Source organism: Aquarana catesbeiana, linkage group LG02 (assembly GCF_042186555.1).
Source record: "Aquarana catesbeiana isolate 2022-GZ linkage group LG02, ASM4218655v1, whole genome shotgun sequence".
Taxonomy (NCBI): Eukaryota; Metazoa; Chordata; class Amphibia; order Anura; family Ranidae; genus Aquarana; species Aquarana catesbeiana.
The window spans coordinates 185813938-185958116 of NC_133325.1; the positions used below are offsets into that span (position 1 = coordinate 185813938).

General features: G+C 43.2%; 1 protein-coding gene across 1 annotated transcript; it reads left to right on the forward strand.

The window, feature by feature from the left end:
- The first annotated feature begins 5071 nt into the window (after window positions 1-5071).
- Window positions 5072-96159, forward strand: C1QL4 (complement C1q like 4). Its single transcript, XM_073614029.1, has 2 exons — window positions 5072-6186; window positions 93073-96159. Exons 1-2 carry the CDS (start codon window positions 5626-5628, stop codon window positions 93250-93252), a joined length of 741 nt encoding a protein of 246 aa, XP_073470130.1. The 5' UTR covers window positions 5072-5625; the 3' UTR covers window positions 93253-96159.
- Window positions 96160-144179: the final 48020 nt, after the last annotated feature.

The window sequence follows — 144179 nt, forward strand, 5'->3', positions numbered from 1 at the left end:
GCATATAGTATCTCACAAAAGTGAGTACACCCCCCACTTTTTTGTAAATATTTTATTATACCTTTTCATGTGACAACACTGGAGAAATGACACTTTGCTACAATGTAAAGTAGTGAAAGTACAGCTTATATAACAGTGTAAATTTGCTGTCCTCAATAACTCAACACACAGCCATTAATGTCTAAACCGCTGGCAACAAAAGTGAGTACACCCCTAAGGGAAAATATCCAAATTGGGCCCAAAGTGTCAATATTTTGTGTGGCAACCATTATTTTACAGCACTGCCTTAACCCTCTTGGGCATGGAGTTCACCAGAGCTTCACAGGTTGCCACTGGAGTCCTCTTCCACTACTCTTAGGCGACATCACAGAGCTGGTGGATGTTAGAGACCTTGCGCTCCTCCACCTTCCACTTGAAGATTCCCCACAGATGCTCACTAGGGTTTAGGTCTGGAGACATGCCTGGCCAGTCCATCACCTTTACCCTCAGTTTCTTTAGCAAGGCAGTGTTTGTCTTGGAGGTGTGTTTGGGGTCGTTATCATGTTGGAATACTGCCCTGCGGCCCAGTCCCTGAAGGGAGGGGATCATGTTCTGCTTCAGTATGTCACAGTACATGTTGGCATTCATGGTTCCCTCAATAAACTGTAGCTCCCCAGTGCTGGCAGCACTCATGCATCCCACCACCATATTTGATTGTAGGCAAGACACACTTGTCTTTGTACTCCTCACCTGTTTGCCACACACGCTTGACACCATCTGAACCAAATAAGTTTATCTTGGTCTCATGAGACCACAGGACATGGTTCCAGTAATCCATGTCCTTAGTCTACTTGTCTTTAGCAAACTGCGGGCTTTCTTGTGCATCATCTTTAGAAGAGGCTTCCTTCTGGGACAACAGCCATGAAGACCAATTTTATCCAGTGTGCGGTGTATGGTCTGAGCACTGACAGGCTGACCCCCCACACCTTCAACATCTGCAGCAATGCTGGCAGCACTTTTTACGTCTATTTCCCAAAGACATCCTCTGGATATGATGCTGAGCACAAGAACATGCACTCAACTTCTTTGGTGGACCATGGTGAGGCCTGTTCTGAGTGGAACCTGTCATGTTAAACCACTGTATGGTCTTGGCCACCATGCTGCAGCTCAGTTTCAGGGTCTTGGCAATCTTCTTATAGCCTAGGCCATCTTTATGTAGAGCAACAATTTTTTTTTCAGATCCTCAGAGAGTTCTTTGCCATGAGGTGCCATGTTGAACTGCCAGTGACCAGTGTGAGAGAGTGAGAGCGATAACACCAAATTTAACACACCTGCTCCCCATTCACACCTGAGACCTTGTAACATGGGATGAGCTTTCAAGTTCGAGTCGAACTCATGTTCGACTTGAACATTGGCTGTTCGCCAGTTCGCCGAACAGCGAACAATTTGGGGTGTTCACGGCAAATTGGAATGCCGCGGAACACCCTTTAAAAGTCTATGGGAGAAATCAAAAGTGCTAATTTTAAAGGCTTATATTCATGGTATTGTCATAAAAAGTGTTTGGGGACCTGGGTCCTGCCCCAGGGGACATGGATCAATGAAAAAAAAGTTTTAAAAATGGACGTTTTTTCGGGAGCAGTGATTTTAATAATGCTTAAAGTGAAACGATAAACGTGTAATATCCCTTTAAATTTCATACCTGGGGGGTGTCTATAGTATGCCTGTAAAGGGGCGCATGTTTCCCGTGTTTAGAACAGTCTGATAGCAAAATGACATTTCAAAGGAAAAAAGGTCATTTAAACTACTCACGGCTATTAATGAATTGCCGGTCCGACAATACACATAAAAGTTAATTGATAAAAACAGCATGGGAATTCCCCACAGGGGAACCCCGAACCAAAATTTTAAAAAAAAATTACGTGGGGGGTCCCCCTAAATTCCATACCAGGCCCTTCAGGTCTGGTATGGATATTAAGGGGAACCCCGGCCAAAATAAAAAAAAAAAAATTGCGTGGGGTCCCCCTCAAAATCTATACAGAAAAAATACATACAAAATCTATATATGGATTTTAAGGGGAACCCCACGCCAAAATTTAAAAAAAAAGGCGTGGGGTCCCCCCAAAAATCTATACCAGACCCTTATCCGAGCACGCAACCTGGCAGGCCACAGGAAAAGAGGGGGGGACGAGAGAGCACCCTCCCCCTCCTGAACCGTACCAGGCCACATGCCCTCAACATTGGGAGGGTGCTTTGGGGTAGCCCCCCAAAACACCTTGTCCCCATGTTCTTATCTTCTTCTCCTCGGGCCGCTCTGCATCCATGATGGCATGGAGGGAGGCTCCCGCTGTGTGATGCTTCTCTCTTCATCTTCTTCTCGTCATCTTCTTGTCTTCATCTTCTTTTCGGGCCGCTCCGCATCCATGAGGAGAAGAAGGGAAGAAGACGCCGACGCCGCAGAGGAAGATGCCGGACAAGAACACCGGAGGAAGAACCAGAAGAAGAAGCGTCACACAGCGGGAGCCTCCCTCCATGCCATCATGGATGCAGAGCGGCCCGAGGAGAAGAAGATAAGACGCCGATGCCGCGGAGGAAGATGCCGGACGAGAACACCGGAGGAAGAACCAGAAGAAGAAGCGTCACACAGCGGGAGCCTCCCTCCATGCCATCATGGATGCAGAGCGGCCCGAGGAGAAGAAGATAAGAAGATGCCGACGCCGCAGAGGAAGATGCCGGACGAGAACACTGGAGGAAGAACCAGGAGAACCAGAAGAAGAAGAAGATGGAGGAAGAAACCAAAGGAAGATGGAAGATAGAAGAAAGAAGAAAAAAGATAGAAGAAAGAAGAAGCATTTAAATAAAGGAATTGTCAAAAACTGTCTCTTGTCATTTTTAACTTTTTTGACAGTTTTTTTGTGAAATGGTAGGTACCATTTCACACAGGGGGGAGGGCCGGGATCTGGGGGTTCCCTTGTTAAAGGGGGCTTCCAGATTCCGATAAGCCCCCCGCCCGCAGACCCCCACAACCACTGGCCAAGGGTTGTGGGGATGAGGCCCTTGTCCTCATCAACATGGGGACAAGGTGTTTTGGGGGGCTACCCCAAAGCACCCTCCCAATGTTGAGGGCATGTGGCATGGTACGGTTCAGGGGGGGGGCGTTCTCTCGTTCCTCCCTCTTTTCCTGCGGCCTGCCAGGTTGCGTGCTCGTATAAGGGTCTGGTATGGATTTTTAGGGGGACCCCACACCATTTTTTTTTTAATTTTGGCGCGGGGTTCCCCTTAAAATCCATACCAGACCTGAAGGGCCTGGTATGGAATTTAGGGGGACCCCCACGTCATTTTTTTTTTTAATTTTGGTTCGGGGTTCCCCTGTGGAGAATTCCCATGCCGTTTTTATCAATTAACTTTTATGTGTATTGTCGGCCCGGCAATTCATTAATAGTCGCGAGTAGTTTTAAATGACTTTTTTTCCTTTGAAATGTCATTTTGCTGTCAGACTGTTCTAAAAACGGGAAACATGTGCCCCTTTACAGGCATACTATAGACACCCCCCCAGGTACGACATTTAAAGGGATATTACACTTTTATTGTTACCCTTTAAGCATTATTAAAATCACCGCTCCCGAAAAAACAGCCGTTTTTAAAACTTTTTTTTGCATTGATCCATGTCCCCTGGGGCAGGACCCAGGTCCCCAAACACTTTTTATGACAATACCATGCATATAAGCCTTTAAAATTAGCACTTTTGATTATTCATGTTTGTGTCCCATAGACTTTAATGGTGTTCGCGTGTTCGAACAAATTTTTTGCCTGTTCGCAAGTTCTGGTGCGAACTGAACAGGGGGGTGTTCGGCTCATCCCTACTTGTAACACGAATGAGTCCCATGACACCAGGGAGTGAAAATGGCTAACTGGGCCCAATTTGGACATTTTCACTTAGGGGTGTACTCACTTTTGTTGCCAGTTTAGACATTAATGGCTGTGTGATGAGTTATTTTTAGGGGACAGCTAATTTACACTGTTATACAAGCCTTACACTCAGTACTTTACATTGCAGCAAAGTGTCATTTCTTCAGTGTTGTCACATGAAAAGATATGGTAAAATATTTACAAAAATGTGAGGGTTGTACTCACTTTTGTGAAATACTGTATATACTGTACACACACACATATATATATATATGTGTGTGTGTACAGTATATACAGTACACTTTTAACAGCATCCTTTCTTGGTCAAGTGTTATCTAATAAAAGGCAGACCCAGCACACATTGAATTTATTTAATTCTGCAAATCCCTACATCTGAATATGCTACACACCAGCGAGTACATGTGTATGATTTGTGGAATATGGTATGTGTAGGAAGTTCAGTCATGGCTCAAGAGCTGGCTAAATTAACTGGCTCTGTCTTTTGTACAGAAGGCATGTGAATAGCAAGTCTCAGAAGGTGCAAACAAAGCAGACAGAAGACCAAAGATACAAGTGTGATATTTAGTGTGGATGAGAGTGAATGTGATGGCATATATATCATTAATATAGACATATTGTTGAGTTCTATTTTACAACAGTGCCCATTATATTTTTAAAGCAGACAGTAATAAAATATGCACATATGCAAACATACAGTAGATAACTGTTCCCATGGGGAATAAAAAAAAAACCCTGTGACCTGTATGCAGCCCTGGAAGACACATCTGTCCTGATCAGGCTTTTTAATTGATTAATTGCAGATTGGGCTGGAATGAGATGGGGTTTATGATCTTTTGCTGCACCCCTAGGTGATTCTTGCTGGATTTGTCAGTGCTTAATCAATCTCTACATTGTAAGAAGAAGACAGGGAGAAACAGGGAAAGTACTTAATTGCAGTGGAATGATACCAGCCCAGCAAATGAAAACACAATCTTAAACACTGTGCAGGCTGCTACCTGCAAGGGGTGGATGTGAGAGTACTAGCCATAAGATGAAATTCAGGCTGTGGGAAACAAGTGGAGATAAATGCTAGAAGTTAACACACAGTGGCTTTGCTTGTAATATGGCATTAGATGAAATGGTCCCTCCTCTTTCTTGCCCTGAAAGGTACCCTGTCTATGCCAATCTGCTTTTTCCTCATGTAAATGAGGAGAGAGATGGTTTGCAGAGGATGGGATGGGATCAGACACTGTGCCTGCAGGCAGCTCAGCTTTCAGCTTCTCCTCCTCCTCATGGCACCAGAGGTCGCTCTGATTTTCTTAAAGACAGTTCACACATCTTTACCTCCCCAGACCTCCCTTATCGCTTGCATCTGAGCAGAGTTTCACAGATGCTAGGAGGTGATGCACACATCATGCCCATATGAACTGGCATGAAAAAAGACGCCCTGGGGACATTACATCTGCAATCTAAACTGGGCAAGGTAAAGACTCTATTAGGCAGCAGCAAGTTTACAGAACTCCTGGATCAGAGGGGACGGATCCGACCAAGGACTACCTATTAGAGTCGGACAACAAGTCTACAGGAATCTGCGCTTGCCTTTGGCTGACCTTTCTCTTCTGGGATTGCCTATAACAAGTTTCCACCATTACTTCCAAAAGTGAAGAAGATTTCCTAGCCCTGGCAGCGTCCAGGCTGAGCCGACGTAAGAGGGTGATTGGAGCGGCAATAGGGGTGGCCATGGTCCTCATCTTGCTAATAGCCATTCCTTTACTGGTCAGCAGCTCCAAAACAAGTACCCACTATGAGATGCTGGGCAGTTGCAGAATGGTGTGTGACCCCTACACCCCCCAGACTGGAGCTTCTTCTGCAGAGTCCAGCCAAGAGTATGCCCTCATCTCACCCCCACCCCATCTGCAGGGGGCCAAGGCTGACCAGGGCAGAAAGGGAAAATCGGGACTTAGAGGATTACCAGGACCTTCAGGGCCACCGGGTCCAAAAGGTCCTCCAGGGGAACCAGGCCGACCTGGACCTCCTGGACCACCAGGTCCTGGTCCTGGGGGTTATGTCTCGTCCTACTACAGCCCTAAGATCGCCTTCTATGCTGGGCTGAGGAAACCACACGAGGGCTACGAAGTTCTGCGCTTTGATGATGTGGTGACTAATGTTGGTAACTACTATGAGCCCTCCACCGGCAAGTTCACCTGTCCCCTACCTGGCATCTACTTCTTCGCTTACCACGTGCTGATGAGAGGTGGGGATGGGACCAGCATGTGGGCAGACCTGATGAAGAACACACAGGTAACCTAAGATGGGTCACTTTATTTTGGTTAACCCCTTCAGCATCTCTATCTAGGTTGCCAAGCCACCTCCTGTTCGCGCCATGCCTCCTTCTTCATGCCTTGTCTCATTCTTAAGCCAGTCCTCCTTCTTCATGCCATGCCTCTTTATTCATTCTATGCCTCCTTCTTCAAGCCTTTTTTCCTTCTTCATGCCATGCCTACTTCTTCATGCCTTGTCTCCTTCTCCATACCATCCCTCTTTCTCCCTCATATACCTGTGGCACCCTGTGCCATCTGCCATCCTCCTTCTTATAACGAATATAAAGTGTGACTTTCTCACCTTGTATTATTATCATGACCATGGCATCAGCTCTCCTTTCCCTGCCTGTAACTATTATATATTCAGACAGCGCTACAGGTACCGGGGCTACACAGTGCCAGTCTGATGAATGCAGCAGGTACAGAACTAGTTTGGCAGGCAGGGTCACCCCAGGTCTTCTTCTTTCTCCCGGGATGCAGTAATAGCCCAGCCAAGTCAGTGCACACATAAAAGATGAATGGGTCCAAGTTAAAGTATAGATAAATTCCATCTGCTTTACAGCAGGTGCGGGTGCCCTATACCGGCATTCACTTCCAGCAAAAGGGACTTTGCCAGGTTAAGTTCGGTCAATTAAACTGATTTGTTACTTATATATACGGAATGAAACATTTCAGCAGGTACTGCTCACTTTCAAGGCTGATGATGGGAAATGAGAGGACATAGCAGTTTACTGACAGTAAATGGAAATCTATCTATGTATCTATCTATGTATCTATGTATCTATGTATCTATCTATCTATCTATGTATCTATCTATCTATCTATCTATCTATCTATCTATCTATCTATCTATCTATCTATCTATCTATCTATCTCTATATATAGAGATAGATAGATATAGATCTATATATATCTATATATATCTATATATATCTATATATATATATATATATATATATATATAGATATATATATATATATATGAATTGCATTAGTTCTGTATTGTATGTTTGCAGTATTATTGTCGGTATTGTGATGATTCGTTTCGGCTTTGTGGTCTTCCTCTGAGCTGTAAAGGTCACAACAAAAGATTAAACTGTTTTGCAGTAATTTATGTATTTATGTCTAGCGGAGAGTTCCCTGGAAATTGTCCACCTCCAATTATATCACAGCGGGAGAGCTAGCAAATGTCTATTTACATTGCTTAAAGTCTCCTTCAAATACCACGAGCCAGGTAATGACAAATGTATATTTGGGGTGTGAAGGTCTTATAGACACCATGCTGGAACTCCCAGTCGTTTATATTCGTTCAATAAAAATATGATTTACTGCTCTCTGATACAATTAACAAATACAACTGACAGCGCTGTGTATAAAAAATATTAGCAACTGTAGAAGACAAAACCTACTCGTCTGCACTATGCCAATTTAAAGGCAGCAGAGAGGGTACAACAGGTTAGAGACACCTTTAATGAGTCCATGTGTATCAGAACAAACGAATAAAGAAGTAGAATGTACTAATAAATGTGATGGACAGCGAGTGCAGGTGAATAGAGCCTCATCCACAAGTACCATGGACAGCGACTTAATGGGTTGCTCAGTGCTGGACCTGTCACCACCCACAGGTCCCAGTCCCACGCCCTGTCCTTACTACTGGGACATACTCTGTCCTGGTACACAGGATATACTGTATAATAGTTTATGTACAACCTATGATTTCTAGATATCGGAACAAATGCATTGGAACAAAAGTGTAAATAGAATAAATCATCCTAGGTTGTACATGAACATTCTTAACTACTTTAGTAAATTAGCCTGCGTTCCAATATATTTGTTCCGATATCTAGAAATCATCCTAGTTGTACAACTAATATACAGTACATCCTGTGTGCCAGAACAGCATTAAAAAAAAATGAACATTCACTCCAATGATCAAGTTATATGAAAAGCAAATCCCTGTTTCTTTATTTCATTCACATGGCTGATAATTAAAGTAGATCTTCGTTCTTTTTTATTTGAGTGTACATTCTCAATTCTTAATTCCTTTCGTAAATGGCTATTTTCATTTTTTTTTTACTTTCTCTCCAGTTTGTGAACATTTTCAATTCCTTTAGTAAATGGTTATTTACATTTTTTACTTTCTGTCCAGTTTGTGAACATTCTCAATTCCTTTAGTAAATGGCCATTTACATTTTTCTTACTCTCCAGTTTGTGAACATTCTCAATTCCTTTAGTAAATGGCCATTTACATTTTTACTTTCTCTGCTGTTTTTATAAATCATCAGTGCCTTAGGCATTATTCTTAGTCTTCTCATTATTATCATTATTAATAATAATTATTAGTAGTAGTAGTATTAAATTGCAGCACACAGAAAAGTTCAATTACCTGAGCTCTTTTATCTAACAGTTGATCCCTGGGGTACACTGTCCATATCTAATGTGTGTTTGCATATAGTAATATAACCCATACATGCAGATAATATGAATGGTGTATTTTGCACCTTATTAGACTCCTGTGCATGACAGATCCCGGCCAAATTATGGGATGACATCCCCAGGGTGGAGGGGTACCGTGTCACTATGTGTAGCTCATTTGATGGCTGGAATTAGATGTATGACATTAGGGAGGGTGGAACAGCTGCTGCCTGTCCCTTGATGCTCATTAAGTGGAATATTTTGGTTTTGGTTATTTGTTCAAGGTTCCTGTCCAGAATTTGGTTGGTGTCTCGTGAACAATGAGCTGATTTGGTGCTGGCTGCCAGGAAAAAGTGTCCCTGCAGTGTTTTTTCTTTTGTGAAAGCCTCACCTTTTACTATTGCTGTCCCCATAGTGGCAGGGACAGGAGAGGAGCCTTTTATTTAAGTGACAGGGCTGCGCAGTGTGTGTAAAATGAATGACATGTTGTGGAGCACAGGAGCATCAACACAGATTAAAGAGAGATGTTTGTCGTGCAGTTTGAGCTGGTGAATATTTTATAGGGAGCGGAGGCAGTGATCTATATCCTCCTCACTCATCCTCCATTCTCTAGGATAACAAAGTAGTTTTTTTTTTTTTTCTTTATGTCTGCAGTACTAAGCTAATATCAACAGTGCTTAGAAGGTGTGTGTCCTATGCCTGACGTCAGAGGTGTAACTGATTTGATCTGTAATTTAAAAAAAATAAAAATGGAACAAAAAGGAGAAGTTGTTACCAATGGCAACGCCAGTGCTTGCTTCATTTTTCAAAATGCACAAGGAAAAATGTAAGCTGGTAGGTTGCTATGGGCAACAGCATTACTTTTCTTTTGCTATTTTTTTTCTTGTAAATCATTCCCATAAATGTTTTAATGTCTACATTCATTTTAAAAGCTTAAGGCAACCTAAAACAAACTTGTCACACTATAAATATGAAATCTGCCACTGTTTAACTCATTCTGAAAATGCTACTTGAAAATGCTATTGTGCTAATCCTCTGCATTTAATACTAGACTTAATAGACTTAGAAAAATATCCAAAACCAAAAAAAGTGGGAGAAAATTCTTGACTGGTAGAAATGTTCCAGGTCAGCGATAAGGTCAACATGACAGCCAGATCATTAGCATGTTATGAAGGAGTGATTCACAATGGCATCCGCCATGCACTATTTTGACAGGTTTTCTTTAAAGGATAACTCCACTTTCGTGGTAAATAAAAAAAGCAAATAAAAAAATATATAGCATATACAATTGTGACACAAGTTCTTTTTCTATCTGCAGCTCTGTAATTTTCTGTAAATGCAATACAATATGGCTACATATGGTGCTCTGTATACAGAATGTGTTCAGAACACCCCCCAGATATGTCATTTCCTGCTTGTGTGATTGGCTCACTGATTTTCCCAGAAGTCTGTCCTAAAGATATAAGTCAGATTTCAGGCATCCCCTGCAGCAAAAATTTCATTTTTGATAAGATACTCTCAATAGGAAATCACATCTAAAGGGGTGCAGACCCTGCAATTTTCCTCATTAGAGCTTTCCAGGTGCAGCAGCTGGTTGATAATTATCATTATCATTAGATTCACTTCTGCACTGACACAGACACTTGGGCACAGACAAACACACAGGGATTTCTTCAGAAAAACAAAAGTAGGAATCTGCAACAAAGTTTGTTAAAATCCTTGCAATGTACATAGATCACCCAGAGGGGGAATGTTTTTTTCTCAACAAAAGTGGAGTTATTCTTTACAGTGTATCTAAACCCAATAATATAAATGAATGGGATTGCAGGTTTCCTGTCCTCAGACGTGGTGGCTGCATTCCTTTTCTTTTTCACACTTTTTTCCTTTTATTTTTATTATAGTTAGCCTGCCAATAACACACTTACTGTCTTAGGGTGTCAATGTTACTGATCAGTGTTGTTGTCACCCTAGGACAGGGAGTGTGTTAAGGCTACATAACAACTCCCTCTGTTCTCCATAACCAGGGGAGATGCTATTTAGCCCACATACAGCATTTAGCAGGAAGAATGCTAATTGATAACTGTCCTGGGACAGAAAGTACAGAAAGATTTCTGGCTGGATGAACCGCTGTTTTTTGCACTTGACCAACAGATATAATAAAACAATTTCTAAGGTATATTTAACAGACAAAAATGTATTGTTAGAGTTTACTTATACTTTAAAGCTGTATTAAACCCAAAAAGCAAACATTTATTATGCTGCAGCTTACCATGTATTGGCTACATTAGTTTACTTTTGTTAGGCTTTCTTTCTTTAATCCTTACCTTTTGCTCTAGCCAGTAAGCCTGTTGTTTTTCAACAGAACAAGCTGTACTGCAGATGTAGCAGTTTGGGGGTTGAGACAAACCATTTAATACTAGCAGTGGTGCTAACAATGATGAGCTTCTTAATTATGTAAAAACTTTATTCCAAAAGAAAAAAACTGTTGCTGTAAGTGCTTATAAAGTGTTAGCTGGAGTTTGACTTCAGTTTGTTAGTGTATCTAAATATCCTAGTGCATCTAACCCTACCCTCCCTCCAGATTAACAATGCTGATGTCTAAATATGTCTCTGTTGCTCCTTCATCCAGAGCGTAGGCACTCTAATACAGAAGGTGTGTTACTGGCTGGATCATCAAGTAGAAACAGAGAGGAAAAAAGGCTAAAAAAAGAAAATGAATGCCACCACCAGCTAATAGTGGTTAAACTTCAATATAATACATTTGGCTTTTGGGTTTAATACCACATTAGCCACAATTGTGCCTTAGATGTTAGATCATATATAATATATCTAATCAGTTGCTACAAGGGTTACATGTATTGCCCTGTGCAACAAGAATTACATGCATGCTCGTCCCTGTAGTTTCATTCATAAATACTTTAATCTAGAGAAAGTTAGGCAACTAGCATTTTTGAAAGCAGGACAGCAATGCCAGCCCCCATATGTATAGGTATCATATAGCTGCCTTCCATTGGGACTAATGGTAGAACATGGGCAATGCAATTAATTGGTTGCCAAGGGTAACAGCAGTGCATTGCTCTGTGTATTCTCTAATAGACAAGATCCTTAACCTCTTCCTTCTCTGATTGGTAAATCAGTCAGACATCTCATTTATCACATGTCTCACATGACTTGAGAAGTAGCACAGCTCTACTGCAGTGTTGTCAGTTTAGCGTCAGTCTGAATATAAAGTGCCAAAAGTAAAACAATAGAGCAGTGGGGCAGCACAGTGGCTAAGTGGTTGGCAATTCTGCTTAGCAGCACCAGGGTCATTGGTCTGAATCCCAACCACGGCACTACCTGCCTGGAGTTTGCATGTTCTCCCTGTGCCTGCGTGGGTTTCCTCCGGGTTCTCCGGTTTCCTCCCACACCACAAAGACATGCTGGTAGGTTAATTGGCTCCTATCTAAATTGGCCCTAGTATGTGTAGGTATGAATTAGGGACTTTAGATTGTAAGCTCTTTGAGGGCAGGGCCTGATGTAAATGTACAATACTGTATGTATGTAAAGTGCTGCGTAAATTGCCAGCAGTATACAGTATAAGTACCTGTGATAAATAAAAAATAAATTTACCTCTAGCTAGGAGCTTTTTTATTATGTTGGGATCCTTAAACAATGAAGGAACCATTCACTACGATACTTACCCTTTTAAATAAAGCTTTCCTTCCCCCCTCCCCTTCATTGTGCTATTACAAATTTAAAATGTATCAAAAAACAATCCTTAATTGATCCTAAGTATATGTGTGGCCACTTCAAGGGACAGTCCCTCCCCTCCTTGCAGGCGCAGCAGGTGAACTCAGATGATCAAGGAACGTGGTGTACTGTGATAAAAGACACTGGCTGGAAATGAGGCGGCGAGGAGAGGGTTAAAGAGCGCTGCTGCTGCCGGAGAGGTCAGCTCTGCAGGTGGAGGACCGGGAGGAGTCAGTCTAGGGACCATTTATCAAGGCACAGGGGGCACCGGTGACAAAAGAAGGACAAGCCACTTGATATTCCTGGAAAAGTCACAGGAGCATCTCCGCAAAACAACTGCAGCACTGCGTTCTTCCCTAAAACCAAATATATCTGCATCGTCTTTAATAGCTGTATAGACAATGGAGAGGGTTAGCTCCAAACACAGGGCTCTCGGGCCACCGGGAATAATATTTATTCATTGGATGACACTTGGGATAGGTTTATTGTTTCCGATGAGCTATTACACAGCAGAGAGCAAAAATACGCACTATAGATGACATCTATTAGAAAAGTATATCTAAGAGGGAACAATTGTCTAAAGGGTAACATTTCGCTAAGATAACAAACATTTGAAAGTAAGACAATTAGATAATTCTATCTATCTATCTATTCAAAGAGAACATATCACATTAAAATGTAGACAATTAGAGAATTCTATCTATCCATTTACATACCCGTCAATTCATCAAGTACCCTTTCACTAAGAAGCATTTGAAATGAAGACAGACAATTATATCTGCAATTTTCATGTCTATCAACTGTCTATCTATCTATCTATCTATCTATCTATCTATCTATCTATCTATCTATCTATCTATCTATCTATCTATCTATCTATCTATCCATTCACAGAGAACACCATACAATTTTCTTATTCAATTTTCTTTAGATTTACCTTCAACTAGTGTAGTGCAAGGGCCTTCCTGATTGCACCTCCTATTATATGGTTTTGGTAAATCTAAAGGAAAGCTGTACAAGAAAATTGTATAATGTATGGCCAGCCTAACATACCCATCAATTTATCTATCTACATATATATATATATATATCAAAAGTCTAGAACAAAATAGTCCAGAAAATAAATAAACAATAATTAAAAAAAAAAAAAAAAAAATATATATATATATTTTTTTTTTTTTTTTTTTTTTTTTTTTTTAATTATTGTTTATTTATTTTCTGGACTATTTTGTTCTAGACTTTTGATATAGGCATAGTGTCAGTCTTCCACCAGTATCACCTGACAGAGCTTGTTAGATGTATTTTTCAGATGACTTCATACCTATGGGCTGTCTCTGTGGCATTCTTGCACAGTGTGTCAGATAAACAATGATACACTCAGGGAAGAATAGATCTCCTACAACTGAATCCAGCCTAAAGGCAGCTACTGTACATCAACTACAGTGCTATTCCCTACAAACTGCTGTATAGATGTCAAAGCTGTTCTGGAGGCAGAAGGTGCTACAACCAGATGACCAATTACTGCTAGTCTGGAGAAATAGTTTTTTTCACACAAATATTATTGAGCATATATACTGTGTGAGATACATTTTAAATGGCCTTAGTGCACAGCCAGGAAATAAGCTAACATCAAGAAATTAAAACAACTGCAGGCAAATATAACTAAGTAATTTATTTATTAAAAATACAAGTATTTATACTGCTAGTATAGTTAGCATAAAAGGGGCTTTAGAATAACTTTCCATAATTCCTTGTGCAGGAGAAACCAGGCTGAGGACTTGGGAGATAGTCACCAGGAACTGTAGGATTTATGTAGCTATGGTAAGACTAAGGCCCAGTGCGGCGAGTTTTCACACATGTTCCATGTTCTACCTTTCAACCCCATGAAATATGTGCTTTGCTGCAAACTAGACTAAAGATGCAGCAGACAGTATTTTTAATGCACTGCACTAAAATCAAGCTATCTGAATGTAACCTAAGGTCCCAAACAGTAGCAGGACAAGGTCCTTTAGCACCCCAGACAAGAAAGTCGAAAGTGTGCACCCCCAAAAATAGTGAACATCAGCATAGATAGCCCTGCCCTTCTGTACCCCCTTCTTTTCTGCCTACCCTTCGGCCTGTCCCAAGTACTGATTGACTAAAGGTGAGTTCCGCTTCCATTGAGGTGAAGTGTTTACTGTCCCTGCCAGCAAATTGAAGCTCACTTGTATCTGAAACCTTCTTCCATTACCTTGAAAAGACATGGGCCTGCTCCATGGACAGATAATAGCCTAATAGAGTTCATTTTGAATAATTTCCAGTACAGGGATTAATACTTATGGTCAGAGCCCTCCCACCGAGATAGACGTGAAACCACATAAAGATGCCACAAGACTCACAACATAACATAGACCTGAGGTGTGTCCTGGTCAGCTGCTCGGTACACCAAAAAGGGGGCATACCCAAGATAAGTAATGGTTGGTTGTAGAAGAGGGATGTGAAAGAAGTGCCCTGTAAAGGGGATGGGAGGGAGGGTATCGCGCACTGGAACCGTCAAGGTTTACAGGTGAGTGGGCTGCTTACATACCCTCCTCCCAGGCTCCTCCCATAAATTCAGGCCACCATACCGGCCTTCTAATTTTTGGTCAGAGCCCTCCAACAAAGATAGACATGAAACGCCACAAGACTCACAACATAACATAGACCAGAGGTGTGCCCTGGTGGGTACACCAAAAAGGGGGCAAAAATACCAGGATAGGGAAAGCTGTTTTATTGGTATACATGACATTTATTGGGCAAGATTGGTGAAGGCTTGCGACATCTCAACCTGGGGATTCGGAATGTACCGGGTTAAGCAGGTGGATTTCCATCTGCCTAATCTTCTCATGACATGACCCCGCACCCCGTGGCCAGAGGCAGTCGAGGCTGCTCCGATCCAGAAGGAGTGCCTGGAAAACTGGTTAGGGTTGAGCCTTAGATTAGCCAGGAGGATGCAAGCATGTATGATGAACTGGCTAGCTGTTAGTGGGTTGGAAGACAGCCGTAGGCCGTAGGAAGCTGTAGAAGACCAGGAAGATGCCTGCTTGGATGATTAGGCTGGGGAGCAACCCAAAAGAGGACCGTGACAGGATGGCTGACATGTCCCGGAACGTGGAACATGGTATGGCCAAGCGTTTGCTGATGTTTCTGGATGCCACGCAGCAAGGCGAGCAAGGCTTTGACCGCATGGGTCGCAAACAACGAGGGTTTCCCAGGGGCTTGTAGGGAGAGGAAATACTGGATGCTAGCTAGGTACAGTCTGACAGTGTTGTGGGACAGGCTCAGATGAGTGTGGCAGGAAGACACGAAGACCAGGACGTGCTTGATGTGACCTGTGCCGTCCCAGGGCATGTGGCTAGGAATTTCCTGTAGGCGTTCCAGGTGGTGCGGTGGGCCTTCAGCATGATGGGCAGTGACTGGTTTATGAGCAGCGTAGCGTTGTGAAGGTGGTCTCTTAGCCCATCATTAGCTGCAACCAAGGTGAGATAGGAAAATAATTTGGGTCGGCTTCCGAGTTTCTGTAAGAAATACAAAGAAAAATTTAGGCATGTCAGTGTGTCTGCTGCGAGATTGCACTTGCCAGGTATGTAAGTACAGTGCACATTGAAATTGTAGTGAAGAGATATCTGCACCAGCGTAGGAAGGAAATGATGGCCAGGGACTTGGACCTGCCTTTGTTGACAGTGGAGAAGACCACGATCTGATCCGCCCAGGTGTGTCCCCAGACCTGAGCTACCACGACAATAGGGTAAAGCTTGAACAATGAGGACATCTGGCTGAACTCAGGGACCAGGAGTTTTTCCTGCGAGCATGGACCGGCAAAGAAATGAGTGCCAAAAATGGTAAAAATGGAGGCTGCTGCATCTGTTACTATATGAGGTGAGGAGGCAGAAGCTGCTGGAATGAACATGGATACTCCGTTCCAGTTCTCAAGGAAGTTGTCCCACATTGCTAGACCCGCAGCAGCTGCCTGGTCTAGCCTGATGGTTTGATCGGGGTCCTGCATGTGGGAAAGAAATACCAGGAGGTGAGAAATGAAGGAACGCCCCTGAGGGACAATCCTCATAGCAAAGTTCAGCATGCCTAACAGACTGCCGCTGTATCTTGGTATAACTTTGTGAGGTCGTGAAGGCATGAATAACCTCCCTAATCCAGGACAGCTTGTCAGGGGGTAGGCTAGCCTGCATGGAGTGAGTGTCAAGAGTGATGCCTGGGAAGGTGATGGACTGTGCCTTCCACTTTATGCTCTGCTATGGGCACATTGAGATTGCCATATACTGGAACCAACTTGTGTCATGCCGAGGATATGAAACACTCGCCAACGCGACTGGGATCCGAATTGGGTTGTTGTAGAGTGTTAGGGTGCCACCCCCTTCTCCAAAACCAAACACATACCAACCACCCAGCCCCCGAGGCTAATCAAAATGCAGACAAGGCACCACCAGGTGGGTCTAATTACCACCTCAATCAGCCACAGAGCCCGTGCAATCAATACATGCTAATCTCCAATGGATGAGGTGGCAACGCCATAGACAGTGAATCCTATAGCCAGCGAAGCCTATGTTGAGTGATATCGGACAATGACCGTCAGCGGCTCGGAGGCTTGGATCTATGAACAAATCGTATGTTTGTAGATGGTGTAACAAACAAGGCAGAGGGAACCTATGAATCTATTACGCCTGTGTCGAATGATGTTGAGACACAGCCGACAACAACTCGGAGGCAGGTAAGTGCGAACGGGATGCGGGATAGGAAACATAATGAACCGTAACATTGCGTATGAAACGGAAAAAGGTTTGAATCCTTCCTGCAACAGCGAGCGAGAACCGCTGATGAAGACCACGAACTGAGAAGCCGCAACACACTTGTAAACGAACGCACAGATTCACGAACACGGAGTGAGCTGGGGAGAGTCATAGTTACATAGTAGGTGAGGTTGAAAAAAGACACAAGTCCATCAAGTCCAACCTATGTGTGTGATTATAAGTCAGTATTACATTGTATATCCCTGTATGTTGTGGTCGTTCAGGTGCTTATCTAATAGTTTTTTGAAACTATCGATGCCCCCCGATGAGACCACCGCCTGTGGAAGGGAATTCCACATCCTGGCTGCTTGTACGGTAAAGAACCCTCTACGTAGTTTATGGTTAAACCTCTTTTCTTCTAATTTTAATGAGTGGCCACATGTGTTGTTAAACTCCCTTCCGCGAAAAAGTTTTACTCCTATTGTGGGGTTACCAGTATGGTATTTGTAAATAGAAATCATATCCCCTCTCAAACGTCTCTTCTTCAGAGAGAACAGGTTCAATGCTCCCAACCTTTCTTCATAACTAATATCCTCCTGACCCTTTATTAGCTTTGTTGCCCTTCTTTGTACACGCTCCATTTCCAGTACATCCTTCCTGAGAACTGGTGCTCAGAAATGGACAGTGTGCTCTAGGTGCGGCCGGACCAGAGTCTTGTAGAGTGAGAGAATTATTGCTTTATCCCTGGAGTTAATCCCTTTTTTAATGCACGCTAATATTCTGTTTGCTTTGCTTTTTTTACATTGGAGTTAAGCCATCCAGGACTTTTGTTCGCTCTTTTAAATTTATTACCCAATGGGATGCACTGGCTAATGCCTTTATTTAATATGCTCTTAAAGCAAACCCATCACTCCTCCGTGTTCTTTGTTCCTAAGATTTTATCCCAATTTATATCTTCTAGCAAGTTTCATCGTTTAGGGAAGCTGGCTCTTTTGAAACTCAGTGTATTTGTATTCCCTTTATGTTTTCTAGTTGTGTGATTTATACTGAAGCCAATTGACCTGTGATAGCTGTTTCCTAAATTTCCCCGTATTTTCACATCCATGATCAGGTCTGTATTGTTGGTAATCACTAGAACTAGTAACACTTTATTTCTAGTTGGCGCATCTACCATCTGACCCATGAAATTGTCCTACAAGACATTTAGGAACTGGCGAGTCTTAGACGAATGCGTGGTTCCCTCCTCCCAGTCTATGTCTGGATAATTAAAATCCACCATTATAATGACACTTCCAATCCTTGCTGCTAATCCAAATTGTGATAGGAGGTCCACCTTCGCCTCCTCCCTCAGGTTAGGGGGCCTATAGCATACTCCCAGTATTATTTTCCCCTTAGCTTCATCTCTTTGGAGCTCTACCCATAAGGATTCCACATCCTCCCTAGCCCCCTTACTGATGTCATCTGTCACATTCACTTGTACATAATTCTTGATATATAGACTTACCCCTCCCCCTTTTTACCCTCTCTATCCCTGCGATAAAGAGAATACCCTTGAACGGTTGCCAGCCAATCATGAGAGCTGTTGAACCAGGTCTCTGAAATTCCCACAAAATCCAAACCAAATATAACAGTAACTCTAGTTCACCCATCTTATCCGCCAGGCTCCTGGCATTGGTGAACATGCCACGTAGTTTAGACCAGTCACATACTATTCTCTTATTGGGTGTTCTGAGATTGCAGCTAGGACTTGTTACTATATTTACCTTGGGTTTATGTGCTTTAGTCAACCTACCACTAATGCCCCCAATACTACCCTCTGGAATATGTTCCGCTCTGACTGTCCCTACCTCTGGACCCTCCCCCCGTCGCCTAGTTTAAAAACCCCTCTAACTTTTTGGCCATCTTTACTCCCAGCAGATCTGCACCCTCCTCATTTAGGTGCAGTCCATCCCTTCTATAGTACTGACTCAGCCACTTGTTTACTTCTCTAATCTTCCTCTGCCTTTCTAGTGTGACTCGAGGTACCGGTAGTATTGCTGAGAAAACTACCATGGAGGTCCTTTTCCTCAATTTAGCTCCCAAGTCCCTAAAATCATTCTTTAGGACACTCCATCACTCCATCTGCCTCTGACTTTGACATTGGTGCCAACGGTTTTCCCCAGCCCCTCCCAGTATTCTGTCCACCAGATCCGTGATGTGCCGAAACCCAAGCGCCCAGTAGACAGCATACAGTTTGGCGCTTCAGGTCTTTGTCAAAGATTGCCCTCTCTGTCCTTCTAAGAATTGCATTCCCTACCACCAGAATCTGTCTATCCTTTCCCTTTGCGTCTCCTACTCTCACTGGAGGAGTTCTCCCCTTGGCAGCTAGGAGAGTCCCTCGGCTCCAGCAGTGCTGGTCCCTGACTGGTTTCACCAATGTCACTCAATGAAGCGTACTTATTGGGATGCTCCAGCCCTGGATTGGCCTCCCTGGCACTTCCCCCTCTATCGTTCCTGACTGTCACCCATCATTTTGATTGAGTATTTAGCAGTTTACATATCTCCCCACTTTTTGAGATGAGAATGAGGGACACCTATCAACAAAAGTATGCAGGCATAGGACACACCCCTTGCCACACCCCCTTAAAGGAGCATTGTACAAAAAAACAAGATTGGTTAAACCCACAAGTGTTTTTTTTACCACTACTATTCCTTTATATTGGCTTTTGGAATTTACAAATGCAGCAATCTTGAAATCAGATGAAAGATTTAGTGCTGGAAAACACTTTTTGATAGATAAAAAGTGCATTTTTATATACAGCTATATTGACAAAGTGAGGGACAAATGAGGAGGAGTGAGGGACCTTCTTCCAAATCAGGGACAGTCCCTCGAAATCAGGGACAGTTGGGAGCTATGAGTTTAGCTGTGCAAGAAATGTTATAGCATTAAAAATGGGAGTCCTCTGCACCACAATTATCACTTGGACTGATCCAGTTTATGCAAACCCATGGGGAATTTGGTCCTAATAAAACAACCTGTTGTAGGCAACTATAAAGGCCCCAAGGCATCTGCTATTATCTTCTTAAGTGCCCCGGGAGCTCCACCAACTTGAATGGCCTAAAATGCAAATAACTTTATCTGTGCAGTTGGTACTTGGCTTTATTTTCTGTGCCTCACAATTGGCTACAAAATGTGAATTGCAGTCACAATAACCAATAACAAAGTGCAAGTATCCAAGCTAAGTGTATATACTATTACTACAGGGAGAGGCAGAGGACAGCCTGACACTATTACGTACTTGGTTCATATGAGGTTGCCCTTGCCCTATAGTGATATAGAACCGGATCTTCCTCCCTTTTGGTACGAGAAGCAGTGACTGTGAGGGACAGAGATAGAGAGCTGAGCTTAGCTGTGCTGTAGTGCTGAGGCCCACTCTTGATGTCATGACTCCTCTCCTGGCTAACTGTTAGTTAATGTGAGTACACTTTTTTGTGGCAAATTAAATGAACATATTATTTGGTAACCGGACATTACCCACAGTTGAATTAAGACCATCATGATTGTTCATGATGCATAGGAGAGAATAAGGATCTATTGTTACTGCTGGGGGTTCAGGGCCTAGTGTTGCTTCTGGGGGATGCTATTGTTGCTTCTGGATGAAGCTATTGTTGCTTTTGGAGGATGCTATTTTTGCTACTGGGGGATCTATTGTTGTTGCTGGTGGATCTATTGTTGCTGGGGAGATCTATTGTTACTGCTGGGGTCTGTTATTGCTGGGGACAGTGGGGGATATTGTTGCTGCTGCAACATTGTGCTCTGAAGCATACCATAGACCTGTGGATGAGGTCATCTTCGCCCTGCACGTTGGGGTACTTTTTGAGTGGAGTGTTCTCATCAATCCCTAGGACCAGGTGGAGACTGTGCTCATGTGAAAAATCTAACATTAAAGCAGTTCCTCGACTTAGAGATGAGCCTTCATTGTGTAGTAATAAAAGTAAAGAGTTCCTCTGTAAAGTGTCTTGTCCCATGTCACTACACACTGTAACTTGATGTATGTTGCATCAGGAAGGACATGCTGAGCCTGTGCCCGCTTCACTAGTCCAGGATACCACTGTTACCTCACTCCCAGTAACAGAATGGGGTCTCGCTGTGCACCAAGTGCAGACCTCATGTGTGCACATATTAACTATCTCACTTCCCATACTTCATGACCAGGCCATAGATCTCTGTGACACGGGTTCTGATCCCTGCTAGGGAGGGAGCCAGATAACAACCCCTTGCTACCAGAGAACCTGTCACCTTTACCAGGTACTAATGACTGGTTGCTTTGTGTCTTGAACTTGCACTTGGTTACTCTTAGCAACTACTCTCCTCTTTCTCGTCTTGCTGAGTTAACCCTTTGTAGCAGTGTTGCTTCATACCCTGTAGTGCTTTACAGACCTTGGTTCTTTAGATATGCCAGAACCAACATGTAGCCCTTTGAATAATTTCAGACCAGGCTTGGAATGGTTAATATTACTAAACTGAACAAGCGTGGCATACCAGTTCAATATGAATAAAGTCCTTTCCTTAAAGTGGAGTTTCACACACAAAAAAAAATTTCATTAATGTGCATGAAATAAATAAAAAAAAAAAACATTTGGAGAAAAATTTTTTTTTACTCACCCATTAATGCCAGTTGCTAGGGGGTCCCTCGTAATTTGCCTCCTTACTCTGGCCAGACATGGCACGCAGCGCGGCTTGCGCATGCGCAGTGGGTGCCGGTTGTGAAGCCACAGCCGGGCGCCCACAGTTACAATGCCAGCGCCGCCGGGGCGGAGGGGGAGAGGAGCGGGGCTTCGATCCACCGCATCGCTGAGCCCTGGGACAGGTGAGTGTCCGACTATTAAAAGTCAGCAGCTGCAGTATTTGTAGCTGCTGACTTTTAATTTTTTTTTTAAGCGGAACTCGGCTTTAACCCTAACTACAGTGTGGCTGCCCAGGCATACCTCCATAAGGTGAGAGTTCATTATGGCATTATCCATGACTTGGAGGTCTCCAAAAGTACTGGTGTCTTCAGCAGCAGTCCCAGTACCATGAAAAGAACCAACAAATTCGGTATAGCAGAAGCTCCTGGACCTCAGCCTTCCCCCTTTTTATGGCACAGGTGGGCTGGCTAGGACCAAAAGACCAAAGAACTGAGCTTGTAACAGTTACCTTTTGCCCAGCCTGGGCCAGCTGCTAACATATTTCAACCTGCCTACAGACTGACGTTTGGCAAAATCAGCAGGAACCAGTGTGTGTGGCCTTCCCTGTTCAACAGAACTCAACTTCTGTCAAACAGAAAGGTTGGAAAACTTTTGGAGAGTCTTTTTTTTAGAATGCAGGAGTAGAATAACAGGAGGGATTCCTCCATCCACCTTGTTTGTGTGGATGATGGAATTTGTTAGTTCTTTTTTCACTCAGCTCACTGGCAGACTGAAAAAAAACGACCCCTCTATGGCCAGCTTAAAGTAAACCCCCCTATCCTTTACAATCAAGGAAGCTGCCATCGTAGTTTCTGTTTGATCTGCAGTTATCATAGTGCTGCACATGTGATCAGTTATGACACCCGCCATTTGATGGCTTCACAGTTTGGTTGAGAGCTGAAGAAGCTGTGACAGTTATCAATCACATCATGTCTTGATTATAACAGTTTTGGGAAACTGTTGAATTAATTGGTTTAGTTCTGCTTTAAGGGCTCATGCACAGGGGCGCTTGGAGTAGTACAGTGTATAAACTGGGTGTGTTTTGGCATCTGCTAATTACAATTAGCTTAGATACAAATACATTTATCAATTTTGGAGTAAGAGTATTGGCTAAATAAGGTTTTTCAAAGTCTTACTGAAAAAGCAATTGACCAGCAATCCTGCATTATACATGAGGAGGTCAAAAGCCTATATCCCAGGACTCAGGAATGCACAATGAAGCTCCAGCTGCCAGCGGAGTAAGAAATAAGGAAAGTATTACTGCTAATTTGAATCCCTCTAAACAAAATGGGGTTTTACTCTTGCAGTGCCGGGAGGCTGTCAACGGCTGGGTTAATTTTTCTGCTGCCTGTAGTTGTGCTTTAGGCTTGATCTGATTGCCGCAGTACAATTAGCCTAGTGCTTTTTCCCCTTATTCACGTTCTCACCTGCCTCTGAAAGAAGTTTCCAAAGTATAGGGCAGGGAGATTCAAATGATCAGCGTAAATATTTACCATGCCTCAGCCAATCCCTGGAAGGAGGCATCCAGAAGGTGGCAGGGGAGCTGATAAATGTTTAGGAAGCACTGCCAAAGTGTTTTTTCCCTCCAGGGAGGGTTTGAAGTCTCATGGGGCTGCTGCCGGTGGAGGTTGTTCTACTGAGACAGGATATTGCATTCTGAAAAATCATCACCTACATTTATACTCATTTAGAGATTACCTCTAAATGCATATACAGTATCTCACAAAAGTGAGTACACCCCTCACATTTTTGTAAATATTTTTATTATATCTTTTCATATGACAACACTGAAGAAATGACACTTTGCTACAATGTAAAGTAGTGAGTGTACAGCTTGTATAACAGTGTAAATTTGCTGTTCCCTCAAAATAACTCAACACACAGCCATTAATGTCTAAACCGCTGGCAACAAAAGTGTGTACACCCCTAAGTGAAAATGTCCAAACTGAGCCCAATTAGCTATTTTCCCTCCCCAGTGTCATGTGACTCATTCATGTTACAAGGTCTCAGGTGTGAATGGGGAGCAAGAGCGTTCAATTTGGTTTTATCGCTCCCACTCTCTCATACTGGTCACTGGAATTTCAACATGGCACCTTATAGCAAAGAACTCTCTGAGGATCTGAAAAAAAGAATTGTTGCTCTACATAAAGATGGCCTAGGCTATAGGAAGATTGCCAAGACCCTGAAACTGAGCTGCAGTACGGTGGCTAAGACCATACAGCGGTTTAACAGGACAGATTCCACTCAGAACAGGCCTCGCCATGATCGACCAAAGAAGTTGAGTGCATGTGCTCAGCGTCATATTTATATTTGTCTTTAGAAAATAAACTTATGAGCATTGCCAGCATTTCTGCAGAGGTTGAAGGGTTGGGGGGTCAGCCTGTCAGTGCTCAGACCATACACTGCACACTGCATAAAATTGGTCTGCATGGCTGTCATCCAAGAAAGAAGTCTCTTCTAAAGATAATGCACAAGAAAGCCCGGAAACAGTTTGCTGAAGACAAGCAGACTAAGGTTGTGGATTACTGGAACCATGTCCTGTGGTCTGATGAGACCAAGATAAATTTATTTGGTTCAGATGGTGTCAAGCATGTGTGGCGGCAACCAGATGAGGAGTACAAAGACAAGTGAGTCTTGCCTACAGTCAAGCATGGTGGTGGGAGTGTCATGGTCTGGGGCTGCATGAGTGCTGCCAGCACTGGGGAGCTACAGTTCATTGAGGGAACCATGAATGCCAACATGTACTGTGAAATACTGAAGCAGAGCATGATCTCCTCCCTTCAGAGACTGGGCCACAGGGCAGTATTCCAAATGATAATGACCTCAAACACACCTCCAGGACAACCACTGCCTTGCTAAAGAAGCTGAGGGTAAAGGTGATGGACTGGCCAAGCATGTCTCCAGACCTAAACCCTATTTTGTGGGGCATCCTCAAACGGAAGGTGGAGGAGCGCAAGGTCTCTAACATCCACCAGCTCTGTGATGTCATGGAGGAGTGGAAGAGGACTGGCAACTTGTGAAGCTCTGGTAAACTCCATGCCCAAGAGGGTTAAGGCAGTGCTGGAAAATAATGGTGGCCACACAAAATATTGACACTTTTGGCCCAATTTGGACATTTTCACTTAGGGGTGTACTCACTTTTGTTGCCAGTGGTTTTGATATTAATGGCTGTGTGTTGTTATTTTGAGGGGACAGCAAATTTACACTGTTATACAAGCTGTACACTCACTACTTTACACTGTAGCAAAGTGTCATTTCTTTAGTGTTGTCTCATGAAAAGATATAATAAAATATTTACAAAAATGTGAGGGGTGTACTCACTTTTGTGAGATACTGTAAATGTAGATTTGACAGTACCAATGTGAATGAGGCCTTATTCACTAAGCTAAGTGAACATTCCTTTGCAAAGTGAATATTCAATTACCAAATGAACATACTCTATAAACCAACTCCAATGTTGTCCATATTCACTATGCTAAGTAAACATTTACTTTCCAAAGTGAACATGCACTAATCATTTAGTATTACTTATATTCAACTTGCAATGTAACTGTGTAAAGGCAGTTACTAAAAAGGTGTGGAATTTGGATAAACAAAGTGTATGACAGGTAATATGATTGTTTTGCCATTAAAGTAAAATTAAAGGCAAGATTTTATTTTTCATTCTGTTTTTAGCAGATAGGATCGGATGTGGGTTGGTGTAAACAGACACATGTCCATTTTAACCCACCACTCTTTAGAGGACAATGGAGGGTCTGATCGGGTCCAAATCGGATCAGAAAGTCAAACTTTTGCCAGTTAATATAAGGCATTCTCTGATTGGATGAGGTGGAAAAGAGGGAGGTTGATATGACAATACAAGGTGTTCTTGGACTGGCGGCAGTGCCAAGTGATCAAACCCTGTGGTCAGTGTGCAAGGGGAAAGGCACTCGCACTGGACCCGAGCAGGACCCAGAAGATTGCAACTATTACTTTAGTGGCACCGACTTTGACAGTGTCAGCTTCCCCAGCAGCCCATTAGGTATGAGATATACATAACTTACATTGTGCCAAAATGGACCAATATAAGTATGCAATGCAAATAATTCCTGGAGTTCAGCTTTAACCCCAAAGCTATAGGAGTACGCTGCCCTTCCCACAGCATTAGCATTGTATCTATTTTATATTTAGGCTCACTTGTTTTGGGGCATTTTGGATGTAATTCCATTCTACAGTGAACACTATGGTTTTTAACTTGCATTAGATGCACCTGCAGTGTATGGCTACATTACTGTTAGGTAAATGTGATTGTATGCATTGCTGCTCCATTCACAGTGGAAATTATCTGTACACCAAGTTAAGTCAAATGTAAAAACAGCAGTGTGCATATACCTGATATATGGTCTATCTTGCTCATTTCAAAATGGCTGCAATATTTTTTGCACTTCATTACTCTTTTCTTTATTTTAATACTGTATATCACAGTTTTAATGCACTTACCCACACAAATATGAACTAAACATCACAAATTGTGGCTTATTGTATACTCTATGCATTATGCAAATGCTATATGATTGCACTGCTAGACTGCATTGTTTTTCCCATAGAATGCCATGCATATGCAGTGAGATGTGGGATATAAAAGGGTAAAGTGTTTTCAACCATCCAGTGTCTATAGCAATGGCAGTAGGATATAAATAGCAATCAATTCTAAAGGTTATTATTCCACACAGATATAGGAAATATTTATAAAGCAATCTAACTAATGTTCACCAAAGATTCATTGTAGGTGAATCTTCAAATGCACGTGTTTTAAATGTCAGTAGTTGATTCCCCACCAATGCATGTTTGGTGAACGTCGCATTAACTGCTTTATGATTATGACTCAGTATGCATTTAAATTGTAATAATTTACAGGAGAATGAAAACAATATACAATTAGGATGGGATATACAGACTGTGGAGAAATTTACACCATTTAGATATGTAATTCAAATCTCTCAATTACACAATGGATTTTTTTATTGCATAGCACATATTGCCTAAGCCATTGATGCCCAACCTGCAGCCCTTTGACACTTACTGTGTGGCCCTCGGGGCCCCAACAGGCAGTGGTCTGTGTTTTCATTAGCTATGGTCTTACTCAGGCCAGTGAAGGAAAAATATCATTGAGGTTGGAACCTAGTAGTCAAATACTTTGATTTATTTCCATCACGATCTTACTTCTAGCTTTGTTTTCCATCTTTTTTTTCCACCAATTTTTTATAGTGGATTTTGCTATGAGGAATTTCAGATGTGGCAACGGTTACTTTTTAACAGGCTGTAGAAAGCACAAATGTGGAGGCATTGATTTGTAAAGCTATTGTAGTAACAGTGATCTCTGGCAGTCCAAGTAATGTGTCTTCAGTCCACGACTGACTCTAGTAGCAAGTCCTAGTACTCAATAACTACCATAGCATGTTTAGAGTCTCTAACCATCTTCTGAAACATCTGCAGTTTCTGACAATCTCTTGTGGAATGCTTTGTAGTCTATGTCCATCTACTGTCACATATCTGCAGTCTCCGAGATTTTCTGTATCATCACATTTACCGAACATTATGTGTGGATCTTTTTTGATGTCAGGGGCTGCATTTTAGTCCCCTAAAAAAGTCAACCACCAATTGTCTGAACTGGGCTTGACAACACTTTTTTTTTATCTTCAATATTGTTTTGAAGACTTTGTCAGAATTTGAAGGACAATTATTGCAAGTAGTTTCAGGTTCTTCTCAACATTTACCCTATTAACAGTTAGGTAGGAATAATGTTTGTATCTGAGATAATTGTAATTTATAGCTAAATGAGTGCTAAGTACTGGTAAGCAGCTTCCTTTTGTCCACTGGATTGAGGGTATCAGGTCCTAGAATTATCCTTGGATGGATTTCCTATTAAAACACAACATTTACTGTATCTCTCTGCCAGAGAAAAGCATATTGCCTGAAACTTTTCTTTGGTGGCTTTATTTTGTATATCTAATACTATATATTTTGAAATAAATGTTAAGCAGCGGGCCAGGAAGCTGGCCGCTGCATCCTTAACAAATTGAAGACTTATCAGCTGTATGAGAGCTGAAATGTAAGCAAAAGATTGCCGGCAATAGAAAAGGCCCAACAGGTCTGGTATGGATCTAAGGGCAACCCTACCCCAAAGCACCTTTTCTCCATTTTGATGGGGACAAGGGCCTCTTCTCCACAACCCTGGGCAGTGGTTGTGGGGGTCTGTAGGCAGGGGGCTTATCGGAATTTAACAAGGGGTCCCCAGATCCAGCCCTCCCCCCCATGTGAATATATAGGGTACACATTCACCATGTTGAGGGCATGTGGCCTGGTATGGTTCAGGAGGGGGGGAGGCTCGCTCGTCCCCCCCTTTCCTGGCTTGCTGGTCTGCATGCTCGGATAAGGGTCTGGTACAGATTTTGGGGGGACCCCACGCCGCTTTTTCTTAAATGTTGGGCCTGGCATGGGGGGGGGACCCCACACTGTTTTTTTCTATTGACTTTTCTATTGCCGGCATTCTTTTGTGTACATTTCAGCTCTCAGTGGGGAAGCCCGCTTATAGCTGATGAGTCATCGGTTGTTAAGGGCGCAGCCGCCGGCTTCCCGACCCACTGCTTAGCAACCAGCTATTTTTTAAACAGAATTTGAATCGGTCGATCATTTTTCAACGATTCAAATTGTTATGAAATTTTGGTATTCATTAGAAAACGAATAATTAAATTAGTTTTCTAATGAAAATTTATTACTATTTTAGTTTTAAATTCATCTGAATTTACATTCGGACTGAAACGAATTGCAGGTGCCTATGACTTTCTGTTGGCCCCTTCCTGTTCCAACATGACTGTGCACCAGTGCACAAAGCAAGGTGCATAAAGACATGGATGAGCGAGTTTAGGGTGGAGGAACTTGACTGGCCTGCACAGAATCCTGACCTCAACCATATAGAACACCTTTGGGATGAATTCGTCTGGAGACTGCGAGCTAGGCCTTCTCGTCCAACATCAGTGCCTGACCTCACAAATGTGCTTCTGGAAAAATGGTCAAACATTCCCAGAGACACACTGTTAAACCTTGTGGACAGCCTTCCCAGAAAAGTTGAAGCTGTTATAGCTGCAAAGAGTGGGCCAACTCAATATTGAACCCTACGGACTAAGACTGGGATGCCATTAAAGTTCATGTGCGTGTATAGGGAGGCATCCCAATACTTTTGATAATATAGTGTATGTGGTATGCCATATTCAGGAGGCATTGCAAAGGCGGTTTTCGGGTACAATTCTAAGTCTGTCCATGCTGTGTGTGAGAAATAATACTAATAATTGGCAGCTATGTGTAAAAAAAAATAAAAATATAATCAATTTTCCTTTTTCTTCTTCATTTTCCACAAACTTACAAATTTACACACAAACTCTAATTTAATTTGTTGGAGGGTCTACTTTGCAAAAAGAGTAATTTTGTTGGTGTTTCTACTGCCCTGGCACTTTAGGGACTCAAATAGTGTAATAGGTAGTCAGGAAATCAGATGCATTATTTATGCCCCATGAACGCCTGAAGGTGCACCTTGCATTTTGGGCCTTTCTATGCATCTAGGCAGTGAAAACGTCTCACACATGTGATGTACCCATACTTGGAAGAATTAGAAGAATGTGTTTTGGGGTGAAATTGTAATTGTCCATGCTGTGTGTGAGAAATAACTTGTTAAAATTACAACTTTATGAAATAATATAAAATTGTATTTGCTTTCTTAATTTTCCCAAAAATTTGTGGGGAAAAAAAACTCATAGTGCTTCTTAATATTTACACTGGAATGTCTACATTTAAAAAAATGGTCATTATGGGGGTGTTTGTACTATCCTGGCATTTTGTAGCCCAAATAAGTGAGATATGGAGATGGTACATCAGGGTTAAATCATTTTGAATATATGTATATAGCATAGTTTGTAAACTAACTTTCACACAGACTAAATAATATACACATTTGTTTTTTTTACCAAACAAAAGTAACAGAATACATTCTGGCCTAAATTTGTATAAAAAATTGTAAAGTTTTACAGCAGAAACTAAGGGAAACAGTTTTTTTGTTAAACTTTATGGTCTTTTCTTTTATATAGTAAAAAAATAAATAAATAAACACAACAGCGGTGATTAAATACCACCAAAAGAAAGCTCTATCTGTCTCCAAAATGATATAAAATGTGGGTAATTGGTAATTGCTAGTCAAAGTATCACAGTACTGATAACTGAAAAATGGCCTGTACAGGTTTAACATCTTCAAGTGGTTAAATTAAATTTCCACTTTTGCAGCCAAATTGGTATAACACCTACTTTAAATTTGTGACATGTTCCCATTCGCATAGACTAACTTATTTAAAAATTGCTGCTTCCATTTTACTTGTTCTTTTCTGAAAACTCCAAAACTGAAGTTTTCCTCTGATTAGGGATAAGCAAGTGTACTTGGGTTCAGGGCGAGGTGGGTTTAGCGAACTGCACTGAAGTTTGGGTGCGGCATCCAAACCCCTTTGAATGGCATGGGGTTCCCCCTAAAAATAGATAGCAGAACCTTATCTTTGATTGTACAGATGTCAAGGGGAACCCTATGCAAAAAAAAAAAGCCTGGGGTTCCCCCCAAATTCTGTACCAGACCTTTCTGCTTGGCCTTTTGCTACCTTTACCTTGGTATGTTGCCTAGAAGAGTTTACATTACCTTGCTGAAGCATGTAGGGAAGAAGTGTTCTGGAGTGAACTTTGCAAGAGGGTCCTGTCTACTTGCCTCACCGTCCAAAGCCCTGGGTGGGGGAATCTGGCAGAGCCAGTAGGAGACTTCACAGAGCAGTATAAAGAACCCGAGGGCCATGTAGCCTGTTGTGCTGTAGGTCGGAGAGGGGTCAACCCACCTGGGAGCCTAAGGGGAAGCTGGCAGGCCATGTCCAAAAAATTACAGCCTGCTAATGTGTGAAAGAAGAGATACCAACTATATGGCTTTGCAAATGTTTATGGTCAGCAGCCAGGACTTCAACAAGGATATTTTGGCTACCTAATACAGTCTTATTTTTGCAGGCTCTACAGAGATACTTAAAGGACATGCAAGGTTTGCGTCAATGGGCGCACAGTATGGACAACGGATGTTTTCAGGTGGGCAACAGAGATCAGAGTCTAATTCTCAATTAAGCCAGTTTTCACACAATAACAAGCAGGGCCCTAGGAGCCAATTGTCACACAATAACAAGCAGGGCCCTCACCCTTGGCAGCAGCAAACATCATTACAATCTCAGTATTCTCAGCAGCAATTAGGCTTCCAGGTTGATGGCCAATATCTGACTTCTTGGACCCAGTGTCCTTCCAGTCAGGCTGTGTAGCCCAGTTTCACAGAAAAACAGTTTTGATTTAGCACTCCTTATAGTCAGCAACAGCAACTGGGCTCTCGCACTCAGCAGCAAATAGCTTCTCAGTTTTACAATCATCATCAGATTTCTCTGTCCATGTCCTCTAGTAAGCCTGTACAGCCCAATTTAATTCACCAACAGCAGTCTCCATAATTTTTACAGTATGTACAGCAACAGCAGCTGGGTTACCCCACCATTTTGCAAAGTCAGCTATCACATTTTCAGCATGATCCGCAGTACTCAACTTTTTCAAGGAAAGGACATCCTCATTCTCTACAGTATTAGGTGCACAACAGGGGAGTCCCTTTTTTAGGTAATGCTCCCATCTGCCACAGCAGAGGACAGAGGTACTGGGGGGGGGGGGGGGGGATTTAAACCAAATATTAGTTCAGAGTCAACATGAGTTTAGTGAGTGTAGCATTATGTGTTTTTCATAAACATGGCTGCACAGAGATATTCCCGATCATAATGTTACTATAAGTGGTTTCCAGATTGTTAGAGAGGACAGGGACTGCACAAGGAGTGGTAAGAGGAAGGGAGGGGGGCTTGTTATTTTTGTAAACAATAGATGGTACAACCCTGGTCACATAACTATTAAGGAAAGTGTTTGCTGCCGAGATATAGAATTATTGGTTATAGGGCTTCGGCCTTTTTACTTAATTAGGGAGATTCCACATGTTATTGTTGTGGCGGTGTATGTTCCACCTTCTGCCAACCAAACATTGGCAAATGATGCCATCCACTGTGTTATTGCAAAACTTCAAACCAAGCATCCCAATGCCCTCATAATCTCAGGTGATTTTAATCATGTCACCATGGAGAACACCTTGACTAACTTCACACAGTTTGTGAGCTGCCCAAATAGAGAGAATAGGACCCTGGATCTGCTGTATGCCAGTGTGGAGAATGCATATAGCTCTTCTCCTCTTCCGCCTTTGGGCAGATTAGATCATAATTTGGTCAACCTCAATCCTTGTTATGTGCCTATGGTTAAGAAACAACCTGCGTCCACCAGATCAAGAGATGGTCTGAGGAGTCCTTTGAGTTATTGCAGGGCTGTTTTGAGGCAACAGACTGGAATGCACTCTGTGAGCCACATGGAAGGAACATTGATGGGCTTACTGAGCGCATAAGACATTATATTAATTAATTAAGTACATTATATTGTTCCAACAAGAATTGTTTGTTGTTATTCAAACAATAAACCGTGGGTAACTAGGGATATGAATGATAATCTTAACTCCAAGAATATGGCTTTTAGAGTGGGTAATAGGGAGAAGTTAAAAATGATTCAGAAGGACCTGAGGATAAAGATTAGAGAGGCTAAGGAGAAATATAGGAGAAAGCTGGAGTGGAAACTCCAGCAAAACAAAGTGAGAGAGGTCTGGAGTGGCATGAGAACCATTATAGGTCTTAAGCAGGTTGGTGGAGGGACTAGGGGTGATGTGGAGAGGGCAAATTAAGTGAACCATTTTTTTAGGTTTGATTCGGAGGCCCTGGCTTTAACTCCCTCAGATTCAACACAAAGCTGTAGGAGAGTAGAGTTGCGGAAAGTACTCTCCTCACCTCATACTAGATGTCCTTCCTCCTTTAATGTGTGTTCTGATTCACCCCTGTTGGATACTCTTACTGGTTGTTCTTTTTATAAGAACAAATCTACTCCTCCTTTATGGGAAAGTGCATCAATGTCTTTTACAGCTGATCGGGTGAGTAGACAGTTGAGGAGACTTAAGGCAGTAAAATCAGCAGGCCCTGATGGAATTAGCCCCAGGGTGCTTAGGTTCCTGTGTTGTGGAAAATGTCCTGTCTTGTCCTTGTGGCAAAGATACCACGTCCTTGTGGCTCCAAGGATTATAGCACAGTGGCTTTGACCTCCCACATCATGAAGACCTTGGAGATCAGTTACGACCCATAGTTAGTAAATGTTTAGACCCTTTGCAGTTGCATACCAGCCAAGACTGGGGGTTAAGGATGCTATCATTTTAATGGTAAATCGCATGTATATACACCTGGATAAGTAACCAAGCATTGTGAGAGTCATTTTTTTACTTCTCCAGTGCTTTTGATACTATCGGGCCCGATCTTTTGAGTGAGAAGCTAGCAGCAATACAGGTTGATGTTTCCCGTGTCATGGATTGTAGACTACCTGACAGGAATACCACAGTATATTCGTTTGCAAGACAGTGTCAGAGGGTGATTAGCAATATTGAGGTTCCACATGGGACAGTTCTCTCTCCCTTTCTTTTTACTGTCTACACCACTGATTTCAGCTACCAGACACAGAGTCTTGTCATCTTCAGAAGTTTTCTGATGACTCTGCGGTAGTGGGATGTATCAGGGATGGGAAAGAGAACTTTGTCACATGGTGTGAGGTTAATTGTCTATATCTAAATGTGACAAAGACAAAGGAGCTGGTTGTTGATTTCAGAAAGAGGAAGCCACCAGTGACCCCAATCTCCATCTAAGGAGTGGATGTGGAGGTAGTAGAGAGTTAGAAGTATCTGGGGGTGCACATAGATAATAAGCTGAACTGGAGAAGAACACTGAGGTGCTCTATAGGAAGGACCAGAGCCACCTCTACTTTTTGAGGAGACTGAGGTCCTTTAACATCTACCAGACGATGCTGAAGATGTTTTATGAGCATGGGCGTAGCGTGAAGGGGTGCAGGAGTTGCCACAGCGACCCCGTGTTCAGCTCCAGGGGGCCGCAGCTCTCTTCTACAAGCAGTCATCTTACATGTTGCATTGTACAATTACAAAATCCTGGAAACAGAATCCAGGTCTGATCAAGCCCAGGACAGGGACATGTGATGCTTGCCGCTGTCAGCCTGGAAGTGTGCTCGCTGCTAACAATGGCAGGAGGACAGTGAGCTGCCTCTCTCTGCCACACAGACACAGAGCGAGGACAGGAGGAGAGAGCCGGGACAGGACTTCAGTAACTCAGATAAGAGACATGCTGCTGTGCGAGTAGTGTTCTCTCATGTGGGGACAGGTACAGGAAACACAGTGACCTCCACAACACTCACAGAGACACAAACAGTTAGAAAAGTTATGTAAAACACCTCCTGAGGGGCCTGGGGGGAGCTCCCACTTAAAGCACCCACTGATTGACTTACAAAGGACAAGAAAGAGAGCAGGACACACAGACAGACCCCCCCCCCCCCGACTGACACTCCTCATCCTTAACTACTGACCCCTACCTGCAATGTACAGACCCCCCCACTACCAACCCCTGCCCCACCCCCCACACTGCCTATGAGAAATGATAGGTGTAAAATAACTAGCAAGCTTCAAGTAGTGGCTGCTGGTTAAATAGTAAAAGTGCCTGGCCATTGAAGGGTTAACTGATCCTCCCACTCATCTCCCTCCCCAGCAGCTGTAGGGTTAAATCTGCATCTGTCTGTGACAGATTCACTACCCTACTGACACCATCCCTGCCCTACTGAGACCGTCCACTGCTTTACTGACACCATCCACTGCCCTATTAACACCATCCACTGCTCTACTGACACCATCCACTGCCCTACTGACACCGACCACTGCCTTACTGACACCGACCACTGCCCTCCTGACACCGTCCACTGCTCTACTGACACCATCCACTGCCCTCCTGACACCGACCACTGCTCTACTGACACCATCCACTGCCCTACTGAGACCAACCACTGCTCTGCTGACACCGACCACTGCTCTACTGACAGCGCCAACTGCTGTACTGACACCATCCACTGCCCTACTGACACCGACCACTGCTCTACTGACACCGACCACTGCTCTACTGACACCGTCCACTGTCCTCCTGACACCGACCACTGCTCTACTGACACCATCTACTGCCCTACTGACACCGTCACCCTGCGTAGGTAATTCAGTAAACTCAGAGGGCCCAGGAAAAGCACACAGTGGCAATGGCGGGTGGTAGTGGGGGGGCCCCAAATCAACTTTTGCATTGGGGCCCACAAGCTTCAAGCTATGCCACTTTTTTTTGAGTCTGTGGTGGCCAGCACTCTCCTGTATGCAGTGGCATGCTAGGGAAGCATGCTTAGGGTGTCCCGACACCAACAGACTCAACAAATTGATTTGCAAGGCCAGAGATGTTGTTGGATTGGAATCTGAGTCTTTTACAACAGTGAGGAGAGGGAATGTTGTTGAAGTTATGTTCAATCTTGGACTACTCCTCCCACAATGCGCTGGTGAGTCTGTAGAGTACCATCAGTGACAGATTGTTACACCCACGATGCACCACAGAGCGACACGGAAAATCATTTTTGCCTGTGGCGATTAAGATATATAATTATTTTTTGTGAGGGCTGGAGGTGAAGATTTAATTCTGGTTTATGATCAGGATTTTGTGTTGTTTTTATAGTATGTTGGTATTGTGTTGGTTATTATTTGGGGTGGTATTAGAGAAAGTGGTGTATTATAATAGTTGCCAACATTGTAAAAAAATTTATAGGGACACTTTTTGGCCTGTGGGCGGAGTCTTATAATTAGGGGCGTGGCATTCATTTGACATAGAGGGGGAAATCAAAATGTGGTGCACTGCAGCGAAAAAAGGGCGTGGTTTAATCTAACAATTAGGCGTGGCTTAAAGGGGCGTGACTCAAAGGGGGTGTGGTTAAAGTCTGAGATAAACGAGGGATGGAGGGGAGAAACAAAGGGAGAAAGAGAGCAAAAGAAAGGGGGATGGAGGGACAGCGGGCCCAGATCCTAGACCACAATAGAAATATGTGTATTTCAGAAAGTTTAATATCAGCAGATAAAGATACTCCAAACACCTGTTGGTGCTTCAATCATCCCGGCACCATAGTTGTTATGGTGACAGGATGATTGAAGCGCATTATTTCTATTATTACGTTGTAATATAAAAATAGTTAAACTTACAATAATGTAGAATCAGTGGAAGCTCCAAATGTGTCACTTGCCACGTCACCTGTTATCAGGTGTCCCCAGCGGAGTCCCTCCATACACCAAGCATTCCCAGCAGAGTCCCTTCTTACATTAGGCATTCCCAGCGGAGTCCCTCTTACAGCAGATGTCCCCAGCGGAGTCCCTCCTTACACCAGGCAATCCCAGCGGAGTCCCTCCTTACACCAGGCAATCCCAGTAGAGTCCCTCTTTACATCAGGCAATCCCGGCGGAGTCCCTCCTTACATCAGGTGTCCCCAACGGAGTCCCTCATTACATTAGGCATTCCCAGCAGCGTCCCTCCTTACATCAGGCATTCGCAGCGGAGTCCCTCCTTACACCAGGCAATCCCAGCAGAGTCCCTCCTTACACCAAGCAATCCCAACAGAGTCCTTCCTTACACCAGGCAATCCCAGCAGAGTCCCTCATCATCAAGCCCCCCTCATCAGGTATCCCCCAGTGGAGCCCCCCTCTCATCAGGTATCCCCCGTGGGGCCCCCCTCTCAGGTATCCCCCAGTGGAGCTCCCCTCTCATCAGGTATCCCCCAGTGAAGCCCCCCTCTCATCAGGTATCCCCCAGTCAGAGCCCCCCTCTCATCAGGTATCTCCCAGCAGCAGAGACTCTCTCCACTGCCATTACAGAAAACCAGATCGAACAGGCAGAGTCATCGGAACAAAATAGGTGGAGCCGGCCGGGTGGCTGCCAATAGAAATTGAGCTGCGGCGCCGCCCACCCCCTGCCCCTTCCCACATCAGGTCACAGACGGACTGGCAGCAGGTGGGCGGTGCCGCAGCTTAATTTCTTTTGGCAGCCACCTGGCCTCTTGTTTGTTCTAGTCTTCAAGAAAATGGCAGCCGGTGGAGACATTGTCTCCACTGGTCCCTCACCCATAGCGGCGGTGGCAGCGAAAAATCGGGAAAACAAGGATTTTCCGGGAATCGCGAAAACCGGGAAAAGGGTCTAAATGCCAGGAATGTCCTGGGAAATTCGGGACAGTTGGTAAGTATGTACTATATGTATTTGGAAGTTTGCCTGTTTTTTAAATCTGTGTTATTTATTTTATGTTGCATTTTAATTGTATGGATGTTTTATTTGTAATTTTGTTATTTGGTGTTATTGGTAATTGTGTTGTGATTTTGCATCTTGTTCAGTTTATTGTTCTCGTGTTGTCTTGTCTTGCTAAGGCTAGGTTTCCACTAGTGCGTCCCCAAAGTCGCGCGATTTTGCCGCGATTTTTACCGCGATTTTACCGCGACTTTTTACCGCGATTTGAAGCAATGCCTGTATCTATAGACCTCAAGTCGCATCAAAGTGGGACCAAAGTAGTGCAGGGACTACTTTGAAGTCGCTGCGACTTGAAGTCGCACAGATATGAACGGTACTCATTGGAAATCATGGGAAACAATTTGTCATGCGACTTTTCAGTCCCAAGTCGCATGAAAAGTCTCACTAGTGGAAACAGAGCCTTACTGTGTCTGTGTCGTAACAAATTCCAAATTTCCCTTTGGGATTAATAAAGTATTCTGTGTGTATGCTGCCAGAGGCTGCTATACAGACTACCCTTTTTTGTCCTGTGGTTTAGGATTTCTTCAACTGCAAATATGTTATCACCAAGGTTCATATCACCTGAAATTAGAATGTATCCACCTGTGTATTCTGCTGTTGAGGTTTTTTTTCGCTTTTCCAAAGAACTGAGACAGTTCTTATTGTTTGGTTAAGGCTACTATGATCATGCCATCTTCTATTATGTTGATACCGTACAGTATGTGTCCAAATATTTTGCATCTTTTGACAATAATCTCCTTTTCATTGAATCTTTTGTTTGAATTGGCCATTGGCTGTGTGAGGAAAATGTAAGCGTAGGATAGTTTTGCCTTAACAAGATGTGGTGTGATCTGTAGCAGTAGTGTAATTGTAGATGTAGTTTAAGTCTGGGTTATTAAAAATATAGTATTCTATGTCAGTCATGCACATGTGTTCTTTCATGAGCATTTGAAAAGGACAGAGAATTTGCCAATTTGTGTGTCTTTCTGCATTTTTTGTATCTTTTTTGGTAAATCCTTTTTCTTTGTATATCTTATATGCACTGCCTACTTTCGGGATATTAAATGATAAAATTAATAAGTGACTTCTGTGTACTAAGCTAGGACTCATATCTCTGGAGAGGTTGTTATTTTTTAGTGCCTAAGTACTCGGTCTAAGTTATGTACCAATCAGTATGCAATTGCACTGCGTGTTGGCAGATTGCATGCAGATTGTGAGCTAACAGATCTTCCAGACAGAGATCTGTGTGTGTGTGGTGGCTCAGCAGACCAGTCTGCAGACAAACTGTTGGGTGGTGGCAGGCTATCGTTTATTGTGTGTTTGGTGTGTGGGTGTGTGGACAGTGGGAAGAGTGATTAACACCGGGGTTCAAGCTTGCAGGATAGCTGGAAGAGCCCTAGAAGTGTATAGTACTTGCTAGACTGCTCCCCAACCCTTAGAGTGCACCAGATTGTATGTAAGATTTGTATCTGCCTGTGTGTGGTCAGCTAGCTGGATTGGAGTGGAGTCTCCCTCTAGTGGTGGCCAAAGGTAGTGTAGGCTGTGAAAGTACCACAGCCAGTCTTACATGCTCAGTATAAGTTCCCCCTTATTCCCTTAGTTTCTCATATCCCCCCGGTCACGGAACGCACGTCACGGTTAGTTAGTCGCCGTGGGGTGGGAATTCGTGACAGGCTGTAATGACTAAATCAAAAGTCATCAGTGTTTAGAGCTATTTTAACTATACAATGGCTTCCCAGAGAAAAAGATGCCAAAGAGGCCACTGTGGATAAAAAAACAAAACAAAAAACACCAGACTAAAAATCAGGGAGTTTAGCAGATTTTTTGTTGAAGCACTTCATAAAGTAGATGTGTTTCTAGTTTGTAAATTATTGAAATTATGCTTCTTTAAAGCCCCTCTCTGGGCAAAATGTAGCCCCCCTTCCCCATTTTCATACCGGCCCTCTCTAACTTATTCTGCAGGGATTTTTAGTGGAGAGTTCAATATTCCCCTAATGGTGCAGGTGAACCTAAGGCACCTAAGAGTGCAGGTGAACAGCAGGGAGTTTAGGAGATTTTTTACGGAAACCCTTTAAAAGTAGATGTGTTTCTAGTTTGTAAATGATTTAAATTATGCTTAGGCCCCTTTCACACTCAGGCGCTTCTAAACTGCTAGTAAAACACTGAGTGCTTTTGAAGAGCCTTTCATTCATTTCAATGGAGCGGGGTGTTTTTTCACTGCCCTACATGCGTACTGCCCCAGTGTGAAAGCATTTATTGATTTTAATGGAAATAGGTTTTCGTGAGCTTTTCATGCACTTTTTTTTTAGCTTGAAAGTGCCTCAGTGTGAAAGGGGTCTTACTTTAGAGCCCATCTTTACTTGCTTCTGAACAGTGGTCGGCAACCCGTCGACAGCGGGTAGCAATGGCGTCCCTAGGGGGGGGCAGAGGGGGCCCTGATCCCCCCAACATTATGCTGTGCCCCACCATGTGCCCCCCCCCCCCCCCCCCCCATAAAATTTTTTTTTTTTTTTTTTTTTTTTACAAAAAATCAATTTTTAAGAGGGAGAGAGTCCCCAGTCAGCTCCTGCTGGTGATTCCTCCCCCTCCCTCTGCTTGCTGACACTGCATAATGCGAGCGCTCACACAGCCACGGCCGCCCAATCTGCTCCTTCCCCTGCATCCTCATTGGCAGGGAGAAGAGCGAGTTGTAGGAAAGACTCCACCAGGACTCTCAGTTACTGAAAAAACAGACTGATTTCTCCCTTCCTTAGGACAGGAGAACCAGCCTGTAAATTCCAAGAGATGCCAGACCAGCGCTGTCAATAGCAGGGGCAGGACAGCAAGAGGAGGCTGGGAAACCCCACAGTGGCAGAACACCAGGGCCCGGAGGCAAGACAACCTTTGCAACCCTGATAGTTTTCCCACTGCTTTGGATCCCTGATATTTTCTTGGTATGCTGGTGACATATATCTCTTGTTTTCTGCCACCCTGGGGGACCCCAATACAGTAGGAAGGGAGCTCACTGCAGAACATGTGAAAGGGCCGTTGTGGGGTCGTAGTAAAGGGCCCCAGTATATATTTATATATCTATATATATCTATTTATCTATATATAGATATATATATATCTATATATAGATATATATATATCTATATATATATGCATTTTATAGTTGCCCCCCTACTTTTGTCCCTGTACCCCCATGTGCCCCCCCCCTAAATATGAAAGCTGGAGACGTCACTGGTGGGTAGGTGACAGGGAGATCACATCCCTTCCTTGCCAATGCCTGGAACCTGGACAGGAACGGTGACAGCATTTACTGGAACTGATCCCTGTAGTTTCCTCCTGCAACCACTGAAAGTTATTTACTGGCCCCTTCCTTTTCTGAATGAACAGAGCGAGTGATCCTTACCGATCACTCACCGTGTATATTCATAACTGAAGCAGAGTAAACTGTGTTTACTCTGCTTCAATTTGTGAATACACAAGAGGCAGTTCTGTACATTCCTGTTTATTTATTATATGCAGCTTAGGCTGCAGAAATAAAGATTGAGGACTGTGTCTCAAAAGTGAGAAATCAGATATTTTACCAAAGCCCCCCCAGCAGGGCTGCTAAAAAATATATTTGTTTTAAATAATAAAAAACATTATTGTAAAAAAATAAATAAAATTGAAAGAAATAATAAAGAAATACAATTTAAAAAAAGATAAAAACTTACTGACACTGACCACTGCCCTACTGACACCATCCACTGCTCTACTGACCCCGTCCTCTGCCCTACTGACAAAGCCCACTGCCATAGTGATACCATCCACTGCCCTACTGACATGTCCACTGCTCTACTGACATTGTCCATTGTCCCTTGGTTCACTTTTAACCAAATGACCTTCAAAAGATTTACCCCCCTCATGACCAGGTAATTTTTTTAAATACGGCACTGCGTCACTTTAACCGACAATTGAGCGGTTGTGCCACCTTGTACCCAAATAAAATTTCCTTTTTTTTCCCACAAATTGAGCTTTCTTTTGGTGGTATTTGATCACCTTTGCTTTTTTTTTATTTTTTGGGCTATAAACAAAAAAAGACAGACAATTTGGAAAAAAAAAAAAATATATATATATATATATATATATATATATATATATATATATATATATATATATATATATATATATATATATATATATATTTTTTTTTTTTTTTTTTTTTTTCCAAATTGCCTGTCTTTTTTTGTTTATAGCCCAAAAAATTTCTTCATAAATTTTGGCCAATAAGTACTCCACTACATATTTTTGGTTAAAAAAAATCCCAATAAGCGTATTTTGATTGGTTTGTGCAAAAGTTATAGCGTCTACAAACTATTGGATAATTTTTTTTTTTACTAGTAATGGCGACGATCAGTGACTTATAGCAGGACTGTGATATTGCGACAGACAGTCGGAGACACTGACACTGACATTTTTGGGGGACAAGTGACACTAATACAGTGATCAGTGCTAAAAATAGGCACTGTCACTGTACTAATGACACTGGCTGGGAAGGGGTTAAGCATCGGGGCAATCAAAAGGTTAACTGTGTGTCTATGTTTGTGTACTGTGGGAGGTGCTTTTACTAAGGGAAGGCATGGATCCATGTCCCCGCTTTGCAGGGAAACAGGATCCATGCTTTCCCTACTGACAGAATGGCGATCTTCCTTGTTTACATGGACAGATTGCCGTTCTATGCTGGATGATCGGCGGGTGTCGACAGACATTGAGTCCGCAGTACCTACAGATCAGCTCCCGCTGTGTATAATCAGGAGCAGGTCTCCAGCGGCATGCATGCACACCCCAGACCCGGACGTGTCGGATCATGTACTAGGTACGTGATTCAGCGCAGCAGTGCCACCTTGCTGGTAAGTAGGTTATACAGGCGGCAAGTGGTTAAGGTAGTTTAAGATTATATTTTTACAGTGACATTTGTTTTATTATATTTTTGTAAGTTTTCCGTATAATTTAGTTAAGCCTTGCTAGTTAATTGCTTTACAAAAAAGGGGCGCCGAACCCCAATGATCTTTGATCTCTTTCATGTTGTTCAGGTAGATCTCCACCTCTCAAAGGTTGCCATCCCCTGCTCTAGTGATAACTAAAGATCTACAGTATACAAAGGAATCAAGACCTCCTTCCTCCTGGTGGTAATCCCTCTATCAGTAAGATCAATTGGAACAGACTAACCCCTTCATATTACCATAGTAATTTGTTGTCCTATGCAAATGAAGCTAACTTGAACTACAGTATGTATGCCAGACCAAGGGGTAGGATTAACATCAATATAATTCTAAAAAAAAATGGCTGAATTTTATAGAGTAAAAAATGATTTACATGTACTTTTAATGAACTTTTAAAACTTTCTTTCATTAGAGCTTGATAAAGTGTAACCTTCTCTGCCAAATAATGACCTTCAGTGATCTTGAAATTTTGAAATGACTCCAAGGCTAGGTTTACACATTCAGCAGTGCTTGCTGCCCCCTCTAAAAGCAATCTGCACCGCCTCACTGACTATTTTAACCCTTTGCATTCAGCAGTGTACTGCCCACCAAACCCATAGGGGTGATTCTTTTTACTGTGGCCACAGCAAGTGTATACCCTTGTCCCACTGTCTTTGCAGCTAAAGGAGGGTGGTAAAAATGCAATTCAGCTGCCTGTTTTACTTCCCCCCAAGTGTAAACAAGCCCCCAAGGCCTTTCTGACTGTGCTGGGTGTACACATGCTGTGGTGCCGCAGCAAAAATGATCTCCCCTAGCATTCAGCGTAGAGTTGCCACCTCATTCCTTTAAACCCGAACACATATGAATTACACAAGTTCTGAGGCTAATTTAATGCAGAAAAGGAACCAAGTGAGCTTAACCACTTCTGGACTGCCGCACGCCGATATACGTCCTGTTTGAAGAGGAATATCGTTGTTATGACAGCAGCTAGCTGCCATAACCCCGGTATCCTCTTCTTCGGCCAGCGGTCTGGTTTCTGATAATAGTGGTCTCTGCAGCGTACTCGCCGCAAGATAACTTTTATCGATGGCGGGAGAGGGACCCCCCCCCGCCACACTCTGGTGCTCTGTGTCGCTTACCGGAACCGGAGTAGTGGCGGAGACAATCGGATCCTTCTTGGTGTTAGATATAGAGATGAGTGAGGGGAAGATGGCTCCCAACCGTCTCCATACCATTGCAGGGCATTTTTAAATGACAATTTTTTTTTTATTGCATTTTAGTGTAAATATGATATCTGAGGTCTTTTTGTCCCCAGATCTCATATTTAAGAGGTCCTGTTGTGCTTTTTTTTTCTATTACAAGGGATGTTTACATTCTTTGTAATAGGAATAAAAGTTACACATTTTTTTTTTTAAAGAACAGTGTAAAAATAAAAGGTAAAATAAATAAGAAAAAAAAAAAATTAAACGCGCCCCGTCCTGCCGAGCTTGCATGCAGAAGCAAACGCATACATGAGTAGCGCCCGCATATGAAAGCGGTGTTCAAACCACACATGTGAGGCATTGCCGCGATCAGTAGAGCCAGAGCAATAATTCTAGCCTTAGACCTCCTCTGTAACTCAAAACATGTAACCTGTAGAATTTTTTAAACGTCGCCTATGGAGATTTTTAAGGGTAAATGTTTATCGACATTCCATGAGCGGGCACAATTTTAAAGCATGACATGTTGGGTATCAATTTACTCGGCGTAACATTATCTTTCACAATGTAAAAAAAAATTGGGCTAACTTTACTGTTGTCTTATTTTATAATTCAAAAATGTGTATTTTTAAAAAAAAAAAAAGTGCGCTTGTAAGACCGATGCGCAAATACGGTGTGACAGAAAGTATTGCAACAACCTCCATATTATTCTCTAGGGTGTTAGAAAAAAAAATGTATAATGTTTGGGGGTTCTAAGTAATTTTCTAGCAAAAAAAATGTTTTTAACTTGTAAACAACATATCTCAAAAAGAGGCTCAGTCCTTAAAGTGGAGTTCCACCCATAAAATTAAGTTTGCATTATTCAGCAGCATTAAACACAATAAACAACATTTGGAAAAAAAATGTTTTCTTTTTACTCACGTTTTCATGTCTGTTGCTAAGGGGTGCCTCGGAATCTGCCTCTTCTTCTCCCTGGCGCCTGACGTCATGTCCCTCATCGCCCATGCTCGCTAGTGCTCCTGGGAGATGCTTGTCATCATTTGCCAGGAGTCAGTGGGCAGCCCCGAGGGCTTCCTTGCCATCACAACTGGGGCGGGCACTTCCGACGACGACGCCGGTTGTGATGGCAACAACAGAAGTGTAGGACGCTGCTCCGTACATACGGCGCATGCGTGAGAACAGGCGGTGCATGCTGGTCGCTCAGCTGCACCAGAGCCCAGAACATAGTGCTTCTGGGCTTCACATGCCCACAAGCAAGATGGAAAGTGCCAAGAAGAAGGAATAAAACATGTCTTGCTCAATTAAATCGGAAATCGAGCAGCGATTAAAAAGAGAAACGTGAGTGATAGTAATAAGTATTTTAAAATGAAGATATTTATTCAAAAAAAAAATTTTTTTTTTCACAGTTGGAACTCCGCTTTAAGTGGTTAATTACCACCTTAATCAGCCACAGAACCTGTGTAAATCATATGTATTCAGTTTTTAAGAGATGAAGTGGCAACCCTAGTTCAGCAGGCAGTACAGGTGGTGGTCAAACCACGTTTCATCCACTTGTTTTTACCATTTTACCACTCCAAGAGTGTAACATGGCCTTTCCCATCACGTTATGAGCAAATCAGTTCCAAGTAACATGCGTTTTAAAAAGGGAAGTTGTTTATTTGTGTTGCTGGCCTTTGCCCACATTAATTAGAGGTAATGCTAACACTTTAAAGATTACGTGTAGTTCTAATTTATATGACCCAGTTCCCATTCACACCATATGCCTCGGGCTGTGCTAGGCAATAACTTTTGGGGCCACAGCAATAAGAGCTGCTGTATTCATTTTCAAGTAACAATTTTATTCTGAGTGTCACAGCTACTATTACTGTATTTAAAATATATTATGCTGAGAAATGGCTTTGTTTCATAATGAATGGAGGGAACAAAGGAAGTAGTGAGGAAGCTGCAGAGAAAAGGCTTAGTGGTGGATAAACTGGAGGTGCTGCTGTCATACAGACACGGTGCAGCCGAACACACTCTCACCTGACCATCTGGCAGGGCACACACCGTAAAAGTCCCAGTTGTCTGGTTTCCATAGCAACACGCCCTTGCTGTCCAGGGAAAGGAGAGGAGGGTCAGTAGCAGGAGACCCCCTCGTTTTCATGAATCAAGTCTGCGTGTAGACCAGGTTAGGGGTTCAGTCCTGGGTTCATCCCGGAGGATATACTCTGGACTCTTGGAAAATCAGTATGTGCATATTAAAAACAGTAAGGAAATTTTGTAACAAAGGAAAAGCTCTGTAATGATTAAAGCTTATTTAGTGAAGAAATTATTCAATACAATTCAAACTCATCCAACATAGCCAAGCATCCTTATTGCTTTTGCTCTTTTGTTATGAAATTGGTCCTGAAACACTAAAATAGAAAATAAATATAATAGTCTGTAATATTCAAGTAGTGCCAACACTTGTTTTTTTATCTTAAAGTTATATGTAATCTCAATCATTAAAATTTCATTTAAGTTTTAGGCTGGGTTCACGCCATTGCGAATTGGATGCGGGATCTCCGCATCCAATAGCGGGAGATTTTGACCGGCTCTCTATGGAGCCGGTTCATATAGCTCCGCAGCGGGTCCGGAGCATTTTGTACAAAAACGCTGTGCGACTTTTTGGTCCGTTTCATGTCCGAATTCAGCCCGAAATTTGGGCTGAAATCGGGCCTGAAACGATGAATCATAACGCACCGGACCCCTGCTGTGAACCGCATGCGGCTCATATGTGAACCCAGCCTTAAAGCTGAACTCTGGGCACAAAAACATTCATTTAAATATATTCTTCAATAGTCACAAAGGATATAAATCCACTTTGTGTGGATCAAATGACTTTGCAAACCCAGATATTACCTTGTAGAAGTAGCAGCAACATCATTAATGTGTTGTACATCACCTGGGCAGAGAGCAGAGTTGTGGAAGGAACTCAGAATCTCCACCCACTATAAGCAGCCCTCAGAAAACTAAACGAGGGGGTGGAGAAAAGACCAATTACCCTGCACAAGGAGAAGGAAAGCAGCGAGCGGTCTTTAATACAGGAAGCTCCTGCACAGAGGGAAAGTTTGATACTGGATTAGTGCACAGATCTGGAAGTAATATACAAAGCACACCAAGATTAAAGTAAGAATGTACATTCTCTTGTATTTAGACAATATTTGCTTATCCCGGAGTTCCGCTTTAATATGCTAATTTTATTTAATTTCAAAGGTGTCTTCAGTCCAGTCATTTGAAATCACAGGTCTTCTTCACCCTCTTCTTTCTCTGGCAATGGGCATATCCTGAATGCTGCTTAGAGTGGTGCCACATATTACATTGTTTGCTGCTCTCTTCAGCATTCTCCTGTTAGTCCACGGTGGTGGAGAACTTTTGATGCCTGGAGCTCATAGCAAGTATATTAAAATCTTTTTTTTTTTTATCTCAAAGCAAGGTTTTATTGAAAAAGAAAAAATGGTACAATACATCTATAATTTGCATCAGAGCAATACAAGTTGTTATACAATCATACGTCTTTCTTCCATACATAGCACTACAAGTATATCTGGTACATGTGAACTGTTTGCATCTTCATTCTAAAGTCCTTAAAAAAAAAAGAAAATCTATGACATAGGTGTGTCGTGGGTTGTACAACCACCGTATTATATTAAAATCTTTAGTTAGCATTCAACCCATAGGGGAAACAGTGTAATCAGTGAGATCTGTGAGTCTGCAGGGGATAGTTCTAGAGTTTAGGTACGTATAGCAGCCTATTGGGTCTTTGAAGCAGCTTGCTGCAAGTGCAGGTTCTGGTAAGGCATAGAAAACTTATGTAAAATTAAATTCAGCTATGTATTCTTTACTCATAAAAGTACCTTCTGTTATTCTCAGTCTCCTCTAAATCTCCAAATTGCTGTGCCATTTTTTTCCTATATTCTCACAGTGACAGGGCCTCTCATTGTCACAACAGTGGCAATGGTAGGGGGGTCTGGTGGGTGCAGACCGCACCCGGTTGACACCCGCCAGAGGGGTGACACCAGGAGCGGACTGAGCCGGGATGCTCTGATGCCCCTTGAAAGGCTGCAGCGCTTACGCCGCAGACATGCAGAGCCGACAGAAAACCTGTGGCTCCATCCACCTGCTTCTCTCATCTCCCTCCTCCAATGGCTGCTCTGTCCTTTGAGGGTGTGGGTGACAGCCGGCTTGGGAGCTGCAGCTGTGCTAGAGGGATCCCTACGCTGCTCTGTCCACCTCCAGCATGCCTGAGCATGACACATCCCTTCTCCTGCCCCTCTCCTCTTGCCTGTGAGTTCCGTCTCTGAAGCCAACATACGCATCGAAAGAGAAGCCACTGACTGAGCCAGTGAGCCCCCGGGACCACCCAAGTGAGTGAGCATTGACTAGACCCTGCCCAACTCTTTCTCTCTCCCTGCCCCCCCTCTCTCTCTCCCTGCCCCCCTCTCTCTCTCTCCCTGCCCCTCCTCTCTCTTCCTGTCCCCCTCTTTCTCTCTTCTGCCCCCTCTCTCTCCCCCTGCCCCCCTTTTTCTCCCCCTGCCCCCTCGTCTCTCTCTCCCTGCCCCCTTGTCTCTCTCTTACCCTGCCCCCTCCTCTCTCTCCTTTCCCCCCATTTTCTCTCCCTGCCCCCCATAATGCCTTGAATTATTTTCACTGAATACAGGGCATTCTGAGAATGGATGAGAAGAGAGGTGGGGTGAGTAAACCACAGGATCTCCTATCATATAGTCACATAATGCCTTGTATTCACTGATAGGAATACAAGACATTTTGTGAATGAATGAAGTAGACGGCAAGCGACCCGCTATCATCACTGTACTAGAGCCACAAATTGTAAGTCAGAGTAGGTCAATTTCACAGTTGTTGCTACTATTCGAATATCAGAGTAAAACTAACATTTTTATGATCCCTAGCTGTCATCTGAAAAGCATTATGCTTAACTTCTCTGGATCAATCACATTTGAAAAAATACTTTTCCTGGCTTTCCTATTATAGACTTTTTTGGAACTTATTAAAAGAAATGTAAAAACAAAGTGTAGCGCTAGATGTACTCATGAAATACTATTTCTATTGTGAACTGAAAATGTTGAGTTATACCAAACATGAAATCAAACATGTGATATATACTTAATGTGAATTAATAACATGCGAATGCAGTGATCATATATCCAATAAAGGAGTGATCAGAAAAAATATCGTCCAAACAGTGAAAAGAAACACCAAAAATAGTGAACTTCGTAAGGAATGTGTCCAATCAAATAACTGGTTTAGAATCCTCGGTAAAGGTGATACAGTAAGAAGAAAAGAAGCTGACTGTAAGACTTATTCAAAACAGGAAAATCTTCTAGTGGAAAGTTGTAGATAAATACTTCTTACCAGACAGGGTGGACCCACTTGCCATACGGCAGTGGGTCAATCGAGCTTGTATCGGCCGGAAGCCTTATGGTCAAATGGTGGTACCAACTCAAATACGACTGGAACATAGAAGAGGGTCAATGTAACAAGTCAACTAGGCTTGGTTGATGAAACATGTCCCAATCGACATTCATACCGAACGGTTAATAGGACTTTAATTCATGTATTCCATAGGTCTCAAGACGGGATACTCCATGTAAACAAGAGTCACCCCTCCAATGTGGAACAAATTTGTCAGTTATTTGGAATTGAGCACCCATGGGATTTTTGTCATGATATTTCAAATAATGACGAGGCACACTGTGATTAATACAACCCTTCCTGATGCTGGCCAGGGGTATATCTTTGAGTTATGAGGCGAGCCAGACCACCATTAATTTTCTGGACCTGGAAATCTCAGTTAACAACAACAGTGGGGGTCTAGAATGTAAAACTTATTTCAAGCCTACCAAACGGAATGGTTACATTCCGGTCGATAGTTGTCATCATAGTCAATGGCTGACATCCATCCCTCATAGTCAATTTCTCCAATTGCGACAAAATTGTACAAATACTGTAGATTTTCAACACCAAGCAGAGATTCTTAAAGTGAAATTTGTGGAAAAGGGTTATAAATCTGTAGATCTGGATAGAGATATCAATAGAGCCACACGAGTTGATAGGTGTACCTTATTGAAAGATAACCCAAAATCCATCCAAGATAATAGGTTTAAATGATCTTTTTACACTGCCTTTTCCATACAGCACAAACAAATTAAAAAGATCATTAATAAACATTGAAGGGTCCTACAGAACGACAGGTTTCTTGGACCGGTTCTCACTGAAGGAGCGGGTGTTATATTCAGAGGTGCTAGATCCATACAAGGAGATATTGCTCCTAACGTTATTGATCCACCAAAGACGGTAACTTTTTTCTAACAATGTAAGGGATATTACCCCTGTCGTAAGTGCAATGTATGTCTCCACAACATATGTGGAAAACGTAAAACTGATACCTTTTCATCCACTCCACTTTACGTAACTATAAGATGAAGCATTTTACAACTTGTGCCACTAGATACATAGTATATCTTATTACCTGTGCTTGTAAAAAACAATACGTAGGACGCACTATAAGGACCTTCTCGGTGAGGGTCAACGAACATCTGGCCAGCATCAGGAAGGGTCGTATTAATCACAGTGTACATCGTCATTATTTGAAATATCATGACAAAAATCCCATGGGTGCTCAATTCCAAATAACTGACAAATGTGTTCCACATTGGAGGGGTGACTCTTGTTTACGTGGACTATCCCATTTTGAGACCTATTGGATACATGAATTAAAGTCCTATTCACCGTTCGGTATGAACGTTGATTGGGACATAAATTGTTTCATCAACCAAGCCTGATTGAGGAAATAAAATGTTTATGTCTGGCCTGCTATTTTGCTCATATATATTATGATATACGTTTATTATTTTTTAGTACTATTTAGTACTACTATAATAGAAATTATATTCTGTTAGTGCTACCATTTTAAAGATTTCGGTATTAGCCTTCTTGACATTATGGTATTTATGCAGATCAATTGTATACGATTGTTATTATGGTTCCATTTTTAGTCATTGGCACCATTGATGTTTTTCATACATTATTTTTTAATTTTGTTTGTTCCGGAGTCACGTCGGCTTACTATCCATAGTGAGGCTTGAATGGGCCTCCGGGGGGTGGTTTGGAGCGCACTGTAGTTGTTGACACCAGCACATTGTTGCGCTATGAAGGCAGTAATGCCTGTGTGGCTTGGGTGACGTCACATGGCGGTCATGTGATTGAACCGTTCAGGAAGCTCTGGGCAATTTCGTTTTTTCACTGCTCAGAGCGAGGCTCGCACTGTCTCTGGCTCACATTTGGGACGCATGACATCGTGTGATGTCATTGCGCTATGACAAGCACGTAGCCCACGTGACTCATGGTGAGTCATGTGTTCTGTCTGAAGTTCTCTATGGACGGGCTGTGCAGGGGTCACACTGCCGCTGTTGCGTTCACATGGCTGCATAGCGACGTGTTCCCCCGCTGACCCTTAGTTATGCAAAATTGCATTGTGGGGTTGTGACCCGAGAATCTGGGAATGAGGCGTGGAATTTGCGCCAATGGCCACGTTTTCTGGGTCCTACTATAGCGGGTGTGATTGCGCCCTTTATTTGTATATGGGGGATTACACCTCATAGGTTTCCACAATGAGGCTCACGTCGGGGGCCACCACTTCCTGGTTTTAACACCATTGTGGAGCCTTATTTTACCACTGTCACATGCTTGAGACAATGGGATATGTTATAAATATGAGCAATGTGGGGGAGCAGTGTTATGCCCCAGTTAAAGTCCGTTGGAACGAAATGAATTTGAGCTTGCTTCACTTGTTCCTCACATTGCTTTTCCCCTTTTTCATCTTTTAATCAGTGATCACAATTTTTTTGTACTCATCTGCAATTGGTGTTTGTACTTTTTAAAATTAAAAATCTCCTTTTTTGACCTGCACCATATGGAGCTTTTTCCTTTTTTTTATCTTGTTCTGAATGAGAAAACCATTTCATTCATCATTGGTCTTCAAAACTGACCCCTCGCTGGGTTTCCCCATTTTGTCTGGCGAATCGCCTGAGCCTTGGATATCCAGTTAAATCACACTCCACGGATCCATTTCTGTTGATAGATTGCCCTTTCGTATTCGGATTGACCCTCTTCTATGTTCCAGTCGTATTTGAGTTGGTACCACCGTTTGACCATAAGGCTTCTGGCCAATACAAGCTCGATTGACCCACTGCCGTATGGCAAGTGGGTCCACCCTGTCTGGTAAGAAGTATTTATCTACAACTTTCCACTAGGAGATTGTCCTGTTTTGAATAAGTCTTACAGCCAGCTTCTTTTCTTCTTACTGTATCACCTTTACCGAGGATTCTAAACCAGTTATTTGATTGGACACATTCCTTACGAAGTTCACTATTTTTGGTGTTTCTTTTCACTGTTTGGACGATATTTTTTCTGATCACTCCTTTATTGAATATATGATCACTGCATTCACATGTTATTAGTTCACATTATGTATATATCACATGTTGGATTTCATGTTTTGTATAACTCAACATTTTCAGTTCACTATAGATATAGTGTTTCATGAGTACATCTAGTGCTACACTTTGTTTTTTACATCTACTTTGTTTGTTATAGTGTTAGCAGCTTCACCCACATTAGTTTAGCGCAGTAATTTCCCCCTTTTTTCTCACATTATTAAAAGTATAAAATGTCCTATTATTCAGTTTATTATTTAGAAATTGATTCTCATTTATATATATTTAAATCTGTCCTTTTCAGCGATAATCTGTATACATCCAGTTGCATAAAAAAACGGGCCAATTTGTCAGACTCACAAATTCATTTACTCATCGCTAATCGCCAGTGTATGATATACTGGATTCCATAGCTGCTGCAACTTTCATTCTTTCATCCCCCCCCCAGAAAAAGAAGAAAAGTCTCAGCTGTCGTCCATGTATAAGAGGAAATCATATCGTGTTACAATAATTGTGAATGTTTTGCAAAAAAATGTTTATCACTTCAGCTAAAATATAGTTCATTTTTGTCTTTAATTATTATTTAACACATGTATTTGTCTTCCATGTAAAATTAATACACACTTTAATTAATTGTGTCAGTGATTACCATCAGACACTCATTAGGCCACAGTTGGCATACTCTAATGCACTGATAATTAATATATTATATGACAGCTCTGCTCCATTTATATCTGCTGTTTTCCCTAGTTGTATAGGCTCGTTTGTTTGCAATTAGGAGTTATAGTTTAGCACAGTGACAGGTCGGTTTACATTTCCCAGTGACTGCTATGACATTAGATTTGCATACATCCCAGCTTTCTGCTTTGAGAAAGAGGGACACCTTCTAGCACAATGTATTTAAGCAATGGATACACCCATGCCACGCCCCCAGTTTTGCAGACAATTAAGAAGTTATTAAAAATAATTGGTTAAACCCTAGGACAGTTTTTTTTTCCACCGCTACTTTTACTTTTTACTGGTCTTTAATAATAGCAAACAGAATGATTAGGAGACAGGATGAAGCTTTTATTGCAGAACCCAAAACCAAAGTGTAATATATTGCAACTTACCAATCATTAGATGTGGTGGCTGCGTTAGTTTTCTTTTTTAGGCTTTTTTTCCCATCTGTTTTCAATTAGCCAGTAACACACCTCCTGTATTAGAGTGCCTCCACTCTGGATGAATGAGCACAGAATGCATTTGGACAACAGCATTGTAAAACTAGAGAGGAGGGTAGTGTTAAATATGCTAGCAGATTTAAATACAATAACACATTGAAGCCAAACTTCAGCTTACACTTACAGCAGCTTACATACAGCAGTTTTTTTTTCTTTCTGGGATAAAGGTATAATATGAATAAATAAAAGCTGATCATTATACACACTCCTGTCAATGTTAAATGCTTTGTCTCATCCCTGTTCCTGATAAATCCGCTGGGGAGCTTGTTCTTTTGAACAACAACAGAGTTACTGGCTGGATCATTAGATGAAAAAAGAATAAAGAATGCCCAAAAAAAAGAAAACAAATGCAGCCATCACATCTAAGAATTGGTAAGCTGCAATATTATAAATGTTTGCTTAACCTCTTCATAACTGTGCTATAGCCAAACGACGGCTACAGTGTGGTCACACATTTCCGGGAGGTTGTCTATTGACGTTCTCCCGTAATCGCACTTCCCACGCACCCACTGCGGCGCACATCGGCAGTGATCTGTGATCGCTGTGTTCTTTGGACACAGCTGATCACAGATCGGGGTAATGAGCCAATCGCAGCGGCTCTTTACCATGTGATCAACTGTGTCCAATCTAAGCTGATCACAGTGTAAACAGGATTTGCCGGTTATTGGCAGTCCTCTCCTCATGCTGACAGTACGTGAGAAGAGGAGAGCTGGTAAGCAGCAATGCACACAGGGGAGATCTACACTGATACTCAGGGCACTGATCATCAGTGCTGCCAATCATTGCCCATCAGTGTTGCCTGTCAGTGCCTATAAGTGATGCCTAACAGTGCCGCCTATCAGTGACCATCAGTGCATCATAAAGTCAAACAATAAAAGTGTAATATCCCTTTAAATCTCGTAGCTGGGGGGTGTCTACAGTATGCCTGTAAAGGGGCACATGTTTCCCGTGTTTAGAACAGTCTGACAGCAAAATGACATTTCAAAGGAAAAAAAGTCATTTAAAACTACTCGCGGCTATTGCATTGCCGGTCCGACAATACACATAAAAGTTCATTGATAAAAACGGCATGGGAATTCCCCACAGGGGAACCCCGAACCAAAATAAAAAAAAAAAAATGACGTGGGGGTCCCCCTAAATTTCATACCAGGCCCTTCAGGTCTGGTATGGATATTAAGGGGAACCCCGGCCAAAATTTTTAAAAAAATGACGTGGGGGTCCCCCTAAATTCCATACCAGACCCTTCTGGTCTGGCATGGATTTTAAGGGGAACCCCGCGCCAAAATTAAAAAAAAAAAACGGCATGGGGTCTCCCCAAAAATCCATACCAGACCCTTATCCAAGCACACAACCTGGCAGGCCGCAGGAAAAGAGGGGGGGACGAGAGAGCACCTCCCCTCCTGAACCGTACCAGGCCATCATATCTTCTTCTCCTTGGGCCGCTCCGCACCCATGGCATGGGGGGAGGCTCCCGCTCTTCTCTTCATCTTCTTCTCTTCTTCATCATCTTCTTCTCTTCTTCTCTTCTTCATCTTCTTCTCCGGGCCTCTCCGCATCCATGCTGGCATGGTGGGAGGCTCCCGCTGTGTGACGCGTCTCCTCTTCTGACGGTTCTTAAATAAGGGGGGCGGGGCCACCCGGTGACCCCGTCCCCCTCTGACGCATGGGACATGACAGGACTTCCCTGTGGCATTCCCCGTGACGTCACAGGGAAGTCCCGTCCCCCGTTATTTAAGAACCGTCAGAAGAGGAGACGCGTCACACAGCGGGAGCCTCCCACCATGCCAGCATGGATGCGGAGCGGCCCGGAGAAGAAGATGAAGAAGAGAAGAAGATGAAGAAGAGAAGAAGATCAAGAGAAGAGCGGGAGCCTCCCCCCATGCCATGGGTGCGGAGCCGCCCGAGGAGAAGAAGATAGAAGACGCCGCGGAGGAGGTGCTGGACGAGAACACCAGAGGAAGAACCAGAAGAGCCAGAAGAACCAGAAGAAGAAGAAGAAGATGAAGGAAGAAAGAAGAAAGAAGAAAGAAGAAGCATTTAAATAAAGGAATTGTCAAAAACTGTCTCTTGTCATTTTAAATTTTTTTGACAGTTTTTTAGTGAAATAGTAGGGGTACTTTTGTACCCCCTTACCATTTCACACAGGGGGGGGCGGGATCTGGGGGTCCCCTTGTTAAAGGGGGCTTCCAAATTCCAATAAGCCCCCTGCCCGCAGACCCCCACAACCACCGGCCAGGGTTGTGGGGATGAGGCCCTTGTCCTCATCAACATGGGGACAAGGTGTTTTGGGGTGCTACCCCAAAGCACCCTCCCAATGTTGAGGGCATGTGGCCTGGTACGGTTCAGGAGGGGGGGGCGCTCTCTCATCCCCCCTCTTTTCCTGCAGCCTGCCAGGTTGCGTGCTCGGATAAGGGTCTGGTATGGATTTTTGGGGGGACCCCACGCTGTTTCTTTTTTTAAATTTTGGCACGGGGTTCCCCTTAAAACCCATACCAGACCATTTAGGGGGACCCCCATGTCATTTTAAAAAAAAATTTTGACCAGGATTCCCCTTAATATTTATACCAGACCTGAAGGGCCTGGTATGGAATTTAGGGGGACCCCCACGTCATTTTTTTTTTTTAATTTTGGTTTGTGGTTTCCCTGTGGGGAATTCCCATGCCGTTTTTATCAATTAACTTTTATATGTATTGTCGGACCGGCAATGCAATAGCCGCAAGTAGTTTTAAATGACTTTTTTTCTTTGAAATGTCATTTTGCTGTCAGACTGTTCTAAACACAGGAAACATGCGCCCCTTTACAGGCATACTATAGACACCCCCCAGCTACGAAATTTAAAGGGATATTACACTTTTATTGTTTGACTTTAAGCATTATTAAAGTCACTGCTCCCGAAAAAACAGCCGTTTTTAAAACTTTTTTTTGCATTGATCTATGTCCCCTGGGGCAGGACCCGGGTCCCCAAACACTTTTTATGACAATAACTTGCATATAAGCCTTTAAAATTAGCACTTTTGATTATTCATGTTCGTGTCCCATAGACTTTAATGGTGTTCGAACAAACTTTTTTCCTGTTCGCATGTTGTGGTGAGAACCGAACAGGGGGGTGTTCAGCTCATCCCTAGTACCCATCAATGCAGCCTCATCAGCGCACATCAGTGAAAGAGGAAAATTACTTATTCACAAACTTTTATAAAAGAAACTAATGCCGCGTATATACGAGCGGACTTTTCGACCGGACTGGTCCGACGGACTGAGTCCGGCGGACAATTTGACCGTGTGTGGGCTTCATCGGACCCGCAGCGGACTTGTTTCAAATCTTTCCGACAGACTTGAGTCCGGTCGAAAAAGTCTGTATGCTAGTCTGATGGACGAAAACCGACGCTAGGGCAGCTATTGGCTACTGGCTATCAACTTCCTTATTTTAGTCCGGTCGTACGTCATCACGTACGAATCTGTCGGACTTTGGTGTGATCATGTGTAGACAAGTCCGTTTGTTCAGAAAGTCCGTCGGAAGTCCGCCGAAAGTCCGTCAGGTAGACTGTCGGACCAGTCAGGTCGAAAAGTCCGCTCGTGTGTACGCGGCATAAGAAAAGCCTGTATTTTTTTTTTGTTTTTTTTTAATCTGTCTTTTTTTTGTTTGTTAAGCGGTGATTAAATACCCCCAAAAGAAAGCTCAATGACTGCGCAATTGTCATTTAAGTGCAAAAAGCACTGGAAGTTGAAAATTAGCCTGGGCAGGAAGGTGGGGGGGGGTTAATGCTTTAAATAGTACATTTTCATAGATTTATCTACATCAGATAAAAAAAGAGGGACAGCTAAAGAGAAAAGAGACAGAAGGATTTGGTTCCAAAAAGGGACAATCCCTCCAAATTGAGCTAGATGGGAAGTATGCATTGGTCCCACTGACATAGATACATAGTTAATCTGGTTGAAAAAAGACACAAGTCCATCCAGTTCAACCAACAAAGATAAAAAAAAAAAGAAAATCAACACACTCAAATTGAAAACCTCCATATACACTATCCAATACCCACAGTTAATCCAGAGGAAGACAAAAAACAATAAAGCATGATCCAATTTGCTCCAACGGGGGAAACAAAATTCCTTCCTGATCCCCCAAGAGACAGTCGGATATTCCCTGGATTAACGTTACCTATAAATGTTAGTATCCAGTTATATTATATAAATATTACTTACTGTAGTTACAGAATGTTGTACTGTTTTTTTTTTTTTAGGTTTACTATCTTGTATCTAATTGTTTATGCACTTAGAGGGTTTGTCCACCCAAAAAGTTTGTTATAAGTGAAGCCTGATGGTTGGAGGCAGCTCCTGACTACTTACAGTATATGTCTTGAAATCTCTCACGGTGAGATCTCCCTTCCTATCCATCAAGAAGTTTTGGGTGTTTCCCCACTAATGCATGTTCTAGCACCACCAAAGGCATTCTCTATAATATAACATAAAAATCGAATGGGGCACGGAAATCAAGGGCAGTTATCACACCAAAAGAATTCCTGACAGATTTACTGGAGTACTGTCTATGATACTTTTTTGTTTTCATTACCAGTTACATTTTCAGGACAAGCGTTGAGTATTCGGGACAAGCAGTACGGGTATATGAAGGTTTTAGCAAAACGATTACCAATGCTGCTAGGACCTTAGAAGAAGGGGGTAGGGTCCCAAAGGTTGCCCTGCAAATCTGCAAAACAATTTATGACTGACAGTACTAAAATGTGTTGTTGCAAGTGCACCAATACAGCTTAAAGTGGTTGTAAACTCTCACATATGCCCAGTGAAGTGACTGGCCTCAGATGATACACAGAGATGAAACAAATCCTCCCACATAAGTTGCACCCGTTTGTAGGTAGGTTGAAGTGTGGTCCAATGACAATAATTCACACCGACAGGTGCAATAATGAACTTGTATTGAAGAATGTATTAACGGTTCACAATAGAACCCGGGGGGGGGGGGGGGGGGGGAATCTGCCCAGTCAGGTACACTCATGGTTTGCAGCAATGAAGATGAGGTGATGCTCTGCTGGTCTGACAGCATCTGTAAAGAGCAGAATGCAGCCTGGCTGTCTCCTGCCCAATCAGGAAGATGTCCAGAAGAATAACTGACCCTATTCCCCACTGCTAGTATTGCCCCTGACAGGCGGGGTACCTCTCCCTACCCACTTGCATAAACTGTACCAAACCTGGTGCCAGGGCCTTAAATAGGCTTTGCCTGACCAAAGATGACTGCTAGAGTCACATGGGGCTGCAGTATCCAATAGGACAGCTTCCCCAGTGACCTAAAGAAACCATAGAGAAACCCTGTTCCTCTTGAATTCCTCCTCCAACAACAGTGCCACTGCAGGAGAGCACCACCTGTCGTGGATAAAGAAGACTAAACCTGCCTACATGTTTATCTGAAGTCTCCTTTTGTCTGCATCTGTTCAAAGTCCAGAATTAATAAGGCTTGTTGGAGAGTTCAGAAAAAAGGGGGAGGGGAGCTGAAATTACACTCTACTGAGCTCAGTGAGGGGAGCTCTGAGAGCTGATTGGGTAGGGACACACACCTCTTCACACAGCACACAGGAACAGAGCTGAGGCTGTAAATCTGCTGGAGGTCCCTCCCCTGTTGCCACCTTTCTTTTGGTGTCATGAAAACTTGTCAGAAGTGATTCATGCTGATAGTAGAAGAACAGGGTAGCAGACAGAAATTACACTTAGTGCTCTTAATTAGGACAATTACATTATAGAGAGATATGCTTTGTTCATATTTCATGTCTGAGGTTTACAACCAATTTAAGGAGGAAATTCAGCTTGATTTTTCTTAAAGTCAGCAGCTATAGTATTTGTAGCTGTGTTTAAAAACCAGGTACTTACCAGTGCTGTCTTCCCAGACTTCGACTGATGCGTTTTGCCAGCACCGCCATCTTGGATATGGCAGCTGGCTGTGGCTTCCTGAGGAACCAAAGCCGATTTCCCACTGCTCATGTGTGAACTCATGGCGTCGCTCTGTGAATAGCCCTGCAACCTTGTAATGCAATACAGTATATTACATTTTTGTTTTTGGGTTTAGATACACTTTAAGTCCAATATGGTTTCAAATGTACAGTCATATGGTTAAATGAATAATTGTTATTCTTATGTTAAAGCTCTCTGAATCAAGCCTAACATTTATAACAAAATGATAAACTGAGAGAAAAACTTACAGTGACTTCATTGACATATATGACAGGACCAGACTTGTTTGAAGCAGTTGAAGACCTCTTGGTGCCTATGAAAAAAGATATACCAGGTCTCCAAAAATACTGCAGCCATAGAACATTAATTTCATAATGAAATGATCATGTCATAGATTGTGTGCCTTTCAGTTAGACCCTTTCACACTGAGGCAGTTTTCAGATGTTTTAGCGCTAGAAATAGCTCCTGTAAAGGGCCTGAAAACTGCCTCCCATGCTGCCCGAATGTGAAAGCCCAAGTGCATTCACACTGGGGCGGTGCGCTTGCAGTATGCTAGGAAAAGTCCTGCAAGCAGCATCTTTGGGGCGGTGTGGGGGTGCTCCCAAAACGCCCCACCCATAATTGGGCAGCGCTTCCAAAGCACTGCATCACGGGTGTTTTTAACCCCTTCTTTGGCTGTTAGCGGGGGTTAAAAGTGAGCCCCTATCGGCCGAAAAGCACTGCTAGAACAAAAGCTATACAAGGAATAATGAAATGACACTTTGCCAGATGTACCCTGAGGGCACCACACTTTTAGTATTATTTGGTACTAAATGACAAAGATTTCTGTGCTACAGTTTGTCAAGATAACATTGCTAGAGAATAAAATAAAATACATCAGGAATTCCTTTAAAGGAGAAGTATGGGGTTTGGGTTTTTTCCCAATTATAAAAACCTAGGTTGATGCAGCATCAGTCCGATGTTGCATCTGTCCCCCGGCGTCTCTGCACTGAGAAGGGAGCCATCGAACACCGCCGATGGCTCGGTTCTCTTGGCTCCCTGAGCAGAGAGCTGCTGCCTGTCAATCAGCAGCTCTCCTGCTCTGCTCCTCCATGCTCACTGGAGAGCTGAGCTATGGAGAGGTGGCTCGCTTAGAGGCTGAGATGGCCATCAGTCCAGGCACCTGGTGGATTAAGACTTCCAGAGTCGGGATGGCACAGTGCCTGTACTGAACTTGGTGACGTCAGTAGAGAACGGACTTCAGACCGCTCTCTGCTGAAAACGGTTCACAGGAGTGCAAAACAAATTGCACTCCTGTGACCAATAGGAGAAGCCCAGGCAAATGAGCCCAGGCTGGACTTCTCCTTTAAAGCAGAACTAAAGTGAAAAACATGCAGAATTGCGAGTAAACAGACTCTTTGTTTCAGAAATGACATGTTTTGTCTCTTCTACAATAAAACAAATTTACCTGACTGTTCACAATCGTCTTCAGAATGTACTCTGAGCTGCCCATGTCCACTCAGTGTACAATGCCAGACCTCTGTGCCAGAATGAATTCTTGTGGACTTTTTCACTTAGGGGTGTACTCACTTTTGTTGCCAGCGGTTAAGACATTAATGGCTGTGTCATAAAAATATTATTCGGATGTGGCTATAGGAGTGTCCCTTTTTTTCTATTTTATTAATGGCTGTGTGTTGAGTTATTTTGAGGGGATACATTGTAGCAAAGTGTCATTTCTTCATTGTTGTCACATGAAAAGATATAATAAAATATTTACAAAAATGTGAGGGGTGTACTCACTTTTGTGGGATACTGTATATATATATATATATATATATATATATATATACGGTGGATAAAAAAAAGTCTACACACTCCTGTGAAAATGTCAGGTTTCTGTAATGTAAAAAAATCATCAAGATAAATAATTCCAGAACTTTTCCCACCTTTTAATGTGACCTATAAACTGTACAACTCAGTTGAACAACAAACTGAAATCTTTTAGGTGGAGGGAGGTAAAAATAAAAAAATAAAATATTATGGTTGCATAAGTGTGCACAACCTTAAACTAATACTTTGTTGAAGTACCTTTTGACATTATTTTAGACAACTTATGTTTATCAGTAAAATATTTTGCAGGGAAAAGTAAATGGGTCATGTAGCTGCTCCCCTCGCTAGCCGCATATGTTCACTTTTCCTTGCTGCCATGACATTCCCTTTGGTGACTGGGACTAGGGGAAGAAAGCCCGGTGTAAGCTCCAGACTGACTTGTCAAGCTCAAATATATTTATGGATCCCCCATGTCACAACGCTGTGCTATTCATGGAGCATCAGCACTGTCACATGGGAGATAGGGAGAGAGTCTCACACTCACCCATGCTTAGGAGGCAATTGAACAGAGCAGCATGGATGCCAGCAAAGAGTACATGCTGCTGATCTTTTCTTTAACTTGCAAGGCCAATAGAAAGGTTCACGTTAAACATTGCTTTATTTCCTAATTATTTAACAAATTATTCAAATCTCATTATTCCTTTATTTTATCAGCACTGTTATGCCCCGTACACACGATCGGAAAATCCATGGATATTTTCTGACGGATGTTGGCTCAAACTTGTCTTGCATACACACGGTCACACAAATCTTGTTGGAAATTCCGAACGCCAAGAACGCGGTGACGTACAACACGTACGATGAGCCGAGAAAAATGAAGTTCAATAGCCAGTGCAGCTCTTCTGCTTGATTCCGAGCATGCGTGGAACTTTGTGCATCGGATTTGTGTACACACGATCGGAATTTACGACAACGGATTTTGTTGTCGGAAAATTTGAGATCCAGATGTCAAATTGTGTGTGACGGAAATTCCGATGGAAAATGTCCGATGGAGCCTACACACAGTCGGAATTTCCGACAACAAGCTCCCATCGAACATTTTCCGTCAGAAAATCTGATCGTGTGTACAAGGCATAAGAGATAGCTGAATCCACCTGAATTTGATGTGTGAAGGGTTGTTTAAATCTGAACTTAGCAGCCCGTCCCACTAAAGTCTATAGGTTCAAGGATTTGCAATTAGCGGACCTCCAGCTGTTGCAAAACTACAAGTCCCATCATGCCTCTGCCTCTGTCATTCTTGTGGCTGTCAGAGTCTTGCTATGCCTCATGGAAGTTGTAGTTCTGCAACAGCTGGAGGTCCACTAATTGCATATCCCTGCTATAGGTGCTGAATCTTGATATTCATTTCTGGCCATTTTCAAACCTAAAAGGGAAGCTATTGTCAAAAATGAGGCATGGGTAGCTTGCTCACTGGCATGGAGACATGTAACAAAAAAAAGTTTAATAATATCATACAGCAAGGAGAGGGTCCTTTTATCACTTTGAGGACAACATGGAAAAAAAACACCAACACATCCTTTAACCCTCTCACTGCTGAAGGGCTTTTTTGTTTTATCTTTTGCACACATGGAAAATAAATAACTTTTTTGGCCTGAAGAATACCCAAATCCCCACAAAACATTATATATTTTCTGAAAGTAGAGACCATGTAGAAAAAAACAGTGGCAGTTGCAATTTTTTTATATCAATACACAATATTTGCGTTACCAGTCTTGTAGGCTTGGACTGAGAGCTGAGTTACTCTGAAGATGGACAGTCAAGGCTTATGATATACATGCTATCAGTAATTAGAAAGCAATTAGAAAGCAATCCTGCCCCTTGTCAGTGCAAATTAATATCGGCTGGTTCAGTCTCACCTGATGTCCTATAAAAAGGTGTCTCGTTACCCAGGTGTCACACAAGAAACATCTCATGATGGGTAAAAGCAAAGAGCTCTCTCAAGACGTTTGCAACCTTATTGGTTACAGAAGGGTTTCTAAACAGCGGAATCTTCCAGTAAGCACTGTTGGGGCCATAACCAGGAAGTGGAAAGAACATAATATCACCATAAATGGGTCACGACCATAGACCTTGCTTTGTGCACTGGTGCGCAGTCATGTTGGAACAGGAAGGGGCCATCCCAAAACTGTTCCCACAAAGTTGGGACCATGAATTTGTGCAAAATGTCTTGGTATGCTAACACCTTAAGAGTTCCCATCACTGGAACTAAGGGGCCAAGCCCAAACCCTGAAAAAACAACCCCACACCATAATCCCGCCTTCACCAAATGATTTGGATCAGTGCACAAAGACATGGATGAGTACGTTTGGGGTGGAGGAACTTGACTGGCCTGCACAGAGAACACAGAGAACACCTTTGGGATGAATTAGAGCGGAGACTGTGAGCCAGGCCTTCTCATCCAACATCAGTGCCTGACCTCACAAATGCACTTCTGGAAGAATGGTCAAACATTCCCATAGACACACTGCTAAACCTTGTGGACAGCCTTCTCAGAGGAGTTCAAGCTGTTATAGCTGCAAAGGGTGGGCCAACTCAATATTGAACCCTACTGACTAAGGCTGGGATGCCATTAAAGTTCATGTGCGTGTAAAGGCAGGCATCCCAATACTTTTGGTAATATAGTGTATCATTGAAGGAAGGATGAATGAAAAAATGTATCAAGACATTCTTGATAAAAATCTGCTGCCATACACTAGGATGATGAAGATGAAATGACATTTCAGCAAGACAATGATTCCTAACACAAAGCCAACGAAATGCTCAACTGGAAGAAAAAGAAAGAAAATAAAGCTGCTAGAATGGGCTAGCCAAGCACCTAAATTGAATCCAGTGGGGTATCATCCATGGGAGCAGGGTGTTCACTACACATGGGCCTCGAGGGTGGGGGGGGGGGCCCACTGTGCTCTGACCACCCTGCACCGATGGCTGACAGACGGGATGATTGGTGCAGGCAGTTACAGGCACTGATCTCCCTGTACACCTTTCAATTAAGAAGCTGACAGCCGCAGAAGGGAGAGGAGGAGAAGCTCCTCTTCTCCTCTCCTCATCCTCTCATTCCCGACTGTCCCCCTGTGTCCTTCTCCAGGCCCCCCTCTTCCCCTGCAGCAAACTGTCAGGATGGAGAGCCAAGGAAAGGGCCGGTAAACATGTCATTTACCGGCCCCTTTCTTTTCTGATCACTGACTGTCCATTCTGTTTAGACCCCTGATATCTCACCAAAGCCCCCAAACAGGGCTGATAAAAAAAAAGAAAAAATTGAATTGCAATAAATAATAATAATAAAAATAATCTGAAAAAAAAATTAATAAAAAACTACTGACACCGTCCACTGCCCTACCGACACCATCCACTGACCCAACCCACCCAATGTTAAAAAAAATAAAAAATTAATTTGTTAAATAAATAAATAATTAAAAATTAACTACTGAAACCATCCACTGCCCTACTGACACCGTCCACTGTAAAACATTATAGAAAGTAAACTAATAAAAACAAAAAACAAAGCATTGTGAAAAAAATCAATTTATAAAAAATTGTAAAAAATTATAAAAAAATAAAATTGTAAAAAATATTAACAAAGAAAATAATAAAAATAAAACAATTCTGGCACTGTTCATTGCTATAATGACCCTGTCCACTGCCCTACTGACACCATCCACTGGCTCACAAAAAGCATTTTGAAAAAAATGAAAAAATAATAAAAATTGAATTAATTGTAACAAAAAATTTAATTGTAAAAAAAAAAAAATAAATAAAAAAAAAATTGCTGACACCGTTCACAGCCCTACTGACACAATCCTGCACACACTACCCACCGCTGTACACTCCGCACTCCCCACCTGCACATACTACCCAACCTCCATACACTACACACACTTCTCCTGCACATACTACCCACCTCCATACACTCCACACCCCTCTCCTGCACATACTACCCACCTCCATACACTCCACACCCCTCTCCTGAACATACTACCCACCTCCATACACTCCACACACTTCTCCTGCACATACTACCTGCTGCCATACACTGCATACTCCTCTTCTGCATATACTAACCACTGCCCCATAAACTCTGCACTCCTCTCTTGCACATACTATCCACCGCTGTACACTCCATACTCCTCTCCTGCATATAATACCCACCTCCATACACTTGGCACTCCTCTTCTGCACATACTACCCACTGCCCCATAAACTCCGCACTCCTCTCTTGCACATACTATCCACCGCCGTACACTCCGCACTCCTCTCCGGCACATAATACCTACCACCATACACTCCACACCCCTCTCCTGCACATACTACCCACTGCTGGACACTTTGCACTGTACATTCCCAATTTAACATGACCACATTTTACACTATGTAAGTAATCTCTGACCACACCCCATTTAAGCCACGCCCAATATTTAGCGCAATTTAAACCACTTCCACTTATCGCCGTGGCACGCTCTGCACATGCAGGAATGCTGTCTCCTATGGCAACAGTCTTTAACCACTTACAAACTGCCTGCCGCAGTTTTACGTCGGCTGTTTGAAGGAGGATATTGTTGTGATTGCAGCAGCAGCTAGCTGCCATAACCCTGGTATCCTCTTCTTCAGCGGGTGGTCCGCTACAAGATAAAAGTGGTCTCTGTGGCAGATTCGCCACAAGATCACTTTTATCGGCGTTGGGAGAGGGACCTCCTGCCCCGCTCCGGTGCCCTCTGCCACTTACCAGAGCCGCCGACAGCGGCGGAGGCGATCGCGTGTTGTCTCCTGTTAGGTATGGAGACGAGTGAGGGGAAGATGGCCCCCACCCGTCTACATACAATTGCTGGGCGGAAGCAACATCAAAACGTCACTTCCGCCCACAGCTCTTAAAGGGCCATTTTTTTTTAAATGATTTTTTTAAATGACAATTTTTTAAATTTTTTTTATTGCACTTTAGTGTAAATATGAGATCTGGGGTCTTTTTGAGGTCTCATTTTCTAATATAAGGGATGTTTACATTCCTTGTAATAGGAATAAAAGTGATTTTTTTTTTTAAACAGTGTAAAAATAAAAAACAAAAGGTAAAATAAATAAGAAAAAAAAAAAATGTTTTAAATGCGCCCTGTCCCGACTAGCTCGCGCGCAGAAGCGAACGCATACGTGAGTAGTGGCCGCATATGAAAACAGTGTTCAAACCACACATGTGAGGTATCGCCGTGATCGGTAGAGCGAGATCAATAATTATAGCTCTAGACCTCCTCTGTAACGCAAAACATGCAACCTGTAGAATTTTTTAAACAACGCCTATGGAGATTTTTAAGGGTAAAAGTTTGTCGCCATTCTACGAGCGGGCTCAATTTTGAAGCCTGACATGTTGGGTATCAATTTACTCAGCATAACATTATCTTTCACAATATTAAAAAAATTGGGCTAACTTTACTGTTGTCTTATTTTTTAATTCAAAAAAGTGTATTTTTTCCAAAAAAAGTGTGCTTGTAAGACCGCACAAATACGGTGTAACAGAAAGTATTGCAACGACCGACATTTTATTATCTAGGGTGTAGAAAAAAATGTATAATGTTTGGGGGTTCTAAGTAATTTTCTAGCAAAAAAAACAGTTTTGAACTTGTAAACAACAAATCTCCGAAAGAGGCTTGGTCCTTAATTGGTTAACAGTTCCTAACTCAAACGTAACATTTCCTTCAGCTTTACTACAACTGCCTCTTGTAGTTCTTCAATACTGAGCTCCCGGTCTCTCACTAGACCCTCTGATTCACTGACTCTGAATCCCTTGAGCTCCTCCAATCTTTGCGGTGGTATCTCCCTCAAGATTCACCCACGCTTCCCTGATGGGTCCCTAGCTTGGCACTCCAGATACTTCTCAAGCTTCACCCCCACTGAACGGCTCGGTCCCTGGCTTGACTCACAAGGCTGCTCTGCAAGCGTCACCTCTGCTGGTTGGGTCCCTGACTTGATCATGCCTGAAGTTTCCCGATTCTCCACCATGCCTGTTCGGTGAGAATGCTGCTCTGGTACTTGCTTCAGTTACTCACTGTGGTCCCTGATAATAAGGTGGTTGGTCCCTTTGTGGCGACAGCTTCCTTTCTACCTCCGACCACTGACAGGTTCTCCATCAGAACCGTCACTTCTGGTTGGACTGCAAGCCGCAATCCCAACCCTGCGCTGCTCTCTTACTTCTGGATAGGCCCTCACACAGCCCAGCAGCCAGATGCCCCTGGGATAGGCACAATGTCCGGCCTAGCCTAGCAGCCCAGGGCACACAACACACGTCCACCCAGACAGCTGTGGCACAGATCACCTGACTCCACCCAAATATATAGGCTCTCCCAGCAGGCCAAGGGATTCAAGAAAACCCCTGCCCATTGGCTGAGATACCCCATATACCCATAACCTGACCTTGAGTTGTCCTTCTCATATCTAGTACCACCAAGTGCCCGGCCACCTAGTGGTAGAAGAGAAAAGTACAACCAGGCCAAGCTTAGGGAGAAATCAATGGATCTTTAACAATTGACCAGGGTTACTACTCCTGGCAAGTAAATTTGCGAGGAGCATCCCTGACTAAACCCCAGGGTGCTACATATAAACACTGTATATATACTTTTTTTATGTGATCACATGACCTGTGTTCTCAGCTGCATAATTGGGCTTACAGAGATGGGAGTTAAGACTCCTTGTGAAGATGGGGGGGAGCATGGCAGCAGTAGTTTGAACAGGTTGTGTGTGACAAGAGAACTTATCTGCTGGCCACCCTTCACCTTGGAAAAATCACACATGTACCTTGCCTGGCACATGTCTTCAACCTGGTGAGGCAGAGGTTTATCATGAACCTGTACTTTGGCATCCAGGAGGTCCTTCATCAGACCAGAAGGGTCTGTTGCCACTTTGGGCTGTACCTTTAACATTTTTGCACCTTTTGAAGAGGCAAACAACATAATGAGCCACAATGAGGTAGGGATTGGTGATACAAATCTCCTCATGTTTCTCCTGGAGTACACAGTGGGTGGATTTACTAAAGGCAAATAGCCTGTGAAGTTTGCAAGTGCAGTAATTTTCCCCAGAGCTTAGTAAATGTAGTAAAGCTCTGTTGATTTCCATCATCCAATCATGTGCAAGCAAAATTTTTTTTTCCTTTCACCTTATTGAGTATACTTTACAAAGTGAAGCTTTACCACGTTTACTAAGCTCTGAGGAAAACTGCACTTTCAAAGTGCAGTTAGTTTGTCTTTAGTAAATCTACTCCATTGTGTGGTCTGATAGACTGAGCATAGGAGGAGGTTTTTCTGTTATCTCAGGGCCAGAAGGAACCTTAGCCCACTGCCTCCATCTCTGTGAGGCAGAGGCAGCCAAAGGTTGAGGAGGGATATGGTGTTTGTGGAAAGGAGGAGGAAATGGGCGAAGTTTGAACGGGGAAATGTCAAAACCTCCACGGGTGTTATATGTGGGTGGGGTAAGGACAGTGTTGTTCCTCTGTTCCTCTGATTTAGGCAATTTGTGGCGAATGGGACCTTATATGCTGAAATTCCTAAGCAACTACCCCAGAATTCGGATCATCAAAGACTTCTAATAGGAAGCCACCCAAGATCTCCAATACAAGGGTAAAATGGCTGATTTACTACCACCAGCTCTGAAGGAGACCAAAATGAAGCACTTTGGGAGAGTTTTGCATAAGAACCTCATTGCAGCATTTCTTGACACTGGCAGAATTTACTTGATACATGTGTAGCGCCCTGCTCCTGTTGATCAGGCGCTTATATGTAAATTTAATGGGTTATCTGTTCTGTATATAGTTCAGATTTAATCTGTGGCTAAATTAGCCTCTGTTCCAGCAATGGCTGTGTTGTGTGCAGCTTCACACTGTTGCCTGTAAGCGTCGTTGTCACCACAACCAAGTGTTGAAAAGCAACAGGCTGAAGTGTATTGAGTGCTCTTCTTTCTCAGAAGCAACTCGGCAGAGGTGGTCCACTGCTATGCATTCTGGGAGAGAGTACTTAAGGGGCAGAGGTATGTGACGGCTTTCTTTCAGTCTCGGGGCCATGCTGGCCCAAGGCTGCATTGCTATAAGTGGGCCCAGAGGTCGTCTGGGGCCCGCTGGTTTAGAGGTGGTCCTTTGCTGTCTGTCCTGCGGGAAGAAGCCAAGCATCTGAGAAGATCCAGGGGAGGACTCATCTTGGAGAGGACCGTGCGGAAGGCTGGTCTCAAGAGGGCCCTGGTGACTCAATTGGAGGATGCAGCCTAACCTAACTTACCGCACAGTACTGCCGGGTCGGCTTAAAGGTTCTGGTACTGTGTCGCTGTTCATCTAAAACCATTATGTCCTGTGGCAGAGGACCGTTCATCCAATACTACATCCTGTGGCAGAGGATCGTACAACAATTTTGTTCCTTTAAAGTCTGTGGCAGAGACTTTTTGTTCGTGCGCCATTCCGGCTGCTAGGTCAGTGAGAAAGACCTATCCGGGTGGGCAAAAGATCTTTGGACTGAAGGTATAATCGTCTCTAAGATCTGCAATCCCTCAATGATCTGAAAAAGGTATTTGAACTTCCCTGCAACTCCCCTTCTACCTCTTCACTGCTACTTCTTTCACGGTTTTCATTAAAGCATTGGAAAATTACTAAAGTGACTGGTGCATACATTGTTAGATACAAAGCTCGACATGGACTCTAGGTTCCTGATGTGGTGAAACTACAGGTAAAGGGGTGATGGTAACAACCCAAAATATTTCAGCAGCTCCTTCGGGGGTCAGTGCTACACATGCTTCTAATCCTCTTATGCCTGAAAGGATAAGCAGGGGTGGTGGTGGCTGCATCAGCGCCACTAGGCTCAAGCTTCTGCTAACAAAGCAAACAGAATATTGGCATACATTAAAAAGGGGATTAACTCCAGGGATAAAGCTACAATTCTCCCACTCTACAAGACTCTGGTCCGACCTCACCCGGAGTATGCTGTCCATTTCTGGGCACCAGTCCTCAGGAAGGATGTACTGGAAATGGAGCAAGTACAAAGAAGGGCAACAAAGCTAATAAAAGGTCTGGAGGATATTAGTTATGAATAAAGGTTGCGAGCACTGAACTTTTTCTCCCTGGAGAAGAGACGCTTGAGAGGGGATATGATTTCAATTTAAAATACCATACTGGTGACCCCACAATAGGGATAAAACTTTTTTGTGGAACGGAGTTTAATAAGACACGTGGCCAATTAGAAGAAAAGAGGTTTAACCTTAAACTGCGTAGAGGGTTCTTTACTGTAAGAGCAGCAAGGATGTGGAATTCCCTTCCACAGGCGGTGGTTTCAGCAGGGGGCATCAATAGTTTCAAAAAACTATTAGATGAGCACCTGAACGACCACAACATACAGGGATATACAATGTAATACTGACATATAATCACATACATATGTTGGACTTGATGGACTTGTGTCTTTTTTCAACCTTACCTACTATGTAACTGTAGCACTTACCCCCGAAGGAGCTGCTGGTATTTAATTGGGCTTACCGTTCCTTTACTGTTTCACCATATCCGTCATAGGGGTCCCATTAAAGACTTCTTTTTAGTAATTTTAGCTCCGACACACAGTCTCTTTCTTCAATGCTTTATTTAAGAAAGACACATGCAATAGAGGGATGAAAGTTTTAGGGGAATTCAGGTACCTTGAAACTGCAGATCAGGAACAGTTTCTTTGATCCAGGGGACAACAGCTCCATAACTGGATTCAGCAACCACCGGATAGGCCTCTCTCACTGACCCACTAGCCGATGCGATGCTCGGTCATAGTCTCTGCCACAGACTTTAAGATTTGGTATAACTGTTACACAATCCTCTGCCACAGGATTGGGTAATTAGCGACTTGTTGCAATATCAAGGCTTTATCACACAGTACCATTTCCCTTATTTCGAACCTACGGTACTGTACGGTAGGTGACCCGGGATGCATCCTCCAACTAAGTCTCCAGGCTCTTCTAGAGGCACCAGTCTTATTGCCAGTCCTGTACTGAAAAGTCCTCCCCAGGATCCTCCAGTCGCTCAGCTTCTTCCCGCAGGCAAGACGGCACAGGACCATCCCTGGATCGGTAGGACCCAAGACTTTTGGGCCTACCTTCAGTAACTACGCCTCGGCCAGCCGGCCCCGAGGCAATTTGAGGCAGCGACACCTTAGGCCAGGAGGGCCATCAGGTTGGAACTACTCCGTGTCACGGGGTCTGCCCCTTAAGTACCACCTCCCAGAATGCACAGCAGGCAGACCACACCCACTGACTGTTTCCGGGCAAGGAGGCACTCACTAAACCCAGCCTGTTGCAATTTCCAACCTTGGCCTCAATAATAGGGCGGCATACCTAGGCCAAGGGGAAAACCACACAACCAGCCAAGCTGAAACGGAACCAGAATTTACAATAATTGCAGTCTGAGCTAAACTACAGCTTCAGACAACTAAATTGTAAATTATAGGGTCTGTATTAAAAATACCAGCGCTACATACTAACCCTGCTGCAATAGACGATGTCCTCATCATCTGAAAAAGAAAAAGAAAGACTCTCAATCCTGAGAGTCAAGTACCTGAATTCAAAACTTGGATAGGAAAGGAAAATAAAAAAGTAAAGCGGCAACAAACTGTACATTTAACGGTAATACACACAGGAGAATTACAGTGACATAGTTCCCCAGATCTGACTCTCTATCTAAACCACCTACTCTGCAGCAGCTTGACAGAAGATCCAGTTGAACCTAAAACAGAACACAAAAAGAAAATCCAAGACACACATATCAATATACAACAGAGGAAGCAAAGCCCCATCTCCTAGAAGATGAAACTTTCTTTCCCCAGAATTTTCTTTTTTTTTTTTTTTTTTTGCAAGGATTTGACCGTAGTTGGGCAAACTCCTACCACCTAGTGGCAGAAACCATTATAACAAGTCCTTGATGCAGGTATTAGAGCAGGTAGAAGTCTTGACTCGTAGATGACATTTAACTAACACTACCTAACTATAGTCCCCACAGTCCTCATAGCATAAAGACTTTCTCCTTCCAGAACCGGCATTAACAGAACAGTCACTGTGGCAGATCACCAATAAAAGCGAGGATCAGGCAATGTTAAAGCTTTTCCTTGTGCATCCACAGTGCTAATAAAGTATATAACATCGTCCTTGCCCGCCCGGAAGATGACCACTTTATCTGCGTAAATGTGTCTCCCGTAGCTCCAATGCAAAAGACATCGTTAAAACGATCATCCATATCTGAAGAACAACCTGTTTTCCTGAAAGGCTTCGGCAGTTTTAAGTAGTCCCAAACATCCTCATGGTATCAGCAATGGCGACCCTAGGGGGGGGGGGGGGCCAGAGGGGCCCTGACCCCCCCAACATTATGCTGTGCCCCACCATGTGCTCCCCCAAAAAAAAAATTTTTTTTTTTTTTTTTTACAAAAAATCAATGTCTAAGAGGGAGAGAGTCCCCAGTCAGCTCCTGCGGGTGATTCCTCCCCCTCCCCTGCTCGCTGACACTGCATAATGCGAGCGTTCACACAACCACGGCCGCCTGATCTGCTCCTTCACCTGCATCCTCATTGGCAGGGAGAAGAGCGAGTTGCAGGAAGGACTCCACCAGGACTTTCAGTTACTGAAAAAACAGACTGATTTCTCCCGTCCTTAGGACAGGAGGACCAGCCTGTAAATTCCAAGAGATGCCAGACCAGCGCTGTCAATAGCAGGGGCAGGACAGCAAGAGGAGGCTGGGGAACCCCACAGTGGCAGAACACCAGGGCCCGGAGGCAAGACAACCTTTGCAACCCTGATAATTCTCCCACTGCTTTGGATCCTTATATTTTCTTGATATGCTGGTGACATATATCTCTTGTTTTCTGCCACCCTGGGGGACCCCAATACAGTAGGAAGGGAGCTCACTGCAGAACATGTGAAAGGGCCCGTTGTGGGGTCGTAGTAAAGGGCCCCAGGATATATATATATATATATATATATATATATATATATATATATATATATATATATGCATTTTATAGTTGCCCCCCTACTTTTGTCCCTGTCCCCCCATGTGCCCCCCCTAAATTTGAAAGCTGGAGACGCCACTGGGTACCAGCTCTCTCTGTTTTCTTCGATCTCTTTCATAATCTCTATGGAAACATAGGGAAGCTCTAGTCCATACTCAGTGACTACTCGTTTGTTCAGCAACCGCTGTGATCGGGAAAGCCTTGGCAGAGATCGAGTGCTTCCCAACCCAGGAGGTACACAGGAAGTTGGCGATTTGTGCACCATACTCACAGGCAATATCTTTGGCCCAGACAAACTAATATTTTCAGTGACAGTCTCGCTAGCAATTGCAGGGGTTTCCATTCTAGGTGATGTACTCCCCTAGTCCATTGTTATCCAATCAGACAGGTTAAAGGCTGAAGCAACATCATCAACATTTGCCCATAGCATCTCCTAAGACATGGTTTCAAACATGTCATTGTCTCCGAGAGTCTATTTCAGAATCCCGTAACTCCTCTGCGGGCAAATATTTGCAAACAGTCCCTTTATGTACATTCCCCTGACATCTCTCACCCGTTCCTGTCGTGGATTCCTCAGGAATAGCTTCTTTCTCTGAATCCAGTTCAGGTAGTCTCTGGGGTAGACCTCGACCACGGCTGTGGGAGGCTTTCACGTATCCCACCTTTTTTTGAGCGGGTGCAACACAGTGGGTAGTTGTAGAAGTGACAACGGTAGTAGTGTCCACTGTTAGATCTCGGATAGCAGTAACAGCTCCATCCCCCTCAGGAACGCTTGAGGTAGCAGATTTGGAGAAAATAGGCCCAGCCGTAGGAGCAAACGTATTTCACCGGATAGGCCTCTCTCACTGACCCACTAGCCGATGCGATGCTCGGTCATAGTCTCTGCCACAGACTTTAAGATTTGGTATAACTGTTACACAATCCTCTGCCACAGGATTGGGTAATTAGCGACTTGTTGCAATATCAAGGCTTGATCACACAGTACCAGTTCCCTTACTTCGAACCTACGGTACTGTTGGGTAGGTGACCCGGGATGCTCCAACTAAGTCTCCAGGCTCTTCTAGAGGCACCGGACTTATTGCGCAGTCCTCTCTTGAAAAGTCCTCCCCTGAATCCTCCAGTCGCTTGGCTTCTTCCCGCAGGCAAGACAGCACAGGACCATCCCTGGATCGGTAGGCCCCAAGACTTTAGGGCCTACCTTCAGTAACAATGCCTCAGGCCAGCCGGCCCTGAGACAATTTGACAGCAACGACACACCTTAGGCCAGGAGGGCCATCAGGTCAAAACTACTCCGTGTCACGGGGTCTGCCCCTTAAGTACCACCTCCCAGAATGCACAGCAGGCAGACCACACCCACTGACTGTTTCCGGGCAAGGAGGCACTCAATACACCCAGCCTGTTGCAATTTTCAACCTTGGTCGCAATAATAGGGCGCCATCCCTAGGCCAAGGGGAAAACCACACAACCAGCCAAGCTGAAACAGAACCAAAATTTACAATAATTGCAGTCTGAGCTAAACTACAGCTTCAGACAACTAAATTGTTACTTATAGTGTCTGTATTAAAAATACCAGTGCTACATAACTATGTAACTTTTGAAAAACGTTTTTTTTTTTTAAACCATGGTGTTCAGGTTCAGCTGCAGGCAGCATTCACAAGCATCATCTGAACAACATCACTGCTGACTATATTTGGTCCAGAGTTAATGTGAACACTCACAGAAGTGAGAATCCCCCATGGACTATTAGGTGTCCAGGCTGGACCACTGGCCAGAACTTGCACAAAAATGTGCTGGAGCTTTCTCGTTTGCCCTGTGTGCTGACTGAGAATGCCTTTGTGCACCAGGAGGTTTTCTTAGAGGCAAACCCCCCTGGTTGTGTGGACTGGTACTTTCATAAAAATGAAACTGTCTTGGAATAGCATTGGCTAAGAAAACCTTGCTGATACCACAGAGTAAACTTGCCACCGCAACATTGCTGCCTCTTGGCACTTCTCCTTCGTCTTCTCCTTCCCATTTGCCAAAAATCTATTGAAAACCACTTTGGTTCTCACACCTGTTTTCCCCCTATGGACCCGGCCATATTTTCACATTTCTGTAATGCAGGGATTTTTTTCACCGGGAACGCAGTTCCGGCACCTCCAACACTGAATTAATGGCAAGGGGTGCTGGGGTGTGCTGAAGGGCCTATTGATGATGGCTACTGGGGGATATAAGGAGCTATTGCTGGGGGGGGTCTATTTTTGCTGGGGAGATGTATTGTTCCTGGTGGGATATCTATGGTTGCTTTGGGAAAGATCTACTGTTGAGGGGGGTGTCTAGTGTTGCTGGCTACTGGAGAGTCTATTGATGCTGGCTGCTGGGAGATCTGTTGTTGCTGGTGGGGGTAGGGTTGCCACATCATCCCTTTAATCCAGGACACATAATAATTACACAGGTTCTGATCCTGATTTAATGCAGATAGGGCACCAAGTGAATTTAATTACCACCTTAATCAGCCAGAGAACCTGTGTAATTAATGTGTGTTCTGAATTAAAGGGATGATGTGACAACCCTAGGTGGGGGTCGATTGTTATTGGGAGGTATTTTGTTGCAGGGGATCTATTGTTACTGGGGGGTCTATTGTTGCTGGCTGAAGTGGATCTATTTTACTGCATTCCTTGTTATCATTAACACATTCCATACAAATGACTTAGCTTACTTGGTAATGTAATCCCTAAAAGGGGCAGTACTGGGTAGGAGGAACCAAGGGATGTTGTTTGGAGGTGGGTATGGAGCAGAGAAAAGGGGTTATTCTCTGAGAAAAAAAAAGCCCTGCTGCTATGTGTCTATTCATGAATATATAACTTTGTAATTACTTATGATAAAGAATTGATACATATATAGTTTTTTTGGGGGGACCAACAGGGCTTTCTTGTGAAAATAAAGTCCTCTGAGAAATGTTTACATTTATTTGCATTTTAAGGGGGAAAAAAGAGTAAAAATCTGAAAAATATATATTTTTTCAAGTTTGATCAGTAATATTTTGTACCATTACTGTGGGGGAAAACATTCACATTTGATTTTGCCGCTTATTCTATTTACTGCAACATTAAAATTACATTTTTGGTACAAAGCATGTTAAAGTTATTTACAAACGAAATAACGTTGTTTTTTTTTTTTTGTATGTATTTAATTTCTCTCATGACGCATCAGTAATTTTAAATAAAACAGATATACCCTAAACCACATACAGTGGGACAAAAAAGTATTTAGTCAGCCACCAATTGTGCAAGTTCTCCCACTTAAAAAGATGAGAGAGGCCTGTAATTGTCATCCTAGGTATACCTCAACTATGAGAGACAAAATGTGGAGACAAATCCAGACAATCACATTGTCTGAGTTTTGAAAGAATTTATTTGCAAATTATGGTGGAAAATAAGTATTTGGTCAATATCAAAAGTTCATCTCAATACTTTGTTATATATCCTTTGTTGGCAATGACAGAGGTCAAACATTTTCTGTAAGTCTTCACAAGGTTGTCACACACTGTTGCTGGTATGTTGGCCCATTCCTCCATGAAGATCTCCCTGTCGCTGGGCAACATGGGCTTTCAACTCCCTCCAAAGATTTTCTATGGGGTTGAGATCTGGAGACACTCCAGGACCTTGAAATGCTTCTTACAAAGCCACTCTTTCGTTGCCCGGGCGGTGTGTTTGGGACCATTGTCATGCTGATAGACCCAGCCACGTTTCATCTTCAATGCCCTTGCTGATGGGAGGAGGTTTGCACTCAAAATCTCACGATATATGGCCCCATTAATTCTTTCATGTACACGGATCAGTCGTCCTGTTCCCTTTGCAGAGAAACAGCCCCAAAGCATGATGTTGCTACCCCCATGCTTCACAGTAGGTATGGTGTTCTTTGGTTGTAACTCAGCATTCTCTCTCCTCCAAACACGATGAGTTGTGTTTCTACCAAACAGTTCTACTTTGGTTTCATCTGACCATATGACATTCCCCCAATCCTCTTCTGGATCATCCAAATGCTCTCTAGCAAACCTCAGACGGGCCCGGACATGTACTGGCTTAAGCAGGGGGGCACGTCTGGCACTGCAGGATCTGAGTCCCTGGCGGCGTAGTGTGTTACTGATGGTAGCCTTTGTTACGTTGGTCCCAGCTCTCTCAGGTCATTCACTAGGTCCCCCCATGTGTTTCTGGGATTTTTGGTCACCGTTCTTGTGATCATTTTGACCCCACAGGGTGAGATCTTGCGTGGAGCCCCAGATCGAGGGAGATTATCAGTGGTCTTGTATGTCTTCCATTTTTGAATTATTGCTCCCACAGTTGATTTCTTCATACCAAGCTGTTTGCCTATTGCAGATTCAGTCTTCCCAGCCTGGTGCAGGTCTACAATTTTGTTTCTGGTGTCCTTCGACAGCTCTTTGGTCTTCACCATAGTGGAGTTTGGAGTGTGACTGTTTGAGGTTGTGGACAGGTGTCTTTTATACTGATAACAAGTTCAAACAGGTGCCATTAATGCAGGTAATGAGTGGAGGACAGAGGAGCCTCTTAAAGAAGAAGATACAGGTCTGTGAGAGCCAGAAGTCTTGCTTGTTTGTAGGTGACCAAATACTTATTTTCCACCATAATTTGCAAATAAATTCTTTCAAAAATCAGACAACGTGATTGTCTGGGTTTGTTTCCACATTTTGTCTCTCATAGTTGGGATATACCTATGATGACAATTACAGACCTCAATCATCTTTTTAGTGGGAGAACTTGTACAATTGGTGGCTGACTAAATACATTTTTTGCCCCACTGTATGTTTTAACAGTAAACCCTTTAAGATAGCAATGTATATATGTGCTTTATAATATTTTTTCCTCAAAAAATTATTTAGAAATAGAAACATGGAACAGGAGATGAAACTGTTAAATAGTGTTTATAAAGGTTGATCTTCTGAAATTTATGGGTTAAGTAGTAAAATAATGTCCTGGTTAATTAACAGTTAACTAACTCCCTGTGCGCACAATAAACATTCTTATGTGTCCGCTGAAGCTCTCTCTCTTTCATAGATTGCTGTCTGTCAAGGAACAGAGGAGATAAGACAGCTAGTGACACACTATTAGGGATGGGCGAACGGTTTGGCCTGCGCATAAGTTCGGGCCGAACTTTGGTTGTTTGGTGGTAGTTCGCCCGACGGACCGAAAAAAAAGCCGCAACAGTTCCGCCTCCATGGAAGTCTCCCACCGAAGCCCCTGTGGTGTCAGAGGGGGGTGGGGTCACCGTTTACGTCACCAGGTGGCCCCGCCCTCAGCTATATAACAGCTGTCACCAAGAAGAAGCGTCACTCGGCGGAAGCCTCCCATGGAGGCGGAACTGTTGCGGCTTTTTTTTTTCTGGTCCGTCAGGCGACGTGGATTTACATCACGGGACATTTTTATTTTTGTATTTTTTAATAAAGGACTTGTCCCAAGCTGTCTCTTGTCTTTTTTACAATTTTTGACACTTATTTTGTGAAATGGTACCCCGTTACCAATTCACATGGGGGGCTGGGATCTGGGAGTCCCCTTGTTAAAGGGGGCTTCCAGATTCCGATAAGCCCTCCGCCCGCATACTCCAAAAGCACCCTCCCCATGTTGAGGGCATGTGGCCTTGGTACCGTTCAGGAAGGGGGATCGCTCTCTCGCCCCCTCTCTTTTACTTTGGCCTGCCAGGTTATGTGCTCGGATAAGGGTCTGGTATGGATTTTGGGGGGGACCCATACACCAATTTTTTGGAGGCGCAGGGTTCCCCTTAAAAATGGATTTTGGGGGGGACCCCTACACCATTTTTAAAAAAAAATTGCACAGGGTTCCCCTTAATTTCCATATCAGACCTGAAGGGCCTGTTATGGATTTTGGGGGGACCCCCACGCAATTTTGTTCGGGGTTCCCCTTAATATTTATACCAGACCCAAAGGGCCTGATAATGGACTGGGGGGGAACCCATGCTGTTTTTTTCAATGAGTTTTATCTATGTTAGCGAGACGGGACAATTCATTACAGCCGCGATCAGTTTTAAATTACTTTTTTCATTCATTTTTTGATGTCATTTTTTTCATGTCATTTTGCTGTGGCATTGTTCTAAACACGGGAAAAGTGTGCCACTTTACTGGCATACTATAGACATCCCTCAGGCACAATATTTAAAGGAATATTTTATTTTTATTGTTTCACTTTAAGCATTATTAAAATCACTGCTCCCGAAAAAACCTCAGTTTTTGGGGACCCAGGACCTGGGTCCCCAAACACTTTTTATGACAATAACTTGCATATAAGCCTTTAAAATGAGCACTTTTGATTTTTCATGTTTGTGTCCCATAGACTTTAATGGTGTTCGTGTGTTCTTCCAAATTTTTTGCCTGTTCGGATGTTCTGGTTTGAACCGGGGGGTGTTCGGCTCATCCATACACACTATACAAATTCCTTTAGGTTTTTTTCCTTTAGATTTACCAACACCATATAATATGAAGTCCAGCCTAAACACTTTTAATTTGTATGAAATCAGGCAGGCCCTTGCACTACATAGTTAAAGGTAAATCTAAAGGAAATTGAACAACAAAAGTTGTATAGTGTGTATCCAGCTTTATACTTTTGTTTTGGTTAACAAATGTTACACTGAATAATTGCTGTGATTGGCTGTCAGAGTGATCATTCAATGAGGAATGCTTCTGACTGGCTCCCAATCATAATATTGGGAGCTCATGTTTCTACAGACTCCAGGTCTCCCAGAGCTGTGCATGGGAACAAGCAGGGGAGAAAAGAAAGTGCAGGCAGTCTCCTGGATGTACAGGAGATGCCTTGTGTACAGAGGAGGAGGTTATATGGACATTTGTAACCTGTCAAAGGCAACTAGTTAAACCCCCTCAAATCCAAAGAGAGCCAAAGTGCTTTCTTGGAGAATATTTCTTGCAACTTCTTTCTCAATTGTTGGCCCTGTTCTCACTGCATTGTGTATCAATATTTAGTAACAGAGGAGGAATGGAGCGCTGACAGGTGCTGCTGATAGGTAGATAAGGGGCAGTAGCGTGGATAAGATATTACCTGGGGGTAATAAACAGTTAAAAACAGTTAAAGATGGTTAAGGCTTCTATGATGAGCGGCAGCCGGCTTGTCAGAGTAGAAGGGACTCTGTGGTATGATAAAGCAGAAAGAGAAGCAGCGCTGGTCTAAGGGTAGTAGGTAGTTAAAAACAACACTTTATTATTACAAATTGTACACTCACATTTGTGAGATAAGAAATAGGCATTGGTAGGTTCTCCTGGGCAACGCAGAGTCACATCACGAACCAGCTGGGCTTGCTTCGACGGCTTGTGGTGGAGTCCGTAGCTCCGAGGCTTGGGGTTCCCTCCGACAGCACGTCAGCAGGTCCCTAGGAAGATGACGTCAGGTGGAGGAGAGCAGGGGGCGTGGCCATAGCGCTCGCGTTCGGAGCATGCGTGCTCCTGAGGAAGGTGTGACTCTGCGTTGCCCAGGAGAACCTACCAATGCCTATTTCTTATCACACAAATGTGAGTGTACAATTTGTAATAACAAAGTGTTGTTTTTAACTACCTACTACCCTTAGAGCAGCGCTGCTTCTCTTTCTGCTGTATCTATATTTAGGCCTGGGATTGTTGCCTTAAAAATAAGCCCCCTTTCACATGGGCAGACCAATTTGGTCTGCCTGTTAGTTTTTTTTAGGTGCATGCGATCAGACTATTCATTGCCCTCTATGGAGAGGCGGGTGTCAATGGACACTCGCCAACATCTGATCTGATCCTATTTGCTTAAAACAGACATATGGGGATCTGTTCCCTATCCATCTAGCGGATTGGATCGGATGCCGTCAGGTATAAACGGCGTTTATATCTAACCACCCATAGAGGACAGTGGGCTGTGTCCTACTGCATTAGCTGAGTGGACGTGGACAAGCCATCTGCCTGCTCAGTGGGGATCAGCGGACAGATTCCACAATGAGCAGGCAGACTCCTAGCGGCATCCGCCCCATGTGAAAAGGGCCTAAGATGGCAAAAAGTCAATTTGCCCAAGAAATGAGGTGCAAGGTCTTAGGAACCTCCTGGTATTCACAAGCCTGCCCAACAAAGAGCGATGGGCCTTGCTTTTGAACAGCTCCCAGATTGTGGCCTTCAAGTATGCTCAGATTAGCATAATTTCTTGGCATTTAAAAAGAATTTAAACTGTGCTGTTTTTATATATTTTGGCTTATTCAAGCAGATTATGTAATGCCCTGTCTCTGCTCGCTTTTTGTCTGTGTATTTAATATACTACACTAAATCTTTTATTGTAGAAACCACACTTACCCTGGTTAAGTCTGCACAGTTTGGCTTATTCTACCTTTATGCATTAAACTTGCTGCTAGACAGTTTTTTCCCTGAAGTGTTTTGGACAGTACACTTTAATTTTAACAAAACACCTGCCTTATGTCTAAGAACTTTCCTTCTTGATTCTGCTCACAAAACTGCTCTGCTATTGAGACTTTTTTTATCATATAAGCGTTAAATTTCTAGTGTAGCAAAACACATGCCTTTTATAGTTTTCCACATTTTTAACCTATTAGACCTAGCCATGTTCACGTATGGTCCTTGTGCTGACTATTTGTTTACCAAACCATGGCTAACGTTTATAGCGCTGATATTTTTGAAAACTTGGGTATAAAAGGATACGGCAGAGGTTGTGGTGAATCCGGGGTGAAGGTGGGCGATGTTTTGGGCGCACAGTATTTTTTACATTTTAAAGCATTTTTTATTTTAAAGGTTGCAAAAAAAGGCAGCTCTTCAACAGACTGTTATGCCGCGTACACACGAGCGGACTTTACGGCATACTTGGTTAGCCGGACCGGAGTCTGTCGGACGATTCGATCGTGTGTGGGATCCAGTGGACTTTTTTCCCCCAAAAGTTCGACGGACCTAGAAATGAAACATGTTTCAAATCTTTTCGACGGACTCGAGTCTGGTCGAAAAGTCTGCTCGTCTGTATGCTAGTCCGAGGGACAAAAACCGACGCTAGGGCAGCTATTGGCTATTAGCTATTGAATTTCCTTGTTTTAGTCTGGTCGTACGTCATCACGTGTGTAGGCAAGTCTGTTCATTCGGAAAGTCCGTCGTAAAGTCCGTTGAAAAGTCCGCCGAACCAAGTATGCCGTAAAGTCCGGTTGTGTGTACGCGGCATAAGCAACAACTGCCTAACATACTTTAATCACACCAAATTATCAACTTGAAAAAAGTAAACAACTCCAATTATTATAAATAAGTAGCTAAGGCAGCCTTTCTCAGCCAGGGTTCTTTGAAACCCTGCCCTGCACCTGTCTCTGAACCTATTACATGCTATCCCAAACAAAACCATTGTCTGTTCCGATACATATTGCTCAGACATATTACACTGCTATCACCATTAAAAAAGGTCCATGAAAAAAACAATTACAACCAGCAACAATAGTTGCCCTGTGTAGAAACACATACAGCCTGTTATCACCTGTTATCAGGGATGTACGGTGAGGTCAGTGGCTGGTGAAGCACTGGCTAATATCAGAGCCAGATATACACAGGTTACATACGGCGCAAACATTAGCCACATGCCGACCGGGCCATAGCCGAAAGACGGCTGCAGCGTGGTCGGCTGGTTCTGGGCGGACGTCCGTCGGATGTCATCAGGAACTCTCGCTCCCCGAGCGCCCGGTGGGGCACGTGCACAATAGTGTCCGTGCTTGCCGGGACCTGGCGCAACACGGATCGTGGTAAAGGGCCAATGACAGCGGTCCTTTACCACGTGATCGCTCCCTCCAATGAGGGAGCGATCATAATGTCAACAAACTGGGGTCATGCAAAGGTCCCAGCTCTCTTCTCTCCTCACACCGATACAGAGTGAGAGGAGAGAAGAGAGATCGAGTGACAAAATGACAGAAATAGTGAGTGAAAGAAGTACAGTGCCCAGAATTGCCATACAAGTGCCACTACAGTGCTAAATTGTGCCCTACAGTGCCACCAGTGCCACTACACTTCCCATCAGTGCCACTACAGTACCCATCTGTGCCATTACACTACCCATCAGTGCCACTCCAGTACCCATCTGTGCCACTAGTGCCACTACAGTACCCATCAGTGCCACTAAAGTACCCATCAGTGTCACTAAAGTGTCCATTAGTGCCACTACAGTGCTCATCTGTGCCATCAGTGCCACTATAGTGCTCATCAGTGCCACATCAGTGCCACCAGTGCCAACAGTGCCACCTCTGTCACTACAGTACCCATCTGTGCCGCCAGTGCCACTTCAGTGCTCCGTCAGTGCCACACCAGTGCCCAGTGCCACTACAATGCTCATCTGTGCCACCAGTACCACATCGGTGCCATCAGTGCCACCTGTGCCACTACAGTGCCACCTCTGCCACTTCAGTGCCCATCTGTGCCACCAGTGCCACGTCAGTGCTCCATCAGTGCCACACCAGTGTCCAGTGCCACTACAGTGCTCATCTGTTCCACCAGTACCATATCTGTGCCATCAGTGCCACCTGTGCCACTACAGTGCCCATCGTGCCACCAGTGCCACGTGAGTGCTCCATCAGTGCCACGTCAGTGCCACACCAGTGCCACTACAGTGCTCATCAGTGCCACATTAGTGCCAATACAGTGCTCATTTGTGCCATCAGTACCATATCAGCGTCACTAGAGTGCTCATCTGCACCACTACAACGCTCATCTGCGCCACTACATCGCTCATCAGTGCCACTACAGTGCTCATCGGTACCACTACAGTACCCAATAGTGCACATCAGTGCCCATAAGTGAGTGCTCATCAGTGCCACCATATCAATGGATCCTCATCAGCACCCATCAGTGCTACCTTTGTGCTCATCAGTGCCAGATAATCAGTGCATACTCAGTGTGGTGCATTAGTGTGGTGCATACTCAGTACCCATCAGTGCACCCTCATCAGTACCCATCAGTGCACCCTCATCATTACCCAGCAGTGCACCCTCATCAGTACCCAGCAGTGCACCTTCATCAGTATCCAGCAGTGCACCCTTATCAGTACCCAGCACTGCACCCTCTCATTAGACCAGCCTCATCAGCACCCATCAGTGCAGCCATATCTGTCCAAGTGTCCCTACAACAGCAGTTTGTCACCACAGTCCACAATCACCAGTATGGCGAAAAAAACATTTTCCGCTGAGGAGGCATACCAACAGCTTAGCTTGACTGATGAGAGCAGCGGGGAGCTCTCTGAGTCTGCGTCTGATTCTGGTTCAGAATATGAACCCGTTGTTCTGATTCAGAATCGGAGGAAGAGCAAAGTGTGCCTGTGAAACGAAGGCGCTCTGGCATGGAGCAGCAGGCTACCACAAGTAGTGCTGTGGCATCAACCAGCAGCTCAGTGCCATCCACCAGAAATGCAGTGGCATCAACTAGCAGCTCAGTGCCATCCACCAGTAGCACAGTGCCATCCAGAAGTAATGAAGTACCACTGCAGCAAAGGCCAAGAAATAGCGGGGTGTCATCTCGGCCTCAAAGCGTTAGGACCCATGCCGGCCTTCCCTATGCCCTTGAAAACCCACTGTGGTTTCCCCCTAATTCAGGAGTAGCAAACATGCCCCCTTTCACCGCCCAGCCAGGTGTTCAGGTGAACACAGAGAATTTTGCCTATATTGATTTTTTTAATTGAATTTTTATCCAAGACCTATTGTCCTCCATCGTGGCCCAGTGCAACCTCTATGCACAACAATTTATAACAAGCAACCCTGGTTCAAGTTATGCCTGTTCCTATGAGTGGAGAGCATTGACAGTGGAGGAATTTAAATTATTTTTAGGGCTAACATTCAATATGGGACTCACAAAAAAAATGAATTATACTGCTATTGGTCCACCAACCCCATCCACCATATGCCAATCTATTCATCCATTATGCGAAGATCAAAATACCTCATGATAATGCGTTTCCTCCATTACAATGACAACACAAAGGGGCCTTCCCAAAATGACCCATCACATGACAAATTATTTAAAATTCGGCCACTTCTAAATTTTTTCTTTGAGAAATTCCCCCAGTTATTTATCCCCGACCAAAATATCTCCGTGGATGAGTCATTGGTACACTTCACAGGCTTGGCTTCAAGCAGTTTATCCCCAGTAAAAGGGCTCAATATGGGGTTAAGCTCTACAAGCTATGTGACCGAGAAACGGGGTACATCTACGCATTCCGGGTGTACGAAGGGAAGGACACCCAACTGCATCCCCCTGAATGTCCGGAGTACATCGGAGCCAGTGGAAAGGTTGTTTGGGAGCTTGTATATCCACTCCTTGGAAAGGGTTACCACCTTTATGTGGATAATTACTATACAAGCTTGCCCCTCGCAATCTTTACCGCAAGGACACTCCAGCATGTGGTACAGTGTGAGCCAGTAGGAAGGGCTTCCCGCAAAGGCTCGTTACTGAAAGACTACGACAAGGGGAAATGGCGTCTTTGAGGAATGAAGAGATATTGGCTCTCAAGGTGGAGGGAAGGACAAAACGTCCACATGCTCACAACGATCCACAACGACACCTACGTGGAAATCCCCAGAAGAAACGGCCCAATCCAGAAACCAAAATGTGTCCATGATTATAATTTGTTCATGGGGGGAGTCGACTTCAATGATCAGATGATCGAACCCTACCTTCCCACAAGAAAAAGCCACTTTTGGTCTAAAAAAGTCTCCATATATCTTTTCAGTTTGGCCATTTACAATAGTTTTGTTATTTACCGTAAATCTACAGAGAGCCCGGTATCTTATCTTCAGTACCAAGAAGAAATTATTTCCACCCTTTTGTACCCTGAAGGTGCACCAGAAAGCATTCGCTCGGATTTAGTGAGCAGACTCCACGTACGCCACTGTTCTGAAAAACTCCCTCACCATGAAACAGGCTGAAAACGTCAGAAGAGATGGCGGGTGTGCTGCAGAGGAGGATCTAGAAAAGACACCATGTATTATTGTCCTGATTGTCCTTCCCAACCAGGCCTTTGTATTGGTGAATGTTTCCGCCGTTACCATACTTCTCTACATTATTAGGGAAGTATGGTAAACATAATTGTCATTTACCGCCACACCCCTTTATGCCACTGTACATACCGCTGCCTTCTCCGAAACTGACCCTGGCCTGCTAAACGACCACGCTTCTGCCTAATGCTAAACCTACCTCTGCCTGCTCTGGAACTGACCCTGGCCTGATATATGACCACGCTTCTGCCTAACGCTAAACTGTACCTACCTCTGCCTGCTCTGGAACTGACGCTGGACTGTTTGACCATGTTTTTTGCCTGCCTCTTGGACTGGTCTTTTACTCTGCTACTGCAGTAGTGGGCTTAATAACACAGGGGTTTCACATATGTGAGGGGCACTGGATGAAGAAAACTAATTTTTTAGTTTTCTCATTCCCAGATTAGGGTCTGGAGACTCGAAGGCTTCAAAGAGATTTGGGTGGGAGAAGCCTCTACCCCTGTCCCCATTCTTTCCTGGACTGCTACTTGGACCATGTTCCTGCTTACTACCAGGACCAATATCTTGGCACTGCTGGCAATGTCTCTACTTGCACTGACCCTGGACTGTATATGGACAGTATCCCTGCCTGTACTGACTATTGACAATATTCCTGCCTGCTGCTTGGATAATTCCATTCACTGTCGCTGACCACGTCCCTGCCTGGATCAGGGCTCTCCTCCTGTAGACAACTGCACTACTAAAACCACAGGTAATCTTTTGTTTACCCTTTGCTCCACAGAATGTATTTTAGGGTGTAATTCTTGGTTCATGCTATGTGTTAGAAATATGAAGGGCCTTCAAAAATGTGATAGATTGTAAGGAAATTAGATGTGTAATTTATGCTCCTAGAACGCCTGAATGTGCTACTTCAATGTTGGGCCTCTGTATGTGGTCAGGCTGTGTAAAAGTCTCACACATGTGGTATCACCATACTCAGGAGGAGTAGCAGAATATATTTTGGGGTGTCATTTTTGCTATGTACATGCTATGTGTTGGAAATATCTCAGACATGGACAACTTTATGTAAAAAAAATGCGTTTTCATTTTTTTCCCACATTTTCCAAAAACTTCTGGAAAAAAATGAATCGTTCAAAAGACTCATTATGCCTCATAGATTATACGTTGGGGTGTTTGCTTTCCAAAATGGGGTCACTTTGTGGACGTTTCCATTGTCCTGGTGCTCCAGGGCCTTCAAAATTGTAATAGGTGATTGAGAGATTAGATATGCAATTTATGCTCCTAGAACGCCTGAATGTGCTACTTCAATGTTCAGCCTCTGTATGTGGCCAGGCTCTGTAAAAGTCTCACACATGTGGTATCGCCATACTCTGAGGAGTAGCAGAATATATTTTGGGGTGTCATTTTTGCTATGTACATGCTATGTGTTGGAAATATATTAGAAATGGACAACTTTGTGTAAAAAAAATGCGTTTTCATTTTTTTTCAAAATTTTCCAAAAACTTCTAGAAAAAAATGAACCGTTCAAAAGACTCATTATGTCTCATTGATTATATGTTGGGGTGTTTGCTTTCCAAAATGGGGTCACTTTGTGGGCATTTCCATTGTCCTGGTGCTCCAGGGCCTTCAAAAGTGTAATAGGTGGTTGAGAGATTAGATATGCAATTTATGCTCCTAGAACGCCTGAATGTGCTACTTCAATGTTGGGCCTCTGTATGTGGTCAGGGTGTGTAAAAGTCTCACACATGTGGTATTGCCATGCTCAGGAGGAGTAGCAGAATATATTTTGGGGTGTCATTTGTGGAATGTACATGCCATGTGAGAGAAATAACCTGTTATAATGACAATTTGGTGTGAAAAAAAATACAAATAAAAAAAAATCTTAATTTTGCAAAGAATTGTGGGAAAAAATCACAACTGCAAAAAACTCACCATTCCTCTTACTAAATACCTTGGAATGTCTACTTTCCAAAAAGGGGTCATTTTGTGGGTATTTTTACTTTCCTGGCTTGTAAGGGTCTCAAGAAATGAGATAGGCCTCAGTACATCAGGTGTGAGCAGATGTGATCAATTTTCAGTGAAAGGCACCATAGCTTGTAGACGCTATAAATTTCACACAGACTAAATAATATCCACTAATTTGGGTTATTTTTACCAAAGATATGTAGCAGTATAAATTTTGGCCCAAATTTATGAAGAAAAATTACTTATTTGCAAAATTTTATAATACAAATGAAGAAAAATGCATTTTTTACAAAATTTTCGGTCTTTTTTCATTTATAGCACAGAAAATAAAAAACCCAGAGGTGATCAAATACCACCAAAAGAAAGCTCTATTTGTGTGAAAAAAAAGGACGCACGAGTGTGTGCAATTTTCAAGCGTGACATGTTAGGTATCTATTTACTTGGCGTAACATCATCTTTCACATTGTACAAAAAAAATCGGGCTAACTTTAGTTTTTTTTTTTTTTTTTTTTTATATTCATGAAACTGTTTTTTTACCCCAAAAAAAAACACATTTGAAAAATTGCTTTGCAAATACGGTGGATCGTAAAAAGTTGCAACTACCATCAATCTATTCCCTAGGGTGTCTGCTAAAAAAATATATATATTGTTTGGAGGTTCTGAGTAATTTTTTAAATGATAATTTTTACATGTAAGAGAGGAAGTGTCAGAGTTGGCCTGGGTGCCAGATGGTTAATTACGATAAGTAAGTAATATACAAATAATTATTTTATATTGTTTTTACTGTAATTTATTATATTTTCAAAAACTGTACTCAAACAGGTGGCTTAACGGACAAACTACTGAAGTTTGAAGTTATAACGTTAAACCAGTAATTTCACAGTAAATAGATAAATAATAAATGATTATGTTATTATTATTATTCACGATTTATATAGCGCCAACAGTTTACGCAGCGCTTTACAATGTATAGGGGGGACAACACAATTACAGTACAGTTCAATACAAAAGGTACAGGAGGGCCCTGCTCGTAGAGCTTACATTCTAAGGGAGGGGGTGATGGTACAAAAGGTAATAGCTGCAGAGATGGGGGTGGCTCGGGGACAGTTGTTAGGTGGGTGTGGGATAGGCTTCCCTGAATAAATGAGTTTTCAGGGATCTCCTAAAGGTGGACAGGTTAGGGACTGATCGGACATACTGGGGGGGGAGTTCCAGAGGATGGGAGAGGCTCTGGAGAAGTCCTGAAGGCGAGCATGGGAGGTGGTAACAAGGGAGCTAGAGAGCAGGAGGTCCTGGGAGGAGCAGAGGGGACGATTTGGGAGATTTGGGCGATATCTGCAGATAAGGTTGGTGATGTAGATGGGGGTGATGTTTTGAATGGCCTTGTAGGTTATGGTTAGCATTTTGAATTTTACGCGGTGGGGTAGGGGAAGCCAGTGAAGGGATTGGCAGAGAGGAGCAGCAATCATGGATTGGTTAGTGAGGTGTATTAGTCTAGTAGCAGAATTCATAATAGACTGAAGGGGGGATAGCCTGCTTAAGGGTAGGCCATTAAGGAGAGAGTTGCAACATATAGCATAATAATATATGATTTAGCTTGATTAAAACAGTACCTTTTCAGCAGACAGCAGATTCACATTCTCCCTCTTAACTGTGTGAGAAAAACATGGGATTGTGGGTATCCCATAAACCCATGCTTTTTGTTTTTAGTTAAGAGGGCTGGGCTGGAAGGGAGCATTTGTCTTTTAGACACATGTCCCCTTCTATGACACTGCAGTGAGAGGAGAGCCTCCACTGCAGCATTTTTATTGGACAGCTTGGACCAATAGTGCTTTACCATTGGTCCAAGACTCAGTGCTTCTGACAAGAAGTCAGAGGCACTGTGAGCTCAACCTCTCAGTCTGCTGCAAACAGAGTGTGCCAGCTTGTATTTAAACTGTCCGCTCTGTATGTAGCTTCTGACAGGCTGCACAAGAAGTCCTGTATCTCTCGGACTATAGGTGGCAGGTGGCCCAAATTTTGATCAGTGGTGGGGGAGTCTCTGTGACCCCAGATCGCCAAACTACGACCCTCGAAGCACGATAATTTTTTTTTATGTTCATGGCAGGTGAAGCTCTGCCTCACCTGCCTCTCCTGACTGCACGTCCCTGCCTGTTAGTATGTAGTACATATGGACAAGGGCAGGCTGTAAAGAGATTGCAGGACTAAGTTACAGCACTAAGATGTAACAAGAAATACAAAAATTAAAAACCCCTCCCTCCTCCCACCCCCAATTCTCTAAGATGCACAGCATTCTGCTTCTGTAGTAATCTTTTCCTATGCAATTTACTGTATTTATTGGCGTATAACACACACTTTTCCACCATAAAAATCAGGTGCAAATAGCGTGTGCGTGTTATACGCCAATACTTCAATTTTAGCTGCCTCAGAGGGGACAGAGAGCGGGGCGGGATGAGCGCCGTCAGATTACATTGAGTGAGAATCTCCTGTTTACTTGGCGGCCTCTGTAATAGGAAGCCCCGTCTCCTGGGCCGCCATTGGACCACTGTTCTGTTCGATCAGGCTGCACTGATTTCAATGGTGAGGCTGCTGCATTGATGGCAATGGTGAGGCTGCTGCATTGATGGCAATGGTGAGGCTGCTGCATTGATGGCAATGGTGAGGCTGCTGCATTGATGGCAATGGTGAGGCTGCTGCATTGATGGCAATGGTGAGGCTGCTGCATTGATGGCAATGGTGAGGCTGCATTGATGACACTTGTGAGGCTGCAGATGGGCATTGATCAGGCTGCATTGATGGCAATGGTCAGGCAGCAGACGGGCACTGACTCTTATTTTGCTTCAAAGTTTCTTATTTAAAATGTAGGTTTTTTTCCTGAAACTTCCCTCTTAAAATGAATGTGCGTGTTATACGCCTGTGCGTGTTATACGCCGATAAATACAGTAATTTATTTCAGCAACACTTCCAATGCTTTCCCTATCACAGATAAACCACATTCTAAATATGGCTTCTGTTATCTTACCTTTTTATAGCGAAGGGACTGGCTTATCCAAAAGCCCCTTATTGGCCCTTTTAAGCTAGCTTACCTACCTATGGTTACAAGGAATTTGATCTGGTGAATCCCTTCATAAGTTCACCAGGTCTGCAATCCTCAACACGTAGGCTTTGCCCCAAACCTACTGTATGGTAGCGACAAACCCAAACCATATCCCTACTATGGAGTAGTTGATTAAATAAATCCACCTGAACTAAGATTTATAACCAATCAGCAAGATTCACTAGAGGCTAAATTTTGCAAAGATTTGTACTAGGTACCATAAGGGTTCATGCTATTTTCCATCCATTTGCAACATGTTTTTAGCTAACTTGTCAGGCTACCCTCCTAATGCTTTCCCAGGTGAATAGGTCTTTCCTTCATTTACAGCAGCTAATCAGTTGGTTTGAGGTAGTTTGGTACCTGGCATTTATTTGAATTGTGCAACATTGCCCAAATTGTAATAAGCAAGCTTTTCTGTGTTTAAAAAGCATTGTAACCAGCGATTTGCATGTTTGTGACCTTTGACAATTATAAAAATGCAGCTGATGTTGCTTACAGTTGGAGCTTGTAAAGTTGGCTATAAGAACACTGTGTTTTAAAATTTGTTCTTGCCATACAACTGGCTGATGTGCCTGACGTTAACGTATAACTAAAGGTAAAAAAAAAAAAGTTTTTAGTTTTGGATAGAAATTAGAACACCTATCAGTTTCTATTCCTGTCTGTGCCCCTGTTTGGGAGATTCACCCTCTTTATCTGTCCTGCTTACCATTATTATTGAAAGTTAAAGTAAAAGAAAATCTCAAGTTTTGGGTTTTCCCCAGAAAAGCAACAGAGGGAAAATCTTCCAATAGGAACATGCGTTCTGGTGACCTGGGGGTCCCCAAGGAATTCCCTTAATTTGCAGGGATTTTTTCTCACATACTGCTTTGGCTATTGGACAGGAAGTGAAGGGGAATCTCCCCAATGGAACACAGATGGCTAAAAATAACCTGACAAGGGTTATAACCCTCTTTAACCTCCCTGGCGGTATGATTATTTCCGATTTTTGCGTCTCAAAGCGGTACAATTATTTTGCATAAAAATTTGGCGTTTTATATTGTAGGCCTGTAATTCTTAGCAATAACACACTTAAATCTGTCCAAACAAGAGTCTAGTAGATATCCCGGGTATGATGAAGTTTGAAACACAAAATCATAAATTATAATATAATAAATAAATATAAATAATTATAAAAAATAATAATATAATAACAATAAAATAAATTTCCCCACGATTCACTATCGCTCAATTCTGCAAGTGTTCTAATTTACTATCGTTGTTTTCTACACTTTTTGGTTGCTATGGACAATCTCCAGTTTCCAGGCAGAAAGAACAGTATATATCATAAAAAAAACTGCATGCAGGGCATTGGACAAAGCACTAGGGACAAAAGGGATGTGAAATAATTTCATACAGTACTGTAATCTGTAAGATTACAGTACTGTATGTGTTATGAATTTTCACTTTTTTGAATTTGCCACTAGGCTCCGCCCCCGTGCGTCACGACGCTCGCAGGGAATGGAGCCCGGCCCAGAGAGGCTTCGGGAGGAGGACAGAGCCTGCGGACACAGCAGGGGGACATCACAGGATCCTGGGGACAAGGTAAGTATACCGCACCAGGATCCTGAGATGTAATCCCGGGTGTGGCTCGGGGTCACCGCTAATGGTGCTGAAATTTAACCCCGAGCCACACTCGGGAATACCGCCAGGGAGGCTACCTCTATCCAAAATGACAAGAAAGGTTTTGCCTATAGTTCTACTTTAATTCAGCTAAAGGGAAGGGTCACGATTCAGAAAGAAAAGAGGACATAGCAGAAACAACAAATGACCTTCCAGTCACCCTACCATCTGTAGCGCCTCCACCCTAAGAAGAGATAAAAAGGGCAAGAAGTAAAGTAATACCAGCATTAATTCCTAATTATGCTTGTCCAGTACATTCATATTGCTAACCATGTATCAATCTGATTGGAGTTCTTGCTGCAAAACACCAGTTATAGTCAAGGACAAGACAGTGATATCCGCTCTATGCTATTAAAATAAATCACCTTAAAAACAAAGGTGTCCACAGTCTGCCTTTAGTGTTCCCAGAATGGTTTACTTCTACAGTGATAATAACAAGATAATTTGCTTTCAGCACATTTTTTATTAGTGAACATCTGCAGATTGATGTCTTATGTTTCAAAATTTTGACAGTTTTTTTTTCTTTTCACCCTTGCAGGTTCGAGCTAGCGCCATTGCTCAGGATGCAGATCAGAACTATGACTATGCCAGTAACAGCGTCATACTGCATCTGGATGTGGGTGATGAGGTATATGTAAAGCTGGATGGAGGCAAAGTGCATGGTGGGAACACTAATAAATACAGCACTTTCTCTGGTTTCATCATCTACCCTGATTGAGGAATAAGACCTGCAAAGAAAATTTTCATGAACCCTCTCCTTGCCAGAACCTTTCAGAGCATTGCTCCAGTAAACCTTATCCTGCAAGACTCCATGTACCTGTTCCTAACCGTTAACCTCCTGTGCACCTTAACCACTTTTCTGTTAGACATTGCTAGTACATACAATGTTGCTAGTTACACATCTAGCAAAGGAGAGGTTAACTATTTTTCCTTCCTTTCAATTTGAGCAAACACTAAAGCTTCCATTGTAGGGAGCTAGAAAAGAGGACTTATTTTTTTGATCTGCAGGACCTTCTCATATTTGCTGGTTATCAGACTTTTCATCTTGGAAATCACGGATAACTCAATGTTCCTTTAATTTGGTATCTTGGCAAATGACGGGGCTTAGGGACTACACCTGGGGCAAATACTACACAGGAGTAAGGTGAACCATCTGTGTGCATGTATGTAATTAATTATGTGTCACCACTTGTCAGTAAGTGGACACAGAAGACAGTTTAAACAAAGTTGACTTATCTATGGACACATCATCCTTAACGCTTGACTTACAACACAGAATTTCACTAGGGAGACAGGACTGTTTTATGCTTTCAAATGTATTCTTCAAGAAGTTTTCTCAAGGTTTTAAAAAAGGAACAATAATGACATTTACTATTCTAAAAAGATTTTGGTGTTCTAAAGGGAACCCTCATTGAATATATTTAATGTTAAATGTTTAAAAGCTAATACTTCCACAGTTATGTAAATGGATTGCTATAGATTCACGAAAACAGCTGCAACCTGTTTTTCATTTCACAAGTCCCATCAGTGCAACATCTGCTAAATCGCTGCAAGCCTGTCTTTCTTCTATACAAGTTATATAAACCAAAGTCAGTGACCTCCAGTCATCATTTTACCAAGCAGTGAACAATGGTTGAAGAAACCAAGCATATTGGACAATAATATGAAGTGTAGCAAGGGGAGGAGGAAATTACTCATCTAAAATTTATGGACAGTTTGTCAAACATTGATGTCTAGACTTGACTGGATAACATATAAGAAGCATAGATTTACTTTCTCAAATTCTAGATGAGCTCAACTAAATTCATCCAATGTATGTTTGTATGTGAATGAGTGATTATGATGACAAATGGGTGTCTCATTCAGCACTGCTCCCTTAACAGGAGGAGGAGAGCAGTGGTATGCATTGAGTGCTCCTGTAAGGACTCTTGCCCCAACAATAGTGCTGTGGCTCTGCATGCTGCTGGGTTTTATGTCTCCACCTCTCTGTCCCTTGTCTCTATGTTGTGCAGCGTGAACTATTGGAGTGTTTTGTACAACTACTAATAAAACACACGTGATTCCAAATAAGAACTAAGAGCCAGTGTGTCCGAATTCCAGAAACAGCTATTCTATTTCTTTGTCAAATATTCTGTAAATAGTAACAAAAAGTAACTGTTGGCTTAAAGCTCAAATAGTCCCTTAGTTTAAATCATCCGAATACGTTCTAGGTGCATCAAAACAAAAGGTGTTCATTGTCTTACCTTTTATCTTCTTTCTAAAGCAGCTATAGCCTGAGTACAGAAGCCTGCCCCCTGTCTGCAGCTGCATACTGGGACCTTTGTTCTTTACAGGGAAGCACTAATATCACACAGATACACCGCCTGCCGAGTTAGAAGTCAGAATCAGAGCTTGCCAATCAACAGAGAGTATGGGCTATCAAATTGTAGAATTATAGGATTGACTCAGTAGGAGGTGTGTCAGACCTTTTGGAGAGAGACCACTGCTTCTCCACAGACAGCAAGGGTCCTACACTGCAGCTGCTGGTAGGGGACAGACAGTTCTACTTGTTTGAACACCTGAACACATTTTGTTTGATGCAGTAAGTTTAATTGGGCTTTAAAGTGTCACTAAACCCACATCATAACAAAACAATCAATAAATGGTGTATTACGTGCTGTTCATACTCACTCAGTCACTATGAGATTCGTTTTCTGTATTTTGGAAAAAAACCTGATTGATCCTGCTGCTCTCTGTCTCCACCTTCTGTTCATGTCCCCAATTAAGCTAGGGATATTGCAGCTGTGGTGACAACGCTGCACATGCTCAGTTTTTAGTGAGTTCCTCCCTATCACATCTGAGCAGCCCCTGTGACTATAGAGTCACACATGTGGGCATATGCACAGTGGTAAGTGACAGCTCACTCCCTCCCTCCTCCTCCATGCCCACTAACCAGCTTAACACAATGGGGGCTGGATATTACTTGTAGATTAATGGAGACTTCACCTCCCTCCTATTCTAAGACAGAGGCTGGAGGGACGTGACACAGCCTTTGACTGGTAGAAATCTGCCCACACCATGTTATTTCCACAAAATAATAAAGATTTAATTTCAAATATATATTTAATATTATTTATTTTTACTCTGTATTCAAAAGGTTGTTTTTTTTTGTTTTTTTTTTAACATGTGACCAGCAGCAGAGGACTAGAAGCTCTCCTTGCTTATATTTCCCTGCAGACAGGCTAGAAAAGATCAGGGCCATGTGACAGCTGTATATCGATTTGGAAAAAGGTACTTGGATGTTTTTTAAATTAAAATAATTACAGTGCTATCATCCATATACAGAAATAGAAGGGACAATGTAAAATAAACTGTGTCTGTTTAGTATCACTTTAAGGGTCATCAGTTATTTAGTTATTTGGTTTGTTACCAAATTTGAACTAGATTACAGTATTTCCAGTTCATCTTTTTTTCACAAGTTTCTAATGCTATCGTTCCATAGCAAGTCAAATGGATCGCCTGAGCTGCCAGTGAACCCTTAGTATAAACCTATAGATTTTAAAATTTTTTCCTAGAATTCAGATGTGTGGTAAAAACAAAAAGGTTTCATTGTCAATTATTGTAAAGTTTATTGGAGATATTTATTTTCAATTAAAAGAAAAGTTGAATGTGGACATGTATATTTTTTCAGCCTAAAAAAGATGAACTCCAGTACTTGGACATGAGCAAAGATAGTTTGACCTACCTGCTCTGTAATTCAGTTTATCCAGGTCTTACTGTAGTGGAACAATCCTCTGCACTTGCTTTCCTTACTAACGTTGTGTTCTGAGTTCACGTTTGTGATTCAGGAGAATAACTACAGTAATATACCTACTACTCTTTCTTGGTTCTCACATTCATAATCCTGAGCTTGGATCATGTTAACTCTCTGCTTTAAGCACAATTACAATATTTGCTGGATAAAATTGGTAACTAACAGAAAAACCTTCACTCACTGCATTTAGTTCATGTTTAACTTTAATAAACATAGAGCATTGTGCTTTCAGTAAGTTACTACTACGTAATACCACTATGTTATAATGCTAGAATATTCTTAATATATTGATTTGATTGTAGCCGTATTAGTGCAATTGTGACAGAGAAAATTGAGTACTGTCCGTGATACTTTTTTCATTTGCACTAACATACAATTTTTCAGGACAAGCTTTCGGGGTATGTCGCCTTCTTCAAGGTCCAAGCCGTACTGATTTACACATTTTTAAGCAGAATGTTAAAGAAGAAGAAGAAAAAAAAAAAGAGAGAAAACCAAACACAAACAAATCAATGGTAATAAAGATAGCAGCAGAGTTAGTGAGATAAGACAGAGGGAGAGCTATAGAATGCAGGGGGGATGCTAGTCACAGAGGGGTCGTAAAACTTTAGCATAATGTGTAAGGAAACCAATATCCAAATTCAGGCCATTATTTTTCGTGTCAAAAAGAAGTATCATTCTTAGTTCAAACGTTTTCCTTTCCTGGATAGTTCTGAAACTCCCTTTAAGAACTAAAACATTGAGGTCTTCTATAGTGTGGTCCGGTTGTGAGAAATTATGTCCCACAGGTGTGCATAAACTGTCTTCTTTATGTTCTTTGATGGTATGTCTGTGCAAATTCATCCTCGCTTGCAACTTCTGTCCTGTTTCACCAACATAAGATCCTTTGCTGCACCTTTTGCATTAGATGAGGTACACAACATTACTGGAGGTACAGTTGTAAGCTCCCGTGATATTGAAGGTCTCATTTGTGTGTGTAACACTTTTGGATAGATTGATCTGGTTGCATAGTTTGCAGCGTTTTTTATTGCAGGGTTTGCTTCCATTATTTGTGACTTCATAATCAGAGTGAAGTTTCCTGCTGATTAGTTTGTGTCTGAGGTTGGGTGGTTGTCTGAAAGCCAATAAGGGGGGTTGTTGGAATATTCCTTTCAGAGTTTCATCCTCTGTTATAATGGGTTGTAAATCTTTGATTATCTTTTTGATCCCTTCAAGTGCTGGGTTGTATGTGGTGACTAGAGGTACTCGGTTATTTGTTTTTTTCTCTGTGTATTGGAGGAGATTTTCTCTTTGGGTTGTCAAGGCTGTGTTTATGCTGTTGTTGATGGTTTTGTCTTTGTAACCTTTCTTATGGAAGGAGTCTGCCAGTGTTCTGAGGTGTTTATCTCTAACTTCTGGGTCTGAACAAATTCGGTGGTATCTGATGGCCTGGCTGTGTATAATGGCCCGTTTAGTGTGTTGGGGGTGAAAACTGGAACTATGAAGATAGCTGCATCGGTCAGTCGGTTTTCTGTATATCGATGTGTGAAGCTTATCATCCCTGATGTATACTGTAGTGTCCAGCAAGTTGACATGTGTGTTCGAATAGTCCATTTTTAGTTTGATAGATGCGTGAAAAGTGTTGATCAATGAGAAGAATTGGTTTAGATTTTCTTCACCTTCAGTCCATATCATGAATATATCATCAATATAGCGATAATACCTGTATGGCTTTTGTTGTATGCTGTTCAGGAATTTGTCCTCCAGGTCAGCCATAAAGAAGTTTGCATATTGGGGTGCCATTTTGCTTCCCATAGCAGTACCCATACACTGGAGATAGATGGGTACTGCTATGGGAAGCAAAATGGCACCCCAATATGCAAACTTATTTATGGCTGACCTGGAGGACAAATTCCTGAACAGCATACAACAAAAGCCATACAGGTATTATCGCTATATTGATGATATATTCATGATATGGACTGAAGGTGAAGAAAATCTAAACCAATTCTTCTCATTGATCAACACTTTTCACACATCTATCAAACTAAAAATGGACTATTCGAACACACATGTCAACTTGCTGGACACTACAGTATACATCAGGGATGATAAGCTTCACACATCGATATACAGAAAACCGACTGACCGATGCAGCTATCTTCATAGTTCCAGTTTTCACCCCCAACACACTAAACGGGCCATTATACACAGCCAGGCCATCAGATACCACCGAATTTGTTCAGACCCAGAAGTTAGAGATAAGCACCTCAGAACACTGGCAGACTCCTTCCATAAGAAAGGTTACAAAGACAAAACCATCAACAACAGCATAAACACAGCCTTGACAACCCAAAGAGAAAATCTCCTCCAATACACAGAGAAAAAAACAAATAACCGAGTACCTCTAGTCACCACATACAACCCAGCACTTGAAGAGATCAAAAAGATAATCAAAGATTTACAACCCATTATAACAGAGGATGAAACTCTGAAAGGAATATTCCAACAACCCCCCTTATTGGCTTTCAGGCAACCACCCAACCTCAGACACAAACTAATCAGCAGGAAACTTCACTCTGATTATGAAGTCACAAATAATGGAAGCAAACCCTGCAATAAAAACGCTGCAAACTATGCAACCAGATCAATCTATCCAAAAGTGTTACACACACAAATGAGACCTTCAATATCACGGGAGCTTACAACTGTACCTCCAGTAATGTTGTGTACCTCATCCAATGCAAAAGGTGCAGCAAAGGATCTTATGTTGGTGAAACAGGACAGAAGTTGCAAGCGAGGATGAATTTGCACAGACATACCATCAAAGAACATAAAGAAGACAGTTTATGCACACCTGTGGGACATCATTTCTCACAACCAGACCACACTATAGAAGACCTCAATGTTTTAGTTCTTAAAGGGAATTTCAGAACTATCCAGGAAAGGAAAATGTTTGAACTAAGAATGATACTTCTTTTTGACACGAAAAATAATGGCCTGAATTTAGATATTGGTTTCCTTACACATTATGCTAAAGTTTTACGACCCCTCTGTGACTAGCATCCCCCCTGCATTCTATAGCTCTCTCTCCCTCTGTCTTATCTCACTAACTCTGCTGCTATCTTTAGTATCATTGATTTGTATGTGTTTGGTTTTCTCTTTTTTTTTTTTTTTTTCTTCTTCTTCTTTAACCACTTCAGCCCCGGACCATTATGCTGCCTAAGGACCAGAGGACTTTTTCCAATTTGGCACTGCATTGCTTTAACTGCTAATTGCGCAGTCATGCAATGCTGTACCCAAACGAAATTTGCGTCCTTTTCTTCCCACAAATAGAGCTTTCTTTTGATGGTATTTGATCACCTCTGCCATTTTTATTTTTTGCGCTATAAACAGAAAAAGACCGAAAATTTTGAAAAAAAAATGATATTTTCTACTGTTTGTTATAAAAAAAATCCAATAAACTCAATTTTAGTCATACATTTAGGCCAAAATGTATTCGGCTACATGTCTTTGGTAAAAAAAATGTCAATAAGTGTATATTTATTGGTTTGCGCAAAAGTTATAGCGTCTACAAACTAGGGTACATTTTCTGGAATTTACACAGCTTTTAGTTTATGACTGCCTATGTCATTTCTTGAGGTGCTAAAATGGCAGGGCAATACAAACCCCCCCCTAAATGACCCCATTTTGGAAAGTAGACACCCCAAGGAAATTGCTGAGAGGCATGTTGAACCCATTGAAAATTTTTTTTTTTTTTTGTCCCAAGTGATTGAATAATGACACACAAAAAAAAAAAAAAATATTTACAAAAAGTTGTCACTAAATGATATATTGCTCACACAGGCCATGGGAATATGTGAAATTACACCCCAAAATACATTCAGCTGCTTCTCCTGAGTACGGGGATACCACATGTGTGGGACTTTTTGGGAGCCTAGCCGCGTATGGGGCCTCGAAAACCAATCACTGCCTTCAGGATTTCTAAGGGCATAAATTTTTGATTTCACTCCTCACTACCTATCACAGTTTTGAAGGCCATAAAATGCCCAGATGGCACAAACCCCCCCCCCAAATGACCCCATTTTGGAAAGTAGACACCTCAAGCTATTTGCTGAGAGGCATGTTGAGTCCATGGAATATTTTATATTTTGACACAAGTTGCGGGAAAGTAACACATTTTTTTTTTTTTTTTGCACAAAGTTGTCACTAAATGATATATTGCTCAAACATGCCATGGGCATATGTGGAATTACACCCCAAAATACATTCTGCTGCTTTTCCTGAGTACGGGGATACCACATGTTTAGGACTTTTTGGGAGCCTAGCTGCGTACAGGGCCCGAAAACCAAGCACCGCCTTCAGGATTTCTAAGGGCATAAATTTTTGATTTCACTCCTCACTACCTATCACAGTTTTGAAGGCCATAAAATGCCCAGATGGCACAAAACCCCCCCAAATGACCCCATTTTGGAAAGTAGACACCCCAAGCTATTTGCTGAGAGGCATGTTGAGTCCATGGAATATTTTATATTTTGACACAAGTTGCGGGAAAGTAACACATTTTTTTTTTTTTTTTTGCACAAAGTTGTCACTAAATGATATATTGCTCAAACATGCCATGGGCATATGTGGAATTACACCCCAAAATACATTCTGCTGCTTTTCCTGAGTACGGGGATACCACATGTTTAGGACTTTTTGGGAGCCTAGCTGCGTACAGGGCCCGAAAACCAAGCACCGCCTTCAGGATTTCTAAGGGCATAAATTTTTGATTTCACTCCTCACTACCTATCACAGTTTTGAAGGCCATAAAATGCCCAGATGGCACAAAACCCCCCCAAATGACCTCATTTTGGAAAGTAGACACCCCACGCTATTTGCTGAGAGGCATGTTGAGTCCATGGAATATTTTATTTTTTGACACAAGTTGCGGGAAAGTGACAAATTTTTTTTTTTTTTTGCACAAAGTTGTCACTAAATGATATATTTCTCACACAGGCCATGGGCATATGTGGAATTGCACCCCAAAATACATTTAGCTGCTTCTCCTGAGTATGGGGATACCACATGGGTGAGACTTTTGGGGAGCCTAGCCGCATACGGGGCCCCGAAAACCAAGCACCGCCTTCAGGATTTCTAAGGGCGTAAAGTTGTGATTTCACTCCTCACTACCTATCACAGTTTTGAAGGCCATAAAATGCCCAGATGGCACAAACCCCCCCCAAATGACCCCATTTTGGAAAGTAGACACCCCAAGCTATTTGCTGAGAGGCATGTTGAGTCCATGGAATATTTTATATTTTGACACAAGTTGCGGGAAAGTGACAATTTTTTTTTGCACAAAGTTGTCACTAAATGATATATTGCTCAAACATGCCATGGGCATATGTGGAATTACACCCCAAAATATATTCTGCTGCTTCTCCTGAGTACGGGGATACCACATGTGTGGGACTTTTTGGGAGCCTAGCTTCATACGGGGCCCCGAAATCCAATCACCGCCTTCAGGATTACTAAGAGCGTAAATTTTTGATTTCATTCCTCACTACCTATCACAGTTTCGAAGGCCATAAAATGCCAAGATAGCACAAAACTCCCCAAAATGACCCCATTTTGGAAAGTAGACACCCCAACCTATTTGCTGAGAGGCATGGTGAGTATTTTGAAGCTCTCATTTGTTTTTGAAAATGAAGAAAGACAAGAAAAATGTTTTTTTTTTTCCTTTTTTCAATTTTCAAAAGTTTGTGACAAAAAGTGAGGTCTGCAAAATACTCACTATACCTCTCAGCAAATAGCCTGGGGTGTCTATTTTCCAAAATGGGGTCATTTGGGGGGGGGGGTTGTGCCATCTGGGCATTCCATGGCCTCCGAAACTGTGATAGGCAGTGAAGAGTGAAATCAAAAATTTACGCCCTTAGAAATCCTGAAGGCGGTGCTTGGTTTTCGTGGTCCCGTACACGGCTAGGCTCCCAAAAAGTCCCACACATGTGGTATCCCTGTACTCAGGAGAAGCAACAGAATGTATTTTGGGGTGTAATTTCACATATTCCCATGGCATGTTTGAGCAATATATCATTTAGTGACAGTTTTGTGCATAAAAAAAAAAAAAAAATTGTCTTTTTCCCGCAACTTGTGTCACAATATAAAATATTCCATGGACTCGACATGCCTCTCAGCAAATAGCTTGGGGTGTCTACTTTCCAAAATGGGGTCATTTGGGGGGGTTTTGAACTGTCCTGGCATTTTATGCACGACATTTAGAAGCTTATGTCACACATCACCCACTCTTCTAACCACTTGAAGACAAAGCCCTTTCTGACACTTTTTGTTTACATGAAAAAATTATTTTTTTAGCAAGAAAATTACTTTGAACCCCCAAACATTATATATTTTTTTAAAGCAAATGCCCTACAGATTAAAATGGTGGGTGTTTCATTTTTTTTTTCACACAGTAATTGCGCAGCGATTTTTCAAACGCATTTTTGGGGGAAAAAACACACTTTTTTTAATTTTAATGCACTAAAACACACTATATTGCCCAAATGTTTGATGAAATAAAAAAGATGATCTTAGGCCGAGTACATGGATACCAAACATGACATGCTTTAAAATTGCGCACAAACGTGCAGTGGCGACAAACTAAATACATTTTTAAAAGACTTTAAAAGCATTTACAGGTTACCACTTTAGATTTACAGAGGAGGTCTACTGCTAAAATTACTGCCCTCGACCTGACCTTCGCGGTGATACCTCACATGCATGGTGCAATTGCTGTTTACATTTGACGCCAGACTGACGCTTGCGTTCGCCTTTGCGCGAGAGCAGGGGGGGACAGGGGTGCTTTTTTTTTTTTTTTTTTTTTTTTTTATCTTATTTTTAAACTGTTCCTTTCATTTTTATGTTTTTAATCATTTTTATTGTTATCTCAGGGAATGTAATTATCCCCTATGATAGCAATAGGTAGTGACAGGTACTCTTTTAAAAAAAAAATTGGGGTCTATTAGACCCTAGATCTCTCCTCTGCCCTCAAAGCATCTGACCACACCAAGATCGGTGTGATAAAATGCTTTCCCAATTTCCCAATGGCGCTGTTTACATCCAAGTCATGAAATGCTCGTAGCTTCCGGTTTCTTAGGCCATAGAGATGTTTGGAGCCATTCTGGTCTCTGATCAGCTCTATGGTCAGCTGGCCGAAACACCAGCTGCATTTTCAAGTTGCCTGTTGGGACAGGAGAGCCAGAGAAAAACATGGAAGACAGTGGGGGGGGGCATTCCCTCCCACTGCTTGTAAAAGCAGTCTAGAGGCTAATTAGCCGCTAGGATTGCTTTTACATGAAAGCCGACCGCTGGCTGAAAAGAATGATACCAAGATGATACCTAAACCTGCAGGCATCATTCTGGTATAACCACTCAAAGTCCAGCAACATACCAGTACGTTGCTGGTCCTTGTTGGGCCTATATTGTAAACTTTTTTTTCATGCAGCCTGTGGGCTGAACGAAAAAAAGATATTGATCGGTGGGTATGCCCACCATTAGAATACCTCCCTTCACCCACCCACTTCTAATGATGGGCATACATGCACCATTTATATATGCCGAAGCATGGGGGCATCCTCCCGCAAAAGGCAGGAGCAAATCGCTCCTCCACCCACTGCTGCCCCCACGCTTCGGCATATATGCTGAAGTATGTAACTGTGGTGGTGAAATCACCTCCGACAGCACTGGAGTCACGGCTTTATATATTGTGGGAGCAAACGCTGTTGCTGTCAAGATAAATAAATCCGCGCTGCAACTGAATGGCATACCTGCTAAGCAAATGATGGTTAACCAAAAAACAAAGTTACATTACAGTATAACAGTAATACTTACCATACCTGCTAAGCAAATACAAAAAAAACATAGTAAAAAATAAAACATTTAACGCAACCTGTGCCTACCTAAAATATATATATATGCCGAAGCATGGGGGCATCCTCCCACAAAAGGCAGAAGCAAATCGCTCCTCCACCCACTGCTGCCCCCACGCTTCGGCATATATGCTGAAGTATGTAACTGTGGTGGTGAAATCACCTCCGACAGCGCTGGAGTCACGGCTTTATATATCGTGGGAACAAACGCTGTTGCTGTCAAGATAAATAAATCCGCGCTGCAACTGAATGGCGTACCTGCTAAGCAAATGATGGTTAACAATAAAACAAAGTAACATTACAGTATAACAGTAAGACTTACCATACCTGCAAAGCAAATACAAAAAAAAACATAGTAAAAAATAAAACATTTAACGCAACCTGTGCCTAAAATATATATGCCGAAGCATGGGGGCATCCTCCCACAAAAGGCAGGAGCAAATCGCTCCTCCACCCACTGCTGCCCCCACGCTTCGGCATATATGCTGAAGTATGTAACTGTGGTGGTGAAATCACCTCCGACAGCGCTGGAGTCACGGCTTTATGTATCGTGGGAGCAAACGCTGTTGCTGTCAAGATGAATAAATCCGCTCTGCAGCTGAATGGCGTACCTGAAAATAATAAAATGGTTACCAACAAAACACAGTAAACAGTAAAGTATAAAAAAATTGCATATCTGAAAAGCAAACATGGTAAAACATAATAACAATAAAACATTGCAGAATAGAATACAGTAAAAAAGAGCAGAACAATAGAGAGAGAATAGAGAGAGAGAGAACAATAAAACAACAACAACTATTTTTGGTTTTTTTATTTTATATATTTTTTTGTGTTTTTATTTTTTTTATTTATTTATTTTTTTATATACACTTTTTTTAGTAACTTTAACTTTTGTAACTGGTACCAGGTTTGGGTCTCTCAAAATGCGATGGCATCTTGGGAGACCCTTTGAAAGTGTGTCCTAGTCTGTGCAGTGCTGTACCCTACGCTAATACTCAACTAGTGTATGGTAGCGTTCAAAACATTCACCCATGCAAAGACCAGGATTGCCAGGACAGGAGGGACAATAACACCGGGTGTCACGCCTAAATCCGCGCTTGCTACAGACACGACATCTTTTTTGGGGGGCTCGTTGGGTAGGGGTACTCGGGAGGGCATAAGGAAAATGCCTCTCATGCAGCCGGCCTACTGCATTTGGTTGGGGATGGTGAGGTGGAGCACCGTCTGGATACAGAAGGGCTCTGACGATCTCTTCCTGAAATTTAAGGAAGGATCCAGTCCATCCTGAAGCTCTGTATAGCACATGAGCGTTCAGCAAAGCCAATTGAAATAAATAAACAGACACTTTTTTGTACCAGCGTCTGGCCTTACGGGCAACTAGGTACGGTGCCAACAACTGAACGTTGAGGTCCACCCCTCCCATATTTTGGTTATATTCGTGGACACAGAGGGGTTTCTCCACAACACCAGTCGCCGTAGTAATTTGGGTCGTCGTGTCTGCATGAAGGGAGGTGAGAACGAAAACATTCTTCTTATCCCTCCACTTCATAGCGAGCAAGTTATTACACTTCAAGCAGGCTCTCTCCCCCAGCCTAAGACGGGAATCTACAAGCCGCTGAGGAAAGCCCCGGCGATTAGGTCGCACGGTGCCACATGCTCCAATCTGCTGATCAAACAAGTGACTAAAAAGTGACACGCTCGTGTAATAATTGTCTACGTACAAGTGGTACCCTTTTCTGAATAAGGGTGACACCAAGTCCCACACTATCTTGCCAGCGCTTCCTATGTAGTCAGGGCAGTTTGTCGGCTCTACGTGACTATCTTTGCCCTCGTAAACCATAAAACTACATGTATAGCCTGTGGCCCTGTCACAGAGCTTATACATCTTGACCCCCTATCTGGCATGCTTGCTGGGAAGGTACTGTTTGAATGACAAGCGGCCAGAAAATTTAATCAGGGACTCATCAATGCAGACAACTTGATGGGGAGTAAACAAGTCTGCAAAACGTTGGTTGAAGTGGTTTACGAGGGGCCGAATTTTGTAGAGCCGATCGTATCCAGGGTCTCCACTAGGACGACAGAGTTCATTGTCGTTGAAGTGCATGAACCGCAAAATCTGCTCATATCGTGCCCTGGCCAGGGAAGCAGAGAACACGGGCGCATGGTAAATTGGGTCAGTGGACCAATATGACCGCAACTTATAGGGCGTACACACGGTCGGACTTTGTTTGGACATTCCGACAACAAAATCCTAGGATTTTTTCCGACGGATGTTGGCTCAAACTTGTTTTGCCTACACACGGTCGCACAAAGTTGTCGGAAAATCCGATCGTTCTAAACGTGGTGACGTAAAACACGTACGTCAGGACTATAAACGGGGCAGTGGCCAATAGCTTTCATCTCTTTATTTATTCTGAGCATGCGTGGCACTTTGTCCGTCGGATTTGTGTACACACGATCGGAATTTCCGACAACGGATTTTGTTGTCGGAAAATTTTATCTCCTGCTCTCCAACTTTGTGTGTCGGAAAATCCGATGGAAAATGTCCGATGGAGCCCACACACGGTCGGAATTTCCGACAACGCGCTCCGATCGGACATTTTCCATCGAAAAATCCGACCGTGTGTACGGGGCATTACTCTTTTTATTCAAGCCCATGTTGAGGGAAAGGCCCAGAAAGATCTTAAATTCGGAGTCCGTAATTGGTCTCCAATCTCTGGCAAGGGAGGACTGGGGATTAGCGGCGATGTGTTGACCAGCGTATAAATTGCTTTGGTCCACAATAGATCTATAGAGATCTTCGTTGAAAAACAGTGAATAAAAATCCAGTGGCGTAAAATCAACTGTTTCCACCTGAATTCCGGGTTGGCCAGTGAAAGGGGGAAGTACGGGTGCTGCAGAAGTGGTGGGTTCCCAATTCGGATTGGCGAATGCAGCAGGAAGGGCACTATGGGCACGATAGGCCTGTCTTTGTCTTCTTGGTGGCAGCGGGACACTACTTGTGCTTGCCACCTCGCCAGCTTGAACTGCACTTATGGGACTCGCCACGTTACCAAGTGTTACTGCAGTGCTGGATGTACGACCAGGGTGTACTAGGCCGCTGGTGCTTGCCAGTTCACCAGAAGGAATAGCGGCACTAGTACTTCTCTGCTCCATACAAGAGCCCTGCGGTTCTTGCACTTCAAGGACAGAAGAAGATTTTGGTCTGGTACGCCTGACCTTAGCAGGGACCACAACTCCGTCGTCAGAGCTATCTGTCATGGAGCCGCTGTCCTCTACAGGATCGTATTCTGAGCCTGAATCTGACAGATGAGTGACTTCCTCTTCACTATCTGTCATGCTCAGAAACATGTAGGCCTCTTCACTAGTGTACCTTCGATTTGCCATTTTGGGCTCTAAATTTAGGGGTACACTAGTGAGACTCGCAGGCAAAAAAGCTCCTGACTGTCAGCGACTGTATCAAAACGCTACCAAAAAACTGTTAGCGATCGCAGGGATCAGGCCTGACACTGCGAACGCTGCAGTTATGTGTGCTTATTGTTTTGTAAGTGTCAGTGATCGATCAATCGATACTGCACTTGGGTGGGCTGGGCTGGGCTGGGCTGGGCCGAGGGGCAAAATGCAGGTGCTAGCAGGTATCTGGGCTGATCCCGCTAACACTGTGTTTATGGGAACCCTAAACTGCTGGGGAGTATAGATCTGATCGGATCAGATATTGATCCGCTCAGATACTATAGCACTAAGGGAGGTGTATGCTGCGTGCGTGGGTGTTAGCGGTACTTGCACTAACTTGACGCTGCCTGGGGCGACGCAGACCTTATCTGACCCTAAAAACTTAACTTATATCGCCGGCGGGCAATTAGGGGGTTAAACCTGTATAAGGTAATAAACGGCGGGTGCCCTAAAACTATAATAAACTATAATAAACAAACCAACTAACCAGCGTCACCCGTAACAATTATACGGTGATCGCTGGTGAAAGGGTTAACTAGGGGGCAATCAGGGGGTTAAAACCTTTATTAGGTAGTATATGGGGGTCCCTGTCGCTATAAAACACTGACAGCGAACCTATATACTTACCTCCCTAACTAGCGTCACCTGTGTCACTAATACAGCGATCAGAAAAACGATCGCTTAGCGACACTGGTGATGGGGGGTGATCAAGGGGTTAACCTTTATTAGGGGGGGTTAGGGGGGTACCCTGGACCTAAAGGGGGGTACCCCAGACCTAAAGGGGGCTAACCTAACTGCCCTAACACTTATAACTGTCACAAACTGACACCAATGCAAAAAAAAAAAAAACTGCTATTGGTGTCACTGTGACAGGGGGTACAGGGGGGTGATCGTGGGGTGAAGGGGGGTGAAAAGTGTGCCTGGTGTGTTCTACTGACAGTGTAGTGTTGGTGCACTTACTTGGATGTCTTCTCTCCTCGGCGCCGGATCAAAAAGACCGGCTCGAGGAGGGATGACATCACTTCCTGTGCCTCTGTTTACATTACAGAGACACAGGAAGGATTTTCATTAGCCGTGAGCGATCGGGAGGGGGTGGCCACGAATGGATGGCCTCCCCCTCACCTCTCATCGCCCGGGAAGAGATGGCGACTGCCTCTGGCAAGAGACCTGCACCCCCTGCCCGCGGAAGGCAGATCACGTGTATGTACGTGGTTCTGCCTGTCCGTGCCACCTTGCCGACGTACATCGGCGTGAGGCGGTCGTCAAGTGGTTAACATTCTGCTTAAAAATGTGTGAATCAGTACTGCTTGGACTTTGAAGAAGGGGACATACCCCGAAAGCTTGTCCTGAAAAATTGTATGTAAGTGCAAATAAAAAAAGTATCACGGACAGTACTCAATTTTCTTTTAATATATTGACAATTTAATTGTTCATGTAGCACTACCCCCATAGGAGTTCCTGTATTTAGGGTTCTCCACTGCTGCACAGGCCATCACTTAGCATTTCCTTTATTCATTTCAGACACAGAAATTAGTCCTTGGCTTGTTTTTGTTGTTTTATTAGGGAATGATAACTTGGATTGGGAAGGGAATTATGGGATGCCCAACTTGAAAAATATCCAGAACACAGACAAAGGGACAACTTCCTCCCTATTTACACAGATCTTCTCCCTTTTCCTCCTGCACAAACATGGTTTCTTTGTACAGCATCTGCTGCTCATTCCTGGTGGAACTAGCAGTTTTAGCTAATTCAGCAAAGGCATATTACAGACAAGGACTTGCAACCCCTTTAACAAAGTACAAAGGTGAAGTGTACAGCAAACATACTTCCTTCTGCCTTCCTGTGGCCATTTATCCCAGCTCCACTTGCTTGCAGAAATGCTAGCCCACCTGGCTGCCACCAGCCACACCTGGCTGATCTTCCTCCCAGTCCTCCCAACTGGCACACACACACATGGACACCTCCCAGGGCAAAGTTAGATGAAGACTTGGCACAATGCGGTCTTCAAGAAAGCACTGTTACAGCTGACAGTCTTTCCCCTTGCCTTGTCTCTGCACTGTGCTGATCTACTCACTATCTCTGCTGCTCTCTCCCGCATGAATCCCTCCAATTGCCTCCTGTGGTGGGATCCTTCTAGGCCAGTTATCCCGAGCTCCAGCCCAAGGCAACCCCCCCGGTAAGGGGTCCCTCAAGGGCCACCGACAGCCTCTCCACAGCACTGCTTCTCCATGTTCCACCCAACTCCCCTGCTAGCTTGGCCCATGTCTATTTAAAGGCTTCTTTAGCTCACTGCCAGGCCCTCAACCTGGGGTTTGGCTAAAGGCCCCTAAATATTCATGGCAGCTCCTCCTCAACGCAGCCCACTAGTTCTAGAACATTCTCTAATGTCCCAGAAACAGGGTGAGGCACCAGAGAGCTATCAGGATGAGTCATCCAGCCCTGGCCTCTAGTGACCCTGACCCAGATTTACTGACTCAGGGTTTATCCCTGGCCAGAAAATATGTTTACCTACTCTCACTTCTAGTAGCACACACTAGAGGGTGCTACACCCAGTTAGTTAATGGGTTTGTAATTAAAGCTGAACATGCAGTAAAATGCAGTATCAGCTTATCAGATCTGCCCCCCACCCAGTCATCTCACCCTTAAAAATTGCATAAAAGTAGTAGTGGAATATACACTCACCTTGGCAAGGCTGGCGTTATCATCCTTCCTTAAAATCCTCCTAACAATGAAGATCAAATCCCCAACAAGATGCTCTTGCACTTGGCTGGATTATCTTGCTTGCTAGATTTGGTGCACTCCTCTTTCCTCAGGAGTCTCTTCAAAAGGATAGTCACATCATGTCCTACAATGTGGAAGACAGTCGTCAGATAAGTATTTATTCAAACGTTTTCCTTACAGGTACATTTTTCCACTACTAGTATGCATTGATTTTTACAGTGAGGGGGTCCCTGATCTAATAAGCAGAAATTGCAAGGAATGAAAAAAGAAATGGTAAATATCACACTACCTACTGGGATTATTTAATAAGGCAAAGAGCAATGTACAAAGGTTGGTAACCAATACCAACCAATTCAACTTTATTTTTTCCACTAATCTGATATAAGTAAACACATATTTGACTGATTGTCGAATAGGTCCATATGAATATATATTTAATACACTACATTAAAATTGTATACAATAAGAGTGGAAGATAAACAGAACAGGATTCAGGATGTATACTCTCAGTGACCCTGTGAGGTGGTGACTGGTTTCTAGCTCCAGTAAATTGCAGAGAATTCAGATTAAAGCTGAAATTTATTGGCACCAACCCCCTAGAAGAGCAAGGTGTAAATGCTTAGTTTAAGGGTAAGGAATAAACTAACATATTTTTCCAGTTCCACAAAACTGCTTCTTTTTGTTGATCGTGAGGTCCTGAATTGTATGTAAGGAAGCAGAGGACATTAAGGAATAAGGTATTTCTGCTTATTCATCACCACATGGTGTAAACAAGCATTTAACCCTTGATGTGCCAGGGTTGGGGCTATTGCATACTATTTATCATGATTACTGTCATTCAGTCATTCAGCTTTAAGGCAACTGACTCTAGCACAGTTGCAAAGTTTGCTGAATCGCCTTCTTGTTCACTGATTGATTTTACTTGTTGCCTGGATTTTTTTTTTAACTATGTAATTGTTTACTATTTACATTTGGAGGCTTTAAAATATGGTCAGTCTAAAATCCAAGCTCTTTCCTGTGCCCAGTGAGCTGCAGGTGGTGCATCAAGTCGGCCATAGAAGTGAATGGCTTTATGTTTTGGGAACTTGAGTAAACACCAATGCTTTCACGCATCAGCATAAACACGTGCATGGTCGTGCAGCGTATTCCTGTAAATGCACATTTTCCATATTCAGGGAAAATGTAATCTGCTCGTACTATACGTGTGTTTACGCCAACGCAAAAGTCAGTATTCACAGAGCTAGTACCTAAAGTGGATTTCTGGGTTAACCATATCTATTTATAAAACTGTCACCTACCCCCTCCTAACATGCATGCTTACTAACTTGTGTAACAAAGATCTGTATACTGATCTATTTTCAGCCCACTTCATTCCAGTCACAAGATCCCACTCTCCTGTGTTATCAAGTGTGGCTGCAGGGGGGAGGAAGGAACGCGACAACTGTTGGCCCATTGAAGCTTATGGGTGACGTCACCACTCCTGGCTTTACTAACCATTGTTGGAGTGTTCTCTCCTCTCTGCTGCAGTGGCACTGGCAGAGACAGCTGAGATCAAATGACCAGACTGGATTGGGCTGAAAATAGGTAGGTATACAGATCTTTCTTACACAGGTTAGTAAGCATAGGTGTTAGGAGAGGGTAGGGGACATTTATAAGAGTAGTTAGGGTAAATCCAGAATTACACTTTAATCTGAAAATCAGTTTAGCATTGCTTGTAATCTTCAAGGTGGTAAACAATGCTGAAGGAAGTTCATACCCACGTCATGTGCACCATTCAATAATTTAGAGCTAGTAGGGCAAAGCCAGGGCCAGATTACCATTTCCAAAGCCTGTAGACACAAAGTCCTCGACACCCAAAGAGTAATAACCCTCTACTACACAGAACATGTTCCTGTTTTTCTGGTATTCACCTGTTTTAGTAGTTTATGAAAATGTGTAAAGAAAATGATTGTATTCCTAGTGATGATAAGGACGATAACTACAGTATACAGGGAAAAGCAGATTTGTTGCCTCTGTAGCCCATAGGCCTACTGTGTCTAATGTTAAATTACCCCAGCCATAGTAGTTTGCACTAGTTGATAAGCCAGGAAACAACATCCACACATCGCCCTTCATTCAGTCAACAGAATTAGGATGAAAAAAAAAGTAATTTAAGCCATCAAAGACACAGGTAGAGAATATCTTGATCATAACAAATGTAACAAATGTAAAATATCAAGTCGGGCTAAAAAAATCTAGATCATCAGGATAGAAAATATAAATGTGAATACTGAAATGAACAAAATTAATAATACAGAGCAACGTGTATAGGAATGTTAGTGGAGTGAAAATGACAAGGAACAATATAGTAAGTAGAAGCCATGAATTTGCATTCAACGCCAAGCGCTAATCTTTTGTACCAAGAGCAATGTAAGCTAGCTGCTATGCAGACTTGTCCAAGAGAACATGTGCAACGTATTGAAATCTGTGAGAGGAAGACAGCAGGGCACACGTGTGCCTAAGGATAGGCTGAGCAGGTTAACAAGGTCAATTCAAGTGACTGTCACTGCAACAGTTTTTTTTCTAAGTTATAAAGGCATACATTTTATTTTTTATACTAGCTCCACTCAACAATAAATTATAGGTTTATGATGTATGACACAATGAGACCATGTTAGCTGCTGTATTTTCCTTATTAACATTGTAAATATATTTTCTTTTCTCCAAAGCGAAATGGCAAAATGCCAGGCTTGTCTTAGGGGTTAAGGCCTCCTGGCAACTGGCAAAGTAGCAAAGCATCAGACTCCATTAACCATATATAGGAACGCCCTGAGGCAGGCTTGTTTGATGAGGAAGCTGTGGTTTTCTATGACAGGTAATAGCCCTTAGAAGAATGAAAAGCGCAATAGCCCAATCAGCTGCTGACGCAAAAGCCACCAGTGAGTTGCGAGTACTACCCTTCTGGGTAGTGATGTAATAGACTCTAATAGACAGTTTACTTAAAAGTGATGTTGTCCTTAAATGCTGAAAAATCAGAATGACTTTGGAAAAATGCTTTGAGGGATGACAGTGTATATCTCAGCAGAAGCAGTTCATCTTCCCAGCTGGAAGTGTCAGAGCCCAGCGTTCTTTTACCATCATTTGAAGAAAGTGGCATATGTTATCATGTCTTATTTGTCTTTGGCTTGGTGACAAAGATCAGTTGCATTATCTTCATTATTGCTTCCCCTGCAGCACCCTATTCCCCCCCCCCCCACCCCACCCCAAGCTTGGATCTAAGAAAGGTTTATATCCATCTTCAAAGCAACAACATATTTAAATCTTTATTATAACAACTTATCTACCATGTTATAGGGCTTTTCTCTGGACCCCCCCCAATAACTACTTCAACATATTATCTATTTACACAGGTTCAGATTGGAATTGGCATACAAAACTGCTACCGTGTGTTAAGTCACATAGTCAGTATTATGGTAATGTGCTTTTACTAAACAACAATGATGCATATGCAAACTATGCATAGTTCCGGGAAAAAAATACAATATATACAGAGGGATACAAAATATGCATACAAACACACACTCTCTCTATCCTTTTCTAGTAAATAAACATTGGCAATCATCTGTTTTTGTTATAGCTGGGCCAAGATTTCCTTAACAAACAGGACACCAGGCATTCACAAGAAAACAGGTTCATGATCTTAGCAGTATTTTTTCTCTTGTACTGAAGCTTTAATGATGCTCCAAGGTACAGTCTTCCTTTCAGCTTTGGGTGCAAGCCGTTTATTTTGGACATACAGTATATAGCCCCTCCCAATTGGGTCCTTTATCATTTTTCACAAGGGAAGCATTTCTGACTGCAAACTCTAGTTGGCAGCACAATACTATAAATGCCATAGATCAGCTGTGTTAAAGTGTCAAACTATTGTTGATTCTACATCCAAACATGCAAGAGACCTGCACACCAATGACAATACTGGCTAAAAAACTCTATTCGGAGTACAAACACAGGCATGCTGCTGTTCACCCACCTCTGGCACGTCCCCCCATGCGGGGATGGCAAAGGTTTCCAAATAAAAGGTCATCAAGCATAAGCTGACAAGAGGACTCCATAATGACTTAACACCATGGAAGGCCTGTGCCAGCCAGAAGAAGCTATACCCAAAGATGCTTTCGCCTGATTTCCAGCAACTGTTCATAGATTAAGCCTGGATCCTCATTGCCTAGGGAGATCGTGAACCCACTGTAACCTGAGTTAAGTAACTTTTAAGTGTATTTATGCTGTTTACAGACCATAGGTTGTGAGGAAGTAGGTAGCATTTTGCTTGTTATAGTTATATCTGTCAGTCTTGTATTGTATTCCTATAATCGTGTATGTAAAGCATTTCTGTTTAGTAAAAGCACATTAATACACTGCAGAAGTCCTGCTTCCTTGCTTATAACGCAAAGTGACCTTAATAGACCAAAGCAAAACAGGGTTGTTGCATTTTTAAAGATACTAATCTCTTCAGAGATCAGATCAGATTTTTTCTCTCAGTACATTGATGACCTAATTTTTATTGTACAGAAAAACCTGTGAGGGACATTGTAAAATATCTGAATGATAAGGAATATAATATTAGATTCATCAACTATCTAGATATGACTTTGACTGGATCCAAAACGTCTCATTTAGGCTGGCAAGATAGGAGAACTGGAGCTGCTAACGTACGAGAAGGATGTCGATTTTGTGGGAATTTCAGAAACTTGGTTTGACAGCTCATATGATTGTCTGGCAACCATTCAGGGGTATTACCTATATCCTAGAGATAGGGAGGGTAGGAAAGGGGAAGGGGTATGCCTGTATATAAAGAATGATGTGCAAGTAAACGTGCGGGGTGACATCACTGGTGGAGCTAGGGAGGAGATGGAATCCTTGGTGGTGCTCCAAAGGGAGGAAAAATGGGAAAATAATAGTAGAAGTATGCTACAGGCCCCCTAACCTGAGGGAGAAGGGGAGGCAGACCCCCTATCACAGCTTGGAGTGGCAGCAAGGCTGGGAAATGTTATTATAATGGGGGATTTTAATTAACCAGATATAGACTGGGCAGGAGGAACCGCGCATTCGTCTAAGGTTCGACATTACCTAAATGTCTTGCAGGATAATTTCATGGGTTGGTTGGTGATTGCACCAACAAGAGATAACGCATTACTAGACTTACTAATAACACACAATACAGACCTAATTGCAGATGTGGAAATATGGGGCAACTGAAGGTACCACTTCCATCTTGTCAGCGTTTGGTTTTGGGCTATAGTTACCCTAGTGTTCAGTCCATTATCATTCTGCCTTTCTGCTACTGGCAATGCAGTATGGATAATGACTGGGTGCTGTCTTATAATGGTCTCTACACGTTGGAGTGCTGTGTAGGCCCCAAACTGGTACTTCTCCATTTAATCATGTCTTTTCTGTGCCACTGTCAGTTGTTTGGACCAAAATATAATGGGTATTGCCTGCTGTCCTTTCTTTTCCTTTAACCACTTAAGGACCGGGCCTATTTTTCAGACTCGGTGTTTACAAGTTAAAATCATTTTTTTGGGTAGAAAATTACTTAGAACCCCCATACATTATATATATTTTTTTCTAACTCCCTAGAGAATAAAATGGCAGTTTTTGCAATACTTTATGTCACACCGTATTTGCGCAGCAGTCTTACAAGCGCAATTTATTTTTATATTGTGAAAGATAATGTTACGCTGAGTAAATTGATACCCAACATGTCACACTTCAAAATTGCGTCCACTCGTGGAATGGCGACAAACGTTTACTCTTAAAAATCTCCATAGGCGACATTTAAAAATTTCTGCAGGTTACATGTTTAGAGTTAAAGAGGAAGTCTAGCTGCGATACCTCGCATGTCTGGTTTGAAAACTGTTTTCATATGCAGGCATGACTTATGTATGCGTTCGCTTCTGCACGCTCGGTGGGATGGGGCGCTTTACTTTTTTTTTCTTATTTATTTTACTTTTTATTTTTTATTTTTACACTGTCCTTTAAAAAAAATGTTTGGGTCACTTTTATTCCTATTACAAGGAAGGTAAACATCCCTTGTAATAGAAAAAAAAGTATGACAGGACCTCTTAAATATGAGATCTGGGGTCAAAAAGACCTCAGATCTCATATTTACACTAAAATGCAATAAAAAAAATTAAAAAATGAAATGTAATTTAAAAAAAAAAAAATTCAAAATTCCCCTTTAAGAGCATTGGGCGGAAGTGACATTTGACGTCGCTTTTTCTCTCCAATGCTATGGAGCTGAGCGGGCACCATCTTTCCCTCACTCGGCATCCAGGCAGTGAGGTGCAAGGGCACGATCGTCTCCACCACTACTGACGGCTCCGGTAAGTGGTGGAGACGACCAGAGCACGGCGGGAGGGGGCCCCTCTCCTGCCCCCAATAAAAGTGATCTTGCGGTCAATCCACCTCTGAGACTACTTTTATCTGAAAGAGGACTGCCGGTCTGTCTTTAAAAATACCGGGATTATGGCAGCTAGCTGCCATAACCCCGGTATTTAATGTCAAAGTAGCGACGTATAACGATACAGGCGGGTGGTCCTTAACTGCTACAGGTGTCAGGATATGGTAGAATCTAGCTCCAATAACTCCAGGTGAAATGGTACCCTTGCTTGCACGAGTCCCATTCCCTGGTGCTGAAGAATGGCTTCTTTAGCAGTAAAGAATACCACCTGCTGTTTGGAACTCCATAAGATCTCAGTGTCTTTCCTTGATACCTTGTATATGGGCCCTAGAATCAGTCCAAGATGTGAATGAATTCCTCCAGAATCCCACAACTCCAATTCATTTCTGTGCCTCCTTTTTGGCAGTAGGGGGCAACAGTCCATAGATAGTTTGCACAATTGTCTCTGGAATATTCTGCTATGGCTTGGTCCACATCATTCCCAGGGATTTTACCTCTCTGACAGGTTCATTTTTTTACAGCCTATCCCCCTTTCTCTATGTGCTGCATCATAAAATGCAGTGTTTCAGTGACATCCTCTTTTGCTCAAGAAAACATGATGTCATCAAGGTTATAAAACACAGCTATTTTCAAATTTGGGCAATTAGTCCATCACAGATCTTTGGCGAATGGAGGTACTCGTGGTAAAGTATTCCTGTCTTAAACAATTTTGTTGCCAAAATCATTTATTTTTTTTCCCCAAAAATGATATATTTTCTGAAAGCAGAGACACTGTAGAATAAAATGTTGTCAGTTAAAAAATTTCATGCCATACAATCTTTACGCTACTGTTCAAATCTAAATTTTCAGTAATAAATACACTCAAATTCATTTTAGTGCATACAAACACAATAAAATATTGAGTGTTTTGATAAAATATAAAAGATGAGGTTGTGTTGATTAAATAGATACCAAATATGAAATATGTCTAGCCTCAAAGTTGGCGTGCCGGTGAAACTGCAAAATATTACAGTACTGTTATTAAAATGGGAAACGCTCTAAAAAACAGCTCCTCAATTTATTAGTCTTAAGCCCCATACACACTATCAGATTTTTTGCTGATTTTTGTCTTCAGATTTACCAAAACCATGTAGTACAAGGGCCTGCGTGATTGCATATAAATTGAAACTCCTAAGGTTTGACCTCATATTATATGGTTTTGGTAAATCTGAAGGAAAAAATCAGCAGAAAATCTAATAGTGTGTATGAGGTTTAACTATGGGGCATACACAGGAATAACTAATGTGTGGAGTAATCATCATTTTTGTACACATTCACACCTAACAATCATGTTTGCATTCATATGTGTGCGCATAGGAGCTTTAGAAAAATGTGTGGGTGATTCTTAATTTTGTTTATGTTGTATTATTCTTTACCTTTTTATTATTTTAATGTTATATATATATATATATATATATATATATATATATATATATATATATATAGTGGGCTGCATGATGCAGGTGACAGATTCTCTTTAAAGTGAATGTAAAATGATCGCCTTGTAAAACAACCCATTCAGTTTAAAAAAGAAAAAAAGGCTAAACATCTTTATAGATAAAAAAAAAAAAAACATTATAAATCCCTTTCTTTCCCTTTTTTTTATAAGTGATCACCTTCCTTCTGTTCTCAAGAGAGCAGCCTGAGTTCCCAGCATAGGAATCTGGGGCCAAATCACTACTAATAACAAGTCGATGGCTAAAAATGTAAACAAAGTCCCATCTGCTATAGTGGCAGAGAGTCTGTTTACGTTGCAGCAATAGTTATGTCATTGGAAACAAAAGGGTTGATTGGTCCACGCACATTTGTCTCCTAGAGATAACTAGCCTGGTTTTCTCTGCCCCTTGTGTCTTCTTTCCTACCTTTCCTTTTTTTCTCTGACCTTTTCTGTCTACTCTTCTCCTGTCCAGCATTAACCTTATCAATTCCTTGACAGGTTTTGTTTTAGCCTTCTCCAGTTCCTCCAATTGACTTAAAGTTGAATAAGGGATACAGGGTTATAACCCTGTACGGTTTATTTTTCTGATCTGTCTCTCATTGGGGAGATTTCCCTTCACTTCCTGTCCCATAGTTAGTAAGAGAAAATCCCTCTAAAATGAGGGAATACCTGGTTGTCACCAGGGCCACCAGAACTAGTATCCTTATTGGAAGATATCACCACTATTTCTGTTCTGGGGACAATTGTGTCTCCTCATTCACACTGTTGCTTGAGGAGAGCCCATCTTCACAGTCTGATTGTGAAATGTTATAATGGCACATACCCTGGCTTTACTAACAGGTTTACAGCCCTTTCATCTCAGCCATTTATTCATTTGGTAATGTAGAGGGCTGCACACCGCTATTGCAAATCGTCAGATCTTACACATTCAGAAGCAACTGCTAGTCGGTCTTTTAATGCCTTATTTGAGCTCCTACCTTCTTCCTTTTTTGTATTTCAATAAAGAGAACATGAAGGCAGTTCCAGTCAACTAAAGCAGACCGTCACTCTAAATTATATTCTTCCCCCCTGCACATGCGCAAATGTACCGCAGGGAATTGTGTTTTCTGGGTGGGCCCTGCAAAACAGCTACACACAGACAGGTTTCTGCGATCATCTGTGTACATGTGGGGTTTCCCACGCATGTACTAAGACCCCTTTCACAAAGGGGAGCTTTTCAGGCATTTTAGCAGTAAAAATAGCGCCTGTAAAGTGCCTGAAAAGCGCCTCTCAAGCCACCCCAGTGTGAAAAAAACGAGTGTTTTCACACTGTGGCGGTGCGCTTGCAAGACGGGAAAAAAAATCAGCAACTTTTTACGAAATGCCCTGCCCATTGAAATGAATGGGCAGCTCTGCCGAAGCGCCTACGAAACACTTCGTATTAACCCTTTCTTCGGCCGCTAGCAGGGGTTAAAAGTGCCTGAAAAGCGGCGCTACAACAGAGGTAAAGTGCCCCTAAAACTAGCTAACGCCCACACCGCCCCAGTGTGAAAGGGGTCTAAGATGACTATTAGGGAAGTCCCAAACCTTTTGCTGTTTTTGCCCATGCTCAGAAAATCATATCTGTACATACGCCATAATGGTGGCTCTGGAGGGGGCTGGAGTCAGGGCCGTCTTTAAGGCAGGGCAAATGGGGCAGCTGCCCTGGGCCCTGTCATTGTTGAGGGGCCCAAAGCAGCTGCCTCATACTTGCCAACTATCCCAGTTTAAATTCCCTCATCCATTAAGGATTTAGTCCCGTGCTGTGTCCTGATATCTCAGTGTGTTCTGTTACCAATGCTGCCCAGCTCTGCCCTGTTGTTGTGTACAGATGACTCACCTGCAGACCCTGTGTTTACATGTAAATATCGACATTTATATGTAAATAGTGGTGGCTTTCATATGTAAATAGAGGTGGCATTCATATGTATATCATCACTCTAGCTGCTATTTATTGTTTGTCTCAGAGCAGGTGGAGCGCGAAACTGCATGGAGGGGGGGGGGGGGGGGGGCAAGAAAATTTTTGCCCAGGGTCCAATCAATATTAAAGACGGCCCTGGCTGGAGTCACCTGAGAGATAGACTGAAGCTCCACTTTAAGAGCACTGTCTTTTTCTCTGTTTTACTTAACTACCTCTCACCCAGCCTGTTGTAAACTGACGGTCGGTGGGAGGACCATTATCCAGGGAAGATGTCATATGATGTCTTCCAACTCATCCCTCCTCACCCTAAGAGATGCAGTGGTGCAATCTGTCACCTGCTGTGTCCACTAGACACAGCTGAAGACAGCAATCACATGTCAATAGTACACAATGGCTTTCATTCATATCTATTCATTGTCTACTGTTGTGATCTCTGTGAGTGTTCGCAGTGATCACATGGTACAGGGGCCAATTACCTGTACCATATGATAGCTGTGGCCAATGACTGCTATCAAAACAGTAAGCAATGACATACAAATGGATGCCATTAATACAAATGATTGCTTATAACAGTGATGGTGTCACTATGGTGACACTGTACTGCTCTGGTCAAAGTATGTAAAAAAAAATAGTAAAAAAAAAAGAAAAGCAAAAAATAGTAGTAAAAGAAAGAGAATTATTTTTTCTGAAAATATTGTTACTGTCACCTGTAAGTGTACCTCACCGCCACGCCAGTCATGATGATGCTGTACTGTTCTGGTGACAGTATGTTAAAAAAAATTGTGAAAAAAACTTTTATTTAATATCTCCATTTTCCAAAAAATTGTGACAAGAAAATTGCAACTTCAAAAAACTCACTATGCCTTTTTCTATATAACCTGGCTGTCTGTTTCCAAAAAGGGGTCCTTTGGGCAGTATTTGTACTGTCCTGGCATTTTAGAGCCTCAAGAAACAAGATAGGCCATCAGTACATCAGGACTGATCAATTTTCAAATAAAAAATAAACAAATTATAGATTCTATAGCTTTCTCACAGACTAAATAATATACACTGATTTGGGTTACTTTAACCATAGAAATGTAGCGGAATACATTTTGGCTTCAATTTATGGTGAAAGATTATTTATTTGCAAAATTTTATAACAGAAATAAAGAAAAGCAAAGTGTTATGCCCTGTACACACGATCGGACATTGATCGGACATTCCGACAACAAAATCCATCAGATTTTTTCCGACGGATTTTGGGCCAAACTTATCTTGCATACACACGGTCGCACAAAGTTGTCGGAAAATCTGATTGTTCTGAATGCGGTGACGTAAAACACGTACATCGGGACTATAAACGGGGCAGTAGCCAATAGCTTTCGTCTCTTAATTTATTCTGAGCATGCGTGGCACTTTGTGCGTCGGATTTGTGTACACACGATCAGAATTTAAATGATCGGATTTTGTTGTCGGAAAATTTTATATCCTGCTCTCACACTTTGTGTGTCGGAAATTCCGACGGAAAAAGGCCGATGGAGCCCACACACGATCGGAATTTCCGACAACACAATCCGGTCGCACTTTTTCCATCGGAAAATCCGACCGTGTGTACAGGGCATAACTGTGCTGAAATCTGAAAAAAGTGGTTAAACAGGACTGCTCAAGACTAAAGTTTGTAAAATGATCTGATACTGTAGATCACCCCGCATCCTAATTAAGGAAGAAAAATTCCTTGCTAATTTCTTAGCAAGAGGAAAACACTGTCTCTGGCTCAAGCAGGCACATTTCACAACCCCTCCTAATCACAAGAAATCTATGCACCCCTGGATTTCCTAAACAGTTTATGTATCATCTTGCTTAGAACAAGCAACAGAAAACACCAAGAAAATAGATTTGTTTCACTTGAACTTTAGTCTCCAATTATTTTACAGATTTCTTTTTGGCTATTTGTTCCTATTCTAAGGGTCGGTTCACACTGGGGCAACACGACTTACAGCGTGACTTAGCAAGGCGACTTGGAGGCGACTTCAATGCAACTTCAATGCGACTTTGAGCGACTTACAATACAACTTCAAGTCTCCCCCAGGACAGGCGACTTTGCCTGTGGCCAATCAGATCTAATCAGATCTTGTGACATACAGTACCTGCCCGCGAGAATGTGTTTCCAGCGGGCCAGGGTACTGTACGTGTCGCGCTCGCTGCAATAGGAAAAACACATTTTCCTATTGCAGCGAGCGTGAGAAAGAATTCTCCTGCAAAAACATACTAGGCTCTTAGGTCTGGGATGGATGTTAGGGGGAACCCGCTACGCTGAAAAAACGGCGTGGGGGTTCCCCCAAAATCCATACCAGACCCTTATCCGAGCACGCAGTCCAGCCGGTCAGGAAAGGGGGTGGGGACGAGCGACCCCCCCACCCCAAAGCACCTTGTCCCCATCAGGCTCCCGCTCTCCGGCCTCTTCTAACGGTGTCCGGTTCTTCTCCCGCTCTTCGGTCTTTTCTCCCGGTGTCCAGTTCTTCTCCCGCTCTGCCGGATTCCACCGCTATCTTCTGCTCTTTTGCCGCTATCTTGTAGCGTTGGCCTGGTCTTCTCCATCGTCTTGTTCCCTCTTCTCTTCTTCCGATGTTGACACAACGCTCTCTCCCGCTGTAATGCCATGTGCGTGGTGCGCAATGACTTATATAGGCATTGGGCGTGGTCACCGGGTCATGTCACCCGGTGACCCCGCCCCTTATGACATCACAGTCCCTTCATGCCCCGGGACTGTTACCGGACCCCGGGAGAAGAGGCCGGAGAGCAGGAGAAGAGGCAGGAGAAGCCCCCCGCCCGTAGACCCCGACAACCAACGGCCAGGGTTGTCGGGAAGAGGCCCTTGTCATCAACATGAGGACAAGGTGCTTTGGGGTGGGGGGGCCGCATGATTCATACCTCATGATTCATACCAAACACATGTCAGCAATACTTGTCGCTCATTGGAAAAGGAAAAAACACATTTTTCCTTTCCCGATGAGCGAGCCAGCTCGGCGCTGGCATATCGCGGTCACTCTTCCTGGGTAAATTCTTTTCTTTTTCCTGTAAAGTCACTTCACTATAGATGAGGATCCGACTTGGAGGCGACTTCCATTGAATTCTATGGGCACAGGTCGCCTAGAAGTCGCCGTGAAGTAGTACATTAAGATGGCTCTCATTGACTATAATGTAATTCCCAATGTCAAACGACTTGGGGCAACTTGAGGGCTGACAAGTCGCTGCAGTGAACCGACACTAAGGGTAAAGTCCCAAGGACATTCCCAGTGGTATATTAAAGCACTTTTACTAAATAAGAATGATGTGTATACAAACTAATTATATGAGAATAACAAAATACATACTGTATACACACACACACATTCATCCACTGTATATAATTTCCTAGTGTATAACATTAGTCAATAGTCTGCATTCAATAGGGATACACTTATGCCATGCACACACGGGCGGACTTTTCGGCATCAAAGGTCCGACGGTCTTTCCAACGGACTTTTGACGGACTTCTGACAGACTTTCGAACGAACGGACTTGGCTACACACAATCACACCAAAGTCCGACGGATTTGTACGTGATGATGTACGACCGGACTAAAATAAGGAAGTTGATAGCCAGTAGCCAATAGCTGCCCTAGTGTCTGTTTTCATCCACCGGACTAGCATACAGACAAATGGATTTCCTGTCGCATCATGGCAGCATACACCTATGGGTTGTGGCTCCGCCCCCGCAACCTGATAGGACCGCGTAGCTATTAAACTCTGAGAGGGCACCCGCCCCAGTATTCTCCTTTTTTTTCCTCACCTGTCAAGGACCGAACATACATCCCTTACCACTCTCGCCCCAGCCAGGTTCTAGCCTCTCCTGGGTGGAAGTCCTTTCCTGTACAGCCTCTAAATGAACTTAACGGAAGGAACCCCACTCTGATGGTCTCAGGGGTATGTTAATAATGCATTACAAACCTTAAATAGGTTTCTTGCCTGCAACAGTCTCCAGCTTCTCTTCTGAGCACTTAGGGGGAAACTTTCCCTTTTTTCTTCTGACTCCATAGCGTCTCTATGCTCTGTCTCTCCTCTCCGCTCTCTGTGTATAGCGCCGAGCGTCTCAACTCTTTCGTGCATGCGCAGACAGTGGTATCTCGTCCAGGGATTCCCTTTTCCAGCTTCCAAGATGGCGCCGGATACCTCGAACCGCTTCTGCGCATGCGCGAGCGTGACATCATCACCGTCGCGACGGCGGCAAGTTTAAAGAGCTGTATTTTCAGCTTTTCTTGTCTCCTGAGCTTGCAAGGGGGAAAATTGACCGGATGTTTTGCTGATTTTGCAGCTGCACTGCCCTGTCTCTCTCTCTCCCTCTCTCCACGTCCAGGTAAGCTCTCTGGTTTCTTTTTCTTTCATGCTCACTGCCTGCTTATACTTATTCATGCTAAACTACCTATATGTTATAGGTTTGGTTCACTCACCTTTCATGGAGGCCGCTGCCCCGGTAGACCATCGCCAGCCTACTAGGTAAGAAGGGATGATTGGTAAGTATGAAGAAAAGGAAAAAAGAGAGCCTTTACTAATGCTGTTTAAATTGAACAGCCCAACCAGGTCTTCCAGATCGTCATATTCAAGACGAGGGGAGCCTTCAAGAAGGAGTCGCTCAAGCCACCGGCAGAGTCGCTCAGAGCGCAGCAGAAGTCGCTCAAGTCGCAGAAGCTGCTCAAGTTGCAGGAGAAGCAGATCGAGTCGCAGAAAAAGCCGATTAAAATCAAGGCATAGTCACTCCCATCGCAAGAAATCCCCTGCACGCAGGAAATCTCCTGTCACCCAGTCTTCCCGTCCACCCTGGAATTCCTGCTGGATTTGTGGTGCTACAGCACTTCCAGACAAACTAGCCTGTCGTACATGCTTCATCGAGGCAACTAAAGACAGAGAAACAGATACAAGGGAGTCAAATAAAGAGCCATCCCTTCAAATCGCAGGGCCAGAAGCCAGCAGACCTATACAAAGCACCTCATCCGCTGCTCCATCATCATCAAAGACGTCAGATCCTCTTTCTGACAATGATGATCTAGAGACATCCACCGGCTTTGATTTTTCACTAATCGATCCATTCGTGAAGTCAGTAAAGGAAGCGATCGATTGGGTGGAGGAAAAAGAAACTCCTCAAAAATTGAGGAAATACTTTCCAAACCTTAAAAAAGACCCGGAGACGTAATTGACAAACTTGAGGATCTAATTAAGGATGAGTGGCAGAAGCCAGAGAAAAAAAACAGCCTCAGTAACAGATTAGCAAAGCTCTATCCACTTAAAGAGCCTAACGTCAACCCACTAATATCTCCTCTGGTGGTCGACTCCTCTCTGATGTGCCTCGCTAGGCATGTAACACTCCCAATAGAGGACGCAATCACATTCAAAGATGTCCTGGATAGAAAGATCGACCTGAATCTTAAAAGAACCTACCTGTCGGCAGGTGGAGCTTGCAGGCCAGCAATAGTACTGGCTGCTGTCGGCAGGGCTATCTCAAGCTGGTCCACGATTGCCGAGAAACTGGTGTCAGAAGGAGTGGAACAAGAAAAAGTTATCTCAGCCCTCCAAGAGCTTAGTCTTGCAGGCGACTTTGTCGCAGAAGCCTCCGTGGATATAATTAAAACCACTTCAAGAGCAATGTTAAGTTCAGTAATGGCCAGAAGGGCGCTTTGGTTAAAACCCTGGTCGGCAGACCCCTCCTCCTTTGATGGCACAAATCTTTTTGGAGAAAAGCTGGACTCGGCCATTTCTAAAGTCATCAGAGGGAAATCGGGACTCATTCCTTCAGATAGAAGGCCCAGACAGCAGAGACCACCTGCTTCTAGAAGGAATCTCCCGGATAAATACAGGGAGGCAAGATCTTACAGGCCTGGAAAAGAGTATAGGAGGAACTGGAAGAACCCCCAGTCTTCATTCCTCAAGCTCCAAAAGTCTAAGACCCCTACCACAGGGGATCAAAAGTCTTTTTGAAGGTGCGTCCGCCCAACCAGCTATAGTAGGGGCCAGACTCATGAGATACAAGCAGGTCTGGGAGGATACAATAAAGGACCCATGGACGGTAGACACTGTCCAGTTCGGGCACAAATGGAAATTCAACTCACGGTCACCAAGAGACCAATTCTGTATAACCAGATTACCGGCATCTCGAGAGAAAAGGACGCTACTAACAAAATACGTCCAAGATCTGTTCCAGAAAGAAGCCATAGTGGAAGTTCCACTATCCCAAAGGTCAACGGGATTCTACTCCCTGTTGTTTCTGGTGAAGAAGAAAACAGGGGACCTCCGTCCTGTTCTGGACTTAAAGAATCTCAATCGCTTAATCTTAGTCGAGACATTCAAAATGGAGAGCCTGCAGTCAATTCTTTGGGCCATGGATATCGGGGATTGGATGCTTTCCGTGGATTTACAGGACGCCTATCTGCACGTTCCCATTCACATTTCATTTCAAACGTTTCTCCGCTTTGCGGTAGGTCTTCACCATTTCAAATTCCGAAGTCTCCCGTTCGGGATCTCTACCGCTCCAAGAACATTCACCAAAGTCTTACTGCCAGTAATAGCCTTACTGAGGGAACAAGGCTTGAGAGTCCATCATTACCTGGCGACATCCTCCTGCTAGCAGACAATCGGGATTCCCTTCTACTGCATCGGTCCATTCTGATCACCACCCTACAAAACTTCGGCTGGATTATAAACTTGGAAAAAAGCAATTTACAGCCCACCCAGAGAATGATATTCCTGGGGGCGGAACTAGATACCCGTCTCAACCCGATAGAACTTCCGCGGGAAAAAATTCCCAGTCTAATTCAGAAGGCAAAGAAGTTATTAGCTTCTACCACACTACCAGCCCGGAAGTACCTCAGTATACTGGGGTCATTCTCAGTAACCATCCCGATTTTACAATGGGCCCAATGGAACACCAGACCCCTGCAAGCATCACTGTTAAGACAGTGGAACAGGGTGTCATTGACTCAGCCAATCGTAATCCAGAAAGAAGTGAAAAAATCACTCTGGTGGTGGACCAGATTGAACAATCTGAAGAGATGCAGTCATATAGTTCCTCTTCCCCAAGAAGTAATCACTTCGGACGCCAGCCTAAAGGGCTGGGGGGCACATTACCGCCATCACGCAGTCCAAGGCCTTTGGACATTCAAGACACAGAATGTGGTTTCAAATATCTTGGAGATGAAAGCAGCATTCCAAGCTCTGTTAGCCTTCAGCCCCCTCCTCAGGGGGAAAGAAGTCCTGTTAAAATTGAACAACAGGGTGGCAGTTGCCTATATCAACAGGCAGGGGGGCACCAGGAGTCGCTCCATGATGCAGGAAGTCCACCCAGTCTTCGAGTGGGCACAGCTGAACCTGTCGGGACTAAGGGCAATGTACGTCCCAGGAGTTCAAAACCAACTAGCCGACTCTCTTAGTCGGACCTTTGTATCAAACAACGAGTGGGCTTTAAGTCCCCAAGCCTTTACCCTCATAACCCAAACCTGGGGGATACCGGATATAGACCTGGCAGCAACACCGACCAACACGAAATGCCAGAGGTATCTAGCGAGAATTCCTTTCCCATTGGCAGAGGGCATGGACTGTCTACAGCACAACTGGAACTTCCGTTTGGGGTACATCTTTCCACCAACGCCCCTCATTCCAAGATTCTTACTCAGACTTAAGAGGTCGAAGTCCACAGTAATAGCAGTCCTCCCATTTTGGCAGAGATGGCCATGGTTCACGACGCTCCTCCAATTGAACACAGCAAAACCGTTGACACTCCCAATGACAGCGGATATACTGTCGCAGGGGCAGCTCCTTCATCCATTTCCGGAGAGGCTGCATCTAACAGCCTGGAGATTGAAAGGACTAGGTTCTTAGTCCAAGGATGCTCCCAGAAAGTGGTAGACACTCTCCTTCAAGCCAGAAAATGCACAACTAACAAAACCTATAAAAGGATCTGGGAGAGTTTTCTCACAGTCGCACAACAGCAATCCTGGAACTCGTCATCTCCATCAGTTGCTCAGATCCTCGAGTTTCTCCAGCTAGGATTAGATAAAGGTCTTAGGTCTAGTACCCTGAAGGTACATGTGTCAGCCTTGTCCGCCATGACAGGAGTGAAATGGGCTCAGGAACCTCTTGTCATCCAATTTCAGAAGGCCTGCCTAAAGTTGAGACCACCCAGGAAACCTTCCTTCCCGACATGGGACCTTTCGGTAGTGCTGGAAGCCTTATCCCATGAGCCATTTTTTCCGTTAGAGGGCATTTCTCTGTGGGACCTAACTCTCAAGGTCACCTTCCTAATAGCAATTACATCGGCCAAAAGGGTCTTGGAAATTCAGTCCTTGCAGGCAAAGGAACCATACCTAACTTTCTACCCAGACAAAGTAGTCTTAAATCACTTTAATCAAGAGTTACGCCTTCCCACCCTCTCCGCAGAACAGGGTGATCCACACCCACTTGATATAAAGTCGAGTATTCAAGCCTACCTCTTGGCGACTAGTGAACTGAGAAAGACGGAGAATCTCCTAGTCATTCCTCATGGCTTTAGAAGAGGACAAGCAGCAACCTCTCGCACCATCGCAGCATGGTTGGTGAAGATCATTAAAAGAGCTTACGCATCTAAAAACCCACGAGTACCTGAGGGGGCTTAAGGGCACACTCTACAAGGACAATGGCGACCTCCTGGGCGGCCTACTGCAGGGTATCAGCCGAAACCATCTGCAAAGCAGCCACTTGGTCTTCAAAGAGCACCTTTATTTCTCATTATAAAGTGGACTCCACTAGATTGTCCACCGTTGAATTCGGGAGAGCAATTATACAGGCTAACTCCTCAATTCCTTCTAAATAAAACCTATCTTCTGCTCATACCCACCCAATTTGCGAGTTATTCCCCATAGGTGTATGCTGCCATGATGCGACAGGAAAACGGAAAATTGTATACTCACCTTTCTGTAATTTTCCTTCCCTGTCGCATCTCATGGCAGATGCCCACCCATCTGAGGTGAGGTATATATATATATATATATATATATATATATATACGGAGAATACTGGGGCGGGTGCCCTCTCAGAGTTTAATAGCAACGCGGTCCTATCAGGTTGCGGGGGCGGAGCCACAACCCATAGGTGTATGCTGTCATGAGATGCGACAGGAAAGGAAAATTACGGAAAAGTGAGTATACAATTTTCCGTTTTTTCGACCGGACTCAAATCCGTCAGAAAGATTTGAAACATGTTTCAAATCTAAAGTTCGTCTGATTTTCGACCGAAAAGGTCCATCGGAAGTCCGATGAAGCCCACACACGGTCGGATTGTCCGACGGATTCGTTCCGACGGATGAGTTTGGTCGAAAAGTCCGCCCGTGTGTACACAGCATAAGGGCTTATTTACACTTGCACCAGCCCTTACATTTGACAGGCGGACCTTGGCATTTGTAGTATTTAATTAGGAAAAGGTATAAAAACACTCACATGGAGGTAAGTATGTGTCAGCATGTCAGGATAGTCTTGCAGCGGTGAGTCTCTGTGCATGCTGGTCCCGTTGCTGTGCATCTCATTTCCCTGTAGGAGCTGTCCACCAGCTGTGTGTGTGTGTATAAGTCCAGGAAGGAAGGCTGGAACGCACATGGACCGCAGAGGTGTGTGACGTCACCTGAAGTGATACAACACGTTTTCACTGTCAGTGAAAAGGACAGGCGCGCTCTTCTCTCAAGCTCTCAGAGTACTATCCTGACATCCTGACACATACAGTGGGGACGGAAAGTATTCAGACCCCCTTAATTTTTTCACTCTTTGTTATATTGCAGCCATTTGCTAAAATCATTTAAGTTCTTTTTTTTTTCCTCATTAATGTATACACAGCACCCCATATTGACAGAAAAACACAGAATTGTTGACATTTTTGCAGATTTATTAAAAAAGAAAAACTGAAATATCAGATGGTCCTAAGTATTCAGACCCTTTGCTGTGACACTCATATATTTAACTCAGGTGCTGTCCATTTCTTCTGATCATCCTTCAGATGGTTCTACACCGTCATTTGAGTCCAGCTGTGTTTGATTATACTGATTGGACTTGATTAGGAAAGCCACACACCTGTCTATATAAGACCTTACAGCTCACAGTGCATGTCAGAGCAAATGAGAATCATGAGGTCAAAGGAACTGCCTGAAGAGCTCAGAGACAGACTTGTGGCAAGGCTAAAGATCTGGCCAAGGTTACAAAAAAATTTCTGCTGCACTTAAGGATCCTAAGAGCACAGTGACCTCCATAATCCTTAAATGGAAGACGTTTGGGACGACCAGAACCCTTCCTAGAGCTGGCCGTCCGGCCAAACTGAGCTATCGGGGGAGAAGAGCCTTGGTGAGAGAGGTAAAGAAGAACCCAAAGCTCACTGTGGCTGAGCTCCAGAGATGCAGTCGGGAGATGGGAGCAAGTTTTAGAAAGTCAACCATCACTGCAGCTCTCCACCAGTTGGGGCTTTATGGCAGAGTGGCCCGACGGAAGCCTCTCCTCAGTGCAAGACACATGAAAGCCCTCATGGAGTTTGCTAAAAAACACCTGAAGGACTCCAAGATGGTGAGAAATAAGATTCTCTGGTCTGATGAGACCAAGATAGAACTTTTTGGCCTTAATTCTAAGCGGCATGTGTGGAGAAAACCAGGCACTGCTCATCACCTGTCCAATACAGTCCCAACAGTGAAGCATGGTGGTGGCAGCATCATGCTGTGGGGGTGTTTTTCAGCTGCAGGGACAGGACGTCTGGTTTCAATCAAGGGAAAGATGAATGCGGCCAAGTACAGGGATATCCTGGATGAAAACCTTCTCCAGAGAACTCAGGACCTCAGACTGGGCCGAAGGTTTACCTTCCAACAAGACAATGACCCTAAGCATACAGCTAAAATAATGAAGGAGTGGCTTCACAACAACTCTGTGACTGTTCTTGAATGGCCCAGCCAGAGATCTGACTTAAACCCAATTGAGCATCTCTGGAGAGACCTAAAAATGTCTGTCCACCAACGTTTACAATCCTACCTGACAGAACTGGAGAGGATCTGCAAGGAGGAATGGCAGAGGATCCCCAAATCCAGGTGTGGAAAACTTGTTTCATCTTTCCCAAAAAGACTCATGGCTGTATTAGATCAAAAGGGTGCTTCTACTAAATACTGAGCAAAGGGTCTGAATACTTAGGACCATGTTATATTTCAGTTTTTCTTTTTTAATAAATCTGCAAAAATGTCAACAATTCTGTGTTTTTCTGTCAATATGGGGTGCTGTGTGTACATTAATGGGGGAAAAAAATGAATTTAAATGGTTTTAGCAAATGGCTGCAATATAACAAAGAGTGAAAAAATTAAGGGGGTCTGAATACTTTACGTCCCCACTGTACTTGCATCCATCTGAGTGTTTTTATACCTTTGCCTAATTAAATACTACACTGTCTGTAATTAGAAGGCACCTCTTTTTCAGTTTTTTTCCTACATGTTTGGAGTGTGCTTCCGCTTCTCTCAAGAGGCCAGCCCTGAGCTGTGAACTTTCTTCCATTCCTGCTGGATATCACCATCCACTCTAATTAGTGTATGAGTTTAACCCCTCCCTTGTCCTTTGCCACACCATCCTTATGCAAGACTCATGGTTTCTGGCATCATTAATCACAGTTTGCGCCATAATCATCCCCTTTGGCCCTTGGCATTTGACAGACGGCTGGGAGGTTATGAGTCACCTACTCTCCACCTGTTTTAACCCTGTAAGCTCATGCCACCATGCCATAACCGCATGCATTACACTCGGTTGTGGCCCAGCTCCATTCACTTGAATGGGTCGTGTTCAGTAGCGATACTGCCGAGCACAACAAGGGGTGAAATTTGTGCTGCGGCATGTGTACAACCCCCTCTGGCAACTGTGCTGGGATAAGGGTGGTAAAATAACAAGTCAATGGCTAAAAAGTCTCATAGCTTTCTGTATAATAATAATATACAGTACCTCCTGCTCTCTAGCTGCCTTGTCACCTCCGCCCATGATCGCCTCAAGGACTTCTCCCAAGCCTCTCCCATCCTTTGGAACGCCCTATCCCAATCTGTCCGACTATCACCTAATCAATCCATCTTCCATCCAATCAATCCAGGATCAGTGAAAACCCTTCTAATTAAAGAAGCCTATCCTGCTTCTAACTAATACACTGTGTTTTAACTTTCTCCATCAGCTCATCCCCCACAGTTATTACCGCTTGTATCGCTTAACCCTCCCTCTTAGATTGTAAGCTCTAACAAGTGGGGCCCTCTGATTCCTCTTGTATCAAATGTTATTGTAACTGTAATATCTGCCTTTATTTTGTAAAGCACTGAGCAAACTGTTGGTGCTATATAAATCCTGTATAATAATAATAATTACTTATTATATACAGTTGTGCTCATAAGTTTACATACCCTGGCAGAATTTATGATTTGTTGGCCATTTTTCAGAGAATATGAATAATAACACAAAAACATTTATTTCACTCATGGTTAGTGTTTAGCCATTTATTATCGAATCAACTTTGTTTACTCTTTTTAAATTATAATCACAACAGAAACTACCCAAATGACCCTGATCAAAAGTTTACATGCCCTGGTGATTTTGGCCTGATAACATGCACACAAGTTGACACAAAGGGGTTTGAATGGCTATTAAATTCAACCATCTTCAGCTGTGATCTGTTTGCTTGTAATTAGTGTGTGTGTATAAAAGGTCAATGAGTTTCTGGGCTCACAGACCCTTGCATCTTTCATCCAGTGCTGCACTGACGTTTCTGGATTCTGAGTCATGGAGAAAGCAAAAGAATTGTCAAAGGATCTGTGGGAAAAGGTAGTTGAACTGTATAAAACAGGAAAGAGATATAAAAAGATATCCAAGGAATTGAGAATGTCAATCAGCAGTGTTCAAACTCTGATTAAGAATTGGAAAATAAGGGGTTCTGTTGAAACCAAACCACGGTCAGGTAGCCCAACTAAAATTTGAGCCACAACTGTCAGGAAAATTGTTTGGGATGCAATGAAAAACCCACAAATAACTTCAGATGAAATACAGGACTCTCTGAAAACATGTGGTGTGGCTGTTTCAAGATGCACAAAAAGGAGGCACTTGAAGAAAGATTCTTTCTGCATGGTCAAGTCTCCAGAAGAAAGACATTACTACACAAATGCCACAAAGTATCCCGCTTACAATACACCAAACAGCACAGAAACGAGCCTCAAACCTTTGGCACAAAGTCATTTGGAGTGATGAGACCAAAATTTAGCTTTTTGGGTCAACAAGGCCTATGATGAAAGGTATACCATTGCTACTGTGAAACACAGGTGGATCGCTAATATTTTGGGGATGTGTGAGCTACAAAGGCACAGGAAATTTGGTCAAAATTGATGGCAAGATGAATGCAGTATGTTATCAAAAAATACTGGAGCAACATTAGCATTTATCAGCCAGGAAGCTGCACATGGGACGTACTTGGACATTCCAGCATGACAATGATCCAAAACACAAGGCCAAGTTGACCTGTCATTGGCTACAGCAGAATAAAGTGAAGGTTCTGGAGTGGCCATCTCAGTCTCCTGACCTCAATATCATTGAGCCACTCTGGGGAGATCTCAAACGTGCAGTTCATGCAAGATAGCCCAAGAATTTACAGGAACTGGAGGCTTTTTGCCAAGAGGAAAGGGCAGCTTTACCATCTGAGAAGATAAAGCCTCATCCACAAATACCACAAAATACTTCAAGCCGTCATTGATGTTAAAGAAGGCAATACACGGTATTAAGAACTGGGTTATGTAAAGTTTTGATCAGGGTCCTTTGGCTAGTTTCTGTTGTCATTATGATTTAAAAAGAGTAAACACAGTTGATTGATAATAAATGGCTTCAGCCAAACACTAACCATGAGTGTAAGAAAAGTTTTTGTATTATGATTCATATACTCTGAAAAATGGCCAAGAAATCATATATTCTGATATGGTATGTAAACTTATGAGCACAACTGTAGCTCATCCAATTTCCGTAGCAAGAAGGACTCCAGGTATTATATGATTGCAGGAAAATTAGATTTAGATTTTGTCAGCCTCTCTCTTTCTCTCTCATAATAAAGCTTTAGTCCCCATGCACACTGGGCATTTAATCCTGTTGCATGAGGCTCTGGCGTTTGCTTGCGGATGGAGGTCCAGCGTTGCTGCTGGCAGCCTGTCAAAGCCCATGAGAGTCTGACAGCTTCTGCAGCTGGACAGAGCTGGATGGTGCACCGAGTGGTATTTCCATTTAGCCCAGTGTGCATGGGGCCTTATTGTTTCACTATGGTAATGTTCCCTTTTCAGCTTTAGGTGCAAGATAAGTATTTTATACGGGAAGTTTGTAGACACTTCCCACTGGGTCATAGCCATTCCCACAAGGATCCGAAATCAAGTTCTGCAAGGTAAGCATTTCTGCCTGAAAACTCTACATGACAGCACAGTGCTATCATTGCTATAAGTCAGTTATGTCAAAAGGTCAAATTATTAATGATCCTCATTGACATAGCTGCCTTACCTTAGGTCCAGTATTTGACCAGAGCTTTTCTAAACAATGGGAACAGCTGTACTTTCTCAGCAAATGGTTTACAGTAAAGCACGCAAACCCCGTTCAAATTGTTCTCAATGATAACACCTTTTGCCTTGTGCAAACACTTGCTTATTTGAACAATAGAGATGTTCCCATAAGAAACTGAAGTTTTTTTCCCTGAAAAAACAGAACTGTGTGTGTCTGAAAATCACATGTGGCCATGGAGATGATACCCCCTTTGCTTCTGTTGGCCATTTTCTTCCTCCAGTTGGTGTCTCTGTTGCTAGGCGATGGGCCATGTTTCAGGAACATTGCTTATTTTGCTCCCATTAGAGCACTGCTTGTTCCATCACCTCTGCGCTAATTGTCTGCATTTCTCCAGCACTCTATTTAAACATCACAAGCTCAGAATTACTCTTTTGGACTGCCCCTGCCCTTTGATATTGAACTGTTTCTCGGCTACGCTGCTCTCCTGCTCTGCTGCCTGCCCTGACTTTGGGCTGTTTCTGAAAATGCTGTGCCTGCTGTCTGCCCTGACCTCAGCTTGTCTCTGGATAATGCTGTCTGCTGCCTGCCCTAAGCATCATGGCATGTTTGCCTTAAGGGAATGGGGGCTGCTAAAGGCGAAGCAGTGCTCCCCAGTTGTAGTTTCAGACCTTGGCTGCAGTTTGGAGTCTGTGGTTTCCCAAAGATTGTTCTCTAAATAACATAGAGGTTAAATAACCAGCCTCTCTTACTCATGATGCTAATCGCATTTGTAAAGTATGGGGATGTACTTTATAAATGTGCCTTTTTTTAAAACAGTGGTATAGAAGGTGTGTGACTTTATCTCTAAATTTACAGAGACTTTTAAAATATACAGACTGAATAACACATAATTTCTGTATTTTGCATATGAAATGAAAAGAACCCTATCAATGGAGGACGGGAGCGCTTTTCATTGATAAAAGCTATGGTACAGCTTCTATGAAAGAAGGAATAGGGCAGGAAGGGCAGGCATATTCGGTACTCCTGATGAATGCCTGTGACAGGTCCAGCTCTAATATTAACCCCCACAGGATCAAAAGATTACAGTTGCAGATGAATAGGTGGAGCAGAAGTCTTTGGATTTCAAATAGGGCAGCTGGCACCAGCAAAAGGGGCACTTTGCATAAATGTATGTTCCCTCCCTTGTGCTGATTTAAAAAAAAAACATTTTACAAAAGATTATACAGAATATTTTTAGTCATTTAAAAATTGCCCAGTTTTTAACATTTTTTGGTTTTCTAAATGCCTATTTCTATATAATAATAATAATAATAATAATACACATTTTCAGATTTTACAAACATTGCTTCAGGCACCTAGATGCTGGAGGCTCTAATGATATACTTTGCATATAAATAATATTTTTCCCAAAGGTGGCAATTAAAGAGCAGTGCTCTTTAGGTAAAATTTAAAAACAGTGAATGTGATATTAGTCAACATTTACTAAATATAAATCAATCACAGTCATTTAAAACACGTGTTCCTGGTAGAGTCGCCTTCAGTGGATGTTAAGTGAATGTTTTATAAAGAGAAATATATTGTGAAACCTTTAGTGAAAGAAATATAGAGGCTGCCAGTGTTAACCACCTTCTGAAAATGCTAGTTTTCTAGCTGTTTATGGCTTCAAAACTTTAATGCCGTGTACAGACTTTTCGACCGAACTGGTCCGACGGAACAAATCCGTCGGACAAGTCGATTGTGTGTGGGCTTCATCGGACCTTTTCTGGCGAAAAATCTGTCGGACTTTAGAAATAGAACAAGTTTCTAATCTTTCCGATGGACTCAAGTCCGATCGAAAAATCAGTTTGTTGTATGCTAGTCCGATGGACAAAAAAGGACGCAAGGGCAGCTATTGGCTACTGGCTATGAACTTCCTTATTCTAGTCTGGTCGTACTCTGTCAAAAAGTCCTTCGGAGTTCAGTCCGATGAACAGTCCGGTGGTGTGTACACGGCATTAGTGACCCATAACAAGCATGCAGAAAGTGCTTTCTCTGTAGAGTCTAGACTCCTGATTTGCATAGTTTTCTGGGTCAGGTGCTCAAAGTATAGATCAACAGAAGACCAGCATTTGAAGGAAAGATCAGATAGCCACATATTTCTCTCAGTATATGTTTCTTTTAAATAACTCCTGATAAGTTCCTTAAAAAAAAATCCTTTGTGTAAAAGCATTATGTTTTATCACAGTGATGCCGTATTTATTTGCTCGTTTATTGTGAAGAAAAGCAAATTCATAGGGCACAACAAGAATACACAAAATGTTCTGTGATGCTGAACTTTTTTGAGTTAGCATATTCTGCAGTATTCATTAAGATAACAGAATACAGACTTTAATACAGTGTATTTAGCAATGTTAATATAGAAACACAGCAGTCTGCCCGCATGCCACAGTGAATCCTCAGAGGGAACCTCAGACAAAAGGATAGAGTTGTGGTCTGAATTGATCCTGAAAATACACATGTCCCAGAAAAGCTCTAAGTCTCAAGGGGAAGCATAAGCTACAGTAAGTGACCTTAAGATGGCACACTAAATTGGTACTCCATCTATTTTAATTTGTTTTGCTTCACTTATCAATCACTTCACTTTTTTCTTTTTTTTTAAGTGCTTATCAAAGAAACCGAACAAAAAGAAAACAATGAAATCTACAGGACTATTGATTTACAAAAAAGAACCCTATAAATTAGCCAGGTAAGCAACTCTCGTAAAACATGTAAGCAAACTATAACAATAAGAATAGATTATTTTTTTTGGCAAAACTGGAATGTGGAAAGAGACCAGGCTTGGATGGCAGCACCATTTTATTCAACAAAAACCATCAGAATTTTTAACTACCAAAAAGACGGAAACAAACCAGAATCATAACCACAGTGCTACAGGCCCATGTTGTCAGGATTTCCAAGACTGATAAAGACATCCAAGACTGGGCGAATTTTAGACCAATTTTTTTCCTCAACATAGATCTAAAGCTGGTAACTAAAGCACTAGCCAGGTGGACACAACCCATAAATTATTTGATTATTTCATTAGTGTCTGATAAACCATAAAGGTCAGATAGATTTCACCCAAAAAAGACAATGCACCAAAAACATCTGCAGAACAGCCTTTATGCTTCCCTTTGATGTCAATAATGGCCTTTGACTCCCTTGCAATACCTTATGCAATCTTTACAACACTGGGGGTTCTATGTTCTTTTTTGAACTTGATCTCAGCTCTATTACAATTTATCTGCCACAATAAATACTTTGGCTGTAAATATTCTAAATGTCCTAATTGTACAGGCAATAGGCAATGCTGTCCCCTTTCCCTGTGTCAGGAACTATGAATCAGACGAAGACAGAAAATGCAGTAAAAATCACACCTTTTAATATAGTGGTAAAAATGGTGCAAATAGTAAAGGTGCAAATAGTAAACGTAGTCAAAATATAGCCAAGGTTTGGTAATCAAAGTGGGTGGTCAGTGGAAGCCAGTAAATCAGGAAGCCAGAGATCAGCATAGTCGGAGACAGCAGACAGGATCAAGAACCAGAAGGAACATCAACCAGGCAAGTCTTTAACAGGGACACAGCAGAGAATCTTCAAATATGTTCACCAAGGCGAAGTCATGGGATAAATGAACCAGTCAGTTTAAATAGCCAGAAGGGGCTAACTGACGAGCAGGAAATGATCACCAGGTTAGGCACTGTGGAATGATGAGTGCTGGCAATTAACCAACAGCTGAGCACTGAGAAGGAAGGGTTGAGCCCAGCCCTGACAGTTCCCCCTCCTCAATGCCCCCTCCCCCTCAGAGGGCCACCAGGTCTGAGGGAAAAACATCTATGGTAAGCACGAAGGAGGACAGGAGCATGTACGCCCAAGGATGAGACCCAAGAGCGCTCCTCTGGACTGTACCCTCTCCAATGAACCAGGTACTGTATGTGTCCATGGAACCTATGGGAGTCAATGACTGATTGTATCTCATACTCCTCATGGTTCACGACCTGAACCGGGGGAGGAAGTTGTACCGAGATGGTGAAGCGGTTGCATATAAGGAGACATGAAATATATTTGAAATACACATGTTAGAAGGAAGGTCTAATGCGTAAGCCACTGGGTTGATCTTACGGAGAGGCCCAATAAACTGTGGTGCCAGTTTCAGTAAGGAAACACGGAGTCAGAGGTTGCGAGATGACAGCCAGACCCTCTCCCCAACCTGGTAGGAAGGCGCAGGTAGGTGTCTGCAGTCAGCATGGAGTCTGTATCTATCACTGGCATGTGGCAAGGACTCCTGGACCTGTTTCCAAATAATTGGCCAAAAACTGAGACAATCAGAAAGCGTTATTGTCACATACCTGACGGATGAGCCTAACGTGTAGTGGGAAGGCTTTCTCGTGCAACTCCGGTTCAAGGGCCACCGATGTTGCAACAGTGGCTGCAAGAGCCTGGCGGTGTATGGGTGTCTGGATCGTGTTCGATGCGGAGGATGTGTCACCAGGATAGACCAGCAGGGTTAAATGGCAGATGTTGTCAGTTCAGTTGATGCAACAGGAAACGGGAACAGGAAGCAGGCTGGTATGTACAGAGCTGAGGAGACACTGAATGCATAGTCAGACAAGCCGGCTTTGGTAACAGACGCTCTGATGCAGATATAAACATCAGGCAGAGAACGGTCAGGATACAGGCAAAGTTCAGCAACAGGATATCAGGCAGGTTAGAGGTATGTGGAGTCAACAAGGCAAGCCGGGTCAGGATAATGGATACAACGTAGTCAGAACAAGCCAGGTCAAACACAGGAATCAGATCAGGATCTCAGAAAAAGGTGGTACAAGCTGCAGATCAGACAGCAAAGACTCAGTGCAGCTGTGGTGTTTAAATATGATGGATTGGCGCCAGGCTCACTGGCGTGGGTGGCCGTGCGCATGCAAATGCGCTAGCGAGTGCTCCCGTGCGCATGCACCGGGTAAATCCCTGACATTGCCCCCTCCTTACGGGCAACCTCCGGATGCCAATTGGTTTCTCTTCTGTGGGTGGCTGCGGAAGAAGGTATCAATCAAGTCTTTGGCATGAACATCTTGTTCAGACTCCCAGGAATTTTACCCCGGGCCGTAGCTCTTCCATTTTATTATTTTTTGTACCTGGATTCTTCTTCTCCTACAGTTCAAAATGGCTTCCACCTTATACTCCTCTTCTCCGTCTATGGTCACAGGTTCTGGCAGCCTGGATACTCTATCTTGAAAAAAGTCAGGGACTGCGGGTTTCAAGAGAGACATGGAAGACAGAGTGTATTTTGAATAACTTGGGAAGAGATAGTTCATAAGCAACTTTAAGTTTTTTCTTTACTGGGAATGGTCCCACAAATTTAGGTGCCAGCTTTTTTGAGGAACATGCCAACCTGAGATTTGTGGTGGACAGCCATACCTGGTCTCCAGGGTGGAGAATCAGTTCACCCCTTCTTTTCTTGGCAAAGACCTTCTTGTTACCCGCTTGTGCCTTTGGTAATCGTTTCCTGTAGCAACTTACTGTTGCGGTTGAGGAAATCCACCGTGTCTTGGACAGCAAGAACTGGGGCATCTGGAATAAAGTCAGGCAAAAGGATGGGTGAAAGCCATAATTCACAAAGAAGGGTGACTGACCTGTGACAGAGTGGCTGGCATTATTGTTGTCAGACTTACACGTACCTGACTGATGAACCCGATATAGCAGAGGATGGCCTCCCGTACGTATCTGGTTCCCGGCCCCTGATAGAGCACACAGAAGGCACGGGAGCTCAGAATGGTATGAGAGCCTGGTGGGTAGTTTGCAGGGATGAGGCTCAGGATCCTGATGCAAGCTGGCAGGTGATAATAGGTAGGCTGGAGATCAGCTAACAAGTGCAGAGCAGACAGATCCGGTCACTAGCAAAGTCGGCAGCAGACGGTCAGCACGGTACAAAGGGAGCAGGCAGATTCAAAGTCCAGGTCACAGGCAGGTTTTGGCAACAGGCAATCGGCACGGTACAAGGGGTCAGGCAGGTTCAAAGTCGGAGGCAGGCCGGGGTCAAATGCAGGCGGAAAGCAGAGAGAAAGTCCAGTAAACAAGCTGGGTCACAGGGAGATCAGATCAATACACAGGCAAACAGGAAGCTAGGGAACAGGAAGCTGATGATCAGATAGCACCGAGCACAGCATCCCAGCAGGCTAAATAGAGCAACCGGCACCAAACGCCGCGAGCACGCGCGCGCCCGCATGGGAGCGCGGCCGGGCGCGCGCCCACGCGAGCCAGCACGAAGCGGCGCACACCAGAGTGCCCAGCAAGTGTCCTGCAGTGAGATCCTCTCTGACAGTGCCCCCTCCTTAAGGGCAGCCTCCGGATGTCCAGCCGGGTCAGCCTATCCGCATGGGCGTTCCGGAAATCCTCTAAGAGCTCTTCAGCGTGCAAGTTGACCTCTGGCTCCCAAGAATTATCTTCTGGTCCATACCCCCTCCACTTGATTAAATATTGGATTTGGTTGTGTCTCTTCCTGCAATCCAAAATTGCCTCCACCTCAAACTCTTCCTCATTGTTGATAATTACAGGTTTGGGCGGGCCAGTATTGAGACCCACAAAGGAATTGGGGGTAACGAGTTTAAGTAGGGACACATGAAAAACCGGGTGGATCTTCAATGAGTTAGGTAAGTCCAGCTCATAGGTCACATCATTGATTTTTCTCTTGACTGAAAAGGGACCCATGAACCTGGGACCTAACTTCCTTGAGGGACAAGCCATCCTTAGGTTACTGGTAGACAGCCAGACCTGATTGCCGGGTTCCAACAACAATTGTCCTCGCTTCTTCCTGTCATACATCTTCTTATTGTATTCCTGGGTTCTAGCCATGGTTTCCTGCAATAATTTGTTGTTACTGATGAAGAAGTTCATAGTTTCGGAGACTGCAGGAATCGCACATTCAGGTAAGGAGCTGGTTAAAAAGGTTGGGTGAAAACCATAATTTGCAAAAAATGGTGTTTGCTTGATGGCCGAATGCACAGAGTTGTTGTAGGCAAACTCGGCAATAGGCAGAAGAGAGACCCAGTCATTTTGTGAAAAAGCAGAAAAACATCGAAGGTACTGTTCTAGAGTCTAATTATTTCTCTCCGTCTGCCCATTCGTCTGGGGATGGTAGGCCGACGAGAATGCCAATTCTATCTCAAGAGACCTGCAGAGGGCTTTCCAAAACCTGGAAGTAAACTGAACCCCCCGATCAGATACTATGCTTGAGGGAACTCCGTGTAGGCGTACAATTTCCTTAATGAATAATTTTGCAGTTTCCAAAGCTGTCAGGGTACCCTTCATGGGTAGTAAGTGGGCCATTTTGGACAGTCTGTCTACAATGACAAAGATGGTGGAGTAGCCCTCTGCCAGCGGGAGCTCAACGATGAAGTCCATCGCAATCATTTTCCATGGCTTTTCCGGCACGGGTAAGGGTCTTAATAGACCCCAAGTCTTCGCTCGGCTGGTCTTGCTCCGAGCGCAGGTGATACAAGACTCCACAAAACTCTTGCAGTCGCTTACCAGCTGGGGCCACCAAAAGGTACGTTGTACCAGCTCTGTTGTCTTCAGCACACCGCAATGCCCAGCTAACTTGTGATCGTGGCAGAGTTCCAGTACTGCAATCCTCAGATCCTCTGGGACCATGATTTTGTCCCTGTATCGGAACAGGCCGTCTTGTAAGCTTACGTCATTTTCCACAGAAGGGGACCAATTCCTTGAGGCCTGTTTAATCCGGGATATGAGATCTCCCTGAAGAAGTAAGAAGTTTCCAGCAGGGAGAATGGTGTCTGGAGGCAAAGACTCCCTGGAGTCATGGAACATACGAGATAATGCATCTGGTTTAGTGTTCTTGGTACCTGGTCTATACGTAATGTGGAATTGAAATCTAGAGAAGAACAGGGTCCACCTTGCCTGCCGTGGTCTCAATCTCTTGGCCGACCTCAGGTACTCTAGATTCTTATGGTCCGTGTAAACCAAAATGGGGTGAGCAGCCCCCTCCAACAAGTAGCGCCACTCTTCCAGTGCGGCTTTAATGGCCAGCAACTCCCGATCTCCTACATCATAATTTTTTTCTGCATCGGAGAGTTTTCGTGAGAAGAAGGCCACGGGATGAAGGAGAGCTTTGGCACCTTGCCGCTGGGAAAGCACTGCCCCAACTGCGACCTCCGATGCGTCCACTTCAAGGACAAACGGTAAGGCAGGGTCTGGGTGCTTCAGGATAGAAGCGGACGTAAAAAGTTCCTTGAGCCTTTCAAAGGCTGATTGTGCCTGAGAGGACAAACAGAATTGTTTTCCCTGTTTCGTCAGTTCTGTGATGGGGATAATAATAGCAGAAAAGCCCCTTATAAATTTCCGTTAAAAATTGGCAAAGCCGACAAAGCGTTGGACCCCTTTTCTATCGGAGGGAGCGGGCCAGTCCAGAATAGCTGCAACCTTTTGAGGATCCATCTTCACACCATCGGTAGAGATGATTAAGCCGAGGAACTGAATGCTCTGGTGCTCGAATTCGCATTTCTCCAATTTGGCATAAAGTCCATGCTGCCTGAGCCGGGTTAACACATTTCTGACATGCCTGCGATGTTCAGTAACTGAGGGGGAAAAGATCAGAATGACGTCCAGGTATACTATAACGTAAAGATCCAGAAGGTCACGAAAAATGTCATTGACAAAATGTTGAAAAGTCGCTGGTGCATTGCACAGGCCAAAGGGCATGACGAGGTATTCGAAATGTTCGAACCTGGTACGGAAGGCCGTTTTCCACTCGTCTCCCTCTCTGATGCAAATTAAGTTGTAGGCCCCACGAAGATCGAGTTTAGTAAAGATCTTGGCTGAACCCAATCTTTGAAACAGCTCTGGCATGAGAGGTAAGGGATAGCAATTTTTGATGGTCACTTTATTGAGTTCCCTATAATCGATGCAGGGTCGAAGCGAGTGGTCCTTTTTCTCAACAAAAAAGATGCCGGCTGCGGCTGGTGATGTAGAAGGGCAGATAAAGCCTCTCTCAAGATTTTCATCGATATACACCTTGAGGGTAGCCAGCTCCTGCTCCGTTAAAGGGAAAATTCTCCCAAAGGGAACTTCAGATCCCGGCAACAGTTCTATGGGACAATCGTAGGATCTATGGGGTGGAAGGGTCTCTGCCCCTTTCTTACTAAAGACATCAGAGAAATCTTGGTAAGAGGCAGGAATCGCCTGCTGCGATTCCGTGTCAGTGTTCAGACACAAGAGTTGACTGGGTTCCTCTGGAGTTCTGTACAGGCAGTGCTGTTGGCAGTAACTGGATGGGAACTTGATTTCCCCAGAAACCCAATCAATGCTGGGGTTATGAGCCTGCAGCCAAGGCATTCCTAGAATAATAGGGAAG

Bases quoted from the DNA above. Each gene is read 5' to 3' on its own strand.
- C1QL4 (XM_073614029.1), top strand. From the start codon at position 5,626: ATGGTCCTCATCTTGCTAATAGCCATTCCTTTACTGGTCAGCAGCTCC. The intron at 6,187-93,072 runs GTAACCTAAGAT...TCACCCTTGCAG, and splicing joins ACCTGATGAAGAACACACAG to GTTCGAGCTAGCGCCATTGC.